This window comes from Ovis aries, chromosome 3 (assembly GCF_016772045.2).
Source record: "Ovis aries strain OAR_USU_Benz2616 breed Rambouillet chromosome 3, ARS-UI_Ramb_v3.0, whole genome shotgun sequence".
Lineage (NCBI taxonomy): Eukaryota > Metazoa > Chordata > Mammalia > Artiodactyla > Bovidae > Ovis > Ovis aries.
In genome coordinates, this window is record NC_056056.1 from 105,483,527 (window position 1) to 105,604,845 (window position 121,319).

Here is a 121,319-nt window from a genome sequence, read left to right on the forward strand (position 1 = left end):
TTGCCCATCTATTTGCCGTGAAGTGATGGGACCAGATGCCATGATCTTTGTTTTCTCTCTTCTCTTTCACCTTCATCACTTTCTGCCGTAAGGGTGGTGTCATCTGCAACATCTGAGGTTATTGAAGCTTCTCCCTGCTATCTTGATTCCAGCTTGTGCTTGGTCCAGCACATCATCACTATGAACAAAGCTGCTCCTGCTAGGTCACTTTAGCCGTGTCCGACTCTGTGCGACCCCACAGACGGCAGCCCACCAGGCTCCCCCGTCCCTGGGATTCTCCAGGCAAGAACACTGCAGTGGGTTGCCATTTCCTTCTCCAATGCATGAAAGTGAAAAGTGAAAGCGAAGTCGCTCAGTCGTGCCTGACTCTGTGCGACCCCATGGACTGCAGCCCACCAGGCTCCTCTGTCCTTGGGATTTTCCAGGCAAGAGTACTGGAGTGGGGTGCCATTGCCTTCTCCTATGAACAAAGCTAGTGGAGGTCTATTTCTGCCTCCACAGAATTTAGGTTCAGGCTCAGTGGCTCCTGGCTCTCAACTGCTGCGGTTTCAGACCTCAGTCGGGGCTCTTTGCATCAGGCCAGGGTGCTGGGTAAAGTATTTGCCTGGGGTCAGGCTTCCAAGGACGGGGTAGTCCCCTGACTGAGGCCACAAGTGAGAAAGCAGAATGGGTTCTGGGCCTGGGACTACCTAGTTCCTGGGATCATCAGAGACACAGGCCAATCCTGGGTGTCCTGGTAGCTTCACGTTCTTTTGGCTTCCAGGTGGTCCAGTGGTAAAGAATCCCCCTGCCAATGCAGGAGACATGAGTTCAATCCCAGGATTGGAAAGATCCCCTGCAGGAGGAAATGGCAACCTCCTCTAATATTCTTTTTTTTTTTTAATTTTAAAATCTTTAATTCTTACATGCGTTCCCAAACATGAACCCCCCTCCCACCTCCCTCCCCACAACATCTCTCTGGGTCATCCCCATGCACCAGCCCCAAGCATGCTGCACCCTGCGTCAGACATAGACTGGCGATTCAATTCTTACATGATAGTATACATGTTAGAATGCCATTCTCCCAAATCATCCCACCCTCTCCCTCTCCCTCTGAGTCCAAAAAGTCCGTTATACACATCTGTGTCCTTTTTCCTGTCTTGCATACAGGGTCGTCATTGTCATCTTCCTAAATTCCATATATATGTGTTAGTATACTGTATTGGTGTTTTTCTTTCTGGCTTACTTCACTCTGTATAATTGGCTCCAGTTTCATCCATCTCATCAGAACTGATTCAAATGAATTCTTTTTAACGGCTGAGTAATAGTCCATTGTGTATATGTACCACAGCTTTCTTATCCATTCATCTGCTGATGGACATCTAGGTTGTTTCCATGTCCTGGTTATTATAAACAGTGCTGCGATGAACATTGGGGTACATGTGTCTCTTTCAATTTTGGTTTCCTCGGTGTGTATGCCCAGCAGTGGGATTGCTGGGTCATAAGGTGCAATGAGGGCCTTGAAGGCCCTCCAGTTTTCAGGATATGTGTACAGGGTCCCAGCCGCCATGGTGATTCCGCAGAGAAAGGGTCTAATATTCTTGTCTGGAAAAATCCCATGGACAGAGGAGCCTGGTGGGCAACTGCCCATGGGGTCGGAAGGAGTCGGACACGACTGAGCAGCTGAGCAGACAGGCATGCACACAGTCTCCTTTACACAGGCGAATGCCCCCTGGAGCGCAGAGCAAAGACAGACAGAGGGCGGCAGGAGGAAGCTGACACAGCCTGAGGACCAGCGAAGCGCTGAACTGGTGGATGACCTCACTGATCCCCTGTAAGCCCCGTCAACCTTGTGAAACGGAGATTGTTACCCCCACACAACACGTGATGAAATGAAGGCTCGGTCAGGCTACTCAACTTGCGTAAGAGCACACAGCTATTGGCAGGGGTAGGGTGTACACATAGGCTCATCTAAGGCATCCACACCAGGCTGTATCCCATGGATGGGAGAGCAAGTCCAAGCTGATGGCCCCATGCCCTTGCTAGCTGAGCTGGGATACTCATTAAGGATCTGCAGACACACAGGACAGATATTCTAGTTAGAAGGTCCTGATAACTTGAAATGTTAACTTTTTAATGTGATCTCAATTAGATCACAATTTTCTGTGGACCACTTTCTCATATCTTCATTACTTTTATCACTTGTCAACATGTCACCATTTATTTGGAACTGTGGAACAGAAACTAGAGAGAACATAATTCACTTAATAAACTCTTACTGAATGCTAAAGTAAAAAAAAAAAAAAGTTTGCCAAACTAAGCATTGGCTGCAGCCAACTAATATTCAAATGCCCCCTCCCTCTCATCCATAAGTTAGCTTTGGTTCAATATATCCACCTTGTAGACACTTCAAAGGGAAAGTGTATGTCTGGTCAGTGGGATCAATGACCCAGCTTCAGGGTCCAAAAGGCCATGAAGGGCTCTTGAGGCCAGACCAGTGATCAACTGTGTAAACTTGGAGGTGGTCGTTTAAATATTCATTCGCCCAGACTTTCCTTGGCGTTGATCATTTTGCAGAAAGACTCCACAGCTGTCAAGGGATGTTCACCAAGTTCACAGTCAGGGCCAAGGTGAGGCCAGGGGAGCCCTGAGCCGGGAGCAGGGTGGAGTAGGTAGTCAGGGGACGGCACATTGAATGGAGGTGGAGGGATGACCTGGCAGGTCAAGCGCAAGAGAGCAAAGGTGTCGCTCAGTCCTGGAAGAGACACCCGAGGAGAGCGGAGGAAGAATCCGGTGTGCCACCCACTAGGGGCAGAGCTGAGGGGCCAGCTCAGGCTGCCTGACTCCCGACCTCAGGCACTTTCTGGGTGGTCATTTGGCCCCATGTACGTTCTAGAAAGTCACCATGCCTTCCTAAACAGACTCACCAGACTGGGCAGAAACTTGGGATGACGGGAGATTCCAATTTTGGAAGCAGAGTTCTCTGCAATACATTCTTGTTTATAGTTTCCAAATCAAGACCCTGATGCTGGGAAAGATTGAAGGCAAAAGGAGAAGGGGGCAGCAGAGGATGAGATGGCTGGATGGCATCACTGACTCAATGGACATGAGTTTGAGCAAGCTCTGGGAGAAAGTGAAGGACAGGGGAGCCTGGCGTGCTGCAGGCCGTGGAGTCGCAGACAGTCAGACAGACATGACTTGGTGACTGAACAGCAGCAACAGTGTTGTGCTCCACGACTGGGCAAGGGGGAAGACAGTGGGGTATCCGGAAAGTTGCTCTGCGCCCGAGGTCAGGACTCGATGTGGCTCCGGTCAGTGTGAAGGCAGGGAAGGCGGCAGCAGTGGCACAGGGTGCCCTCCTCAGACCGCAGGCCTGCCTGGCCTGGCAGAAACGGCGAGGAGGTAGTCACGGCGAGAATGCGCCTTATAAACGGCTTTCACTGTGAAACACATCATGCAGATACGCTATAAAATGTATTATGTGTTAAAAAACGGACCTGAGCACTTTAAAGAATCATATTATTAAAATGAACACCTGGGCATCCATACCCAAGGTTGGAAAAAAAAAGCATTTTCACCCCGATGTTCATTGCACCACTATTTACAATAGTCAAAATACAAAAGCAATCTAAATGTCCATCAATGGACTAATGGTTAAAGAGGTGGTGCATATATACAATGGACTATTACTCAGCCATAAAAAGAATGAAATAATGCCATTTGCAGCAACGTGGGTGGACCACAGATGATCATACTCAGAGAAGTAAGTCGAAGGGGAAAGATAAAAAACCCCGTTATATCACTTACACGGGGAATCTAAAAAATGATACAAATGAATTTATTCACCAGACAGACTCACAGACTTAGAAAACAAACTCATGGTTACCAAAGGGGGAAGGTGGAGAGGGACAAATTGGGAATTTGGGGTTAACAGACACACATTACTATTTATGGGGCTTCCAGGGTGGCGTTAGTGGTAAAGAACCGGCCTGCCAATGCGGGAGCTGTGAGAGATGAGGTTTCCAATCCCTGGATCAGGAAGATCCCCTGGAGGGGGCATGACAACATACCCCAGTATTCCTGCCTGGAGAATCCCATGCACAGAGGAGCCTGGTGGCTCCATAGGGCCCGGAATGAGGGTCCCTGCTCTCACCAGGATGGCTTGTTTTGGGAAACTGAAGCAGGTCACGAGGAGGCAATGGAGGAAAACCCCTCAGCAAGGGCAGAAAATGAAATCACCCAGTTCACCCGAGGATCATAACAAATAAAAACGCAAACTGAAGATACACAGGCAATGAATGTCACGTGCCAAGAGAGACGTCTGCTTTTCCTGAGTCCAAACTGTGTTATAGTAAGAGGACTAATGCTTGCGTCTCCCTAAAAACCTGCAGAATCTACCAAACAGCCTTGACAATTCACTTCCAGATGAATAAATGTCACATGGCTGCCTGATAAAATCTGAAGAAGCTGGAAACAAGTGTATGAGTTCGGGATCATCCTGTGAAAATGGATAGGGGCAACTGATGAGAGCGGAGAGGTCCCTGTGGGCAAGAAGGGCTCTCAGAGCAGGTGTAGCTTCTTGCAGGACCCACATCACCCCCAGGACTTGGGGAGCCCGGTCAGAGAGAGCATCAGATTGTTAATTATATTAATAACTCCATCACTTGGTGAAATTATGTAGGTAATCAGCAAAAAAAAAAAAAAAAAATTACAGCCCTAATTTCTTCTTCAAATTCTGATTTTGGACCCTGGACTCAAAAAAAAAAAAAAAAAAAAAAAAAGGAGGTACTTATGACAGTTGGAGATTAGCCACCGAGGGAGTGAACATGTCCTGGGGTGGAGGGGGGTAAAAGAAACAGATGAAAAACTGCACTAGAAAGTGAAATTGGATTTTTTAAAAATCAATGAAGTAACCAGGCTATTAAAATGGAAAATAAATCTGATGTCATTCTGCAAAATAAAAGGCTTGAGTCACCTGCAGAGCCACTTAATTAAGCACAGGAAGTAAAGAGAGAACTTGAGTGATTTTCCCCATGAATGTCAGCATTTCAAAATGAGCGAGGCTTAGGCAGAGAGTGTTCCTTCTAATCAGAGAGCTGAATCAGTTCTTTTGCCCCCAGGACATCTTGATCCATTTGAAGCTGATGAAGAGCAAAAGGAAGGTATTAAGTATGAGCCAAGCTCCGGATGAACTGAGAGGGTAGCGCTGACATATATACGCCATCATCTGTGAAATAGATAACTAGGGGGAAGCTGCTGTCTAGCACAGGAGCTCAGCTTGGTGCTGTGTGATGACACAGAGGGGTGGGGGAGGTGAGGGGGGAGGGAGGCTCAAAAAGGAGGGGAGAGATGTATACATACAGCTGATTCAAAGTCAAAGTCAAATCCCTTATGAGTATACAGTGGAGGTGACGAATAGACAGAGTGCCTGAAGAACTATAGATGGAGGTTTGTATCATTGTACAGGAGTCAGTGATCAAAACCATCCCAAAGAAAGGCAATGCCAACGAATGTTCAAACTGCTGTGCAGTGATTAGGCTCATCTCACACACTAGCAAGATTATGCTCAAAATTCTCCAAGCCAGACTTCAATAGTATGTGAACCATGAACTCCCAGATGTTCAAGCTGGATTTAGAAAAGGCAGAGGAACCAGAGATCAAATTGCCAGCATACGCTGGATCATGGAGAAAGTGAGAGAATTCCAGAAAAACATCTACTTCTGCTTCACTGACTGTGCTAAAGCCTTTGACTGTGTGGATCACAACAAACTGGAAAATTCTTGGAATACCAGACCACCTTACCTGTCTCCTGAGAAACCTGTATGCAGGTCGAGAAGCAACAGCTAGAACCAAACATGAACAATGGACTGGTTCAAAATTGGGAAAGGAGTATGACAAAGCTGTATATTGTCACCCTGGTTATGTAACTTATATGCCGAGTACTTTATGCACAGTGCCAGGCTGGATGACTCACAAGCTGGAATCAAGACTGCTGGAAGAAATATCAACAACCTCAGATAAGCAGATGATGCCGCTCTAATGGTAGAAAGCAAAGAGGAGCTAAAGAGCCTCTTGATAAGAGTGAAAGAGGAGAGTGAGAAAGTCGGCTTAAAACTCAGCATTCAAAAAACTAAGGTTATGACATCTGGCCCCATCACTTCATGGCAAATGAAAGCAGATAAAGTGGAAACAGTAACAGATTTTATTTCCTTGAGCTCCAAAATCACTGCGGACAGTGACTGCAGGCATGAAATTAAAACACACTTGTTCCTTGGAAGGAAAGCTATGACAAACCTCGACAGGGTATTCAAAAGCAGAGACATCAGTTTGCCAACAAATGGTTTTTCCAATAGTTGTGGTATAGATGTGAGAGTTGGACCATAAAGAAGGCTGAGTGTTGAAGAATTGATGCTTTTTAATTGTGGTACTAGAGAAGACTCTTGAGAGTCCCTTGGACAGAAAGGAGATCAAACCAGTCAATCCTAAATGAAATCAACCCTGAATATTCATTGAAAGGACTGATGCTAAAGTTCCAATATTTTGGCCACCTGAGCCAACTTATTGGAAAAGATCCTGATGCTGGGAAAGGTTGAAGAAAAAGGAGAAGCAGGTGGCAGAGATGATTGGATGGCATCACCGACTCAGTGAACATAAATTTGAGCAAACTCCAGGAAATAATGAAGAACAGAGGAGCCTGGCATGCTGCAGTCCTTGGGGTCACTAAAAGTCATACATGGCTTAGCAACTGAACAATAAGATAGCTGACTCACCTTGTTGCACAACATTAACTAATAGAACATTGTAAAGCAATTACCCTCCAATAAAAAATTTAAGTAAATAAATATATAAGAATGATCTGAAAGGCACCCAAACAGGGGGAAAAGTAAGCTTTCCGCTTGAGGTCCCCGAGACTATGAGATGAAGGCCACGGGGTAGGCACGGGGACCCTCTGGGACAGGGAGGCCCTCTGGGTAGGGGTGGGGGAGGCTTCACTCACATTTATGAGGTCAGAGGAAGATACTTGAAGGTCTTTCCAGGGTCCTTGGGACTATAGGTTTTCACTTCTGCCTATAGCAGCTGAGAGGGAGAGCAACCAGGTTTGGGGTTTAATAGGGGTGAGGTAGGACCCGCAGGAACTCTGAAGACACCTTCCGGGGGCCCTCTGAACCTGTGTGGGCGGGGTCTGGCGCCTCCCCTGCTTCCGCCCAGCCGCTGTCAGCCCCTGCTGGGGGGCAGCTCTGGGGGCACCCCCAGAGGGCAGTGGCGTTGGAACGAACGCCCAGCCCCATCCCAGGGAAGCTCCCAATGTTCACGGGGGCGTTGATTCTGGGTCCTCTGGGCCCCGCGTGGCAGAACTCCTAGGATCCTCCGGTCACGAACTGTTGAGCTGGCTGAAAAGTTCATTTGGGGTTTTCCATACCATCTTATGGAAAAACCCTGATGAACTTTGTGGTCAATCCAATCCAATAGACTCGACGAGAACCAGGATCTGTCTCTGAGACCTGGTACTCACTGCATTACAGGCCCCCACCACACACACACACACACACACACACACACACACACACACACTGTCCCTACATCCCTGTCAATCCCTGTTCGTATTTTACTTGCCTTTCTGTCTGACCAAGAGGGACTGGGATTTGAACCTTGTCTCTGACGCTCACTGGCCAAGTGCCCTGCCCTGGGAAAGCAGGATGCCTTGCCCACTTTCTCATCTGCCCATCAGGGACTGTCTGAGAGTTGGCCCATTTCCTCGGGTAACAGGCCTGGCACAGGCCTCCTGATTGCCCACCTGGCCCGACCCCTCTCTGGGATTCCTCCCCCTGTAACTTATCAGCCCCTGCTGCTGCAGCCCTATTGTGGGTGAACAAGCTCTCACACCCCACCTGCCACCCATGGGTGTGGATTGCCCCTCTCTGCCAACTGGGCCCTGACTCTTCTCCTGGCTTCCTGCCCCGCCTCTGACCTGGCAGCTGCACAGAAGTGCAGATTGCCGCAACCAGGAGCAAGTAACACTTGTCACTCTCTCCAGTTAAGTCATTTCTGTGTCCCAGGGGTCAGTTGCCTCCAGAAAAGGGGGTGATATCACCAGACTGCCACAGTCTCTGCCCTGGGGAAGCACCACCCCACCACTGACATGCCAGGAGCAGTCTGCTGGGCCTTGGCCTTGGCGGGGAGGAGTTGGGGCTCCTGCTAACAAGACTTGAAGAATAAGGCAGCCGGGGCATCATCTTTTGTGGGAAAGCAGAGGGAGCATCTGCCAAAGTCAGAAACCCACGAATTTTCCATCAGGTACCAGCTTCTGCAGATGCACAAATATACCCTGGGACTCCGAGAGAGGAAATATCTTTAAAGCCTCATGTGGGTCCTGACCCTTAATTCTCAGTCCAGTGGGGACTAGAATGTTTTTCCAGGAAGGCGATGATTTACTATACGTATTGGGTTTCTGAGGGCTTTCCTGGTGGCTCAGATGGTGGAGAATATTGCAGGTGTCACCATCCACCACAGAAGTCGGGGAAGCAGAACTCTTCTCTCTCTGCTCTTGGGCACTCACAGAGGGGTGTGTGACACAACCAGGTCCTCACCCGGAATGTGACATCAGCATCAGGGATGCAGGGACCAATGGGCAGAGGGTCCAGCTGGGACTTGGGACAGACAGCCTCTTCTATGAGGAAAAGGCTGTGCTTGTTGCTTTCCCGGCCCTCTGGAGCAGCCTGGGTTTGTAAAATTACACCTAAAACCAGGTTTTCAAGCACGTGTGCTCAGTCTCTAAGTCGTGACCGATTCTCTGCAACTGCACGGACTTTAGCCCGCCAGGCCCCTCTGTCCATGGGATTTTCCAGGCAAGAATGCTGGAGTGGGCTGCCATTTCCTCCTCCAGGGAATCTTCCTGATCCAGGTATGGAACCTGCGTCTCCTGTGTTTCCTGCCTTGGCAGGTGGGTTCCTTACCACTGAGCCAGCTGGGAAGCCCCACTAATAGAGAGTAGTCATTGCTAATATCTGTAATTGATAACTATCTTTGGGGAGAGTCTGCATATGTGTGGGTGTGTGTTGGTGTGTGTTTCTTTCTTTCCAGCAAATTAATAAAATGTCGCTCCCTTTGTTGCTGTTATTCCCCTAAAGGATTTCATGCCAGGAGGACCTTCCCTAGCTGCGAAACATCTAATACTTCAAAACATTCCACTGGCCAGCAGCTCTGGACTTTCCAGAAATGCACAAAGCCATTTCATGTTGCCTGAGGGATGCCAGCAATCACCGTATCTGTGGACCTCCCAGGACAGGTCCCTGCAGAACTGAAAGCTCACCCTCAAGCTAGTCCTGTGGATCCCAGGGGTACCTCCGCAGCTGAGACCAGAGCTTATCACTGGTGAGGAATGAAGCTCTGGGGAAAAGGCCACTGCCAAGGCCGGTGGTTCGTCCCTCCATGCTCTTGATGACCTATGATGTGATATATATTTCTCTAAACATGTCTTTTTTGAAAAGTGTTTGCCTCATGGCATTAAGGACACTCACAGTGTGATGCAATCACCACCGTATCTGTTTGCAAAAATTTTTCATCAACTCAAACACAAACTCTGTGCATTTAACCCGTAAGCCCTCAGTCCCTCTTCTCCCAGATCCTGTTAATCACTATTCTATTTTCTCTATGAATTTTCCTGCTCTTGGTACCTCTTGTAAGTGGAATCATGTACTATGTGTCCTTTTGAGTCTGACTCACTTTAATTAGCACAGTGGTTTTAAGGCTCATTCACGTTGCAGTATGGATCAGCCCTTCGTTCTTTTTTAAGACTGAATAATATTCCGCAGTAAGTGTACACCATATATAACTTATCTAGTTATTTGCTGATGGACATTTGGATTGTTTCCATATTGCTTTGGGTAGTGCCGACATCTCAACCATATTAAGCCCCTCCATTCATGAATGCAGGGTGCCTTTCCATTTACCTAGGTCTTCTTTAACTTCTTGTAGCAATTGCCCAATCTTTCTTGAGCCTGTTTATGTCTATAACTTATGTAGTCTCTCAGGATACTGACGGCCATGTTTCCCTCCCCACTACACAAGTTAGTGTTAAAGCCAATAGAAGATGCTGTTTGTATCCCTTTTTTACAGACCACCTTAATTTCAGCACTTTCAATTATGGTGAGCAAATCCCAGTATGCATTATTGTAAGCTTTCATCATTTCCGTTGTATTACATACATGCCCTTTCAGTCGTCATCTTCCTAGATGAAAAATTCTGTCTTTTTGGTGTCCCCTCATACCAAGTCTATCCACCGTCGTTCTCCTAATTTGGATACATTTCTGACGCAATAAACAAACTTAAATCCAGCCATTTAGGTGGGAGAGATCCAAATGCTCAATGCACTAAAGAAGAAAACCATAACCCCTCATTCCCTGAACCTCATTCGAAAACAGAATGGATGAAAAAATGAAATGTTGACCATACTAGGTGCCACGGCAAGAGGTACTGGAAACCCATAGCATTTACCCCTGGGGGGTCAAGGGGTGAAGAGCCACAGAATGAGTGCGGAAACCCGAGGAAGGAGAGAGGATTTCCAGCTGGGGATTCAGAGGAGATCCCACGGAGGAGGAAACATCCTAAATGGGGCATCAGGGGAGGGGATGCTTAGACTCAGAATTGATTGAATATCATTAGAAAACAAGAGTTAAATTCTCATGAATGGGCCACAGGAGAAGTATGAGATTTCTGAAAAGGAAAGCTAAAATTTAGATATATTTGGATATATGCATTTTATGGGAGAAAAAAATTCCAAGGCTTTCAGTAGGTTCTCAAAAACATATGTCAGGCTCAAGAAAGATCCGTCGTGCTGAGGGCTCATCTCCTACTTGCTACTAGAAAGCTCAGCATGCATGTGTGTGTGTGCGTGCTCTCCCACTAGGTCACTTCAGCTGTGTCCAACTCTTTACGACCCTGTGGACTGTAGCCCGCCAGGCTCCTCCTTCCATAGGATTCTCCAGCCAAGAATACTGGAGTGGATAGCCCTGCCCTCTTCCAGGGGATATTCTTGAACCAGAGATCAAACCCACATCTCTTCTTAGTCTCTTGAATTGGCAGGTGGGTTCCACTTGGGAAGCCCTATATATATGGATCAGAGGTTAATGCATCCAGGGGTAGCTAACCTAGATTCAGGGTGCCTTCAATGTCCTAAAATTGTGTCTTTGGTTTATGTTATTTTTTAATGCTTTAAAAAAAAGACTTTATTAAATTTGTTGCAGCTCTGCTTCTGTTGTATGCTTTGGTTTTTTGGCCTGTGGGATCTTAGAGCCCCAACCAGGGATCGAACCCAAACTGCCCACATTAGAAGGAGAAGTCAGAAGCACCGGGGCACCAGGGAAGTCGCTTTGTTTCGTGTTTTGATTTGTGTGCACTGTTGGGAAATGATCAGAATGATCAGACCCTAAGAATTCAATACTGGGGCTCCTAGGAAGAAGGTTCTCCCAGCAAGGAGGCACGAGAGATGTGGCTACAGAATGAAGGGCAGAGATGGGATTAAAGGGCAGGCCTGCGCAGGACCAGGGGCAGGAGGCTGTGGGTGTCAGAGACTCACGCTGAAGCCCTGGCCTGTGGAGGGACAAGGTGGAGAAACCCAGAATCTGAAAGAAGGACAGAAGAAAAAGAATTCAAATCGGGGAGCTTTGGATTCAACTTTGAAAGCTCAGAGCAAAAGCTGCCTACTGATGGGCCTGGGCTGAAGCCCAGCCCGAGTGATGACCCTTAGCCCCGAAGCCTCCTCCAGGGTCTCCTGACAGCCCAGCCTCTCCCCTCCTGGGCTCCCCCTGTCCATCCCCACCCCAGAGCAGCTTTGGGCCCAGAGAGGCCAGATGGCTCTGACACATAACAGATGCTCTGAGTGGCTGGACCTGGCTCCCTAGCTAGGACCAAGGACCCTCTGATTCTCAGAGGGTGATCCTCCAGAGGACTGGCTGTCCATCACATGGACTATTGCCGTTGCCCTCCTCTGTGTGTGTATTCGAAAGCTAAGCTGTGCCAAACGTCCTCCCCTAACTTTGACCATGACGACAAAATGGGCAGACGTCTCTGGAGCTGGGTACACCCTTGACCTTCCAAACACCAAAGCTCAAACTCTCACCTCTCTCAGCTCTGAGTTGCAATGGGCCTGAGAGGATGGGGCCCTGCTCCCTGACCCTGTGAGCCATTTCCAAAAGCAAGTGACGGGACTGTCTGCAGAGCAGGGTCGCAGGGTCAGGGTCATTGTGCCCCTGACAGGGGGCACAAAACACTCGGTTGGTTTCCTGCCTGAGACTTCCCTTTTTTGCAGTCACAAGGGGCCCTGTGAACGTGGCAGGAGGAACTGCAGGGATGGGAGCCGACCCAAGCCCATGGAGGGCAGAGGAGTCCCCCAGACGGCGCCAGGGCCCAGCCCAGGGCTCAAGGGCACACAGAAACCTCTGCCTGCCCAAAGAAACAGCTGTTCCCATTTTGAACTGCTTGGTGGAAGAACATGACAATTCACTCCTGATCAGCAGCGTTTCCCGCAAATCATAAAACACATTTGCCATTGTATTTTCTCGGGGACCAGCCACTCTCTCTTTTTTTTCTTCCTGACCCTCCATGGCGGCCTCTGTAGGTTGCTGACTCACCCTGCAGGTGACATGCCCCCCACCCCACGTGCATGAGCTCCTCAACCGTTTGCGGCCTGTGCTTCCCCCATGAGTCAGGGAGGCTTGCGACATTCCTGAGCAGATGTGACTGAGGTGACGCAGTGATCACAGGGCGGCTGCCAAGGACGACTCCCGAATCTTCAGAGAGAATTCACACTCAAGTTTTTTTCGAGCCAGCTGAGTCACAGCTGCTTCAAGGGCATGGCTCAGCTGTTGACACCAACGGTAAACCTCGAAGCTGAGGCCATCTGTCTGGGAAAAATCTGGACATTTCTAGAAAATGTGATTTCTAGTAGAACTTGATCTTTTTTTTTGATGAAAATTTGTAATTTTCTGTAAGAATTTCAAAATATTTAACGCAGAAAAAATTATTTTTCACTCATGGTAAAGTAACAAATGGTGCTTCATATATTTAAACATCTGAAGTGTGTGTGTGCTCCGTTGCTGAGTTGTGTCTGACTCTTTATAACCCCATGTACTATAGTCTGCCAGGCTCCTCTGTCCATGAGATTTTCCAGGCAAGAATCCTGGAGTGGGTTTACATTTTCTCCTCCAGGGATCTTCCCGACCTCGGGATCAAACCCACAGCTCCTGTGTTGCCTGCACTGGCAGGTGGGATCTTTACCACTAAATCTACTTCCAAAGTACAGTTTGCTCTAAATTTGGTAGGAAGGAAGGAGTGGATAAAACTTAACAGGGAGTATGCAGGGTGAGAGATTTCACAGCTCACACAAAATGTGATTGAGGTATTTTTCTGTGCAGTTTGGTAGATGGGTTGTTTAGTTTGGGAACAGACCCTCTTCCTGAAATCTCCAAGGAGTCAAACTGAGCATCTCTTGAGACACTTTTCTGTTTCCTGAAGTATCTCTGCTTTTTCTAGGGTGGACAGGGCTGACAGTACTCTCAGCCATGCTGAGTCCTCTGGAGCCTTGGGTGGCTGGATTATGCTGTCAGGGTGACATCAAGGATCTGTGGGGGCAGCTGGAGTGTCTTTCTTTAGCTCTCTGCCCTGGTGCAGGGGGCTCCGGCGGTGTGAACTGGGGTGGATGCTGGGTCTACTTCATTCACTCTGTGCAGGCCAAATCCCTGCACACCCCTCCAACGCCCAGGCAGGAGAGGACAAAGACCCCAGAGCCAGCTCCTCTTGGGGTGCCCTGGGGGAGCCTGAGCCACACCAGTGGGTGGAGAAGCCAGGAGGCAGAGAAGCAGGCGGACCGTTTCTGTTTCTCTCTGCCTGCAGGCCTGCCAGCCAGGTGGGAGCCTCAGGTGAGACCTCAGCCACGGCTGCGCCTCTCAGACTCTGCAGACTGGATATTCTCACCCCTCTGTCTCCCAGGCACTTATTAACCCTTTGATCGACAGATATTTCTCTTCCCTCCTTCCCCCAACCTGGTGTGACTTTCATCACCTCTGAGTGTGTCGTGATGTTTAGGGGATGAGGGGAACCTGAGCCAGAATCACCCATGGCTTCTGCAAAGCCCCCTTCCACCCAGGTCGACATCTGCAGGAAACCCTGCCCAGATCCCTTTATGCACAATAATTCCCCTGAAGGCCCTGACCGCTCCTCCCTTGGCCAACAGGAACCCTCCCTAGAAGCCCCCTCCCAAGGCCCCTCACGTGGACAGCTTCTGACACCCCCACCTGCCCGTGGCACTGAGCTTTTATTCCCCTGGGCCAACACTGAAAGCGAGACGGCCTTGTCACAGCCTCCTGCCCTGAGCCGCATCTCTGCTCTGCGCTGTGTTCTCCCAGCTTCCTGTTTCTGCCTGCCTCTCCTGCTCCCTTCCCTGCCCTTCCCCTTCCATCTCTCCTCCAAGTGTCCCTTGCTCAGCCTTGACCCGCCCGAGGACCCTGAGCTGGACGAGCCCGGGGAGCTGCAGGCCTTACACCTCATAGGCTCCACAGGCTCCTTTCTTTCTCCCAGACACCCAGAGCTGCTTTCCTGGCTTTGGGGAATTACTGACCACTTACCTGAGCTGTGTGGTTCACCTGCTCCAGCCAGCCCAGGCCAGGGAACGAGGTCCTGCCTTCCTGGCTCCAGCACAGACTCTCTCCCCAAGCGTTGATCTCACAGAGGCCCTGGGACTTTGTCCTGTCCTGTGTTCTCCACCTTTAGTCCCTGGGGCTGTCAGGCCAGCCCCTTCCCTCATCCCAAGGGCACACCCTCTGAGCACCTCCACCCCCAGCACCTCCTTCCCTGGAGCCCGCTGGGCCGTCACGGTGGCCCGTCCTGGTCCACCTCTCACGTGCACAGCTGGAATTTCCACAGCCTCTCAGACTAGGTGGCCTCCTTAACAACCCAAGGATTTTCCCCTGGGGTGCTCTGTCACATAAATTCTTCCAAGAATTTGTTGCCAGGGAAAGAAAAAGAGTTCCCCACAGAACTGGTGTGTTTCCTTTTGCTGGACAATGAGGGCTGCAGACCGTTCTGTTTGTCCTTTGCTCTCCCCTTTCCTCGCCAGGAAGCTCGGAGCTGCACCCGAGCTGGTTCCTGACACAGTCGTCGCCCCTTGGCAGCTTCCTTCCTGCTGCTGCCTCTGAGTCTATTCTTGGGCCTGTGTCCCGCGTGCTTACTGGGAGTCAAAGGGAAGCCGGGGACTGCGGGAAGGTTGCGCAGGCTGCCCTCATGGTCTTGACACCTGTCCTGCCCTCGCCCCTGCCTGGTCCTGGAGGCTTTCCGGCCATTCACAGCCACTGCCAAGTTCCCTCCTCCTATTGAACTTGGGGTCCTACACCCCCAGACTCTGGCCTTGGGGTCACAGTGCCATCCAGAACCACCCTTGGCCCTCCATGCCCACAGAATGGGAGCTTTCCAAAGAAAGAGAAGGCATGGGACTTCCCTGGGGATCTAGTGGCTAAGATGGGGTGATCCCAGGGTCATAGGCCCGGGTTTCCATCCCTGGCCAGGGAACTAGATCCCACAGACCACAACTAAGGATCCAGTGTCTTGCATTCCACAACAAAGACCTGCCACAGCCAAAAAAAATTCTTTAAAGAAAGAAAGAGAAAACATGGTGACTGGATGGTGAAGCTCCAAAGCCTGCAGAGACTTCCAGCCAGAGGACCGAGCTTCTCTCCATCTTCTCAGTCAGCTCCCACTTTGCCCCCCACCCCCACCCCATCTGGGCCAACATGAGGGATATTTGGTCTCATAGGTGGAGGGAGAGGATCCTGGCAGGAAAGAGACTGGTGACTGTCTGATCAACACCAGTGAGCACAGCCGCCCCGGGGGCATCTCTCAGTCCACCCTTGGGAAAGTTTTCATCCCAGTGGGTCCAAGCGGGGTTTGCAGTGAATGCTGACAGATTCCTCTCATTAGACCCCAGAGGCAATGGTTTGCAGGTATTTCTACGACTCCCTCCTGTCTTCCCAGACTTCTAAATAGAGGAATAAATAGGACAGAAACTTGCAGTCAGCAGGGAGAGAGGTCTCTGGACAGGAGGAGGTGGGAGGGTGGCAGTTGGGAAGCAGGGGATGGCGGAGGGGCCTCAGTCTTTCCCCGAGCCCCACGGCAAACCAAGGGTTCTTCTTCCCTTGGGGAGGAAGGCTGCTTTCGTGTCAACTTTGATTATTTTCTTCAGCAGGACTTCAAGCAGTTACACAGTGGAAGCTTCACCCCAAATGAACACTGGTGTCTGGACATGAAAACCACCCTTTGTTGTGGATGGTCAGTTGCACAGTTGTGTCCGACTCTTTGCGACCCCATGGACGACCGCACACCACGATTCCCTGCCTTTCCTTACCTCCCAGAGCTTGCCAAACTCCTGCATATTGAGTCAATGATACCATCCAACCTTCATCTCATCCCCAGTCACCCTCTTCTCCTTTTGCCTTCAATCTTTCCCAGCATCATGGTCTTTTCTAATGAGTCAGCTCTTCCCATTAGGTGGCCAAAGTATCAGAGCTTCAGCTTCAGTATCAGTCCTTCCAATGAATATTCAGGGTTGATGTCTTTCAGGATTTTACTGGTTTGATCTTCTTTCTGGCCAAGGGACTCTTAAGAGTCTTCTGCAACACCACAGTTCAAAAGCATCAATTCTTCAGTGCTCAGCCTTCTTTAGGGTCCAATTCTTACACCCATACATGACTACTGGAAAAATCATAGCTTTGACGAGACGGACTTTTGTCTACAAAGTGATGCCTCTGCTTCTTAATACATCTAGATTTGTCATAGCTTTTCTTCCAAGGAGCAAGTATCTTTCCATTGCATGGCTGCAGGCACCATCCGTAGTGATCTTGGGGCCTAAGAAAATAAAATCCGTCACTGTTTCCATTGTTTACACATCTATTTGCCATGAAGTGATGAGACTGGATGCCATGATCTTAGGTTTTTTGTTTTTGTTTTTTTTTTTTTTTTTTTAGCAAACTACCCTATCTTGGCTAATTCATCTGCATACGCCAAGGAAAACAGAGATGTAAACATCATTTTAAAGTAGGTGGAAGTATGGCTTTGGAGCAGCTACCTGAACCAAAAGAGGGCTTCAAATAAAGTGAAAAGTTGACATCCTAAGCCTGCGGCCTCCATCAAATCTGAGATGGACAGACATCTGTGAGGTTTCCTGGTTGGTTGGATAAGAGGGTGAGTTGAGTAAAGAGTCGTCCTTTAATTTCAGACTTGGCTTCAAACCCCCTCATGGGATTAAAGCTGCCACTGTCTGCAGCCCTGAACCTCGACCACAGCACCTGCCCATCGGCCTGCTCTCAGCTACACAGGAGGATGGGCCCAGCGTCTGGCCACCAAATGGACCAGAGTCTAACACAGCCTGATTAATTAACACAGGATGTGGCTCGTGTGCACACGTTTGCTGAGCACGGGGTCTCTCCGCCAGGAGGTAACAGAGCATCCTCAACCTCCCCAGCTCCCCTACCCTCAGCAGTGGCTGGAAATACTGGGAAGGTGCAAAAGGCAAGCAAGCAGGAGGGTCCTGTGTGCCATTGCCCCACCCAAGAGACAGCTCCAGGCCCAGGGATGGGTGGAGAACTGATTTACACTCTGCCTTTGCTTCTCTGTCTTTCCAGGGACAGTTCAGTTCAGTCACTGAGCTGTGTTCTACTCTTTGCAACCCCCTGGACTGCAGCACACTAGGCTTCCCTGTCCATCACCAACTCCCAGAGCTTGCTCAAACTCATGTCCATTGAGTCGGTGATGTCATCCAACCGTCTCATCCTCTGTCACCCCTTCTCCTCCTGCCCTGCCACCCTTATGGCTTTGACCCTTGCCCTGAATTTCTTTCAGATCTTGCAGAGGCCAGGCTCTGGCCCTTGCTCAAGGTGGGACTCATTTCCTCTCTCCCAGCCTGTGAATTAGTCAGGGGGCTCCAGAGAAACAGAATCATTAAGACATACAGCGATATATACAAGAGGAGATTTATTGCAGGGATTGGCTCATGTAGATACAGAGGTTGAAATGAACTGTTGTTCACCAGCTGAAGGACCAGGCAAGGCATTGGTGTGATTCACCTGAGTCCAGAGGCCTGAGAATTGAGGGGATAGATGGACTAAGTCCTGATCTGAGCTTGAAAAGCCCAGAACCAGGAGCAATGTCCAAGGGTAGGAGAAGGCAGATGTCTCAGTTCAAGCAGAGAGAAAGTGAACCCACCCCTCCTCTGCTCTTTTGTTCCATTCGGGTGCCCTGGGGTCGGGGGTGATGCTCTCCCATGCTGGGGAGGACCTCTGCTTCTCTCAGTCTAATGATGGAAAGGCTGGTCTTTTCAAAAAAAAAAAAAAAAACCCTGACAGACACCCCCAAACATGTTTCCCCTGCTATCTGGGCACCCATTGGTGGCTTAGTCAATAAGTTGTGTCCAACTCTTACAACCCCATGGACTATAGCCTGCCAGGCTCCTCTGTCCATGAGATTTTCCAGGCAAAGAATACTGGAGTGGGTTGCCATTTTCTTCTCCAGGGATATTCCAGACCCAGGGATCGAACCTAAGTCTCCTGCATTGGAAGGCAGTCTCCTGCATTGTAGGTGTTTTTTTTTTTCAAACTGACTTTGCCGCCAGGGAGGCCCCTCTGTGCATCTGTTAGCCCAATCAAGCTGATACAAAAAATTAACACTGCAGCCTGTCTCCTCCTTCCTCTCATCCCAGCCTGCGGGGCTTCTCTTGCACCCCCAAGGTTAGGTTAGGAGCCCCCTGGGCTCCCACGGCCCCTGTCCTCCCCCACTTCCATTACGCCATAGGGTTCTCCTCTTGTGGGAGAGGTCCAAGTCGGTCTGAGTTACTAATTCATCCTCGGTGTCCCCTACAGGGCTGGAAATAGTGGACTCTCAAAAGTAAAGCATGAGGGCTTCCCTGGTGGCTCAGTGGTAAAGAATCCGCCTGTCAATGCAGGAGACACGGGATCGATCCCTGACCCAGGAAGATGCCCCTTACCATGGAGCATCTGAGCCCATGTGCCACAGACCAAACTGGAGCTCTAGAGCCTGGGCGGGGCAACTACGGAAGCCCAAGTGTGCCCTAGAGCGCATGCTCCGCCACAAGTGGAGCCGCCGAAGCGAGAAGCCTGCTCACTACAACCAGAGAGTAGCCCATGCTCACCGCAGCTAGGAAAGCCCGCACAGCCACGAAGACCCAGCGCAGCCAAAAGTAGATAAGCAAAGGGTGAGAAGCCCTCCGTTTACTGAATATGGACCTCCGGCTGGACGGAGTCAGTCGTTCTCTCGGAGTAGCTGGCAGGTGGAGTCTAGCGCCCCCGGCAGGGTGGGTCCTCCACGCCCGGAGAGCAGGTGGGTCCTAACAGTTTTGACACTTGGGGTGGAGGGGCGTCTGTTTCCATGGAGCAGCTTGGATTTCAGGAAAACTAGAAACAGGGGGACAGGATGTGATGGGCTCATTCATTTTCTAGGTTGGAGTTGCCAAGGCAACCAGATGGCTATTCTGCCACCTACACAAAGGCATCCTGACCCTGCAGTCTCTCTAGACCTCTAGGACTTGCCCCCCGCTGTTCCCCAGCACCCAGCACAGCGCCTGACCTAGGCGAGCTGCTCATCCATGATTGGCTGATTGAGGCACAGAAGAAGAGTCTGGGCTTATGGACAAAGAAATTTTTTTCTTGGGAAACTGATGGAGTAGCCCCAGCTGTGTATCTGAAGGCCTTTCTGTTTAAACTGGTTGGGAAAAAAAAAAAAAAAACCCTCTTCTTAAATATATTTAAAGATAAATGCCTACTTCCATTGTTTACTCTCCCACCTGAGCACATGGAAACACTGACCAGGATCCTCACTTAAATGCCCATCAGGATGAGAAGGGGTGAGAATGAGCCATGTCCAGGGGTAGCAATAAAAGTAGAATTCAGCAACATGGAAACAAGAAAGCGTATTGCAGAATTCCTCCATTTATATTATTGTGTGCTGCTACTGCTAAGTCGCTTCAGTCGTGTCCAACTCTGTGCGACCCCATAGATGGCAGCCCACCAGGCTCCCCCGTCCCTGGGATTCTCCAGGCAAGAACACTGGAGTGGGTTGCCATTTCCTTCTCCAATGCATGAAAGTGAAAAGTGAAAGGGAAGTCGCTCAGTCGTGTCCAACCCTTAGCATGGACTGCAGCCCACCAGGCTCCTCCATCCATGGGATGGAGTACAGGAGTGGGGTGCCATTAAACCTAGTAAACAGTGGGGGTATTGGTGGTGGTGGGGGGGTCCAACTACATGCTCTTTAGAAAGATCTGGAGCCAATATAATAAAATATTATCATCTACCATATGCTAAATGTTGTCACTGTTCAAATACTGCTTGATTCCACTTACACAGGGTACCTAGAATAGTTAAATTCATAGAGTTAGAAAGTACATTGGTAGATGCCAAGGGCTGGAGGTAGAGGGCCGGGAGGAGGAATGGGGACTTCATGTTTAATAGGGGCAGAATTTCAGCTTAGGAAGGTGAAGCTTCAAGAGATGGATGTGAGAGGTGCGCAGCAGTGTGATGCTCTTCAGGCCACTGAACTGTACAGTGAAATGTGGTAAAATTGTTGAGATACATAGGCACTGGAAGCAATGGTTTTTCAAATTTCAAGATGTATCAGAATAACATGAGTTCAGTTCAGTTCAGTCAGTAAGTCATGTCCGACTCTTTGAGACCCCGTGGACTGTAGCACACCAGCTTTCCCTGTCCTTCACAAACTTCCAGAGCTTGCTCAAACTCACATCCATTGAGGTGCTGATGCCATTCAACCATTTCATCATCTGTCTTCTCCTTCTCCTCCTGCCTTCAGTCTTTCCAAGCATCATGGTCTTTTCAAGTGAGTCAGTTCTTCGAATCAGGTGGCCAAAGTATTGGAGCTTCAGCTTCAGCATCAGTCCTTCCAACGAATACTCAGGACTGATTTCCTTTAGGATGGACTGGCTGGATCTCCTTGCAGTCCAAGGGACTCTCAAGAGTCTTCTCCAATACCACAGTTCAAAAGCCTCAATTCTTCAGCACTCAACTTTCTTTATGGTCCAACACTCACATGACAACGGAAAAAACCATAGATTTGACTATGCAGCTAAATGATATCTCTGCTTTTTAATATGCTATCTAAGGTGAAGGTAAGGTAAGGTGAAGTCGCTCAGTCATGTCCGACTCTTTGCAACCCCGTGGACTGTAACCTACTAGGTTTCTCCGTCCATGGGATTCTCCAGGCAAGAATACTGGAATGAATTGCGATTTCCTTCTCCAGGGGATCTTCCCGACCCAGGGATCAAACCCGGGTCTCTGGTACTGGAGGCAGACACTTTAACCTCTGAGCCACCAGGGAAGACATATGCTGTCTAGGTTTGTCAAAGCTTTTCTTACAAAGAGCAAGTGTCTTTTAATTTCTTTCCTGCAGTCACCATCTGCAGTGATTTTGGAGCCCAAGAAAATAAAGTCTGTCACTGTTTCCATTGTTTTCCCATCTATTTGCCATAAAGTGATGGGCCAGATGCCATGACCTTCATTTTTTGAATGTTGAGTATTAAGCCAGCTTTTTCACTGTCCTCTTTTACTTTCATCAAGAGGCTCTTTAGTTCCTCTTTGCTTTCTGCCTTAAGGGCGGTGTTATCTGCATATCTAAGGTGATTGATATTTATCTGGGAAATCTTGATTCCAGCTAGTGCTTTATCCAGCCTGGGATTTCACATGATGTACTCTGCATATACATCATGTGAAAAGATACCCCACATCCAAGGTAAGAGAAACCCCAGTAAGATGGTAGGCGCTGAGAGGGCATCAGAGAGGAGACAGACTGAAACCACAATCACAGAAAACTAACCAGTCTAATCACATGGACCACAGCCTTGTCTCACTCAATGAAACTAAGTAAGCCATGCCATGTAGGGCCACCCAAGATGGACGGGTCATGATGGAGAGGTCTGACAAAATGTGGTCCACTGGAGAAGGGAATGGCAAACCACTTCAGTATTCTTGCCTTGAGAACTCCATGAACAGTATGAAAAGGCAAAATGATAGGATACTGAAAGAGGAACTCCCCAGGTCGGTAGGTACTCAGTGTGCTACTAGAGATCAGTGGAGAAATAACTCCAGAAAGAAGGAAGAGATGGAGCCAAAGCAAAAACAACACCCAGTTGTGGATGTGACTGGTGACAGAAGCAAGGTCCGATGCCATAAAGAGCAATATTGCAGAGGAACCTGGAATGTCAGGTCCATGAATCAAGGCAAATTGGAAGTGGTCAAACAGGAGATGGCAAGAGTGAACATCAACATTCTAGGAATCAGCGAACTAAAATGCACTGGAATGGGTGAATTTAACTCAGATGACCATTATAACTACTACTGTGGGCAGGAATCCCTTAGAAGAAATGGAGTAGCCATCATGGTCAACAAAAGAGTCTGAAATGCAGTACTTGGATGCAATCTCAAAAGCGACAGAATGATCTCTGTTAGTTTCCAAGACAAACCATTCAATATCACAGTAATCCAAGTCTATACCCCTACCAGTAACGCTGAAGAAGCTGAAGTTGAATGGTTCTATGAAGACCTACAAGACCTTTTAGAACTAACACCCAAAAAAGATGTCTTTTTCATTATAGGGGACTGGAATGCAAAAGCAGGAAGTCAAGAAACACCTGGCGTAACAGGCAAATTTGGCCTTGGAATGCAGAATGAAGCAGGACAAAGACTAATAGAGTTTTGCCAAGAAAATGCACTGGTCATAGCAAACACCCTCTTCCAACAACACAAGAGAAGACTCTACACACGGACATCACCAGATGGTAAACACCGAAATCAGACTGATTATATTCTTTGAAGCTAAAGATGGAGAAGCTCTATACAGTCAGCAAAAACAGGACCGGGAGCGGACTGTGGCTCAGATTATGAACTCCTTATTGCCAAATTCAGATTTAAATTGAAGAAAGTAGGGAAAACCACCGGACCATTCAGGTATGACCTAAATCAAATCCCTTATGATTATACAGTAGAAGTGAGAAATAGATTTAAGGGCCTAGATCTGATAGACAGAGTGCCTGATGAACTATGGATGGAGGTTTGTGACATTGTACAGGAGGCAGGGATCAAGACCATCCCCAAGGAAAAGAAATGCAAAACAGCAAAATGGCTGTCTGAGGAGGCCTTACAAATAGCTGTGAAAAGAAGAGAAGTGAAAAGCAAGGGAGAAAAGGAAAGACATACCCATTTGAATGTGGAGTTCCAAAAAAATAGCAAGGAAAGATAAGAAAGCCTTCTTCAGCAATCAATGCAAAGAAATAGAGGAAAACAACAGAATGGGAAAGACTAGAGATCTCTTCAAGAAAACTAGAGATACCAAGGGAATATTTCATGCAAAGGTGGGCTCGATAAAGGACAGAAATGGTATGGACCTAACAGAAGCAGAGGATATTAAGAAGAGGTGGCAAGAATACACAGAAGAACTGTACAAAAAAGATCTTCATGACCCAGATAACCACAGGTTTGACCACTCACCTAGAGCCAGACATCCTGGAATGTGAAGTCAAGAGGGCCTTAGGAAGCATCACTGCAAACAAAGCGAGTAGAGATGATGGAATTCCAGTTGAGCTGTTTCAAACCCTGAAAGATGATGCTGTGAAAGTGCTGCACTCAATATGCCAGCAAATTTGGAAAACTTAGCAGTGGCCACAGGACTGAAAAAAGGTCAGTTTTCATTCCAATACCAAAGAAAGGCAATGCAAAAGAATGCTCAAACTACTGCACAATTGCACTCATCTCACATGTTAGTAAAGTCATGCTCAAAATTCTCCAAGCCAGACTTCAATAGTACATGAACCATGAATTTCCAGATGTTCAAGCTGGTTTTAGAAAAGGCAGAGGAACCAGAGATCAAATTGCCAACATCTGCTGGATTATCGAAAAAGCAAAAGAGTTTCAGAAAAACATCTACTTCTGCTTTATTGACTATGCCAAAGTCTTTGCCTGTGTGGATCACCACAAACTGTGGAAAATTCTGAAGGAGATAGGAATGCCAGACCACCTGACCTGCCTCTTGAGAAATCTGTATGCAGGTCAGGAAGCAACAGTTAGAACTGGACATGGAACAACAGACTGGTTCCAAATAGGAAAAGGAGTATGTTAAGGCTGTATATTTGTCACCCTGCTTATTTAGCTTATATGCAGAGAACATGATGAGAAGTGCTGGGCTGGAGGAAGCACAAGCTGGAATCAAGATTGCAGGGAGAAATATCACTCACCTCAGATATGCAGATGACACCACCCTTAAGGCAGAAAGCAAAGAGGAACTAAAGAGCCTCTTGATGAAAGTGAAAGAGGACAGTGAAAAAGCTGGTTTAATACTCAATATTCAAAAAATGAAGGTCATGGCATCCAGTCCCGTCACTTTATGGCAAATAGATGGGGAAACAATGGAAACAGTGGCTGACTTTATTTTTGGGGTCTCCAAAATCACTGCAGATGGTGACTGCAGCCATGAAATTAAAAGACGCTTCCTCCTTGGAAGAAAAGTTATGACCAACCTAGACAGCATATTCAAAAGCAGAGACATTACTTTGCCAACAAAGGTCCATCTAGTCAAAGCTATGGTTTTTCCAGTAGTCATGTATGGATGTGAGAGTTGGACTATAAAAAGGGCTGAGCACTGAAGAACTGTTGCTTTTGAACTGTGTTGTTGGAGAAGACTCTTGAGAGTCCCTTGGACTGCAAGGAGATCCAACCAGTCCATCCTAAAGGAAATCAGTCCTGAATACTCATTGGAAGGACTGATGCTGAAGCTGAAGCTCCAATACTTTGGCCATCTGATTCAAAGAACTTATTTGAAAAGACCCTGATGCTGGGAAAGATTGAAGGTGGGAGGAGAAGGGGATGTCAGAGGATGAGACAGTTGGATGGCACTACCGACACTATGGACATGGGTTTGAGTAAGCTCCAGGAGTTGGTGATGGACAGGGAGGCCTGGTGTGCTGCAGTCCATGGGGTCGCAAAGAGTCGGATATGACTGAGCGACTGAACTGAACTGAGTCTGGACCAAGCCAACACAGGCAGAACACTCAAAATTAAGTAAAGATTAGAGTGTGAAACATGAAGAGAAGGATGGGAAAGGAGATGAAAAGCCCAAAGAAACAATAAGAAAAGGAAGGAGAAAACAACAAGGCTGGAGAGAGCATCAGGAAAGAGAAGAAACATAATGTACTGGAAAGGTGGTGTTTTCTGATGCCCTATTTCTCGGCCAGCAGAGAAAGGGCAGGGGGCCATTTCTCATTCCTGTGTGGAAATAGTCACATCTAACAACAACAAGAGATTGTCTGCATCAGAAGGATCCTTTATGACAGTCAGGGGCCCCTCCTTTTCAAAACTCTTAAGAACTGTTGTCACTGTCTTTTGGGAAGACTTCCAGAGTCCTGAGGACCTGCCCACACTGCCCTGGAGGCCCACAGCTTCTGAGTCATCCCCATAGCGATCTGGACACCTCTCCTGCAGGAACCTATGTCTACACACCCACGGAAGTAGGCGGAGAAAGTGAGTTGACATGTTCCTGAGGTGGTGGTGGTGGTGGTTCAGTTGCTCAGTCGTGTCCGACTCTTGTGACCCCATGGACTGTAGCCCGCCAGGCTTCTCTGTCCATAGGATTTCCCAAGCAAGAATACTGGAGTGGATATTCTTGGGTATGAGCCATTTCCTTCTCCAGGGGATCTTCCCAACCTTCAGATGGACCCTAGGTCTCCTGAAATGGCAGGCAGATTCTTTACCACTCACCAGAGAAGCCCTCCACTCTCAGGGACATGGGGCTTGAACACATCCATCCCTGAGTCTGGAAAAGAATCCCCAACAAGCAGAACTAGGTGGGCATAGAGGAAGTGGGAGGGGGGTGCTTGGCCTCTACTGAGGTCAGTGCGGGGAGAGGAGGGAGGAGCCATCCATTCCAGAATTCCTCTCTGTCCCCAGCACATAGGAGCCCCTGGTTCCACTCCACCAGATTCTCAAGGGCAACTGGCCCACCCTTGTATTTGTGGACCCTCGAATCTGGAGGGCAGACTGTACTGCGCCATTTAACGTAAGAGATTTGAGCATCCGTGGATTCTTATATCCATGGGGGCAGGTGTGGTCCTGAGAACAACCCCCCAAGGATACTGAAGGACGGCTGTGATTGGTCTCGAGTCTGATTGACAGTAATGTCCCCAGATGACCCTTTTAAAAGGCAGACTGATGTCTTGTGGTTCTAGAATCAAGTCTAGCCCATCACCCCCCTCCTGCAGGAGAGGTTGGGTCTCAGAGAGGCTAAGTGGCTTACTTACATAACAAGTTAGGGGCAGAAGGGTGAGAACTCCTTTGTCCTGATGACTGCCTGCAAGTTGGGAGAAAATAAATCTTCGACACGCTGGAGGTTAGAGCTGGTGGTAGGCCACCCTCCCTCGAGTCAGAGTACATGGGGAGGATTGACCCCAGCAGTCACCTAGGGAGGAAACCTCAGGGCTAGAGAGGAAATCTCAGAGAAACCCACTCCAGTATTCTTGCCTGGAGAATCCCACGGACAGAGGAGCCTGGCGGGCTACAGCACATGGGTTCCAAAGAATCGGATATGACTGAACAACTTTCACTTTCAGAGAGAACAGAATCCAGCTGCCCTGTGTGCTTTTCCCTGTGGGGCCCTGTCCGCACACTGCTGAAAGGAGCCCGAAATGTTTCTCTTCTGCCAGGTAGAGTTCTAGGGAGCCTGATGCATTCAGGCTTCTGGCCCTTGAGTCCTCTGCTGCTGCTGCTGCTGCTAAGTCGCTTCAGTCGTGTCTGACTCTGTGCGACCCCATAGACGGCAGCCCACCAGGCTCCCCCGTCCCTGGGATTCTCCAGGCAAGAACACTGGAGTGGGTTGCCATTTCCTTCTCCAATGCATGAAAGTGAAAAGTGAAAGTGAAGTCGTTCAGTCATGTCCGACTCTTCGCGACCCCGTGGACTGCAGCCCACCAGGCTCCTCCGCCCATGGGATTTTCCAGGCAAGAGTACTGGAGTGGGGTGCCGTCGCCTTCTCCATGAATCCTCTGCAGGGAGGCACAACTGTGTTTGGCTTTGCCTGGGACACAGGATTCCTTCCTCTTCTATCTTTTTTTGCTTTTGGTTGCACCATGCGGCTTGCGGGATCTTAGTTCCTTGACTGGGGATTGAACCCACACCCTCGGCAGTGAAAGCGCAGAGTCCTAACCACTGGACCATCAGGGAATTCCCACCTCATTGTATTTTCCCTCCTCGGAGGGAGCATGTCACTTTCGATGGTGGCACAGCAAGTGACATAAGCAAGACTAGGAAGTAAATCAGGAACAGAAAAGTAGTTCAGGGCAGCTATGCTTTACTGAGTGCCCTTCTTGTCAGGCACTGTGCCTTTAGCCCAGGACCCAGGACAGCTCGTGAAAACCCTCTGGCAGGCAGCTTACTGAACAGATGTGGCAACGAGCTGCTGGGGAGGGGCCATTCCAAGGTAGGGATATGGGAGCTAGAAAGCCAGGCCTTATTTGCACTTGATTTGCTGAGCACACTGAACCAGAGCTGGGCCAAAGCACGCTGGGAAACTCCCAAGATGCCAGAGAATACAATAGGTTTTCCAAGAGTGGGAGGCACCATTGCCCCCATTTTGCAGGCCCTGGTGGCTCAGACTGTAAAGAACTTGCCTGCAGTGCGAGAGACCCGGGTTCAATCCCTGGGTCAGAAAGACCCCGTGGAGAAGGGAATGACTACTCACTCCAATATTCTTGCCTGGAGAATCCCATGGACAGAGAAGCCTGGTGGGCTACAGTCCATGGGGTTGCAAGAGTCAGACATGGTTTAGCGACTGAGTCCAGCACGGCTAAAACTGGGGCAGCACAGAAAACCGGCTGGTCTCTATGAATTGCTTTGTCATGGTTCTTTCCTTTCAGATAGGAGGCATCCCTAAAGCTTTCTCCCTTACTTTCTTTAAAACCTATGGCATGCAACTGACAGAGTTAGGAATCAAGGTGAACTTGTCTTCTCCTCTGCCAGTGAGGGTTCTGCTTTTAAAAGAAAATCAAATATTAAGCCAAAGAAATAGTTCTCTAACAGTGGACATTGCAATCATCAACTGACAGTTCCCAGGAGGGAATTATTTTCCTGGGGGAAAGACACCGCCAACTTTTTGAGCACCTTAGGCTGTCCCTGGTCACTCCGCAGAGAGACTCCCCACTGGCCTCCCGTCCACCCCCAGCTGCCAGCATCCTCCAGGCTGGGTGCTGATTAGAAATATCCCTTAGAGCTGACCAGTTGAAGAGGTGACCTCGGTTTTTCCTTTGGCGCCATTGCCAGCCCCGACTAGTGATCCACTCATCAGACTCTTCCTTTTCCAACTCTGGAGCCACATCACGTGGTCACTGGATACCTAGGTGGTCCTACTGGGAGGTCAGGGTTCCACTAAGGCCAGGTGGTACAGTGGTTAGCTTGGGCAATAGACAGGCTCTATCTTCCTGTGTGTGTGTGTTCAGTCATGTCTGACTCTTTGTGACCCCATGGACTGTAGCCTCGCAGGCTCCTCTGTCCATGGGATTTCCCAGGCAGGAGTACTAGAGTGGGCTGCCATTTCCTTCTCCAGGGATCTTCCCGACCCAGGGATCTCCTGCACTGGCAGGCAGGTTCTTTACCGCTGTGCCACCTGGGAAGCAAGTACCAAACGCTGGGTCTGCCTCTTTGTCTTGCCTTGTTAGTTAGAAGAATGTACCCTTGCCTTTGCTGGTGGTCATCTGCCCTCATTTTAGCGTCACTCGTGGTGTTCTAAGTGCTTCACATGCTATTCATCACTCCCAGCAACCCAACAAAGTGGATTCCACCACCGTCCCTACCTCACAGGTAGGGAGACAGGGGCCCAGAGGACAGGAGGCGGGGTGGGGTTCCAACCCATGAGGCGCACCTGCAGAAGCTGAGACCCTCACTCTCACGCAGCCCCTGCAAGGCGGCTCGGGATGCACGTTTCTTGCCCGTTTGTCCACACGGCTTCCTCTCTCCTCCAGCCCATCTCAGCTGAGGCTGCCTGAGCCCATTTGCTCCTAGTAGGAGGCACAGCCAGCTCCCTGGTCCCTCCTAGGGAGGCTTCTGGAACCTGACTTTGATGGTAGGAAGAAAACAAATCAAGGAGAGGAGGTGACAGCTCCTTCTGGAACAATGAGACTTGCTCTGTCCTGGGATCCCTGATCAGGTGTCCCCAAAGACCTGTCTTCTACTGCTCCACTTTTCCTCCCGGGTCCTTCTCTGCAAGCCAGGAGGCAATGCTGGGGGTTCTCGAAGGCCCGCTTGCTTTACTATAACTTCAGCAACCTACTGGGAAGGGATGATGATGGGCCACACAAAGATGGCTTGTAAAAAAGGTCCAGTTTGTTATACCAACACCTCTCACCCTGTGAGTTGATAAGAGCATGGGATTAATTGGAAGGCCCTAAGATTTCATGATGAAATAAAGCAGCCCTGTAGGGCCCATTCCTTCAGCAGATGTAGCCTCCAAATTAGAGTCCCTCTTCTCATTTAAAAAAAAAAAAAAAAAAGCCTGGGACTTCCCTGGTGGTCCAGTGGTTAAGATTCCACCGGCCAATGTGAGGGACACAGGTTCGATCCTTGGTCTGAGGAGACTCCACATGCCGCAGGGCAGCTAAGCCCGTACACCACAGCTACTGAGTTCACGCTCGGGAGCCCGCTCACTAGAGAAAGCCCGTGCACAGCAATGAAGAGCCAGTGTTCGCCAACAAAGAGCGCAGCCACCACCACCGCCCCCCCCCAAAAAAAAAACACATGGCTGATTTTCACCAAGTATCTCAGGAAAGACACCTTAGTATCCTGAGTATCTCAGCAAAAGCTCTCTAGAGGTTTCTGGAGAGAGGAAATCCCCAAAAATTCTATCCCCAATTCTACAAGTCAGGGGCACCAGCATGGAATGAAAAGAATGGGTCACCAGTGAGCTGTATGGTGACAAAAGAGGGCTGACTGTGGCCCAGTCTCCCCTGTCACTGGCCATGGTGTCTGGTGAGCAGGTGGACGGACCAGCACAGGGGTGAGAGGGCTGGAGTTGGGGGTAACCACCTTCCATGGACTCGGTGAAGCAGATGGGCTGAGAGGGGAACAGGCTACTTTGCTGAAAGGAAGGCTGGCTTGCCTGTGGGTGGGAGATATTAGGACACTGGGTGTAAGCTGTCTACAAGTAAGTGACTTGTGAACCCGCTTGCATGTGTGCTAAGTCACTTCAGCTGTGTCCAGCTCTTTTCAACCCTGTGGACTGCTGTCCACCAGGCTCCTCTGTCCTTGGGATTCTCCAGGCGAGGATACTGGAGTGGGATCCCATCCCCTCTTTCAGGGGATCTTCCCAATCCAGGGATCGAACCCAAGTCCCTTACATCTCCAGCATTGCAAGCAAGTTCTCCAGCACTAGCGCCACCTGGGAAGCCCGTGAACCCACTTACTTTACTATTAATTTGTTTGCTTATTGGTTCAGAGTGGGAGACCAGCATCTTGGCTTCTCGTGTCTTTGAATGGCAAAAAAAAAAAACCCAAAAGCCTCTTTTCAAGGCAATGAAGATGTTGTAGCTGTTTTCAACTTGGCAAACTGAAGTACACTCTTTTAAGTAAACTGTTTATTGAAGTGAAACCTACATAGAGAAAAACGGATGAATGATAAGCATAAGAATTTGACAAATATTCAGTGCCCAAACCTATGGAGTCACTGCCCAGATCTAGAAACAGGACATTTGCTGCACCTCAAAAGCACCCCACCTTTTGCCTCCTTCCCGTCACACCCTCCAAATAACTACCATCTAGGTGCCAGTCCTCATTGACTGACTCTGTCTTTCTTGAACCTGGAGTACGTAGAACCCCGCATGGTAACCCCTTCTTTGTCTTCTTTCATCGAGCATGATTTCAGTTCTGTGTTACGGTGTGTTGCATCCAACTGTTCAATTTCATTGTGAAGGACACCACAATAGAATTACCCATTCCACTGCTGGTGGATGTTTGGGGTGTTTTCAGTCTTTTGTTATTGTAACTGGATGGTTATGAGCAGTTTTGTATACGTCTTGAGTGCACACGAGTATGTACTTCAGTTGGGTGTATTAAGAGGGGTAGAATTGCTGAGCCATGGGATATACAATGCTTAGCACTCAGTGCTGTCAAACAGTTTTCCAAAGTGATGGTAAGTGCCAGTTTACACCCCTACTAGCCAGTGGATGGCAGGTGTATTTGCCTTACATCCTCTCCAGCACTTTGTATTATTTAGTTTGTTTATCCTCAGCCACTTTGGTGGATATATAGACGTGTATCCTTGGGATTTCACATTGCGCTCTGCTGCTCATATTTCTTGGCAAACTGTGTAACTTCTTTGGTGATGTGCCTGTCCAAATCTTTGACTCATTTGGATGTGTGGAAATTTTTAATTATTCTGGATACAAGCCTCTTCTCAGTTTTCGGATTTGCAAATATCTTCTCCCACTGCGGCTTGCCTTTTCCTTCTTAATGGTGGCTTGAATTTTTTCCAGAGTTTATCATTATCCCAAGGTGGGAGAAGAGAAGAGAAGAACCATTTTATGCTATTCTATCTGGAGCAGAAGTCCTTTCAATAACTTCTGAATGAAAGAATTCATTTCATGAATGAAAGAAATCACTGATGAGTCCATCTTCAATACAATTCATTGACCTAAATATAGCCAGACTATAAAAAGGAAACAAGTCCCAGACTCAGAATTGTTAGGATCTTAGGCTCTGGCCCACCCTCCTTCGCAAAGGAGGTTTTTCCATAGAGCACCCACCCACACATAGGGACCTCAGTACATCATGGGATGGTGGGATTTATTCAACTAGTGGCCTCTTTGTTTCACTCTGGGCAAAGATATTCAAGAAAAACTTCTTGTACCCAATGCATAGAGCTAAGGAGAAAGAAGCAAAGTAGCCTGTTTTAACCTGTTTTAATTTCTGTACCTAGTATATTTCAGGACAATGCATGAACAACCACTCAAGGTGAATGTGGGTTATGGATGAAAAGGGCACATGTGGAGAAGGAGAAAGAAAAGCAAGTGAACTTTTAAACGGACATTTTCACCCCTTCTCAACTCAAAAACAAAGGCAGAAACCTGCTGTCCAAAGCAGGAAATATCAGGAAATACCAGCTGAGAAACTGCCCACTTGGCACCCGTGAGCCCCAGCTGGCCCTCTGACCCCACTCCTATTTTAAGTCCATGACGTACAAACAAGCTTTCCTTTTCTGCACCTGAAAGGATGACTTCAGTCCCAACTGAGTACTTATTAGAAGTCATGGAGTTATTTTTAAACCTGGGCACGTAGTCAGCCTCGGTCTAATCACTGGATCCTTCAAGGAGATGGAGGCACTCTCAGAGTAACATCCTGCACTACAGTGTCCTACCAGAGAGAACCGTATTTCTCAGACAGGTGGTTAGTTCGGAGCCAGTTGCCCCTGCCAAGGGTGACTCTTGGCCCCCCTACGGCCTGTCACACACTGCGCCTGAGGCCCCCTCACTGGATTAAACTCACCTTGCTAGTGGGAGTGAGCCCGCATGCCACGCTGCTCTCTCCCTCCCCGGCTTACTTCCTCTGAAGCAGGAGCACAGCCAGACCCTAGGTGGTTGCTGCTGTTGCGTTTGGTCCATAAGCTGTGTCTGACTCTGTGTGACCCCGTGGACTGTAGCCCACAAGGCTCCTCTGCTCTGCCCGTTGGATTTCCTAGGCAGGAAGACTGGAGGAGGTTTCCATTTCCTTCTCCAGGGGATCTTCCCAACCCAGGGACTGAACCTGGGTCTTCCGTGTTGGCTGGCATATTCTTTACTGCTGAGGCACCTGGGAAGCCCAGATCTGGGGTGAGGGGTCCAAGTCTGGATTCTGTTGCTTACAGGCTGTGTCTTTGAGCAGATTACTTCTTGGGGGCCTTAGTTTCCCAATCTATATAAATGAGACTAATGACTCACGGTTATAAGGATTAAGTAAAAAATTGTAAGTGAAAAGCAAACCATGGCACTGGTGCTAGGAAGTATTCAATAAATTCTATCTGCCATTATTATATTATTATTACAAACATTATTATATATTATTATAATATTATTATAAAGTGCTCAGAGAACTTTAAAAATGTGTTGTTTCATCTGGTTTTAATGAGAATCTTATGAGAAAGGGGTTATCCTCCCCATGTTATAAATAAAAGCACTGAGGCCCAGAATGGTTGAGTGGACTGAGAAGTCACAGGACCACTGAGCAAGAGAATGAGGCTTCTTGCTCCAGTGGCAGTCCTGAGGGCGGCACAGCGGATGATACAGGATCACACGCAACAGCGGCAGCACCTGCAGCAGGTACACCACCGTCTCGTGTGCTCTGCTCTCACTCAGTACTCACAATGACAGGCCCCTGCGTCTATCATGACCTCCACTTCAGACGAGGGGACCAGAGTCCAGGGAGGTCAAGGGAAGCGCCCGGGGTGCGCAGCTGGGAATGGGGGTGCTGGGGTCCTCCTGGTCTGCCGCGCCCAAGCTGTGCTCTCAGGCCCTATGCCAGTCTGCTGAACAAGAGGGAACACTTTCCCGGCCAATGCAGCCAATGACAGGAGGACAGCTTATCTTTATATGTGGGAAATCACGTTGCCTGCAACGAAAGATAGTTTTATTTCCTCTTTTCCAATTTGTATGACTTGTCTTTCTTTGTCCTGCCTCACCGCAGTGGCTAGAACCTCCAATACTGAGCTGAGTGAGAATGGTGAGAGCAAACATCCCTGCTTTGTTCCGGAAACTAGAGTGAATGCATGCAGCCTTTCACTATTAAATACAAAGTCTGATACAGGGTGTATGAGGTTGAAGAAGTTCCTCTCTATTCCTAGTGTACTGAGAGGATGTCTTTTTGTCATTAATGGGTATTTAACTTTGTCAAATGATTTCTCTGAATCAATGAATATGATCAAATGCTTTTTCTTCTTTGATCTATTTATCTAGAGGACTATATTGATTGATTCTGAAATATTGACTCTGTCTTGCATACCTGTCATTAACGCATCTTGGTCATGGTGCCTTATTCTTTTATAAATTGCTGTATTTGGATAGTTAAATTTGGTTGATAACTTTTGCATCTAAGTGCTTGAGAAATATTGGTCTTTAGCTCTTTTTTTTTTTTTTAACTGCCTCTGCTGGTTTTGATGTCAGAAATGATAATCATATTTTAAAAAATCTGTTTTCTGGAAGAGATTGTGTACAAATGTCATTAATTGTTCTTTTTAAAAAATATTTATTTACCTGGCTGTTCTGGGTCTTAGTTGTGGCATGTGGGATCTAGTTCCCTGACCAGAGGTCAAACCCAGGACACCCCACATTTGGACCATCAGGGAAGTCCTAGTTGTTCTTTAAATGTTTGGTAAAATTTTCCAGGGAAAATATCTGAGACTGAAGATTATTTGGGGATATTATTTTAACTACAACTCAATTTCTTTAACAGTTATAGGACTGAATAATTTATCTATTTGATCTTGGCTGCGTTTTGCTAGTGTGTGGTTTTTGAGGAACTGGCCCATTTCTTTTAAATTGTTGAATCTGTAAGCATAGAGTTGTTTGTAGTACTTTCCTATTATATTTTTAAAGGTTCCAGAATTTGTTGTAGTATCTCATTTCATTCCTGATACTGGTTATTTGTGTTTTCTTCCGTTTTTATTTTTGCCTATCTTCCTAGAGGTTGTTAACTTTATTGATTTTTTTTTCTTGAAGACTATTTTTTTATTCCAGCTATTTTTTCTATTATATTCCAGCTTTCTTGCTCCTTATTCCCTTCCTTTTGTTTGCTTTGAGTTTATTTTGTTTTGTTCTTTTTTGATTTTCCCAAGTAAGAACTTAGTTACTTGAGATAACTCTTTTCCAATGTAAGCATTTAGTGCAGTAGATTTCCCTTCCAGCTTTGCTTTAGCTGCAGCTCACAATATATTTATTTTCACTTTCTTTAGTTCTATGTATTGTTAAAATTTCCTTTGACATCACCTGTTTGACCCATGACTTATTTAGAAGTTTATTATTGAGTTTTCAGTGGTCTGGAGATTTTCTTGGTTTTGACTTCTAGTTTAATTTCACTACGGCCAGGCTCCATATGATTTCAGTTCTTTCAAATTTGTTAAAGTTTGGATATGGTTTATCTTGGCAAATGTTCCATGGGCCCTTTAAAAGAATGTATATTCTGCTGCTGAAGTACAGAGCATTCTATAAATGTCAGTTAGATCCTTTCAGCTGATGGTATTGTTGAGTCCTGTATTTTTTCTTTTCTATGTTTTCACTGATTTTCTCTTTAGTAATTCTAGAAGTCCAGAGTGGGACGTGAATGGAAATTTAAGCTCCCAACCACGAGAGTGGCTTTATGGTTTTCTTTTCAGTTGTCTTACTTCTTGCTTCACATATTGTGAAATATGTTGTTCGGCTCACAGGATGGCTATGTCTTCTCTCTGGATTGTGCTGTGCTTAGTCGCTCAGGCGTGTCCGACTCTTTGCTACTCCATGGACTATGTAGCCCGCCAGGCTCCTCTGTCCATGATTCTCCAGGCAAGAATACTGGAGTGGGTTGCCGTGCCTTCCCCCATGGGATCCTCCCAACCCAGGGATCGAGCCCAGGTCTCCCGCATTGCGGGGAGATCCTTTACCATCTGAGCCACCAGGGAAGCCCAAGAATACTGGAGTGGGAAGCCTATCCCTTCTCCAGGGGATCTTCCCAACCCAGGAATCGAACTGGGGCGTCCTGCATAGCAGGCAGATTCTTTACCAGCTGAACTACTAGGGAAACCCCGGAATAACCCTACATGTCATCATATAATTTCCCTCTTTGCCCATGGTAAATTTCTTTGCTCTAAAGTCTACTTTGATATTAACATAGCCACTTCCTTTTGATTAATGTTTGCATGGTATATGTTTGTCCTTTCCTTTGCTTTCAGTCTACCTATGTCATTGAACTGGAAGTGAGTTGCTTGTAAATAACACAGTCAGGTTATCTTTTTTAAATCCACTGTGCCAGTCTCTACCTTTAATTGGTGTACTTATACCATTTACATTGAAGGTAACTACTGACTTTAAATGGGGCTTCCCAGGTGGCACTAGTGGTAAAGAATCCACCTGCCAGTGCAGGAGACATGAGAAATAGGTTTGATCCCTGGGTTGGGAAGATCCCCTGGAGGAGGGCATGGCAACCCACTCCAGTATTCTTGCCTGGAGAATCCCATGGACAGAAGAGCCTGGTGGGCTAGTCCATGGGGTCGCAAAGAGTTGGACACGACTTACCACACTCGCAAGTGCTGGCCTATGGGGACCAAGTCTGATACTTTATTTGTTTTCTGTTTGTTCTTTCTGTTCATCAGTCTTCTTTTTTTTAACTGACTTTCTCTGGGTGACCTGAACAATTTTAGAGTTCCTTTTGGATATAACTGTATTTTCAGTGTATCCCTTCATATTGTTTTCTTGGTTATTGTTTTGTTTGGAGACTATGCTGCTGGGAAACCTTTGGGAATGAGGAAGAGGCTGGTGGGTCCGGGTTTCCATATGCCACTGCACAGAGGCCAAGGAGACTGAGGGCTTCACTGCAGTGGCAGCTGTGGATGGCTCTAACCACCTGATGGTATCTCAGTTTGAACCAGGAGCCAGGAGTGTCCAGGGCTTTGCTGCAGCCGGTTGATTGGACTGTCTGCAAGAACCCTGGGTTGTAAAGAGGAGGCTGGAACTTCTTATTGGTCTCTGTTGTGTTTTCGTTTTCCTGGACTTTGGCCAGAGATAGCAGGATACTCTTGGGGTTTTTCGTTTGTTTGTTTTGTCTGAGCCTATTGGTGATCCTCCATGGCGTGCCTCTTTGGTGCTCTGTTCAGGGTATATGGAAGATAAAAAAGCTCAGGGAACTCAAAAAGTTGTTTTCTCAACTCTTGAGGATTCCTGCCGGTCTACCTTCTACTTTTCCAACTTTCAGAATCCTTTTATCATTGCCTATTAAGTAGCTTCCTGGGTAGTTCAAACTGTAAAGGAGACCTGGGTTCAGTCCTTGGGTTCAGAAGATCCCCTGGAGAAGGAAATGGCAACCCATTCCAGTACTCTTGCCTGGAGAATCCCATGGATACAGGAGCCTGGTGGGCTACAGTCCATGGGGTTGCAGAGTTAGAGGTGACTGAGCAACCCCCCCCCCCCCCACACACACACACATTGAATAGCTTCCAGGGTTTTTAGTTGTGCTTAGAGAAACAGAGGAAGGAAAGTGAATCTACACCATCTCATTGCAGAACCAGATGCCAAGACAGCCTATTTTTAAAGTGTTTCAGACATTATTTTCTTTCCCAGTTGATTTTCCAGGAAAAAAAAAAATACTATCAATGGTGCTTCCTATGACCACAACGCCATCCTCTGCTTTCTTGGAAGAGATCAATTGCGTTATTCAAGGTTTCTCTGAGAACCTGCTCTGTACTTAACCCCAGGATATTGAATTGCTTTCGAAAACCCAAACAGGTTATCACTTCTTTCCTGGATCAAAAGTTGGTTCGTAATGTGAATACTTGTCTGTAACACAGAAAATGGCTTTTCTTTGAGCTCTTCCCATTCCTCATTCAGTGTCTTGAAGTGTTAGGGGAAGCACACCGGCTGGAACCGCCCACCCTGGCCAGGCACCATAGTGACCATTTGCCTGAGTTGTTTTAGGACAGGAGGTCCTGGTAAGGGACACGGAACTAATAAGCCCCCACCAACCGGAAGAGTTCAGGAAAGGTCAAAAGAAGACAGCACATGTCAGACTGTTGAAGGAAGAAGGACCCCTTCCAGGGCCCGAAACTGGGCTCTTGTCTAACACTCAGAAATGAATTGTCCGAGGAGACACATGTGCTGACAAACCAAGAGATTTTATTGGGAAAGGGTACCTGGTGGAGAGCAGTAGGGTAAGGGAACCCAGGAGAACTGCTCTGCTGCGTGGCTCGCAGTCTCGGGTTTTATGGTGATGGGATTAGTTTCCGGGTGGTCTTTGGCCAGTCATTCTAATTCACAGTGTTTCCTGGTGGCGCATGCATGGCTCAGCCAAGATGGATGCTAGCGAGAGGGATTCTGGGAAGTGGACGGACGCGCGGTGTCTCCTTTAGACCTTTCCCGAACTCTTCCGGTTGGTGGTGGCTTACTAGTTCCGTATTCCTTACCAGGATCTCCTGTCAGAAAACAACTCATGCAAATGGTTACTGTGGTGCCTGGCCAGGGTGGGCGGTTTCAATCAGTGTGCTTCCCCTAACAACTCCCCCCTGAGAGGCTTCATACTCAAGATACTTCTTGGGAATTGGGGCGGAAGTCTCTTTCTTCTGTAACTTCTTACTGCTGTGCATGGGCGTAGGCCTGCCTAGCAGAACAGAAGTCTCTACCTGATTTAAGTTGGGATGTTCCACATCTGAAACCAGCTTCCACCCTTGTAGTAACAGCAATTTAGTTTGAAACTGTCGGCCCCTCTCAGAGATGAAATAGACAAGGGCCAAACAGGATGATCATCTCTGGTCCCCGGAAACAGAAGGCAACTTTTGGGGTGAGGGTTGCAGGGTTTGTGACCCTTTTTGATTGGTTGGTGGTAAGGCAACAGAGCTGTGCTCCAGGAATCTTGTGTTCAGTCTGAAGTTCCCATCCTCCACCTGGGTGGGAGCTCAAAGACATTGCTATGCATATTTCTTTGAGTAGGAACCAGGACTCTGTCTGGAGGCTGTACCAATCTTTGATTGTTTTTCCTGTTTCTGTATCCCCTCCCTTCCCTGATTTTCAATTGTTTAAATCCACCCTTTGGAGCTCAGGGAAGGTCAAGGAGGCTGAATGAAGCCCATATCCTACAGACAAGCAATGGAGAACACAGAACAGATCTCTAATCCAGAGTCCCACAGAGTTCCACTCAGTTTCAATTTAGGGAACTAGGCAACTATGACTGTGATAACTTCCTGTCAAAATGGAGCATAGGACTGCCTCAGCTTAGAGAATAAACACTGAATTGGAAGCATTTCTGAGTTCCAAGTTCTAGATCTGAGTCTTGTATGATTAAAATCTCAATCCCTTGGTCTGCCATTTTGGTGTAACAGACCCAGTTAGAAATAGTTGGAGGAGTGATAACTGGAATTTACTAGACAAAATAAATCTCACTTCTTTTTAGAAGAATAGGCCTGAAACCCTGTCTGGACCTGGCACTTCAGGGAGACTTGTAGCCAGGTAGCCAGTTGCCTAGTTTTATAAAAAGTAAGGTTAGTAGCTTCCAGCAGACATTGTTTTGAGAATGGTGGCATCCAAGCCTGACACGACTCAGAAAACTCAAGTGTTTAGCGATACAAGGTCTAATCTGAAAGTACACCCATAGCATCACCTAGTTATTTCCCAGGATATCTGAACCATAGCTACACTATTTTGACTTTTAATTGTAAACTTTTCCTTAATAACCAAAGCAGATTTCACCGTTAATGATGTCAGTGTTTCTCTTGGGACTCATAAAATCTTCTTGTGAAAAGATCTAACTATCTGAAGGCCTGTTCTGCCAGTTTTTCCCAGAGCACAGAGTGCCTCATTCCTGATTTTCACCCTGAACTCCTTTCAGGGGCGTTGAAAGTCGGCAGTTGCAGCGGCCATGATTTAATCTTTGTAGATGCAGATGGCGAGTGTCAGTCTTCAGTTGGCAGAGCCCCTTTTGCTCATAAACTTGACCATGATTTTGAGGGGGGCACTTCATGACCATTTTATCCTATGGTGCTGAGAATGTCCATTCTCAGGTTTGACAAAGATTTTGTTGACAGGCCACTCAATGTGCTGTTACTGGACTAGGCCATAAAATAGTATCCAAAATTCTCTGGACCACTAGCCTCTTGGTCCAGGAAAATATTCCCTCTTGTTGCTTCTTCCCATACCTAGAGTTACACTGTTATCATCATCGATCTCATATGGGACTATATATTATTCTATTAGAGGCCTCAGACACACATTTGACAGTGTAAGAAATAGCAGTTTTGTAAATCAAATGAAATACAAATAACATAGTCAGCGGTATTAGTAAAGTTACAAGTAAGACTTAAGTTAAGAGCTTACATTAGATGTAGCCCAGAATATCTCAGGTCATCTGACTTAGTCTGCTCTGTAGAATCTTTATCTTCCAGGGAAATTATATACTGGCACTGTCTATAAGGCACATAGCCCAGTTTTTTAGTGTTACTAGACTGATTATCTTTAGTATGATTTAATTGTTTCCAACACAGAGGAGACTTTAAACCTAAATTACTATAGCCTGGTGTTATCTATATAAATCCATCCCATAATTGTGGGAGATTTTTCCCTCCTTTGCGTAAACTTTTGTTGTTCTGATTGAGCTTGGGTAATAGAAAAAAGCTCAAATTTATGGCCAGAGTCAGAGCAGGCATTATTAATTGGCCCAGTAAGGGGATCCTATCTAGTAATATCACAGTGACCTAAATATGACTATAATTTTTTTTTAAAGTAAATTTTCTCAGGGCCAACCAGTTAGAGTCTGGTAGTAGAGAAATTTACCAAGGTAACCCAGAACTAGACACAGGTAATTGGCCACAAACACAACAATTGGATTGATTTTTAAAACTAGTATAGGATCAGGCCTATGGTTGAAAAGCATTTGACTTATATGCAAAGGTCTAAGAAGTCAAGAAAACATAAATGATCATACGAATCAGGTCCAGCATCTCGGGGAAGCTATCTACCTCTGATGTCGTCGTCTTCTCAGACTTTTTATCTCCTGATAAAAAAGTCCTTCCATCCAGGCTGGAGACAGCCCCTTAAATTATGTCTTTTTCTAGTCCTGGTTGCAGGTCATGAGGCATCTGATCTTCATCAGATTACTGAGATGAGCTTCAGAAACAAACTTAGGGTGTTCTTTAAGAATTCAATTAAATTTTACATGAATATCACATAACAGCAAAGAACTATCTAAGAGATGAGTCTTACTAGATGCAGACCTCCATTAACAAACTGGGATTTAACATTTTTTGAAATATCTTTTTCTCCCTAAAGTCGCCCTCATTTTCATCAAATATAACCAAATTAAGGCTAGTTTGTTTGCAAAATAGGTCTGTTCTCACTAATTTTGGTCTGATGATTTATATAACCATAATTGATTATAGAATTTTTATTTTGCTGAAACATTTATAGTGTCTCAGACTGAACTTTTAAAATGAAACAGGGCTGGGAAACTCACACCAAAGGCTTAGCACAGATTTTGCCAACAAATCTAGGTGAATTCTTCCCTTTTTAAAGTCTCAAAAATTTCTTGAGATTTTTGTTCCTGTGAGATAACCTTCCTAACTCATTTGATAAACTTACTGGAAACCTAAGAATTTCCAATTTTTGGAGGAGTCAGATGGGGAGAAAATATAATTTTTTTGTTTATAATGTTTAATTTTACCAAAGTATTCTCATAATTAGTCTGAGAGGAAGGTTTTTCCTACTCCCTGAAAACATAAGTTTCAAACCCGTAATTTTTCAGATAGAAACCATAAAAGTTATAAGCATATTCGCTGGTTCATTCCGTCCTTCCACTAACTTTTGTGAAGTCATCAGGTTTTCCATTAGAATACCAGGACATATCAGAATGTTAAGAACTCCATATAATTTCTAGGATATCTGTATTAGTAATTTTACCATACATTTAACATGAGCGGATTTATTACTCATTTCATAATCTTTTTCATGTAATTTAACCAACCAAATAAGCACAGTTTCATATCTCTCTTTGGGATGTTTCAGGGGCCCTCTGAAGCACCCCAAAGTTAACTAGAGGTCAAAAGAACTTCAAAAGAATTTGATTTAGGAAGTTTTATCGAAAAGATCAATCAAAAGGGTTTAGAACTTTGGTCAGATTGAGCTGATGGGTGTATCATTTAGCTTGTTGATATGTCACAATGGGCGTAAATACCAAGGCTCAAGGTCTAGTCACAGTCAGCTCCGCCATCGTGGACCTAATTGGCTCTAACGAGTTTTCTTATGGCTGTGTCATTCCCAACAAAATCCATTTATCTAACTAATTGTAATCCAATTTTAGAAAATCCTGACCATGCATAACTCTTTTTAGTATTTTTTCATACCGTTTTCTTTCTTTTTTTTTTACTGAAAACACTTTTTACTTTTCTTTAGCAACCAAGAACTAACTTTCATATTAGCATTTTATAGATGGGTGAACATAAATACCAGTGATAATTTCTAAAACCCTTGGTTTCTGAGAACATTTTAGGATGGCACCAAACATTATTTATTTATAGTCTCAAATTTCTTTAGTTTTTCTGTAAAAGAAAATTAGTGTTTAGTAGTTCAGTTCAGTTCAGTTCAGTTCAGTCGCTCAGTCATGTCCGACTCTTTGCGACCCCATGAATCGCAGCACGCCAGGCCTCCCTGTCCATCACCATCTCCCGGAGTTCACTCAGACTCACATCCATCAAGTCTGTGATGCCATCCAGCCATCTCATCCTCGGTCGTCCCCTTCTCCTCCTGCCCCCAATCCCTCCCAGCATCACAGTCTTTTTCAATGAGTCAACTCTTCACATGAGGTGGCCAAAGTACTGGAGCTTCAGCTTTAGCATCATTCCTTCCAAAGAAATCCCCGGGCTGATCTCCTTCAGAATGGACTGGTTGGATCTCCTTGCAGTCCAAGGGACTCTCAGGAGTCTTCTCCAACACCACAGTTCAAAAGCATCAATTCTTCGGCACTCAGCCTTCTTCACAGTCCAACTCTCATATGCATCCATGACCACAGGAAAAACCATAGCCTTGACTAGATGGACCTTAGTTGGCAAAGTAATGTCTCTGCTTTTGAATATGCTATCTAGGTTGGTCATAACTTTTCTTCCAAGGAGTAGGCGTCTTTTAATTTCATGGCTGCAGTCACCATCTGCAGTGATTTTGGAGCCCCAAAAAACAAAGTCTGACACTGTTTCCACTGTGTCTCCATCTATTTCCCATGAAGTGATGGGACCAGATGCCATGATCTTCGTTTTCTGAATGTTGAGCTTTAAGCCAACTTTTTCACTGTCCTCTTTCACTTTCATCAAGAGGCTTTTTAGCTCCTCTTCACTTTCTGCCATAAGGGTGGTGTCATCTGCATATCTGAGGTGATTGATATTTCTCCCGGCAATCCTGATTCCAGCTTGTGCTTCTTCCAGTCCAGCGTTTCTCATGATGTACTCTGCATAGAAGTTAAATAAGCAGGGTGACAATATACAGCCTTGACGTATTCCTTTTCCTATTTGGAATCAGTCTGTTCTTCCATGTCCAGTTCTAACTGTTGCTTCCTGACCTGCATACAGATTTCTCAAGAGGCAGGTTAGGTGGTCTGGTATTCCCATCTCTGTCAGAATTTTCCACAGTTTATTGTGATCCACACAGTCAAAGGCTTTGGCATAGTCAATAAAGCAGAAATAGATGTTTTACTGGAAATCTCTTGCTTTTTCGTTGATCCAGCAGATGTTGGCAATTTGATCTCTGGTTCCTCTGCCTTTTCTAAAACCAGCTTGAACATCTGGAAGTTCACAGTTCATGTATTGCTGAAGCCTGGCTTGGAGAATTTTGAGCATGACTTTACTAGCATGTGAGATGAGTGCAATTGTGCGGTAGTTTGAGCCTTCTTTGGCATTGCCTTTCTTTGGAATTGGAATGAAAACTGACCTTTTCAGTCCTGTGGCCCATGCTTAGTTTTCCAAGTTTGCTGGCATATTGAGTGCAGCACTTTCACAGCATCATCTTTCAGGATTTGAAACAGCTCAGCTGGAATGCCATCACTTCCACTAGCTTTGTTCGTAGTGATGCTTTCTAAGGCCCACTTGACTTCACATTCCAAGATGTCTGGCTCTAGATTAGTGATCACATCATCATGATTATCTGGGTCGTGAAGATCTTTTTTGTACAGTTCTTCTGTGTATTCTTGCCACCTCTTCTTAATATCTTCTGCTTCTGTTAGGTCCAGACCATTTCTGTCCTTTATCGAGCCCATCTTTGCATGAAATATTCCCTTGGTATCTCTAATTTTCTTGAAGAGATCTCTAGTCTTTCCCATTCTGTTGTTTCCCTCTATTTCTTTGCATTGATCGGTGAGGAAGGCTTTCTTATCTCTTCTTAAAATCGTATCTTATTTGGAAATGACCTAACTATGCAATAGACTTCCAACACTTAGCACACTTGGCACAACCCTTAGAAATTTAAGTTACGCCAATCTGGACAGACTATTTTAGACAGATGTTTTTAAAGAATAATTATTCTTAATAGAGTTTATATAAAAGCTCATATCTCATTTACGTTTTTTAGAAGTTTCTTCACTTGAGGTAATTTCCTTGTTGACAAACTTGTAACAGATATAATATTTAACTTATACAATGAAAATATTCTACTTAATGTTAATTACTTTAAGACATGTCTATATTAGACAGGTCAACAAACAAATATTAATATTAGGTATTTAATGCTGAATATTTCCCAGTTCACATGAACCTGGAATTTATTGTTTAATTTAGAATTATTTGATTTGTAAGCGCTTACCTTTTTTCAAGCCAATTAAATAGAGCTCATTTACAAATTAACCTCAAAAATATTACCCAGAGACAAAGACATACCAAGACATATTTAGACAGACACAGTGCAAGACCTAGCTTCATTTTCTAAGTTTAGTCATGAATTAGAGATTACAAGATAAAATTTACTAGTTTATAAAAAATGTCAAAATAAATAAAACTTTTAAAGTCTCTTTTCCCTTTTTCCTCAGTGTCAGAAGTTAGAGATGGTCTAGGTAAGTGTTCCTGAGAGCCCTCGTCTCAAGGCACAGGGAAAGAAAATCAAGTTCTAACAAAATGGCGGCAGGTCTAAACCAAATGGTGGCCAAAGCAAAATGGCCATCAAAGATCACAGCACAGCACACAGAGTTAAAACACACACACATAAACCTGGCAGTCCTCATCAGACACTCCCGTAAACACAAGAATACAGTCTCTCAGAAACCTCCTATAGAGACACAGAACTTCTGATCAAGTAAAATATCTCAAGTCTTCAAAAATTTCAAGGGGAGGAAAGGAAGCCAGGTTGAAAGAAGAAGGGGGAGGAGCCAGGAGAGGGAGGCGAAAGGGGTGGCCTTACAGACGTCTCCTGCCACCTACAGATGCCCAGGCGTTATGGGACTTTCCCCTGGGCCTTCAGAGAAGGGAGGACTGGAACTCAGCCCTACCAGAAATCAGGCCAGACCAGAAGCAGAATTCGAGTTCTCTGCCAAGAGGTGATCAGTCTCCAATCCTCAGCTCAGGCCGAGGGCCCTTCGACCAGATTTCTGCATCCAGGACTGGGGACTAGAAAAACAGGGAAGGATAGGAAGGGTTAAGGAGAGGAAAGAGAGAGGGAAGGGAGAGAGGTCAACGAAGTCTCTTGTTCCTTACCGGTCGGGGCACTCTGGCCAGTTGTCCTTGTCAGGAGGAGACCAGGGACAAAAGGGTCCCAGTTGCGGCCACTGAGTCTGGTCCATTGGCAGGCAAGCTGGCCCCTGAGTACCCCGAGTGGTCAGGATGTCAGTCTCAGCAAAGAAGAGTCCCCGCCAGAGCCGCCATTTGTTGCAGGAAGAGGGACCCCTTGCAGGACCCGAAACTGGGCTCTTGTCTAACACCCGGAAATGAATTGTCCGAGGAGACACATGTGCTGACAAACCAAGAGATTTTATTGGGAAAGGGCACCCGGGTGGAGAGCAGTAGGGTAAGGGAACCCAGGAGAACTGCTCTGCCGCGTGGCTCGCAGTCTCGGGTTTTATGGTGATGGGATTAGTTTCCGGGTGGTCTTTGGCCAGTCATTCTAATTCAGAGTGTTTCCTGGTGGCGCATGCACGTCTCAGCCAAGATGGATGCTAGCAAGAGGGATTCTGGGAAGTGGACGGACGCGCGGTGTCTCCTTTAGACCTTTCCCGAACTCTTCCGGTTGGTGGTGGCTTACTAGTTCCGTATTCCTTACCAGGATCTCCTGTCAGAAAACAACTCATGCAAATGGTTACTGTGGTGCCTGGCCAGGGTGGGCGGTTTCAATCAGTGTGCTTCCCCTAACAAGACCACCTCCCAGAATCCTTCTCTCTGGCATCCATCTTGGCTGAACAAGGTGTGCACCACCAGGAAGGACTCTGAGGCAGATGTCTGGCTAAAGACAACCCAGAAACTAATCCCATAAAACTGCTAGCCACGTGGCAGAGCTATTCTCCTGAATAGCTATTCTTCTATTCTCTTACCCTACTGCTCTCCACCCGGGCGCCCTTTCCCAATAAAATCTCTTGCTTTGTCAGCACATGTGTCTCCTCTGACAATTCATTTCCGAATGTTAGGCAAGAGCCCAGTTTCAGGTCCTGGAAGGGGTCCCCCTTCTTGCAACAGAAGGAAGGGTTCTTTTTTTTCCCCTGGGAGCCGAAGGTTACGAATACATTTATCTAGAGAGAGATTACCGTGGAACTACTGGAGTTTTCTTAATTACAAATGTTTAGCTGCAGGAGGAAAGACCTTGCATCTGTGTTTTACTTGTTTCTCATCTTGGGCCTTTGCCCGACAATATTGGATGGGCTTTCGGCCCAGTGACCTGCAGGAAAGTGCACTATTAAAGCTTGGAGTTAATGTTTGGATTTTACCACAACGACACAGTAGCCAGTACACTGTGAGCTGATCAAGCCTTTACCCCTCTCCAAAAAAAAAAAAAAAAAAATTTCCATGTTCTATACCTTTTCCCTCACCATAGAGATAATCTCATTTCTCTTAAGTAACCAGAGAGTATGGGGGCAAGAATCCAATCTATTGACTTTCTTACATCTTGAACGCACAATTTAGGAAAAACTACACCAGATTTAACATGATATATATCACTCTTTTTTGTGTGCCATATATTATCTCTTCCCAAGATTTTGAAAACAACTCTAAATTGCATGCATACAATATTAAAATATGTAGCAAAACCTGTGAGTTTACATGACTTCGGGCTTACATCAGTACAGTGATTCATAAATAATGTGGTAAATGAAAGAAACTTTAAAAATGGCATATGTTTATCCATAAGTTGAAATTCAGTGTTCACAGGTGAAGTAACACATTTTCAAGTGCATTTTATAGTTCTTTTTTCTGAATTACTCTTAATGCCACTATCTTTAGAAATATTAAAACACATGTACCATTTTCTGGCACTACATGAAGTTTAGTGCTTGAATGCAGGGTTAAAAAGCAGCTAGTAAATTAACATACTCTTTATTGCTATGGTCACTATCCACTCCAAATTTTCCAAAGAGCCAGCAAAATCAGGTACACACAACTAACCAGCATATTGAAACTGCTTTTATAACTTTCTTGAAATTATTTTAAAAATCTGTGTTGAAGCACATTTCTTTTAATTTGTAAAAGTGACACCATCTGAGCGATTTTAATTTACAACCTGAAGGGAGATTCCAGTCATCCATAACCTCAGCTGAAAATCCGAATATAAAAGTTTACACAAAACCTGTTTCCCACAGACATGTATGAAATGAGTATTTCATAGACATCTCTTCAAATATTATTTGCCCTCTACACTGATAAGGCAAAAAAAAGAGGAAAGCAAAATAAAAATATGGGGAAAAAAATGACAGTCCTTGCCTACCTTCAACAAATCGAATGCTAGAGAATAAAATAATAATAAACAAATCGGCTCACAGAGAAAACAGCTTTTCCTCTGGATCTTTTTGAAGTGCGTCTCCTTTTATTTTTTATTTTTGGAAACCTGCAAATGAGGGCTTCCTTGGAAATGGAGGAATTCTGTAGAGTTTCCAGACTCCGAAGATACACAAAGCAGTCGGTTTCCCTCCCCTCCCCACCCCCACCCTGTAAATAGCCTCAGGCCACGTCTGGGCCTCCGTCCGCTCAGGGTGTCTACCGGGGGGCTGGGGGCTGGGGGCGGGGAAGGCCAGGGAGGCAAGGGTGGGGCTCTGGGGGAGGGGAGAGGAAGGAGGAGTGGGAGAGGGGCAGGAGGGGGAGGGGAGGTGGACTCCAACTGCAGCCGGCTTGAAGATTCGCGTGCGTCCCGCGCAGACAAAATGTGCGCGGTGGAACACGAGAGAGAACCGCTTGAAAAAAGAGAGAAAGAAAAAGTACTGCTTCATCAACTGAAAAATAGTACTGTTCTTTCCTGGTTTGATGTCAACTCAAAGGACTGACTTGGAATTGCCCGCAGCAATATTGGGCCGCTGCCCACACAGCAGACAGTTTTCCTGGCCAGCAACAGGCTTTTAATAAAACAGGATGCTGTCCCATTACTAAGGCCGCTGACGACTGTCCCGAGAATGGGCCCCAGTCCAGAACTGCCTCCCCCCACAGAGCATCAGTCTTGTGATTCTTATCGCTGGGGGCTGCTGGCCCAGGAGGAAAGCCAGTCTCCCAGGGGCTTGCTGAGCTAATGTTTGCAGGCGGCCACTCCAGATCCTGGAGCTGAGTGCTTCTGCAGGGTCTTCACCATCCTTGAGCGCGCCCCCTCCTGCTAATTCTAGCAGTGCATTTTGCCTGTTAGGACATTTAAACAGAATGGTGGTGGTGGTTTAGTCGCTAAGTCATGTCTGATTCTTGCGACCCCATGGACTGTAGCCCACCAAGCTCCTCTGTCCGTGGGATTCTTGAGGCAAGAATATTGGGGGAGGTTGTCATTGCCTTTTCCAGGGGATCTTCCCCATCGAGGAATCAAACCCAGGTCTCTTAAACAGAATGAGTGCTTGTAAATAAGGTACTAGGAATTGCCCTGGTGGTCCAGTGGTTAAGACTCCACGCTTCCAATGCAGGGGGTGATTTCGATCCCTGGTCTTCAGGCAGGAGGCAGATGGGCACCCCCCAGGGTAAAGTAATTGGAGATTCTCTCTTGACTGAAACTCCAAGATGAGAACAGCTGGACAGTTAAGGGAGGACACTGAACCCTGCCCAGGCCACATATTTCTCATCTGGAAGTCAGGAGACCTCCCGACCACACATGCATAGAAAAGGCTCCTTGGAGGTCAAAGGGAAGTCATGTCAAAGGATACTCTACCCCTATGCCTCTTCCGTAAGACCCCCTTTGGCTAAGAGATGTGTACACAGGCATGGAGAGATTCTGAGGTGTACCAATATGGACTGTGAACCAGGCAAATTAGAATGACTGGCCAAAGGAAACCCAGAAGAAATGCCCCATAAAAGCAATTCAACCTGCCATGAGGGTGCGACTTAGCAATTCAGGGACTGTCCCTCTGAGTCTGCCCGTGTGTCTATCCATACCTACTGTACTCTTTTTCCTTTTAATAAACATTTTACTTGCTTCACTACTTTCCATCTTTGTGGAAATTCTTTCCTGCAAAATCGAAGGACCACGGTGCTTGTCACTGACCACTGGTCCAGTGGCTGGGATCTGGTGCTTTCACTGCTGAAACCCAGGCCAGTCTCTGGCTGGGAACCCACGCCCCGCTCCAAGACGTTGCTGGCCGAAGCCATGTGAGATCTGTCTGGGAACTGAGATCCCATATGCCTTGTAGTTCAGCCAAAAGAAAAAAAGAATTTAAATGTAAAATTAAGGAGCTGGTGTTCCCAGGAAGGTTGAAGACCTTCTGTCTCCCCTTTTCCATAGCAAGCTCCCAGAGTCATGCCAGGTCTAGATTTGGACCCAGTTTCACGTCTCAAGTGTGATGAGCTTTAAGCATTTGGGCCAGGGTCTCCTGGCTGTTTGTTTTCTGCCCACTTGAAGTGAACTCGAGTATGTTTCATTTGGGACAGCAGTTTCTGAAGTTTTCCAGTTGCTGTTTGATAAAAGGTCCCCTCTTAATGGGTGAGCTCTCAGGCCCGGCACCCCCTCGACTGCCTGAGGGCATCAGATGGTGAAAGTCTTCTATGACTTGCCCCATAGGCACCCACAAGATCCTGCTGGAATGTGCAGGAGTGGCTGAGCATAGAATCCACAGCATGTAAACCCGCAAGCCGACTTTGACAAAGTCACAGGAGACTGGACTCCAACCAGAAGAGAAATCACTGTCATTGATAGGAAAGGTCTGACAACCTAAACTCTATCTTCAAATCTGCCCTGGCTTCCTATAATGTCCTGGCTTTAGACAACTTAGTACACTATGTGCGTGACTCAGTTTCCTCGTTTGTAAAACGCAGAGAAGGTACCTGGAAGAGAGAGAGTCATTTAATCATCAGATTGTAGGCTGGTACTTTCATTACCACACCCAGACAGGCATCATCAATTCCTCACAGCACCTTTCAGAGTCCAGATGGGCAGTTAGGCACAACCAATCCATTGAAGATGGCACTTGAGTAAAGACTGTGGTGGTTTCTAAGTTTTCTTTCAAGTGGGATGGTCTGTGAGCCCATGAGTCTAAATCCAATCTATTTCTATTTACTTTGAAGTTCTGGGGAGGAAATTGAAGGAACTGGTGTTACAGGTGGTGTTTTCTTTCCTTCTTTCACTGGAAGTTCGTGACTTTGGCAGTGAAAGGAGGAGAGAGGAAGTATATGGAAGGAACATCTGGGCATGTAGATGGTGTCAGAGTGGAGAATTGTGTCTCCTGGACTGCAGCCCAGATCCACCCCAGAACAGCGGGGTCCTGGCAGCAAGCAAGATGTATGAACCAAATCCGAGAACACGCTGCAGGAGACTTGCCAGTGTGACCAGAAAGAGTTTGAACAGAAGCTTTGGAGGGAGGCATTTTTAAAAAGCCCCGATAAATCGACAAAACCAGAAAAGATGAAGCACGGCCCTAGAATATCAGCTAGGGTCCTTGAAAGCAAATGAAACTGCTCTTGCTGATTCAAGCAAAAAAGGGAAAATGTTATTAGAAGCTACAGAGACGCTCGCAGTGGCAACAGGAAAGCTGGATTCTGAGCTCAGAGCCTGTGCAGCCCAGGACAGAAACATTCCCGCTGTCGGGTGTCTCCATGGGAAATGAATGGGTTGTTGCTGCTCACTCCGAGGCTGCTGAACTCAGCTGGGCTTGGGGCTGCTCCAGGGCAGAGGAGGGGGCCCTGCAGACAGACTGTGACCACCTTTCTACTCCGCTGCAAGGGACACAGCACCTGGACTCTCTGGTCCACTGACACGGCACACGGGTCAAGGTCAGGTCACAAAGGGTCAAGGAGTTGCACAAAGGAAGGGATTCCAGGCTATTAAAAAACAATGTCCATATAGTCAAGACTATGGTCTTTCCAGTAATCATGTACGGATGTGAGAGCTGGACCATAAAGAAGGATAAACACTGAAGAATTCATCCTTACGACCTGTGATGCTAGAGAAGACACTTGAGAGTCCTTTGGACTGCAAGGAGATCAAACCAGTCAATCCTAAAGGAAATCAACCCTGAATACTCATTGGAAGGACTGATTCTCAAGCTGAAGCTCCAACACTTTGGCCACCTAATTCGAGAACTGACTCATTTGAAAAGACCCTGATGCTGGGAAAGACTGAGGGCAAGAGGAGAAAGGGGTGGCAGAGAATGAGATGGTTAGTTGGCATCACTGATTCAATGGACATGAGCTTGGGCAAACTCCAGGACATGGTGAGGGACAGGGAAGCCTTGCAGGCTGCAGTCCACGGGGTCATGAATAGTCAGACACGACTTGGCAGCTGAACAACAACAAAACAATGATGCCCGGCATCGTAGGTGACAGGCGTCACACTATAGGCACATCGAGTAACCAGACTGGTACCAGGACAGCCCAAGAGTGCACCGCGAAGAAGCAAACAAATACAAGACTGGGTCCAGCAAGCCCACTGGGCAGAGCTGAGGGTGACTCGAAGGTCAGATACCAGGTGTGCAAAAGCCATCTGGAAGGCACGGATGGGGTTAAAGGACAAAGAATAAGTCAATTAATTACCAGCCATCAGGGCCAAGCAGAGGGGAGGACAGGAAGGAGTCTAGCAGGTGTCAGAGATGAACGTCAAGGCCAGGGATGGGGTGAAGGAGGGAGTAAAACCTGAGACCTGTACACAAGGCTCAGGGTCATCTTTCTCCACTCTGATGGGGTCTGTCTTGCTGGAAAAGAGCCGCATTTGCAGAGTGGAGGAGGTGCCTTCCCAGGAGTGTCCGTGAAATCACTCACATTCAGGGAGTCTCCTGAACTCTGCTTTCTGGGAAGTACAGCTCCCAAATTCAGAGCCTGGCTCCCCCTTTTCTGGGCATGGTGCCAGTTCCTAGGGCAAGGAGCCAAGCTCTACTGTCTGATGTTACATGGCTCTGCTGGGTTGGGCGCCAGGGTCTCACAGGGTAAGGGGAGCAGATAGGAGGTGACTGTGCCACTATCTCACTCCCAAAGTAGGCAGCAGCAGAGAAAGATGGAGAGATCTGAGTCCTGGGGACACGGACAGGTTCTGATCCAGCTGTGCCTGAAAGTGGCTGACCTTCAGACTTGGCTTGAGGGAAAAATCCCCTGAGCCAGTAGACTCTCTTTTTGGGTTTCTATCACTTGTAACCGCAAAGGATTTCAAGGCTTCCTTGGTGGCTCAGGGGTAAGGAATGCTCCTGCCAAGAAGGAGACGTGGGTTCAATCCCTGGGTTGGGAAAGTTCCCTGGAGAAGGGAATGGCAACCCACTCCAGAATCCTTGCCTGGGAAATCCCATGAACTGAAGAGCCTGGCGGGCTACAGTCCACGGGGTCACAAATAAACCAGCATGATTTAGTGACTAAACACCACCTAGTGCTGGTCACCCCAGTGCCCGACCGGGGAGGCACAGGACCTGGATCCCCACCTTGGCTCCAAGTCACATACTCATGTGACTTTGGTCCAGTCACTCCACCACTCCGAGCCCCGGTTTCCTCGTCTACAGACACGGCTTTCAAAGCTTTGAACAAAGACATCAAAGGCACTAATGTCAAATATGTGGGCAACCAGAAGCTGAGAAAGACAATATATATCATAAATAACCAAATCACCAATGACACAAACTCATTTCAGCTGGATGGAATAAGAGGCCAACTAACAAGACGAGTAAAAATCGAGTCAGACTATATGTCAATAAAAACAGTGAGTATTAAAAATGCAACACAGAACATGCAGGGGAGGGCCTGGTTATTTCCTCAGCTCTCTGTGTGACAGTATCTAAGGAATAACCCCGCACTCCAACATGTGGAAGAGCTAAGGAGCAGAAGTGACTTGGGATGTTGTGCACAGTTCTGAAGAATATACTGACCTGGATATATTAATGGAAATTATGTTACAAGATAAGAAATCAAAGATCAAATACTATCTACTGGATGGATATAGTTACGGAGAAGTGTTACATGCCAATTTATAGCAATCGGCGGAAATGCTTCTCTAAAAGTTATACCCTCACCCTCTTAGCAGAAAAGAAAGTCTGGCAGCCTGTGTTGCCGTGAAGTTACTGTCAGTGAGTCCTGGATGGGAGTGCTAAAAGCCAGTGTAGCTTTAGTTGTATCCACAGAAGTATAATGTCTCTATAATGTGCTGCCCTCAGGGGCCAGTGCAGGTACCCAGGTGTGGCAATCTGCTAAGAGCTCATCTTTTAGGTAACAGGCATGATGGAACAGGTCATAGGCGTGGTTATCCCACACAAACTTTGACTCACATACTGCTGGACTCGCCTTGTGAGGAGACAATTAACAATACCTTCCAGACAGATGGAGACATGAAATGTGAAGTGACCTGCCTGTACCACTAAGAAAATAAGAACAAATATTTATCTGCATCTGAGAGGTGTGAAAACACCCTAAAGATAAAACTCCTGGGAATGATCATAAAGGAACATATCGGTAGACATAAAAATTTTACAACTTCAGGGTCTTAAATCACATAATAAAATTAAAAGACAAGAGAATAACTGGGAACATATGTATCAGAGAGTGGGTAGTTGTGTGCGTGTTTATACGGACACACACGCATGTGCGAGGGCTCACCGCTAAGTGTTGTCCCGCTCTGTGCATCGCCTTGGACTATCGCCCGCCAGGCCCCTCTGTCTGTGAGGTTTCCCAGGCAAGAATACTGGAGTGGGTTGCCACTTCCTTCTCCAGGGATCGAACCCATGTCTCCTGCATCTCTTGCAGTGGCAGGCAGATTCTTTACCACTGAGCCCCCTGAGAAGCCCATGTGTGTGCCAAGGATAAGACTAACAGAAAAACAGACTAAAAAATACAAGCAAAGATTTTAAAGGAAAGTTAATGCCAATGATCTATGAGAATTTAAAAGACACTCAGATTTGCCAACAACCAAATAAATGCAAATAAAAACAGTAAGGTAACATTTCTCTTTCAAGATGGCAAAAATAAATGACGGTATATACAAGGGTAGACTTTTCTGGTGGTTCAGTGGTGAAGAGTCCCTGGGCAGTGCAGGAGACTCAGATTTGATCCCTGGGTAGGGATGATCTCCTGGGGGAGGAAAGGGCAACCTACTCCAGTTCTTGCTTGGGAAATCAATGGGCAGAGGAGCCTGGAGGGTTACTGTCCATGGGGTCAGAAGAGTGGGAAACGACTTAGCAACTAAATCAGCACCATCATATACAAGGATCCAGTGACAAGGCAACGGTATCAGCAGGGGTGCTAATTAGATTCTCCCCTCAGCACTCACTGGCTGAGTATCTTTGAGCAATTTACTTAACCTTCCAAGCTATAAACTGAAATAATCATAATTCTTATCTGACAGGGTTGTCAAGAGGATTGACTGAAATTACTCTCACCCAGCGGTGAGACTTCAAGGAATTTTTTTCTAATTTAGCAGCAAGCCAGCAGGGTATGGCAACCCACTCCAGTACTCTTGCCTGGAAAATCCCATGGGCAGAGGAGCCTGGTAGGCTGCCGTCTATGGGGTCGCTAAGAGTTGGACACGACTGAGCGACTTCACTTTCACTTTTCACTTTCATGCATTGGAGAAGGAAATGGCAACCCACTCCAGTGTTCTTGCCTGGAGAATCCCAGGGACAAGGGAGCCTGGTGGGCTGCCATCTATGGGGTCACACAGAGTTGGACATGACTGAAGCGACTTAGCAGCAGCAGCAGCAGGGTATGGCTAAATAAATCATGATATATTTGTAAGGTGAGCTATTGCACAGACATTAAGCATATTATACAAGACTATTTCCTAATGTAAACTGCTGGAGATATTATGATCCTAATATTGTAAAGTAAAATACATATATACTTTTTATATACAGAAAAAATAGTTAACATTTTGTTTCTTCTTTCTTATAGTCATCTCTAGGTAATGAGCTTTATAGGTGACTTTTTTTAAAGTAAAGACAAAAGCTATAGGGACAAAGATGGTATTGAAACCAAACGAAGTTAAAATGAAACAAAATGTCGTACATTGTGCCCTGACAATGTCAACTGGTGAGTTTAGATTGCTGGAAACCTTGAATGACGTGAAACAGCTGGAGACGATGTGCAGTCTGCAAGACAGAAGGTCATGTGGGGCTGTAACATCTGCCCACACAAGTAGAGGGATGCCACACCGGGGTGCGCCCTGCTTTTCTTTGCTTCTGTTACATTTATCCATTTCTGGCTGCACTGGGCTGTCTTTCCTCTCTCCTGCGCAGGCTTCCTACCGCGGTTGAGAGCTGGGGCTTCTCTCTAGTTGTGGTGCTCGGGCTTCCCATTGCACTGGCCTCTCTCGTTGCAGAGCGGGGCCTCTAGGTGCTCGGGCTTCCGTAGCTGCGGTTCCCCAGCTCTAGAGCATGGGCTGAGCTGCTCCGCGGCATGTGGGATCTTCCCAGACCAGGGAGGGTCTCCTGCATTGGCACGCAGATTCTTTACCACTGAGCCACCAGGGAAGCCCTGTGCCCCAATTTTGCCCTCTGGAACAGCATGTCACTTGCCTCTCAATGACTGGCCGTCCTGGGGAGAGTAGGACGGTGAGTCCTAAGGGGCTTGAAGCCATACTTGGGCCCTTGAGAAAGAGTCCCATCTTGGTCCAAGAGAGCAGGTATGGACCACCTTTTCTGGGGATTTGGATTTGATAATTTTTTTTTTTCTCTTTAAGATGGAAACCCATGAAAGTATTAATTATGGAACAAAGAGGATGGTCAGTGTAATTATCTACAGACTAACAGTATGCCAGAGGGAATGACTAACATCATTCTCAGGAATCGTCTATTTCATATAGGAATGAAGGCTGGATTCACTTCTTCCACCCTGCTGCTCTGTGACATCTCGTAGCAGAGACAAAACTAGACCAGAAGTCACTTGGTTGAGTAAAATTCAAACATTTCCTTAGTAGATTAGATCTGTAAAAACTGGGTTAAAAAGAAGGTAATCCAATGATACAGATCAGACCTAACCCCAGGAGTAGAGGCTGCGTCAGAGGTTTCCAAGTGGGAGTCGATTAATCATCAACAAGGAACGTACATCACTGACCACAACGGCCATGGTAAGTATTGGAGGCAAGCAGTTATGGCACCCAGAATCCACTCTCCATCCAAGGTTTCTCCAAAGAAAACACACTGATGGCCAAAAGACACAAGACAACATGTTCAACATCACTAATTATTACAGAAACGCAAATCTAACCTACAGTTACGAACCGCTTCACACGGGTCAGAATGGCCGTCATTAAAAAGGTCACAAATAGTAGATGTTGGCGAGGTTGTGGAGGAAAGGGAACCCTCCTCCACTGTTGTTGGAAGTGTAAATTGGTGGCCACTATGGAAAACAGTATGTTGGTTTACTTGCTAAGTTGTGTCCAACTCTTACAAGTCCACGGACTGCAGCCCGCCAGGCTCCTCTGTCCATGGGATTTTCCCAGGCAAGAATACTGGAGTGGGTTGCCATTTCCTTCTCCCAAGCCAGAGATCAAACACAGGTCTCTTGCATTGTAGGTGGATTCTTTACCGACTAAGCCACCAGGGAAGCCTCTGGAGGTTCCTTAGAAAACTAAAAATAGAGTTACCATGTATTACAACCCAGCAATCCCATTCCTGGACATATATCTGGAGAAAACTCTAATTCAAAAAGATACATGTCCTTCAGTGTATGTAGCAGTACTATTTACAGTAGCCAAGACATGGAAGCAACCTAAACGTCCATCAGTGGGCGAATGGATACAGAGATGTGGCACACGCATACCATGGAATGCGAATCAGCCACAAAAAAGAACGACATTTTGCCCATTGCGGCAGCATAGATGGATCTAGAGATTGTCGTACTAAGTGAAGCAGGTCAAAGACAAATATCATTTCATGTCATTCATATGCACAAACTAAAAAATAATACAAATGAACTTACTTACAAAACAGAAATAAACTTACAGACATAGAAAATAAATTTATGGTTACCAAAGGGGAAGGGAGGAGGGATAAATCAGGAACTTGGGATTAACAGATACACACTGCTATATGTAAAACAGATAAGCAATCAGTTCAGTTCAGTTCAGTTGCTCAGTCGTGTCCGACTCTTTGTGACCCCATGAATTGCAGCACGCCACTCCCGGAGTTCACTCAGACTCACGTCCATTGAGTTGGTGATGCCATCCAGCCATCTTATCCTCTGTCGTCCCCTTTTCCTCCTGCCCCTAATCCCTCCCAGCATCAGAGTCTTTTCCAGTGAGTCAACTCTTCACATGAGGTGGCCAAAGTACTGGAGTTTCAGCTTGAGCATCATTCCGTTCAAAGAACACCCAGGGCTGATCTCCTTCAGAATGGACTGGTTGGATCTCCTTGCAGTCCAGGTAAGCAATAACGGCCTACTATTTAGGACAGGGAACTATATTCAATACCTTGTAGTAACCTGCAATGGGAAAGCATAGCTGGATCACTTCGCTGTACATCTGAATCATTGTAAATCAACTATACCTCAATTTAAAATAAATAAATAAAAATGTCCGGGCTCCTAATGAGATACACCCATAGAAGGGCTTGTTTCTTCCTGCCCTTCTGCTCCACCACCATAGCACCGGCTTCTGTCCTCCAGGCCACAAGACAGTTGCAGGGGCTCCTGTTTTCACACTCATGTGCCACAGGAGGAGGAAGGGGAGCTCTCAACTGGGTCAGCTATTTTTAACTTACTTTCCCCAAAGTCCCACATTATTCAGACGGGTTGCCTGATTCAAAATGTGGACATGTGACCTGGAACCAACACCAGTACATTCCAAGATCCAGTCCCAGTGATCAGCCCAGGGTGGGCAGCGGGCTCAGTCACCGACATTCCTCAACATCTGCGACCTGGGCTGCTAAGCCCACATCAGGCGGTGGGCTGGACTGCTGGCAGCCAATTCATGGGACCTCTGGGGGCAGGGAGGCTAAGAGTGAGACAAAGCAGAGAGATGGAGTGACCAAGACCCATTCCTGCTGACGTCACGGAGTCTAGCCAGTCCTGAACCTTTCACACAGGGCCAGCGGCATGAGTGCTCACCCTCAAACCACGGCGGTGGGCCTGTAGGGTGAGGGCAGCGCAAGGGAGGAAGGCTTAAAATGTGACAGGATAGGCAGGTAAACAAACAGAAAAGGTTGTATCTTCTAAAGCAAGGAGCAGTTTCTTTGTATTTTAAGCCATAGATTAAAAGGGATGGCCTCTGAGGGTGTGTCCTGCTCTGGGCTTCTGAGCCTGTGTGTTACCTGTTGCTCACTTACAAGCAAGCATCTCTGCTCCTCAGGGTGGGAAGTCCAGAGAGAGCCAGAGGCAAGCAAAGCCAGTGGGGAAAGTGGGCGATTCAGGAATAGTGCTGGGACTACAGAGCAGCCATCTGGAGAAAAGGCAGTAAGAGGGAAGAACACATATGACTCATTTAATCTGTGTCTTTTACTTCAACCTTTGTGCTCTGTAGCCTTTGCTTTGAGTTAAGAATGTTGCCTACAGCCTGAAATATACAGGATAGCCCTTTCTTAAAGCTCTGACCTTTAAGGGTATACCACTTTTCCATTCACATAGAGATAAAAAGTTGCAGAATAGAGAATAACATTTGAGTTGTTGAGGTTTATAGGAACATCATGACCTGACCTACAAGGACAGCTGCAAGAACAAAGGATTCCTATACCAAGAAGTTTGCAACAACCCACCATGCCCTGCCCTCATCTGGCCTTTAAAAGTTCTTTGCTGAAACCCTTCAGGGAGTTTGGGTTTTTTGGACATGAGCCAGCCGTTTTCTTTGCCTGGCCCTGCTATGAAGCCTTCTGTGCTCGAAACTGACATTTTGGCTTGACCTCGCTGTGTGTTGGGCACATGGTCTAGCGTTCAGTACAAGGTGAATCCATACAATAATTACATACCCAACTAAAAGGTACAGAGATCAGATTCTGTTGTTTAGTCGCTAAGTAGGTCTGACTTTTTTGGGAACCTCATGAACTTTAACCTGCCAGGCTTCTCTGTTCATGGGATTTCCCAAACAAGAATGCTGGTGTGGATTGCCTTTTCCTTTTCCAGGAGATCTTCTCAACCCAAGGATCAAACCTGCATCTCCTTCCTCGGCAGGTGGATTCCTTACCACTGAGCTACCTGGGAAGCCCATCTAGATCAAATGCTGCTGCTGCTGCTAAGTCGCTTCAGTCGTGTCCGACTCTGTGTGACCCCAGAGATGGCAGCCCACCAGGCTCCCCCGTCCCTGGGATTCTCCAGGCAAGAACACTGGAGTGGGTTGCCATTTCCTTCTCCAATAGTTACATGTAAAAATATGAAACCATAAAAGTACTGAAAGAAAATAATTTTTCACTTCAGAAGGAAGAATACTTCTATGAACATAAACACCAATTACAAAACCAAAAAGAGAAAATTTGATGAAAATAACTACATAAAAATCAAGTTTTCTCTGCATGGCCAAACCTACCACAGACATACTCAAAATGCAAATGTCAAACTGATAAACATTATTGAAAAAGTGCAAATATCCCTAATATATAAATACTCTTCTAAATCAATAAATGACCAACAGTCAAACAGAGAAGGGCTTCCCTGGTGGCTCAGTGGTAAAAAATCTGCCAGGCAATGTGGAAGATATAAGAGATGGGAGTTCAGTCCCTGGCTTGGGAAGATCCCCTGGATCTTCCCCTGGCAACCCACTCTGGTATTCTTGCCTGGAAAATTCCATGGACAGAGAAGCCTGGTGGGCTATAATATGGGGTCAAAATAGAGAAAAAAGGGGCAAAGGAGGTGAACTGACAAGACACAGGAATGGGAATACCATTCATGGAAAGAGAAATGCAATTCACATTTACACCAAGATATCATTTTCACCTTTCAGATGGTCTAACTTTAATCCCATGCTATATTAAAACAGATGTTTGAAAACAGGCACTTTTATTCATTCTAGTAATTTGCAGAATAGTACAGCTTTGGTGGACAGTAATTTTGCAACATATATCAAAACTGTAAGTGCATTTATCCCCTTTACCTGGGAACTTGGCATCTGAGAATTCATCTACAGAAATTCTTACACACGTATAAGCCATGTGCACCTATATGGACATTTAGGTAACATCGTCTGCATTTGCCAAAGATGGTCTGCATTTGCCAAAGATGGGACACAACCCAAACGTCTAATATTCTGCAATTAGTTACATAAAAAGTAGTACAGTATTCTCCCTGGAGCAGTTCCCTGGTGGCTCAGATGGTAAAGCGTCTGTCCACAATGCGGGAGAGCCAGGTTCGATCCCTGGGTCGGGAAGATCCCCTGGAGAAGGAAATGGCAACCCACTCCAGTACTCTTGCCTAGAAAATTCCATGGGTGGAGGAGCCTGGTGTGCTACCAGGGGGTCACGAAGAATCAGACATGACTGAGAGACTTCACGACTTGACGATTCTCCCTAGAGGAGGATATGGCCACCCACTCCAGTATTCTTGTCTGGGAAGACCCATGGACAGAGGAGCCTGGTGTGCTACAGTCCATGGGGTCACAAAGAGTCAGACATGCCTTAGCACCTAAACCACTACCACAGTATGCTATCCTTTATATAACAAAATAAAGCTGTGGTTCATGTAAAAAATAGGATCCCTAGGAATCTGATGAAGATGGTTGCCTCTAGGAGGGTTCTGGGGGTCAGGGTGAGATGGAGTCTTCTCTACATGAAGGGATCTGAAGATGATGGTTGCCTCTAGGGAGGCTTGGGGGTCAGGCTGAGAGGAAGTCTTCTCTACATGTTGGTTTGAATCTTTGACATTTTGGACCACGTGCAATGGTTATTGATTTAAAATTCTTTTTAAAATTTACAAAAGGCAAGATATCTCTGTTCTTCTTTCTCTCCAGTAAGAGTCAGCAGGTGAGTGGCTGGGTGCCTAGGTGGATGCCACCCCCCGTCTCCTGGCTGGATCACCACTGCTTGGCCGGGTGTCCCAGCTGTCAGGACGGCAGTGTGGAAGGTGAGTGTGGGGCCTCAACTGTGTGCTATGTGGAGACGTGTTCCACACTCACTTGTGGCCATCACCTCATGCGTGGGGCCTGCTGGAACTCTGCTCACAAGTTTTCATCTAATTATGAATTAATTCATACACATTAGTGGTGAATTCTGTAGCCTTTCAAATTATTTTGGAGGCAGGCAGAGGAGAACATATTTTAAATCTGAAATAATTAAAATGTCACATTTGCTTGTGCCTCTTAGGTACTGGGGCTTTCGTGGTGGCTGAGACGGTAAAGAATCTGCCTGCAATGCAGGAGACCCAGGGTTTGATTCCTGGGTCAGGAAGATCCCCTGGAGCAGGGCATGGCAAGCCACTCCAGTGTTCTTGCCTGGAGAATCGCATGGACAGAGGAGCCTGGCAGGTTACAGGCCATGGGGTTGCAAAGAGTCAACTGAGCAACTAACACTTAGGTACTGGGGGCCCACAGACGGGGAACAAGTTCAGGACCAAAGGCATCATTCGTAGCTCCATATGTGACCTCTCCCCAGGGCAGGTTTCCAATGAAGTCCTTCAATCTGCTCTTCTCACTGCGCCCCAGGTAGAAGCAAACTCTCACTGATGCTGCACCCCGAGGCGGGGTGAGCCCACGGAGGGCCCTGCAGCTTCTTCAGGGACAGGGCTGTGCTGTAGCTCTGGACTTTGTCGCCGTGTCACCACACTCGTCTCTCTGGCTCAGCTTCTGTCTTCCGAATCCCTGCAGCTGTGGGTGGCGGCTTGCTGCCGAGTCCTCAGCAGGCCCGGCTTGGCAGTCGGCTCCCTGACTCCTGGGACGGGGACCCAGAGTCCACCCACCGAGGGGCTGGCAGGAGCGGCCATGCCGCAAAGGACGGGTGTCCTCCAGGCCTGGCAGACTGCCCACGGATGCGCACAGATGCTGGAGGCTGTCTGGACCCTTCTGGAAGCACTGGCCTCGGTTTAGGGCTTCCCTCAGGCCCCACTCAAGGCCGGCTTTCAGGTGGCTCCAGCAGAGAATCTGGGAGAGACTGGTTAGTTCTTAAAACATACAAATAGCCTGAGAGACTGTTGTTTGTTATTCATTCATTCATCTATTTTCAGCAGGAAAAGATTTTTTGATTATATCTTTTTTTAGATTATAGTTTTTATAGATTATATGGCCTTTCAGATTATATATTATATAATTAGATTATATAGATTATATATTTATATTATATTACATATCATATGTAGATTATATTATATAATCAGATTACATAGATTATATATCATATATTAAATATGTATTATATATTTAGATTATATTATAATTAGATTATATGCTATATTATAGTTTTTATAGATTATATGGCTTTTTTTAGATTTACAATGTTGTGTTAGCTTCAGGTGTACAGCCCAGTGATTCAGTTACACACACACACACACACCCCCTTCTTCAGGTTTTTTTCACGTATAGGTTATTACAAAATATTCAGTGTTGTTCCCTGCGCTCTGCAGTAGGTCCTTGCTGGTTATCTATTTTATGTATGGTAGGTAGCGTGTATCTGTTAATACAGTCTCCCATTGTATCCCACCCCCTGCCCTTCTGCTTTGGTAACCGTAAGCTTGTTTTCTATATGTCTGTGGGTCTACTTCTGTTTCTTAAGTTCATTTGTGTCTTTTTTTGTTTAGATTCCACATATAAGCGGTCTCACGTATATTTGTCTTTCTGTTTTTAGATGAGCTAAGGAAGTGCTGAGTAAGAGGCGTGAAGCCACCCCTCTGTGGATGAGCCTAGTGTATGTGTGGGTGCGTGTGCATCTGTGAGCATGTGCGTGTGTGTGAATCCTTGCACACGGGCTGAGTGTGCACATGTGTGCACCGTGTCCCCGCAGGCGCCAGGCAGTCGTACATGTCTGCCCCATGGTCTGAAGAACTAGAATCAGCTTCTGGTTCATCAGCCGTTTTACACGAGGAAAGGCCCAGAGAGACTGGCCACCTGCCGTGCAAGACCGAAACACCCAGGTGCCCGGTGTGGCCAGCAGGGCTGTTTCCTCAGGCAGAGGCACTGCCTGGCGAGACATCAGCCGACATGTCAGTAGACAGGGAAACAGACTTCTTTCCTGAGGCTTTGAAGTGGGGCCTCTCGGAGGCCCAGCCTGGGCACCCGTTCTGTGCCCACTTTTCTGGCTCAGGAGGAATGTAGGGCCATGCTGAGCAGGAAGCGCAGCTGCTGGCATTGCTGGTTAAGGACAAGGTAAGGGAGGAAGAAAGGAAGGAGAGGGAGACAGAGAGAGGAGGGAGAGAGGGTAGGGAGGGGAAGAGGAAGGGCTGCAGACCTGGAGGGAGGGGAGGGGGCCCCAGGGGCGTGGAGAGGGCGGCAGGGAGCTTGGTGCAAACCCACACTCCATTTCTCTCTTAAAATCACTTGCGTGCGGGCTGATGAGAAGGAGCAAGGGGCCCCACTGCCCAGGGCTCCCTGCAGCATGCCTGGCTGGCTAGGTCTCAGATCCCCAGCAGTTAATTGTGATCGGCTCTGGGCTCTGGACTGCGGCCTCAAGGAGACAGTCGTGGTGGCTGAAAGGGTCTCCTCACAATAGTGTCATGGTTTATGGGGGGACCTGCTGGAGAACCCTTGAGGCGAATGGCTGGGGACTTTGGACAAATGATCTCCGTTCCCTGGCCCCACCTTCTCCTTGTAAAAGGCACTAATCAGCAAAGTGGACCATTCAGGCATTTAACTGAGGCAGCAGAAGAGCTTGGAAGCAGAAGTCAGTGAGTTTGTTCAATATGAACATGTACAGTTTTCAGGACTTTTCCTCAAAAAAACCCCCAAAATATTAGCAGGTCCCAGATCCCCAGATACACATGTGGTGGCAGAACACCTCAGCAGCAGATGGGGGCCGGTGGCCCACGATTGCATGTCTATATGAAGGGCAGCGTGTGTGTGCGTGTGTGTTGGAGTAGGGACTCCAAGGAGCCCTGAGTGGCGTATGGAAAGTAAAAGTACCCAACACTCGGCTCAAGCAATTGTTTTTCTCCCAGAGGCTAAAACTCAGGGGCAGCTTGCCAACAGCCACATTAGGATAAGAAATGTAATATGTTTATAATAAGTTTGCAAAACACATCTTGGTGCAGTGAGCGCGCAGCGCGTCCTAGCCGGCTGTGACGCTGCTTTGGCCGGGTGTCTGTGCGCCAGCGCAGAGCTCACAGGCCAGGGCTCGGAAAGCCTGGTGCTCCCTTCTTACTCCTCCACTTCCCTCTGGGCTGGATAAACACGTTCCCAGAGACCCCAGCTGGTGTCTGGGAGCCAACAGAAGCTGTTGCACCCTCCCTTGCTGGAGCTGCCGCCGCTACGGTAGAAAGACTTGAAAGGACAGGACGTCTCCAAGTTGGACAGGACTTCCCTGGTGGCTCAGGGGAAAGAATCCGCCTGCCAAGGAAGGAGACACAGGTTTGATCCCTGGCTCGTCAAGATCCCCTGGAGGAGGAAATAGCAACCCCCACTCCAGTATTGTTGCCTGGAGAATCCCATGGACAGAGGAGCCTGGTGGTTACAGTCCGTGGGGTTGCAAAGAATTAATTGGACATGATTGAGCACTAAGCAACAACTTCAAGCTGGAAAACAACCCAGAGCACACTCATTCCCCCGATGCAGGAAGCCCAGGCTCCTGCAGGCATCCTCTTGCGAGCGTCTGGGTGCTGCTAGCTTTCCCCACTCCCAGGTAAGATGCAAGCCCTGCTTTCACGGCACTGCTTCCCAGCATCTAACATTTCCGCGTCTGTGGTGCTGCCACTTTTTAGACAACAAGCCAGCCAGCATTTATTGGGCATTTACTGTAAGCCTGGCACCTTCTGAGCAGTTTACACGCGTCACCCCATCGGACCCATCCAGCAACGTTCGAGAGAGAGAAATACCATTATCCATTTTACAGATGTGGAAGGGGAAGTTGGAGGACTTACAGGGTTTGCCCCAAATCCCACCATCCGTGGCATTAGTGTGGAGTCGGGCTGGAATTCAGGCTTTTCCAACTCTGAATTCCAGCTCCTTCCTATCGAACTCCCCATTCTTCCCCACCTTCCCCATGGACATCCACACAAGGCTTCTTCTCTCAGACCCACGCAGGTCCACCCCGCCCCAACCCTCCCCTGGAAACATCCTTTAGCTTTTTTCCAGATCCTTCCCTCTGACCTCTGCAAACTCATATCCCCAAAGGGCACAGGTTCCCTCTGTTCAGAACTGAGTTAACAATAAAGCGCAGTAGCTCAAAGCATTCTGGTTAAGATCAGACACACTCAGCTTAGCATTCTGCTTTGGCTTCAGCAAATGCCCCACTCCCGTTTCCCATGGGTAACAATGGAGCAACTACCCACGGGGTGGGTGTGCGAGTTAAATGAAATAAAACAGAAAGTGCTCCCGACTCGTGTGCACAGGAGCTGCAGCGCTGCGGCAAGGGTATTTTGCGACAAAGGTGATAAGGGGAGGAGGACATGGGAGGGGGGTGTCCCACCACCGACGTGACTTGAACCTCCCAGCAAGAGGAGAGGGTTTGCTCAAGGACACACAAACCAGAGAGCCCCAGACCTCAGCCTGCCGGTGTCTTTCTCACTCCACGCTAGCACTTCCTGGGGAAGCACCTGCAGGAGTGGGGAGGGGGTGGGCAGAGAGGCTGGGGAGACTGAAAGCTCCCCTTCAGGAAGCTAAGAAGAAGCTCAGCTCATCAACACCCAGGCAGTGGGCAAGCACCTATAATCTGGCTGATTCAGAGTCCCTGAGACATAATTGGCCCACTGCCCCCTCAGGGCCTTGGATCTCCTCACCCTTTAATGGTGACAGGGAAATCTTTTCTGAAGCGCATGAATTCCAAGGCATGACATGCTTAAAAGACACAGACTTTTTAAAAAAGTCTTGGACTTTCCTGGCGGTCCAGAGGTTAACGCTCTGTACTTCCACTGCAGGGGGGGGATAGGTTCCATCCCTGGTAGGGGAACTAAGATCCTGCATGCCACGCAGTATGGCTAAAGATTTAAGGAATGATTTAAATAAAATAAATTTTCAAAAAAGTCCTGTGTCTTCAAACCTCACCTTCTCCAGCTATCCTCCCTGCCCCCCTCTAAGATCCTCCCTTGACCCCCAGAGCTAAAAATAAGACCCACCTACCCCTGGGCCACCCGTCTGCCTCCTCCACCCATGGACCTGGCTTTCTTTTTCCTTCAGAGCACGCATTGCTAATGGATGTTATATCTCTATTTCTTGTTTGGCTTACTGTGCCTCCCCTCTGCCCTCACTAGAATACCAGCTCACCAGGCAGAGGCCTGAGTCTGTCCTCCTCTGCACTAATCCCAGGGCCTACTGTCATTTCTGGCACGAGAACAGGCTCACTAAATAGTGGTTCAACAAACGAATGAAGGAATGATTCTTTATACAATTTCAGAAAAATATAAAAATTGGTATGTCAGAGCTGTAGGTGACATTTTCAAATATGACCCTGCGTTCAGATGAAGGTTGATTCAGACCATTAAAACATATGCTCCAGGACTCCCTCGGTGGTCCAGTGGTTAGGAATCCACCTGTAATGCAGTGTTCGATCCCTGGTCTGGGAAGATTCCATATGCCAGGGGGCAACTAGAGAGTAGCCCCCACTTGCCACAACTAGAGAAGCCAAAATTAAATAAATTAAAATTTTAAATTAAAAAAAATTTTAAAATATGCTTCAAGTTAAAAGCATTATCCTTTGCTTGATTATAAGAGCCAAAACCTAGAAACAACTCAGGTGTCCATCAACAGGAGGATGGATCAGCAAGCTGTGGTATATTCTTGCGATGGAGTACAGCTCAGCAGTAAAACAGAATGAAGGACGAAACATAGATAAATCTCAAAATATCATGTTAAAAGAAGAAAGCCAGACACATAAGAGTGTCTGATGCATGGTTCTATCCATGTGACATTCTAGAACAAATAACACTAATCTAGGATGTTAAAAGAAGCACAGCAATGTTTGCCTCTGGGGGGTGACTGACAGCAAGGATTGACTGAGAAGGAGCACGAGGGAATTTCTCAGGTAATGGATCCACTCTGTATCTTAATGGAGGGTGGGCTATGGTCATCAAATGGTCCACTTAAGATTTGTACTTTTTCATGTATGTACAATGCTTAACTTAGAAAGATGTAAGCAAATGTGCATGCATGCATGCTAAGTCACTTCAGTTGTGCCTGACTCTTTGTGACCCTATAGACTGTAGCCCACCAGGCTCCTCTGTCCATGGGATTCTCCAGGCAAGAACACTGGAGTGGGTTGCCACGCCCTCTTCCAGCGGATCTTTCCAACCCAGGGATCGAACCCGTGTCTCTTAGGAATACTGAACTGTAGTTAATAATACATAGGCTGAGGTATTTAAGAGTGAATCATTGCAACTTACTTGTAAATGCATCCCAAAAGTGAGATGAGAACTTTCTCTTCCAGGAAGTTGGAACAGACATATTTATCCGTTTCTCCTGCTCTCAACGACTAAATACCCTGAATATCATATACAAAACAAATAGTAAGAGGATTCTAGAAAGTAGAGAAAAGACAGTCTAATAGGAACCTTGGGACCAGTGGAACAGAGAGGTGAGATCTCTGGTTTCCTTTTGTCTTGTGTATCCTAGACATCTCACTGAAGAAGCTGGGAACTCAGATTCTGAAAGAGAGCAGACACAGGAGAAGTCCCCACAAGATACTGCTCTCTCTAGCCAAAGAGCCTGGAAAAGGGCAGCCCACTAAGAAATAAAAGTTTTAGGCAATAACTGTTCCAGTTTTGCCAAGCATCAAAGAAACTACATCATCAGGCTTCTCTGGTGGCTCAGACTGTAAAGAATCTGCCTGCAATGCAGGAGAACCAAGTTCAGTCAGCAAAGGCCATGGGGAGCGCAGTTGTCCATCCAGTCTCAGACCAGGCTGAAACCAGGTGCCCCAAACCACCCTACCTGCCGCCCATCCCAGGGTGGTATCTGAGAAGGCTGAGCAGGGAGCCAGAACTTTCATCCCTACCCAGTGGAAGCAAGCTCCTCCCCAGGGTCAGTGGAGACCTCATCTCGAGCCTAGACTTTCATCCCCACACACAGCAACAAGGAGCTCCTTCCTGCCCAGTGAGGGTGGTATCTGGGAGGCCCACTGGTGAGTCAGGACCCTTTTACCTCTCAGGGGCAGCAAGGCCATGTGGAGAATAGCAATGAAGCACTCTGACACCTCCCCATGGGGGCGCTATCAGTGGAGGCCGAGCACGAGGCAGGGCGCTGAGCTTCACTCCCACGCAGCGGTAAGGAGACCCCTTCCTCTGGTGTCAACAGAGGCCAAGTGAGAGGCCTGGACCTCCACCGCCACCGGCAGTAATGCAGCAGCTCACTGCCACCCCCACCCTCCTGCACCTTCGCCTGCAGCGTCAGAGGGAGCCAGTGAAAACAGATGGAAATAAGATACAGACTCTCTAAAGGGAACACCCCAAATGTCAAGTTTGCAGTAGAAAATTGCTCATCATACCAAGAACCAGGGTCATCTCAAACTGAATGAAGAAAGCAACTGATAAATGCTCACAGACGGTAAAGAATCTGCCTGTAATGCAGAAGACCCAGGGTCAGGAAGATCCCCTGGGTCAGGAAGATCCCCTGGAGAAGGGAATGGTAACCCACTCCAGTATCCTTGCCTGGAGAATTCCCAGGGACAGAGGAGCCTGGCGGGCTACAGTCCGTGGCATCGTAAAGAGTTAGACACGACTGAGTGACTAAGCACAACACACACACACACACACACACACACACACACACACACACACATATATAAAGCACATATATATAAAGTGAAAGTGAAAGTGAAGTCGCTCAGTCATGTCCGACTCTTAGCGACCCCATGGACTGTGGCCCACCAGGCTCCTCTGTCCATGGGATTCTCCAGGCAAGAGTGCTGGAGTGGGGTGCCATTGCCTTCTCTGATATATATAAAGCATATATACATATATAACATATACATACATATAAAACAGAGAGGTGACATTACCTACAGCAGAAAAGATTTGGATGACAGCACATTTTCATTAGAAACCAGTGAGGCCAGAGTGCTTTCCAGTGCTGAAAGAAAAGAACTGCTCCAATGTATGTAGAAAAGAACTGTTAGCATAAACTCCTGTATCCAGTTGAAAGGTCTTTTCCAGTGAAGGATCCTTCACTGGAAGGAAATGAAAGGGAAATTAAGACATTTCCAAAAAATGAAGAATACTTGTCACTAGCAGATATACCACGTAAGAGTAGCTAAAAGAAGTTTCCTGGACAAAAAAAGAAACAATAGAAGAAAGACTTCTGGAACACCAATAAGGAAGAAATAACACAATAAGCAAAAATACTGGTAATACTGGTAAATACAATGGACTTTCTTTCTTCATTTTTCTAAATTATGTTGACAGTTGAGGCAAAAAATGTAGCACTGCTAATGTGAATCACAATATATGTAGAAGAAATATTTAAGGCAGTTATAAACAGGAAGGGAAAAGAGATATATTAAGAGGTTAATCTTCTAGACTTGACTCAAAGTTGCTAAATGATGACACTAGAAATTTATGGTCTCAATATATGCAAGAAGTCACTTGATATAATCCAGTTAATATTCCTGATAAAAACTCTCAGCAGATTAAGAATAGATGGGAACTTTCTCTATCTGATAAGGGGCATCTACTAAAAACTAATAGCTAATCACATCATTATTAATGGTGAAAGATGGAATATTTTCCTCCTAAGATGAGAAACTTTCACAGATTCTATTTCACATTGTACTAAAGATTTGATCCAGTGCAATAGGGCAAGAAATAAAAATAAAAAAGTTCTAGATTGGAACTAGAGAAGTAAAGCCATCCTCATTTGCAGATGACATACTGAAACTCCAATACTTTGGCCACCTGATGCGAAGAGCTGACTCATTTGAAAAGACCCTGATGCTGGGAAAGATTGAGGGCAGGAAGAGAAGGAAACAACAGAGGATGAGATGGTTGGATGGCATCACCAGCTCAATGGACATGGGTTTGGGTGGACTCCTGGAGTTGGTGATGGACAGGGAGGCCTGGTGTGTGCGGTTCATGGGGTCGCAAAGAGTCGGACATGACTGAGCGACTGAACTGAACTAAACTGAACTGAGAATCTATGTAAAAAATCCTATAGAAACAAAAAGTTACTAGAATGTAAAAGGTGACTTTAGTGAAGATATGGGGTAAGAGATTAATGAATAAAAAATGTATACTTTCAGTGAACAACTGAAAATTGAGATTTTAAAAATAGCTGTTACAATAGTATCAAAAAGCATAAAATACTTTGGGCAAATCTGACAAAAGATGGACAATAGCTATACATTGAAAATTATAAAACACTGCTGAGAGAAATTAAAAAGAACCTAAATAAATAGATACTGTGCTCATAGGTTGGAGAAAGCAGTGGCAACCCACTCCAGTACTCTTGCCATGGACGGAGGAGCCTGGTAGGCTACAGTCCATGGGGTCACTAAGGGTCGGACACAACTGAGCGACTTCACTTTCACTTTCATTCATTGGAGAAGGAAATGGCAACCCACTCCAGAGTTCTTGCCTGGAGAATCCCAGGGACGGGGGAGCCTGGTGGGCTGCCGTCTATGGGGTGGCACAGAGTCGGATACGACTGACGCGACTTAGCAGCAGCAGCAGTGCTCATAGGTTAGAAAATTCAGTATTTTAAATGAGTATTTTTTTTTAATTGAATGAAAGTCTTTAAATTCTATGTGTGTATGTGCTCAGTCACTTGGTCATGTCCAGCTCTTTGTAACCCCACTGACTGCAGCCCATCAGGCGCCTCTGTCTGTGGAATTTTCCAGGCAAGAAGACTGGAGTGGGCTACTGTTATCTACTTCAGGGAGTCTAAAATCACAAAGAAATCTCACTATTCATGCATTAGGATGATGAGAGCAAAAAACCTGACCATAGTAAACATTAATGAGGACATGGAGCAACCGGAATTCTCACCCTTGGCTGATGAGTTTTACAAACGATGAGGCAATTGTTAACCAAATCTTTTGAAAGCGTGTTCAAGGAATCCATTCAAGTAACTGTCTTAATTTCTTCCCTGCCTCTTCTCAGGGCCATGATAGAGCCAGTTTCCCAGGGTCACACAAGGCCACCTCCAGCAGCAGAAAACTTCCCACCTTAAAGCAATCTGGAGTGGATCTAGAAACAGTCTTTCCAAAGATCTGTGTTTTCTTGGAGGCACCAGACTAAGAAGTTAGCATGTTGCTGTTGTCTAGTTGCTCAGTGGTGTTCGACTCTGTGACCCCATGGGCTGTAGCCCACCAGGCTCCTCTATCCATGGAATTTTCCGGGCAAGCATACTTGCATGGGTTGCCATTCCTTTTCCGGGGACTCCTTCCCACCCAGGGACTGACCTTCGTCTTCTGGGTGGGCAGGCTGTTCTTCACCGCTGAGCCACCAGGGAAGTCTATGAAGTTAGTATGGTGTCTTCAACTGCCCTGCCCTCTTTAGTTTTGCTTGTCATTGGACTGAGGTGACTTTGAAGGCGGCTCAGTGCCCAGCTCAACTGAAGGGAGGAAGGCAGACTACATCATGACTCAGCAAAGTCTTCTGAATGCTTTTTTGAGGATTGAACACAACTCTGCGACTATGTCAGGGCCTGAGCTGTGCCTTCCGTCTGTGTCTCTGCCTATGGTGAGAGGAAGCGATCAGGCTGAGGCCAGGAAGGGCCTGCTGTAGCTGATAAAGCCCATGCCCCTTGTCAGGAACCTGTGGTTTTTGTCTTTGAAGCAACAAGACTAGGAGGAGGTACTTTTCTTCCCAAACAGTGCTTTGTATATCGCTGCAGGGACAACTCATTTGCACACACCAGGACGCTGAAACCCTGAGCACCAGGCCTGTGTGCTTCATTTCAGACCAATTGGACGTGGCTTTCTCCCTTACACGATGGGACTGGAAAGTTACTTGCCCTCCTCTTGCTCCGTGGATGCGCGGAAGAGCTAGCCTCCAGGCTGGGGTGGAGAGGGGCTGGCTGCAGCCCCGCCACCAGCCTCTCATCCTGTCCAAGTGTGCCAGACCCCGCGGAGATGCCAGTGCCGCCTAACCGTGACCTTGATTGTGGGGAGGGAGGCTGGGCGTCTTGTCCTGCACGCTGGAGCCCGAGCCTCTGATGAAGCCTGACTTCTAGCTTCATTTTGCTGTCTTTTACTTTTCCTAAAATAATTCCAGGGAGTTTCTATCCCTTTGAAAGGACCAGTGAAAACTCTCCGGAGCTAAAATCAATCAAGGTGAAAAGGCAGTGTTTTTTTCCTTTTTGAACTTGGGTTGGTGCCTAAGGGAGCTATCAATCAAGAAGCCCCCTGGGCCCCAGGTGAATCTGCAGAGCCAGGTATTTTTAGAGAGCAGGCTTTCTGAGATTCCAGCTGGTGGACCCCAAGCCGGCTCCTGTCGCCCTCAGAACGCAGGTGGCTTAGCACAATATGATGCAACCTAGCACAGGCTCCACTGATGCCACTCCGGAACTGTAGCCTGAGAAGCTAGGAACTCACAGAAAGCCAGCTCTCATTCCTCATCAGTTTCACTTTTTTTTTTAATTGATGGATTCAGATGCTCTTTGGTGGGGGTAGGATTTTATCAAAGATTTATAAATGGAGCAATCTACTAGTAAAAATAAAAAGCATCACATCATCTCACTGGATGGCAGGATATTGTGTTTTTCTTCGGTAATGATCCATAATTTGAGCCATTGGCTCAGATATGCCTTAGGAAGTACACAGTTTTTCTATGGGGCATCTCCGGAAGCATTTGCTGGGTTGCGCCTGGATCAGAAGCCTGGGGAAGCTGGCCCTGGCTGCAGGGAACCTTTCCCCTCCAGGCAGGCACTCTCTGCGCCCTCATCATGGGGGTCCCACTTGCTGTGGGCTTTGCGTTCTGTTTTGTCCTCCTAGTCCAGCACAGGGCTCAGAACATGGAGGACAGCACCTGCACGCACTGGGGGCTCCAAGCTCTTCATCTTTAAAGTCAGACGAGAATGCTTGTCTTACCAGCTCCAGAGTCTCCCTGTAGGATCCAGTCCGTCCAGGAGCAAGATGCTGGAGGCTGTACGGCTCAGTCACATCCTATCCCCTCGTGCTTCACCTCACTTTGCCCATCTGTGAAATAAGGGGAACACTTTATGAGCAATGTTAGAGTCATCCTTACAAAATACTAACCTTTGCAAATTCTGGAATGTGGGTACTTAGGCCTTTGTTTTATTATTCTCTGCATTTTTCAGTCTTTTGCCCCAGTAAAAGAAAAGGAAAGAAAAAGATTGTAAAGACTTATAGAAACTCCGGTCTCCTGCAGGTAGACTTTCTCTGGCTCAGGATGCAGTGAGTGTTAGCTGCTCCGTCGTGTCTGACTCTTTGTCACCCCGTGGATTGTATTCCGCCAGACTCCTCTGTCAATGGGTCATGACAGAGGTCACTGTCCCAAGCAGCAGTGCTGCAGTGGATAACCATGCCTTTCTCCAGGGGAATCTTTCTGACCCAGGGACTGAACGCAGGTCTCCTGCATTGCAGGCAGATTCTTTACCGTCTGGACCTCTAGGGAGACACAGGACAATGCCCAGCAAATCCAGCGCCAGGAGGGATGAACAATTATGAGCGACCATGCATCTTGTTTCTGCTCCTTCCACTGCTCCTGACCCAGCGGTAGGTTCCATCCCTGTTCCTGTCCTCATCTGTTTAAGGCAGCTGCGTGCTCACCAGGCTCTTTGATCTAGGATAGACGTTTTCTCGCTGAAGGCAGGTGAATCCAGGATGATGTCATTCATGGCGTTCTGATTGAATATCATCCAAACCTACCCACCTCAACAAAATCGACTTGTACTAAGCTAAAGCACACACATGCACGAAGGACAGCTTCTCTCTGTAGCTATTAAAAATGTGCCTTGTCTAACACAATCCCAGACTTTCTTGGGCTTCACAAACACACACAGCTCAAGAAAACCCGTATGGACATTTCTACTCCCGTAACTTAAAAAACAGCCAAGCTAAATTAAGTAACAACAACAACACAAAGCTGTTTCCCACACAGTTTGCCGTGCTCTCACCACCAAGTTTTCAGCCTGAAACAATTTCATGCTTGAGTTATTAACTTATGAAAATAGGCACAAAACGGGGAAAATGTGAACAGATCCTCAACTATATTATTAGTCATTGCTACAGATGACTGCGTTCCGGCACAAAGGCGTAGCTCAGCTTCGAACAAAATGTAGCTCACTCATGGGTTATGCCTCGTGTACGTTTTTGTAATCATTATGTGACCATTCTCTGTAATTTACCCTGGTCTCCATTAGAACTATGCGCATGGAGCAGGCCTGCACTCAAGCACACGTGCACACACACTTTTAAGCCCCCTTTCATTTGTGGCTGAAAGCAAAGGCCACGGAGCTGTCATTCATTTTAGGGAAACACCACTGTATTGATAAAGATAATATTTGGAAACGGGAGTGATGGATGAATGTGTGTGGATTCTGAAAATCCTGGTGGATGAGGGGGTAGCAACGTGAATAACGGAAAGGAATCTGGAAGCAGGCTGGAGAAGACGGAGGCAGAGCGGGACAGTGCCCAGGCCCATCTTGGGGTCTCTATTCCAGAGGGAAGAGATGGGCATCTTTCTCACTTGGCTAAGTGTGCTCAGGTCTCCTGGTTGAGTGGTGAGATTCCAGGCAAGAGCCCCACTTTGGGGACGTTCGTTTCTGGCAGTGGCTCGGGGTGTTGCCCTGAACACGTTTGAGTCAAATGAGTAACGAAGCCGAGTTTTGAGCCTGTTGATTCTCGCTCCTGTAAAGTCCAGAACTGGTCCTAGAAATCAAAGCTTGTGAATACTAACTTCTGAAAACAACAGCAAAAACAGCCAGCAAGAGAATCTGCATGGGAAGGAAATACAGAAGGGATATGAGAAACTTGGAGAAGATCAAGCTTTCCAAAGACAAGTGTGAATTCCCAGAACCGTCTCCTAAATGGATCAGAGGCTGGGACCCTGGTAGCAGAGAGACGCCCCACAATTCTCCGCCGGCAAGAGAAGCCCTTGGCATCCCCTCATCATAGAACTGACCAGGAGAGGAACCCAAGTGGGAACCCAAGTGGCTCTTTTAACCTCTTTGAAATGTTAACGAACGGTTTGATTTTGTTCTTTCCTTCTCTTTAAGACAAATGTGGTGTTACTTTGCCAGGAATGTAAAGTCACATCCCAAGTCAACTGCTCATCTTTCTGCTCAGCTGAGTCCAAGCCCTGCCAGAGGGTCTCCTCCAGTCAGATGAGAGAAATGCCAGTCTTGCCAATGACCACCCTTCCATGGCTCTGCCAGGGGCCTCCAAGCCTCACGCTGCTCTTAGAGCCCAGAACATACCACCCCCAGCTCCTGTGAAAAAACAGACATGCTCCCAGTGTCCTGCTAGGGACCGAGCAAACTCAGGCACGTCCAGTGTGTTGGATGCTGTGCCCTGCGGAAGGGAGCAGGCTGGAGAGAAATCAGGAGGAAAAGCCCCCTGAAAGATCTGGAATCTTTAGTGGATGAAGCCCCACTATGCCCCACCCTTTGTGCCTGCGACACAACGGGGCTCAATGGTTCCACAAGCAGCAGAACTGGGGCTGCAAGCAGGTGGCACGGAGCCCCGAGGCTCACCTGTTATCATGCCACCCGCTCAGGCCCTCCTTCCCCTCCTCCCAATGCAGGGCAAATTCAGTGGCAGGAGCGCCTGCAGACAGGAGGCGCTGGGGGCTCTGCGGCTTGTTCAGAGGCCACTAGAAGGAGCCCGGCAGTGTCTCACAGCCAGTGCCAGCCGCAAGGAAACTGGCCGGAGGGGCAGAACTCTGCGCCCCAGAGGCATGGGCTGAGAGGCCCACAGTGGCCCACAGGGACACTCCTCGAGGGGGCTCAGCCTATGACAGGGACCTGGGAGGCTGGATGAACTCTGTCCCATGAGCAGTAGGAAGTGGGAGAGGAACCTTCTGGAAAACAGAAATTCAAAACCAGGGAAACAATCCACTTTATCTCATTTCACCTTAGTTATCATCTCCACGGCCCACAAGACAAAGCCCTGCTTTTTGCTATTGTTGAGTTGTTCACTCATGTCTGACTCTGGGAGCTCATGGACGCAAAGGCTTCCCTGTCCTTCACCATCTCCCATAGTTTGCTCAAACTCATGTCCATTGAGTCAGTGATGCCATCCAACCTTCTCCTGCCCTCAATCTTTCCCAGCATCAGGGTCTTTTCCAATGAGTCAGCTCTTCACATCAGGTGGCCAAAGTATTGGAGCTTCAGCTTCAACATCAGTTTTTCCAATGAATACTCAGCATTGATTTCCTTTACGATTGATTGGTTTGATCTCTTTGCTGTCCAAGGGACTCTCAAGAATCTTCTCCAGCACCACAGTTCAAAAGTATCAATTCTTCGGCACTCAGCTTTCTTTATGGTCCAACTCTCACATCTGTACATGACTACTGGAAAAACCATAGCTTTGACTAGACGGACCTTTGTCTGCAAAGTAATATCTCTGCTTTTTAATATGCTGTTTAGTTTTGTCACAGCTTTTTTTTTTTTTTTTACAGTATGAAAAGGCAAATTCCTGCTAAGTGTGCCTTATCTCACAGAATCTTCTCGCCATCCCTAAGATGAGTATCGTGATTAGATCCTCCTTCCCCCAGCTTTATTTTTAACATCTTAATCATTTTCAGTGTACATTCAAAGGTAAATACATAAATATTGTTATGCGACAGGTCTGCGGAAATTTTTCATCTCACAAAACTGAAACTCTGTGCCTATTAAACAGTCATTTCCCCCTCCCACCTCCCAGCCCATGGCAGCCACCACTCCCTTTTCTGTTTCTGTGAATTTGCCTACTCTAAGTGGGATCATACAGGATTTGTCTTCTCTGTGACTGGCTTAGTTCACTTCGCGTGATGTCCTCGAGGTCCATCTATGTTGTGGTATGCGTCTGAGTTCCCTTTCAAGGGCTGAATGATTGTCCATTCATCTGTCGATGGATGCTTGGGGCGCTTTCACCTTTTGGCTGTTGTGAAGACGGCTGCTGTGAACATGAGCGTGAAACAGTCTCTTTGCGATCTTGCTTCCAATGCATGCGGGCTCAGTCGTGTCCGACTCTCTGCAACCCCATGGACTGTAGCCTGCCAGACTCTTCCGTCCACGGGACTTTCAGGCAAGAATACTGGACTGGTCCAATAAAAAATAAATTAATTAAAAAAAAAAAAAGAATACTGGACTGGGCTGCTATTCCTCCTCCAGGGGTTCTTGCCCACCTAACGATCACACTCACGTCTCCTGCGTCTCCTACATTGGCGGGTGGATTCTTTACCACTGAGCCACCTGGGAAGCTCTTGCTTTCAATGTTTTTGTCCATATACCCAGAAGAGGAATTGCTAGATCACACAGTTGTCCTATTTTTAATTTGGGGGGGACCCTCCATACCATTTTCTACAAGCAGCTGTACCATCTTACATTTCCACCAGCAGTGTTTAGGGGTTCAATTTCTCCACATCGTTGCCAATACTTCTTTTCTTTTCTTTTTTTTTTTAATTTTAATACTAAGCCTCCTTTGGGTATGAGGTGATATCCCCCTTATAGTTTTGATTTGCATTTCCCTAATTCTCAGTGGGGCTTCCCTGGTGGCTCAGTGGTAAAGAAGCCGCCTGCCACACAGGAGATTCGAGTTCAGTCCCTAGGTCTGGAAGATGCCCAGGAAAAGGAAATGGCAATCCAGCCCTGTTTTCTTCCCTGGGAAATCCCATGGACAGAGAAGCCTGGTGAGCTGCAGTCTGTGGGGTCACAAAGAGTCAAAGATATGACTTAGCAACTGTGTATGAGCACGAATTCTCAGCGATACTATCTTTTCATGTTGCCCATTTGCTTGTCTTCTTTGGAGAAATAGCTATTCAAGTCCTTTGCCCAATTAAAAATCAGATGATTTGTTTTTGGTTGCTATTGAGTTAGAGGAGTTTTTTACATTCCCCTCTCCCTCTTCTTTTTTTTTCCCCCCCTGCTTAAAAAAATTAAAGGGTCAAAGAAGCAGATAACTTACTCCAGCCTTTGGACAGAGGCTACTTGATTCCGCAGCAGCTGGGAAAGACTGGCCCACCTTCACATGGGCGGCATCCAGAAGAGCTAAGAGCCCATCCTGCCAGCCACAGAGGCTCGGGGCAGACACCGCCCATCACATCAATGCACACCCAGTACTCACAGCCCCATGTGCCAAAGAGCTGTTGGAAAACCGATAGCAAAGCACTGGTTGCTGAGACTTAGAAGCATGTAATATACATCTTAATAAAGGTCCCACTTTCCTAAGTTTTTCTCTCTCAAGGAAGGGCTGAAGGAAAAACACTGCTCGTGGAAAAATACATTTAAATGGATCAGTGCTGAGCAACCTTCTGCACATCTGTTCTTAACCGGTTTCAGATGAAACTACTGAAAATATACACAGATCTGTTTATGTGGAACCAGTTAAATACGATAAGATTTCAACTGAGAGGGTAACTATGGATTCAGTGGTGGGAAAACAAAAAGCACCTCCCCACCCCCCAACACTTGGTCTCCACACGTGTTCCTGCTATTTTACCGCAGATGTTGTTGAAGGAATAGGATTTGCTGTGAATTAAAAAGATCTAAATTATTTGAGATTAGTTACAAACAAACTCAAGATGGTCCCAGCAGCCTCTCTGCAGCATGTAATTCTTGCCTCACCACCAATCTGGGCTGAGGGAGTCCTTTGTCATCACAGAGGAGCCTACAGCTGGGAAATCACTTGTTTCTGAATAATTCTGTCTTCACTCCTCCAACAAGACATTCAAGAGGAAGCCAGCAGGGAGGCTGCTGGCACACAGAGTACCCAATTGTCTTCCCTCCCTAAAAATACACTGGTGGCCCCTAAAGACATGCAGCAGAGGGGAGGGAGCTTTAACTGACACCCTATGAGGGCCTGGGCTTCCCAGGTGGCACAAGTGGTAAAGAATCCACCTGCCAAGGCAGCAGACGCAAGAGATGTGGGTTTGATCCCTGGGTCGGGAAGATGGCCTGGAGGAGGAAATGGCAGCCCACTCCAGTATTCTTGCCTGGAAAATTCCATGGACACGAGAGCGTGGCAGGCTACAGTCCATGGAGTTACAAAGAGTCAAACATGACTGAGCGAGTGAACACATACCACATAGCTATGAGGTCCCACTGTCATCCCATTATAGAGATGGGAAGACTGAGGATGATTTGCCCAGGACCACCCTAGCTGGAGGGAGTGAGGTGTTCCAAAGAAGAAAGGTTGTTCCTCCTGTCTAAATATTCCTTGGGGTGAGGCCACAATTCAGAGAACTATAGGGCTCAGCAGCTAAGAGGTGAGGGGCCCTGGGCGGCTAATAAGTGACTTAAGTGGACGGATACAGACATTGTGAGCCCAGATCGTAGGGTTTTTGTTTGTTTGATCTTTTGGCTGTGATGTGCAACATGTAGGATCTTAGTTCGCTGACCGGGATTGAACCCACATCCCTTGCATGGACACACGGACTCTTAACCGCTGGATCACCAGGGAAGCCCCCAGATCCTTTGGTTTTTGGAAAGAACCAGAAGTCATTAGGGCTTCCCAGGTGGCGCTAGTGGTAAAGAACCCACCTGCCAGTGTGGGAGACTTAGGAGATGGGAGCTATATCCCTGGGTGGGGAAGATCCCTGAAAGTAGGAAATGGCAGCCCACTCCAGCATTGGTGTCTGGAGAGTCCCATGGACAGAGGAGCCTGGTGGGCTACGGGTCATAGAGTCACAGAGCTGGACACGACTGAAGTGCTTCGAATGCAGAAGTCACTAGATTTCTTCATGTTGGCTCAGGAACTGAAAACAAACCCCCAAAACCAGGCCCGGCTGTGATCTGCAACCCTCGCTGTGGGTCTTTGGGGCTTTCGGCAGAGGCTGCCTTGGCTTGGCTTGCTCACCAGGGGGGACTCCAGGGGTCTGTCTCTGGTGCAGAAGGCCCTGGTCATGGGCAATGTGCCCCAGCCCAGCCCCCTGGTCCCCGACTCTCTTCTAAAGCCTTTTCCTGCTTCTTCACTGGAGTTCTCATCTCGATTCCAGCACACTGAATGTATGTTCATTTATCAACATTCATCTAATAATTTCTCTCTTAAAAAGTGACATCAGTCTATAAAATGCACCACAGGGAACCCAAGAAGAGCAGTCACATGTATTCAGAAACACTCAGTCCAAATTGACATCTGACAACATCCCCCACCCCCGGCATCTCCCAGGGGCTTGGTAAGCTTCTCATTCCTGCTGGACCGCATGCTGCGAAAAGGCACCTCTTTCTGTTCCTTGAAAATCTTCTTCTTTTTTTTTTTAATAAGCAGGTCATTGGAAAACAATTGTGAATGGCAGCTTCATTACATGAGGATTTTTAGAACAAAGAGAATATTGCTCACACTCTATGACCTGCTTGATGATACTGAATTTTAATTTTAAAAAATGTTCACGTGTTAAATTGACAAGGAAGGTTTGACACTAGGGCTATAAAATAAATCAGGGACGTAAAATATAAGATGGCTTCGACGAACTAGTCAATGTTACTTCATGTTTGTCTTCTGTCTCTTTTTTCATTTGAAATTTTTGGTTTTGAGCTAGAAGGCACAGAGATGGGGAAGCTGGTAAAACCAGCAGAGGGTAAGAGAAAGGGAACCTTATTTGCCCTGTTTGCAGGCATGCATGCTTAGTCGTGCCCAACTCTTTGTGACCCTATGGACTCTAGCCCGTCAAGCTCCTCTGTTCATGGGATTCTCCAGGCAAGAATACTGGGGTGGGTTGCCATTTCCTCCTCCAGGAGATCTTCCCGACCCAGGGATTCAACCTGTGTTTCCCGTGTCTCCTGCATTGCTGGAGGATTCTTTTACCCGCTGAGCCACTGGGGAAGCCTCTATGAGGGCCTCAAATACCACCTTGTGCAAAGGATCAGCTGTTGTCTCAGAGAGTCTCCTCCAGGTGGCCACTGTCCCAGGCCACCCTAGAGGAGCCCTTTGAAAGGGCCAGTTTTTCTGAGCAACAAATATGGGACTGCTTCCAGGTGACTGGTGGGTCTCAGGAGCCTGATAACTGGGAATGAATTATTTTGAAGCAATAGCATCAGGAAGATCACCTGGAGAAGTAAATGGCAATCCACTCTAGAATTCTTGCCCAGCAAATCCCACGTGCAGAGGAGCCTGGCAGGGCTATGGTCCATGGGGTCACAAAAAATTGGACACAACTTAGCAACTAAACAAAAACAATAGATCAAATGGTGTGTGGGCAGGAGCAGGATGGTCAAGCCAGCCCAAGCTTCACTCGTTATAAGAGAGTTGTCTTCTGAGATGATGCAATATTTGAATAGGAAAATCCAAGTGCAGAAAGCACGTCAGTGTGCTGGGTTTAAGAAAGGCCATCGAATGCAGGTGGAGGTGGTCCGCTTCCCCTCTGGATAGACCTTGAGGACATAACGTGTCAGTTCATGTCCTAAAGCTCCATGAACGAGGAGCTATATCACCCTAATTGCAGAGCCTCAGTTCTGGCCAAGGGGCCAAGGTGGAAGAATCACGCCCATCACAACCTGTGCAAGAAGGAAGCAAGTGACTTGATTCTTGGGAGCCTGTCTCACCCTGGGACAAAGGCGCAGACTACAGGCTTCTGGGGAAGGCCTGCGTCTTGGGGATGGAGGTGCCAGCCTCACAGTGTGGGAGCCTGAATGCCTGCTTCCTGCCTGAGAGAACAGATGTGCAAGAGGGGGTTTTAGAGTTAACCACAACTAGAACAGGGCCTCAGCCCTTGCTGGAAAGAGACAGGAATGGACTGAGTCCAGGGTCCACACCAGGGACACAGACGGCAGGTGCAAAGGCCCTGAGGCTGGACTGGCCTGAGTAGAGGGGGTGAGCCACAGCCAAGACCTAGGGGAGCTGCTGGCCATGCACAGGGAGGAGTCAGAATCCCGCTCTCAGGGCAACAGGAGGCCACTATTGGGTTCTAAGAAGGAGAAGGGCACAGCTCAGAGTCTTTCCCAAAGATCAAGCTGGTTTGTGTGGAGAATGAGTCCAGTGGGGCGAGAGGCTGGACTGGGGGCCAAGTGGGTGATGTCACAGGAGAACAAGGGCTGCATGTCACAGGGAGAACCAGCAAGACCATGGCGGGGAGCTGGGCAAGGAGGGTGGGGGAATGGTCCATGACAAGGCGTCTAACCCCCTGGCTTCCTCCATGGGAAAATGGACGCAATAATTCCCACCTCTCAGAGGGGCTGTGGAGATCAGAAATGGAGGTGGCGCCCCAGCCCAGAACATGTGCCCAAGAGCTGAGAGTGTCACCGTGTCCCCAACGCCTCCTTGTCCCCGTGGGCACGGGCAGCAAATGCTGCCTTCAGTGGTGCCCCTTCTGACCCCTTGTTCCCAGTAAAGTGGAAATTCGTGGCTGGGTCAGCATCGGAGACAGGACGGGTCTGGGCCGCTCCTTCTGAGAAATCACGCGCAGCTCCGAAAGCAAAACAGTGACGCAATGAACTTCCAGGTTCTTAAAAACATTCTGATGGTTACGAAAAGTTGACAGGGCGCTGACGGGGACTGGCCCAACAATCACCATCATGAAGCTCTCCGTGCCTGTTGCTGTTGTTCAGTCGCTAAGTCTTGTTCCCCTCCTTGCAACCCCATGAACAGCAGCACGCCAGGCTTCCCTCTCTTTCATCATCTCCCAGAGTTTGCTCAAACTCATGCCCATTGAGTCAGTGATGCTATCTAACCATCTCACCCTCTGTTATCTCCATCTCTTCTGGCCCTCAGTCCTTCTCAGCATCAGGGTCTTCTCTAAATGAGTTGGCTCCTTGCATCAGGTAGCCTAAGTATTGGAGCTTCAGCTTCAGCACCAGTCCTGCCAACAGGGTCGATTTCCTTTAGCGTTGACTGGTTTGACCTCCATGATGTCCAAGGGACTCTCAGCAGTCTCAGGGTGGCAATACTGCCCAGAGCACAACTGAGGGGCTGGACCCAGGTTGGTCCACTCCCTGCCACGATGTCCCCAGCCTTCACACCTGGAGAAGCAGAAGTGGGCATTGGGGAAAGCCGAGGAATTCTCACAATCAGGTCAAACACCCCCTTCTGAGCTCTGAGTTCTCAGCCAGCCTTGCACACAGCCCTCCACAATATCCTCATGGTCCTCATGAGAGGGAGATGCTTGTGAAGTTTATTGACAAGAGAAACTGGGCCTTTCCCTGCAGGGTCTCCTGACAAGCTGGGAGGGCTCCCTGGAGGAGGAAGTAGGTGGCAGGGCTGTGGGAAGGATGGGAAGGGCGGGTGATGGGGCAGGGTTCCCAGCTCAGCATGAATCCTGGAGAAGGGCGCATGATCGGTTTTCTCTGAGCCAGCACATTTTCCATTCTAAATATAGCCCAGGATGACCCAAGACATCTTCTCCTCGCAAGGAGACCTGCGGTTCTGTATTTTGCAGCACTTCTGCGAGGGCTGAAGAAATAAACAGAGAGACAGGCTCTTCATTCCTGTGCCCTGGTCCTACAGGGCTTTGGGGCCTTAGGAATGACGTCTGCCCCCCTCGGGTGCGGCGCTGGGTGAGGTGCTATCTCTGCCCACCACCCTTCAGGCAGTGCCAAACAGTCTGCCAGCCTGGTATCTCCCTCCAGCAAAGCAAAGCAAAGCAAGGCTCCTATGCACCCAGAAAAGGCCATCCATCCATCATCCCAGGCTGCGATGCGCGGCCCTTTCTACCACCCTCAGGCCGGTGCACCTTGGGCATCTCACACGTGAGGCCCAGCCTGATGGGTTTTCACCAGACAGCAGATTCCCACCTTTCCTCAGAATCCTGCTAGAGCATCCGGCTTCTCCATCACAGTTCTGGAAGGTGCGGGCTTTTCTGCAAAGGGGGTAACCGCCACAGGCCTGGGGCACACAGTGGTGACTCTTGGCTCCAATACCCTTGGCTGCTTGTTTATTTTTAATCGAGGGGACTTTTTTCTGTATCTGAGTGGGGCTCTGCTAATTGCTGCACAAGCACTTCTGGGGAAGTTCAAGTTTCCAGAGGCCTGCTGTTAACCCTGACAGCGCCAGGGCGTCCCAGACAGGGCACCCTGAAGGCGTCTGTAAAGCCGCTCTATAGGAGGCACAAAGCACAGTGGTCTCTGAAGGGTTAGGGGCTGAGACACGAAAATTGTCGTGGCAGGCTATATACAGCAAAGAGTGAGCAGTGCAGGCAAGGGAAAAGGAAGATGGATAGGGAAAAACCAAGGACACAGGGGCACGCTCCCCTCTCCCTCTGATAACCCTCCCCCTGATAACCCTCCCCCTGCAACAACCCGACAGACAGACACAGATGCGGGAGACTTAAATCTGGCACACCGTGTCCACAGCAACGTAAGAAAACATATCGAGTTACTTGCAGCCCCACTCAGATCGGGGCCTGGGTCTCCCGTGCACAAAGCTCTGTGGAGGAGAACAGGCCTCCTCCGCGAGCTGTCAGACCCACACCCCTGAGCTGTGCTCGCCTCACCCTGATGGAGTTTGCCGGCCCGGCCCCCCGCCAGCAGGTTAATCCCCTGCCCGGCAGGTGGAGACAGGTAAAACAAAGCAAAACGGTATTGCAGGCCGCAGGAACCCTTTCTTTAAAACCTGATCCACCTCCAGGGAGAAAACACGCAAGAACTTGATTCTGGACGGTCCTCTGTTTTCTTAGGGCTGCTGGGAGAGGCCTGGTGGCCAGGGTAAATAAGGCAACGGGCTTCAGGCAAAGACCACTTCCTATCCTCTGTTCCCAGCCCAGAGTCAGCTGTCAGTCTTGCAGGATGGAGGCGATTTGAGGGGAAAAGGCTGGTGGAGAGAGAGGGGGACCCCAAGGGAGAAACCTTAGCCACAGGTGGCTCACCTGGGCAGAGCGCAGCCCCAGAGTCTGTGCTGCTCAGAGCTCAGTGCCTGGGGAGAGCAGGCTGGGGCTCCTGAAATGCAACCCAGGGGGGTTTCAGCCTCTGCTTTGAGCAGCTGGACAGGCAGGCAGGCTGCCAATGGGGACTGGCTGAGCCTCTGCTGTGTGTGAAGCAGGGCCAGGGAAGGCCAGGTATGTCTTAGTCATCAGTCAGTGTCCCTGCCAGCCGGCACAGGGTATGCCCCGAGGAGATGAGACAGCCAGCTGGCACAGAGCATCCACAGTCAGTATGCTCCCTGGGTCGCCGGGTGTGGGGTCTTCTCAAAGCCGGTCCATCTAGTTTTCCTATTTGGGCTTGGCCTGACCCTAGGGCTTCCCTGCTGGCTCAGACAGTAAAAAATCTGCCTGCAATGTGGGAGACCTGGGTTCAAACCCTGGGTTGGGAAGATCCCCTGGAGAAGGAAATGGCAACCCGCTCTAGTATTCTTGCCTCAGAAATCCCATGAACAGAGGAGCCTGGCAGGCTGTACAGTCCATGGGGTCTCAAAGAGTCAAGACACGACTGTGCGATCAACACTTTGAGCCTAGGCGGGCAAGGCAGGGTGTAGCATCACCCCCATTTCACAGGGGAAGTTGAGGCACAGCGGGGCTGTGTGAGCCAGCATCACAAAGCCTGCTCTGCCTGCTCTCCTCTGGGTGGGCCTGAGAGCCCTGCCCCGGTCCCGGCCCCCAGCAGGAGCGCTGATGTCAGCTTACAACAGACTCTGCCGGGGACCTGAGCTCAGCTTACGTCTGTGATGCAGCAATGACGGGGCCCAGGGGAAGGCGGAAGCAGAGAGCACCCAGAACTGCTTCAAACACCGAGGGACCCGCCCACCACATCCCTTTCCCTGCCTGTGACTTGATGCCCTCCAACCTGGTTCCCTGTGCAGAAAGGATGCTGTGATGGGTTGATTTGTTGTTCAGTCACATGTTTGACTGTTTGCAACACTATGGGCTGTAACCCACCAGGCTCTTCTGTCCATGGGATTTCCCAGGCGAGAGTATTGGAGTGGGTTGCCATTTCCTCCTCCAGTGACTGAACTCTTCTCAACCCAGGGTCTGAACTCACATCTCCAGCGCTGGCAGATGGATTCTTTACCATCGAGCCACCAGGGAAACTTTATGTCCCCCTAAATTCACATTTTAAAGGCCTAACCCCCAGAAACTCAGAATGTGATCTTATTTGGAAAGAGGGTCATGGCCAATGTCATTAGTTAAGGTGGGGTCCTACTGAATTAGGTTGGGTTCCTAAGCCAACGTAACTGATGTCCTTATAAAAATTAAAAGGGGAAATCTGGGCACAGAGATGTGTGCACAAGGAGAACATCATGGACCTTCCCTGGTGGTCCAGTGGCGTACACACCACACTCCCAGTGCAGGGGGCCCAGGAACGAGATCCCATAGTTCAGTTCAGTTCAGTCGCTCAGTCGTGACCCCATGAACTGCAGCAAGGCAAGCATAGCTCAGGAGTTCTCAGCTCAGACTTCCTTCTTGGAATCCTTACGCTGCCTTGTTCTCAACAGAAATTATATTGTTTATTTCTCCCATAAGGTTTCCAAAGCAATGAAAGCATCCGCTTCCCCTTCTGGGCACAGGTGGGACTCTCTGGAAACCATGGTGTAGAACAATCCCTCTTGTTTAAACAACTTACAGACCTGGCCTCTTGCGAGTTTTCCAGTTATCCCAATTTGTTTCCAGGAGGAGACCTGAAAACGCCTTCACACGATGGACGTTATGAAGGATGCTTCTACCGTTAACATACCCAGGTGAGGAATTAGGTCCCAGTGAGTATCAATAAGGCTTCCCCGGGGGCTCAGTGGTAAAGAATGCACCTGCCAAGCAGGAGACTCGGGTTTGATTCCTGGGTCAGGAAGATCCCTTGGAGGAGGAAATGGCAACTCAGCCAGTTTTCCTGCCTGGAAAATTCCATGGGCAGAGAAGCATGGCAGGGCTATAGTCCACTGGGCCATGAAGAGCTGGACTCCGCTGAGCACACGTGCATGAATGCAGTTTGGATCACACAGAGAGGAGGATGAAGTGTAGCCAATTTTCCATTTGTTCAGAAACAAACGACCCTGTAGGCTTCTGAGAACGGGAAGATGCTTTAGAAAATACTCAGTCCATTTCTTTGATAAGAGGTCATGGGACTCATCCAGGATGGCACAGCTGGTTCTGCGGCAGAAGGGAGCTTGGAAGCCTGGTGTCCTGGTTTGAAGGCAGACTGCCTATCACATGGAGAAGGATGTCATCTTTGAACTGGTGTGGGTGAGGGGGGTCATGCATACCCTGTTCTGGAAGGTTCCCTCTATGGGCTCCTGGACATTTCAGTTTAACCTTTACATGCCTCCAAGAAAGGCCAGGCACCTTCATTCCATCTTCTCCAAAGCTGTGAGAACCCCACCCCAGTACAGCCAGCCACACAGTCTCTGTCCCCAGCTGCAGAGAGGCCTGTCCCTGCTCCCTGTCGCAACTCCATAGACACGGTAGAGGGTGGGGGGTGGATCACGCATTTGCGGCATCCTGCAGATCCTCACGGAAGGTCTGTTTCCAACCACTGAGGAAGAAAAAGCAAAACAGACCTGTCGGCTCAGCCACATGCCTTATTGTTGTCAGTCTGAGCACGTGTTTTACATCAAGAGAAGGGCTGTGGTCAGGGTAGAGGGCGCCGAAGGGAGATTCAAAGGTTCTTCAGCTCTCAAAGATCTCAACCTCTTCAAAGTTTCAACCCTCAGAGCACGTGCAGGGTTTCATTCCACTCAGCAGACGCGTTTCTGCCCACACGTTCAGGTGCCACGGGCATGTGTGGAGAATCGGCTGCGGTCCAGAAGGACAGCTGGAGGAAACCGGATGGCCGCCTCTCTGCAGATACCTTCCCAAGAGGATGGAACTTCTCTGGGATTTCATAAACTCCTTGAGGGCTTCCCAGATGGTGCAGCGGTAAAGAATCTGCCTGCAGGGCAGGAGATGTGGGTTTGATCCCTGGGTTGGGAAGATCCCCTGGAGGAGGAAATGGCCGCCCACTCCAGTATTCTTGCCTGGAGAATCCCATGGACAGAGGAGCCTGACAGGCTCTATGGGGTCACAAAGAGTTGGACATGACCGAGTGCCTAACACTTTATTCAGATTTCCTTGGTTTTGTCTCCATCTTCTCCTCTCGGATTCCATCCAGGACATCATATTGCATGAAGTGGTCCTGTCTTCCTAACCCCCTCTTCGCTGAGACATTGTCTCAGACTGTCCTAGCGTTTGGCCTGGACATTTTTCAGGAGCCCTGCTCAGGTATTTTGCAGAGTGCTCTCAATCGGGATTCGCCTGGCATTCTCTCATGATTAGGCTGGGATTATGGATTTCTGGGAGGAAAACCCAGAAGTCAAGTGCCATTCTCATCACATTACAGCAAGGGTACATGCATTCAAGACGCCTTAGTACTCTTGATGTTGACCTGGATCTTCTGGCCAAGGTAGTGTGTGTTGAGTTTCTCTGAAGCTTATCTTATTTCCTTGGCTCCTCTGGGCCTTCGTTGTGGCATGCAGGATCTTTGTTGGAGCTCATGGGCCCTCTAGCTATGGCGTGTGGGCTCAGTAGGTGCGGAGCATGGGCTTTGTTGCTCTGTGCATGTGGAATCTTAGTTCCCCGACCAGGGATGGAACCTGCGTCCCCTGCATTGCAAGGTGGATTCTTTACCGCTGGGCCACCTGAGAAGTCCTTCAGGTTCTTTTCCTCCCTTTCCACACTGTACTCTTGAAAGGAAGTTTCTGTGTACAGGAATTCTGCTCACCTCCTTGGGGCTAGAGTATCTACGTTAACTATCTGATATTCCACTGTGTGGGAGATTTGCCTGTTCTCCATCTGTTTATTCATATTATCAGTATGAACTTTTCCATATTTATTTTATATTGGATTATTTATAATCCAAGACTATTTTATTGCTCACATTGTTTCCGCTTTGGCCAATGGGAGCTCTTTCTCACAGTGGCTGTGCTCCTTGGATGCACTTCCATCATTGCCTCTTGCTGTCTGCTTTGCTGAGCCCTTACTCTCTGACCCCAGAAGATGCTTCAGGCTCATCCTGCCCATCCTAGAAACAGCCATTTCTCTAAGAAGTCCTAGTCCCTTTTACTGGAGAATTGTCGTAAAGCCTAAGTCTTGGGCACGAGGTATGCTCACTTGCTACAGGGATGGCATTTCTTTCAGGACTTCTTAGCAGACAGAGCAAGTAAATCTGCAAATTGGGACTTGTCTGGTGGCTCAGGGGCTAAGACTCCATGATCCCAATGCAGGGGGCCCAAGTTCAATCCCAGGTCAGGGAACGAGACTCCACATGCCACAACTAAAGATTCCGCATGCCGCAACTAAGACTCAGCACAGTAAAATACATAAAAATAAAAGATTCAGAAAATGTAAACCTGGGTATTTATACTAACCCATATCTATAAGTGGCTCAGACGGTAAAGAATCTGCCTGCAATGCAGGAGATGAGGGTTCAATCCCTGGGTCGGGAAGATCCCCTGGAGAAGGGAATGGCTACCCACTCCGGTATTCTTGCCTGGAGAATCCCACCGACAGAGGAGCAGGCTATAGTCCAGAGGATCACAAAGAGTCGGACATGACTGAGCAACTAACAATTTCATTTTATATCTATAAATATGTTGTATGCGTCCATCTGTATCAATATTAAGCTAAACATGCGTCCCTGTGGAGGTCTACATTGCTAATCCACCTCTCCATGGATCATTTCAGCCTCTCCCCTGGCCTGTCTGTACCCTCCCACTCCAGTGATGAGAAACTTGGCTCCCAGGATCTGCCATCCGTGTGTCTAACCCTTCAGCTTCAGATTTCACGACTCAGGGCTTCATTTCCCATACTCCGACAGGTAACAACTGTCTTATTATCTCAGGATTCCATTACAGGGACACATCACTGTTCATCTGTTTACTTGTCGCTCTATTTGGGGATTGCTTCTAGTCTTGAGTTATTAAAAGCAAAGCTGCTAGGGCTTCCCTGGCAGTCCAGTCAAGTTTAGGACTTGGCCTTCCAATGCAGGGGGTGCAGGTTCACCCCCTGGATGGGGAGCTCAGATCCCACAAGCTTCTGGGCCCAAGAACCAAAACATAAAACAAACAACATTGACTCTACAGAAACGGAAACAATGGAGACTTTAAAAATGGTCCACATCAAAAATTAGATATTTTTAAAAAGTAAAGCCGTGTAGACATGTGCTTTCATTTGTCTTGGGCAAATACTAAGAGTAGAGTGGCTGGGTCACAGGGCAACTGTATGCTTATTTTTCTAGGAAACTGCCCATCTGATTTCCACAGTGGATGTGCTATGCTGCGTGCCCACTGGCAGTGTGTAAGGCACCAGCTCCTGCACATTTCCATCAGTATTTTCAATTTCAGACATTCTAATGGGTGTGCAGTGTTGTCTTGTATTGTAGCCTACACTTTATTTCCTAATTCCCAACGATATTGTGCTTATTTGGCCTTCATACATCTTCTTTGATGAAGTGTGTGTTCAATTCTTTCTCGCATTTATAAAATTAGGTTGTTCTCTTATTACTGATTTTGAATTCGTCTTTAAATATTCTGGATGCAAATCTGTTGTTAGATACGTGACTTGCAACTATGGTCTAGTGTGTGGCTTATCTCTTCGTCTTCTTAACGATGTCTCTCACAGAGTAGAAGTCCTTAAATTGTATGAGGTCCAATGAGTCCAACTTTTCATATGTCATCCTTTTGTCCGATATCTAAAATCTTTTTGCCTAACCCAGAATTTCAGTTTCAGTTTCAGAGGCTCTCTTTCTCTTCTGCCTAGAATTTTCTTCTGTGCTTTCTTGTAGAAGTTATACAGTTGTAGGGTTGTTGTTTTTTTAAAATTTATTTTCAGTGGAGGATAATTACGTTACTATATTGGATGGTTTTTGCCATACGTCAGCATGGATTGGCCATGCGTATACATGTGGCGTCCCATCCTGAAGCCCTGTCCCACCTCCCTCCCCACCCTGTCCCTCTGGGTTGTGCCGGAGCCTCGGCTTTGGGTGCCCTGCTTCATGCATCGAACTTGCACTGGTCGTCTATTTTACACAGGGTGATGCACAGGTTTCAGTGCTATTCTCTCAAATCATCCCACCCAGCTGTAGGTTTTAAAAGTCGACCTATGATTCATTTTGAGGTAACTTTTGTATACGGTGCGAGATATTCATCAAAGTTCAACCTTTCATGCATGTGGATATTCGATTGTTCCAGCTTCACTTGTTTAAAGAGTATCTTTTTTCTGCTGAACTGCCTTTGCATCCTAGTTGAAAATCAATTGATCTACTTCTAAAGCACAGATTCTGTTCTGTTGATTCATCTGCATGTCAATACCACATTGTTTCATTCTTATAACTTTACAATAAGATCTAAAATCAGATAGTGTTACTCCTCCAAATTTGTTCTTCTTTTCCAAAAATCCTTTAGCTATCCCAGGTCTATTATGTTTTCTTTTAAATTTTAGGATCAGTTTATCAGTTTCTAAACACACACACACACACACACACACACACACACACACAGAGTCTTTGAGGATTTTTGACCGAGATTGCATTGAATTGATATATCAACTTAGAGAAAAATCATCTTAAAAATATTGAGTGTTCTGACCCAGAACATGTATATCTTTCTATGTATTTAGGTTTTATTTCATTCTTCTCAGCAATACTTTGTAGTTTTCAGCATGTGCTGTGCTTAGTTGCTCAGTCAAGTCCAACTCTTTGCAACCGTGGACTGTAGCCCGCCAGGCTCCTCTGTCCATGGGAATTCTCTAGGCAAGAATACTGGCGTGTGTTGCCATTCTTTTCTCCAGGGGATCTTCCCAATCCAGGGATTGAGCCCAGGTCTCCTGCATATCAGGCGGATTCTTTATCGTCTGAGCCACCAGGGAAGCCCAAGAACACTGGAGTGGGTAGCCTATGCCTTCTCCAGGGGAACTTCCCGACCCAGGAATCAAACTGGGATCTCCTGCATTGCAGGCAGATTCTTTACCAGCTGAGCTACCAGGGAAGCCCAGTTTCCAGCATACTTTCAAATCTGTTGCCAGATTTATTCCTGAATACTTCATATTTTTTAGATTACTATCAGTGGTATTTTTTCATTTCAATGTCTGATTGTCCATTCCTGGCACATAAAAATGCAAGTGATTTTCTTGTATTGGTCTTAGATCCTGCCCTTTTTTGGACTCAGTTCTAGTAAGTTGTTGCAGATTCGTATAATTTTGCCATATTTGTTTGTTTCGTACAAGAGGATAAATCTGGTCCCTGTTACCCCATTTCACTGTGATTAGAAGTATGGAGGCTCTGCTTTTGGAAAAGTGTGTCTGCTACAGTGAGTCAGGGCATGGGGAGAGAGGTTGTTGGAAGTCAGGGTACAGTGTCAGCAAGACCCAGCACACATCGGAAATCATGAGTCTAGTCTGCTCTGGCTGAGGCCCACGGATGCGGAGGGTATTTCTCAGAAACCTCTGCCCTGGTAAGTAAGAGTAAGATATGTGAGGTCTCGGTTTGAGAGTGCCCTCTGCAAATGAATGTGTTAAACTCAGAGATGATTTAGTGTCCATCATTAAAGACACTCACTGAAGTATGGGGCATCCATGTAATAGAATACTCTGCAGCCAGCCACCAAAACATGTCAAATAAGCTCACTGGCATGGAAAACACTTGTGCTGTATGACAGGATTGGTTTTTAATGCTGTATAAATCACTGCAGATGGTGACTGCAGCCATGAAATTAAAAGACGCTTACTCCTTGGAAGAAAAGTTATGACCAACCTAGATAGCATATTGAAAAGCAGACATATTACTTTGCCAATAAAGGTCCATCTACTTAAGGCTATGGTTTTTCCAGTAGTCATGTATGGATGTGAGAGCTGGACTGTGAAGAAGGCTGAGTGCCGAAGAATTGATGCTTTTGAACTGTGGTGTTGGAGAAGACTCTTGAGAGTCCCTTGGACTGCACGAAGGAGATCCAACCTAGTCCATCCTAAAGGAGATCAGTCCTGGGTGTTCAATGGAAGGACTGATGCTGAAGCTGAAACTCCAATACTTTGGCCACCTCATGTGAAGAGTTGGCTCATTGGAAAAGACCCTGATGGGACTGGGGGCAGGAGGAGAAGGGGACAACAGAGGATGAGATGGCTGGATGGCATTATCGACTCGATGGATATGAGTTTGAGTGAACTCCAGGAGTTAGTGATGGACAGAGAGGCCTGGCGTGCTGCAGTTCATGGGGTCGCAAAGAGTCGGACACGACCGAGCAACTGAACTGAACTGAGCCATTTATCACAAACCTGAGCAGTGTAACTGCTGCTGCTGCTGCTGCTGCTGCTGCTGCTGCTGCTGCTGCTGAGTCGCGTCAGTCGTGTCCGACTGTGCGACCCCACAGACGGCAGCCCACCAGGCTCCCCCGTCCCTGGGATTCTCCAGGCAAGCACACTGGAGTGGGTTGCCATTTCCTTCTCCAATGCATGAAAGTGAAAAGCTAAAGTGAAGTCGCTCAGTCGTGCCCGACTCTTAGCGACGCCATGGACTGCAGCCTACCAGGCTCCTCTGTCCATGGGATTTTCCAGGCAAGAGTACTGGAGTGGAGTGCCATTGCCTTTTCTGTGGGCAGTGTAAAGCAACACCCATTTATTATCTCACAGTTCTGTAGGTGTACAGTCCAGGTAGGCTCACTGGGGTGTCTGCTTGGGGTCCCACAAGCTGAAATCAGGGTATCAGCTAGCCTATGCACTTATCCTGAGGTTAAAGTTGGCAGAATTCAGTTCTCTGTGACTCTGGAGCTGAGATCTCCATCTCCCTGCTGACTGCCAGCTAGAATTTTTCTCAGCTCCCAGATGCCTCCCCTGTTTCCTTAGCTTGTGGCCTCATCTTCAAAGACACCAATGGACATTAAATCCCTCCTATGATTTGAGTCTCTCTGACTTCTCCTTTTGCCTTTAAGGGTACATGGGATTCCTCCTGGAATCTTCTAGACAATCCAGGATCACCTGCTTATATTAAACTCAACTAACTAATAACCTTAAATTAAACCTACCAAGTTCTTTTATGTCAAATAAGGTAATCTTTTCATGGGCATGGTAGCTCATGATATTCATAGGTTCTGGTGTTTAGGCATAGAATTTTGGGGGACCAATTTTACAATTCTGCATTATATAGTTACCAACTAAGGCCAGATATGATATATAGTATGTGCAATATGATAATCTTTTTGTAAGAGAAAAATGCAATTAAAAAAACATGGGTTATATTTATTTTCTTCTTTATCCTTGATGATTTTTTTTTTTTACAATAAACACATATTGCTGGATAATATGAAGAGTTTACACAACACTCAAACCCATAAAAATTCACTGGCAAGATGGAGCTCAAGGTACATTTTCCCACAGACAAAAACGTTTTGGGGTGACCAGAGTCCTGTGACATTCCACAAAAGACGTAATTCTAAAACTCCATGCTCCATGCATTATTTCTCAGTTCAGTTCAGTTCATTCACTCAGTCGTGTCCGACTCTTTGCGACCTCATGAATCGCAGCACGCCAGGCCTCCCTGTCCATCACCAACTCCCGGAGTTCACTCAGACTCACGCCCACTCAGGCTCACTCAGTGATGCCATCCAGCCATCTCATCCTCGGTCATCCCCTTCTCCTCCTGCCCCCAATCCCTCCCAGCATCAGAGTCTTTTCCAATGAGTCAACTCTTCGCATGAGGTGGCCAAAGTACTGGAGCTTCAGCTTTAGCATCATTCCTTCCAAAGAAATCCCAGGGTTGATCTCCTTCAGAATGGACTGGTTGGATCTCCTTGCAGTCCAAGGGGCTCTCAAGAGTCTTCTCCAAGACTGCAGTTCAAAAGCATCAATTCTTCGGTGCTCCACCTTCTTCACAGTCCAACTCTCACATCCATACATGACCACAGGAAAAACCATAGCCTTGACTAGACAGACCTTAGTTGGCAAAGTAATGTCTCTGCTTTTGAATATACTATCTAGGTTGGTCATAATTTTCTTCCAAGGAGTAGGCGTCTTTTAATCTCATGGCTGCAATCACCATCTGCAGTGGTTTTGGAGCCCCCAAAAATAAAGTCTGACACTGTTTCCACTGTTTCCCCATCTATTTCCCATAAAGTGATGGGACCAGATGCCATGATCTTCATTTTCTGAATGTTGAGCTTTAGGCCAACTTTTTCACTCTCCTCTTTCACTTTCATCAAGAGGCTTTTTAGCTCCTCTTCACTTTCTGCCATAAGGGTGGTGTCATCTGCATATCTGAGGTTATTGATATTTCTCCCAGCAATCTTGATTCCAGCTTGCGTTTCTTCCAGTCCAGCATTTCTCATGATGTACTCTGCATAGAAGTTAAATAAGCAGGGTGACAATATACAGCCTTGACGTACTCCTTTTCCTATTTGGAACCAGTCTGTTCTTCCATGTCCAGTTCTAACTGTTGCCTCCTGACCTGCATACAGATTTCTCAAGAGGCAGGTCAGGTGGTCTGATATTCCCATCTCTTTCAGAATTTTCCACAGTTTATTGTGATTCACACAGTCAACGGCTTTGGCATAGTCAATAAAGCAGAAATAGATATTTTTCTGGAACTCTCTTGCTTTTTCGATGATCCAGTGGATGTTGGCAATTTGATCTCTGGTTCCTCTGCCTTTTCTAAAACCAGCTTGAACATCAGGGAGTTCACGGTTCATGTATTGCTGAAGCTTGGCTTGGAGAATTTTGAGCATTGCTTTACTAGCATGTGAGATGAGTGCAATTGTGTGGTAGTTTGAGCATTCTTTGGCATTGCCTTTCTTTGGGATTGGAATGAAAACTGACCTTTTCCAGTCCTGTGGCCACTGCTGAGTTTTCCAAATGTGCTGGCATATTGAGTGCAGCACTTTCACAGCATCATCTTTCAGGATTTGAAACTAGCAGGCACTAAATTCCAAGTTCTAATCAGGATACCAAGAATAAATGACTCTTACTCCCTCATCCCCCAACCCCCAAGAGGCATCAGCGGGCAAGGGGGCTGGTGAACAGAAGCTATTAATATATGAAGAAACCTTGCTCTGATGTCTGCAAGAACATCTGCCTCAAGAAAGGAGGGGGTGGAGCCCCTCCCAGCATGGCGGCACTGGGGCCAGCCTCGTTGTTGTTCAGCTGCTCAGCCATGTCCCCACCCTGCAGCTCCATGGACTGCAGCCCGCAAGGCTCCTCTGTCCATGGGACTTTCCAGGCAAGAACACTGGAGTGGGTTGCCATTTCTACCTCCAGAGGGTCTTCCTGACCCAGGGATCGAACCCGAGCCTCCTGTGTCTCTTGCACTGGCAGGTGGATTCTTGGCCGCTGAGCAACCCGGAAGTCCAGGAAAGCCCTGGACTTGTGTGCATGTGTGCAGAAGCCTGTGCACGTTAGCAAATGAGGGAGTGTGTGCACGCAGGGCTGGGAGCTGCAGGGGATCCGCACTGGCTTGGGCTGCCTCTTCCCAAGAGGAGAAACATCTGCTATGCAAATTCTTGTATGAGAATATGGGTTTTACTGAAAATAAGGCATCTGCAGGGGCATGAGAATTTATTTTACGACTGTCCACTCTGTAATTCTCTCTTCACCCCGGATGGGCCCTCCTGGAGCAGCCACTTCCACCTCCCTCCAACCAACCACCCCCCCAACCCGCCCCATCCTCACTCACTGCACGGGCTTGCTTGTTCTTTCTCCAGCTCATTTGGTTGGTTGGTTGGTTGGTTGGTTTGGTGGGGACTCTTTTCTCCATCCTCTCTTGGACCATTTTCTCCCTGATCTCCCTACCCCCAAACGAGAAACAGCCTTCGATGTCCTTTGGTGATGGGTGGTTAAACACTGCAAATCATGGTACATCTATCATGGAATAGCCCTCAGCAATCCAGAGGGAGGTTGGGTATCCACACACCCAACAACATGGATGAATTTCCAGAGAGTTACGCTGAGCGAAAAACACATAGGGACCATGACCCCATTTATAAAATATTCTTGAAATGGTAAAATTATAAAAAGGGACTGGTTGCCAGGGTTGAGGGAGAGGAGAGAGTGGGTAGGAGGGAGCATGGGTTATAAAAGGGCAGACTTAGAGATCCTTCTGGTGAAGGAAATAAAACATACCTTGACTGTCGTGATGGACACACAAACGCACTCATGGGATATAACTGAAGAGAACTAACTGCGGGCGTGTGCACGTGTGTGTGTGCACACACGCCAATGGATATACATGAAAGTGCAGCAACGTCCGTATTCTGCTTGTGATATCTACTATGGGCCTGCAAGATGGTACTTTTGGGGAAGTGGCATTAAGGGTACACAGGATTTCTCTGATTTATTTCCTACAACACGTATGAATTTCCAATTACCTCACAATGAAACTTTAATTGGGAAAAAAAAGTGAAGGATAAAGGAAGATTTCTCTCAGGAAACAAAAACAGAGGGCGTTCATTCCCAAGAGATGCACCCTGCAGGGGATGCTAAAAGGGGTTTTTGAGGCAGAAGGAAAGTGATGGAGGTCAGACACTTGGAGCTGCAAAAGGCAGAGATGAGTGTAGAAGGAAGAAATGGAGCTAAAAGAACATCTTTCAGTTTTCTTATTCTCTATTGATCTAAATTCCTAGCTGTGAGTTTGCAGCTTTCTTCTTAGACTTTGAAGCTGATTCTCTGGGCCAGTGTCAAGCATGTTTCTTGAAAGCGTGCAGACTTCAGGCAGGCTCTGTGACCTTAGGCCCATGGCAGGAAGACACAAGGGTCTCCCGAGGGTTCCCCAGCTTCTCCCAGGCATGATCCTCATTCTCCCTGAGGAACCATAACAGTGTTTATGGGAGGGGCACACCAAGCCCCCAGCACGTGGATGCTCTCCAAGGCCACTCACAGCCTCAGTTCTGCCTTTTGGTGCTGTGTGACCGTCGGCAAGTTGCGTAAGCTCTCTGGTTCCAGGTTCCATAGTTTTCGTGGTTGTTGTGGTGGGCCTTCACTGCTTTGCAGGGGCTTTCTCCAGCTGCGGTGAGGGAGAGCTACTCTCCACTGGCTGTGCGCAGGCTTCTCCCTGTGGTGACTGCTCATTGCAGAGCACAAGCTCTAGGGCGCGTGGGCTCAGCAGTTGTGTGCAAGCTTAGTTGCTCTGTTGCAGGTGGAATCTTCCCAGACCAGGGACCAAATTTGTGTCGCCTGTACTGGAAGGTGGGTTCTTATCCACTCTACCACCAAGGAAGTCCCAGATCTCATATTTAACAGTACTTTTCCGGGCAGTGGTGGCAGTTATAAGATATGGGACAGAGCCTGCCACAGAGGTGCTGAAACATGTTGCTCCCTTACTAAGATGTATATGACCTTTCCTCCTACTGGGTAGACAGCTAGCACTCACGGAGGAGATCCCATTCTTTGACAAAATTCCCATGTGAGGCTACAGTGCTTTGTCCTCTTCTGAAAGCCTGTTATTGGCAGAGAGGCAAACATAACTATCAGTTATCCCCTACATAACTTCTCAGTTGTCCTCAAAACTCAGGCTGTGGACAAGCTTCATAGGAGGCCCTGAAGTTTAAGGAAGCAGTTCTAGACCCAAACCACCTAAAGAGACAGCCACCCTGCCACCTCCCTCCTCCCCAAACCCCTTGAGTAGAAGCCTTGTGCTGCCTTCTCAAAGCTCCAAAACCTTGGCAGCTTGGTTTTAATACAATTCTACAGTCCATTCTAGAGACCCAGCAGTCAGAATAGCATCTCTAAAATGAAAATCATTTTTCTAGGTTCCATATATATATGTAGGTATGTTTATATGGGTTAATATATGATATTTGTCTTTCTCTTTCTGACTTACTTCACTCTGTATGACAGGCTCTAGGTTCATCCAAGCGTGTTCTGTCGCTAAGTCATGTCCGATCCACATCCCTACAAATGACCCCCTTTTGTTCCTTTTTATGGCTAGAAAAATGGCACTGATGAACTTATTTGCAGAGCAGGAATACAGATGCAGACATAGAGAAAAGACGTGTGGACACAGAGAGGGAAGGTGAAGGTGGGATGAATTGGGAGAGCGATGTTGACATATATACATCCCTGATAGCTCAGCTGGTAAAGAATCCGCCTGCAGTGCGGGAGACCTGGGTTCGATCCCTGGGTTGGGAAGATCCCCTGGAGAAGGGAAAGGCTACCCACTCCAGTATTCTGGCCTGGAGAATCCCATGGACTGTATAGTCTACAGGGTCGCAGAGAGTCGGAGACGACTGAGTGACTCTCACTCACACTTCACTCAAGTGTAAAATGGAGAAGGAAATGGCAACCCACTCCAGTATTCTTGCCTGGAGAACCGCATGGACAGGGGAGCCTGGCAGGCTACAGTCCACGGGTTGCACAGAGTCAGCTATGACTGAGTGACTAACACTGTTTAACACTGTGTGTGTAAAATAGATAGCTAGCGGGAAGCTGCTATGTACCACAAGGAGTTCAGCTTGGGGCTCTGTGATGACCTAGCGGAAGAGGGGTGGGTGGGGTGGAAGGCTCAAGAAGGAGAGAATATGTGTGTATTTATAGTGGATTCACTTCACTGTACATCAGAAACGATCACAACATTATAAAGTGATTATGCTGTTGTTCAATCACCAAGTTGTATCCGACTCTTCACGATCCCACGGATTGTGAAGTATGCAATCCCGGATTGCAGTATGCCAGGCTTCCCTGTACCTCGCCATCTCCCAGAGTTTGCCCAAGAAAGCAATTATACTCCAATTAAAAAAAAAAAAAACGAAAATCAGGTTGTGTCAGGCTTCCACTCCCTAAATCCACACAGTGGCTTATGCTGTACTTGAAACAAGAGGTGTTCATCAGGAAGGCTTGCTCGCAAAGCCCCAGGCCTGACCCAGCCTCCTCTCCCTCTGCTCGTCTGGGGGCTCACACCATTCCAGCCACCCTCACTTTCTCTCTGGCTTTCAAATCCACGAGTGCCTCAGGGCCTTTGGACTTGCTGACTCTCTGCTTGAACTGCTCTTTCCTTGACCTGAGCTCATCTCCAGTGTCAGCAGGCAGGCTTCCCTGACCGTTGGCTAAAACAGATGCCCTTCCTCCCCCGCAGCAGCCTTCTCTCCCTTCTGTTTGTCCCACGCACTCCCCACAATCTGACAATGTCACATCATTTACATATTTACTTGATTTGGGGGGGAGGCAGGGGGGAGCGGCCTTCTAATTTTTGCCTGTTTCCTCCTTCAAGAACATCAGCTCCATGGGACGAGAGACCGTGACCTTTCGGACCTGGTGCCCAGATGTGGGCCAGGCATGCGGTGTGGGTGGTGTCTAATACTGATTTGTAAGTGGAGAGCTGTTCCTCCCCTCCTGGCACAAGTAACTCAGGCCTGCATAGGCTCCTGATCCCAGGAGAACCATCAGTGGGTCCCAAGCCATTCCCAGACCACACTCTGGGAAGCTTGCCCAAGGGAAACGAGCCCACGACCCCAGACAGTCATGTCTGGCGTTAGGACCCGAAGACAAAAACTTTCCAGGCCAGGCTGGGGGCCCAAGGCAAGAGACGCTGAGCAAGGGGTCACCGGACATGTCACCCCGCGTGTGTCCCACGTGCAGCCAGGCAACCAGGTTGTTCGGGATTAGGGAGCAGTGCCAGTTCAGCTGACACTAAGGCAAAGGGATTGTACCTGGGAAAGATTTATTTTTCCTGCTCCATATCTCATGTCACCCTCACGTCCCCTCCCCCTCTCCCGCTGGCTGAGCTGCACACCCCTCCCTCCGTAGTCGTGATACTTCAGCCAAGACCAGAGCGACTCCCCACGGCTCCCTGCTCCCCACCAATATGTACAGATGTCTGGGTATCCAAGGAGGAACATTTGTCAGGAGGCTCCAGAAGACAGATGACTATTCCATAAAGATTTCATTTTTGTTGGAGTCTGTCCACGTCTCTATATTGTCATAAAAAGTCAATAGGAAACTTCCATTTAGAAAAAAAAAAAAAAAAGAGGCACAATTAAAAAGAAATAGGGACAGCTCCAAGAGAGGTTGAAGATTAAAGACCGAGAGGCCCAGGGCAGGCAGGGGAATTTTATGAGCTACCAAAGAAAGAAAAACACACCACACAGAAAATGTGCCCAGCAGAAACTTGTCTTGGCAGCCTTAGCTGAGTTGAGCCGGCCAGTCTGGAGTGCTGATCTCTGCAGACCCTAGCGTGGGGGCAGGAGCTTGGGGTCTGCTCAGGGTGCGGCTGTGTGCCTGGCCTCTAGCTGGAGAAGGGGCTCAGACCCCCAAGAAACACAGCAGCTGCCGCTGTTGGGAGCCACTGAGGCATTAGACTTCTGAAACGGTAGAAATACGCCCACCTGGGAGCCACAGAGGTCAGCAGCCTGAAGCAGATTAAACTATTGTAGGTTCAGAATCTAGGACTCTTCTGAGATGCTCTTGAATTAGCCCTTATGGAATTTTCCAGATTCCAAGAATATAGAGTTGGACTTCCTCAGGTTTGAGAGACTGAATATACAAATGGACAATGACCAGGCCTAATATAAAAACAGAACTCTGGGATTTCCAGTGGTTAGAGCTCTGCTTCCACTGCAGGGGACACAGGTTCAATCCCTGATCGGGGAACTAAGATCCTGCATGCTGTGGGCATAAACAAAATTTCTTTTTAATTAAATAAAAGCAGAATTCTGCCCCATAACCTATAGCAACCTGCCCAGGAAACCAAATCCTTATCCATAGCCAACAGCCCATGAAACCAGCCTGCTCTAAGTCAGACTCACAGGAACCCAGATTGCTGTTTTGCTTGACAATCCAGGAAGATAAACAGTCATTTCTGTAACCATCAGCCAAAATGTCCAGGAGTTGATGAATCACTGACAGCTTCTCTAATTTTTGTCCCCACACCCAACTTAGGACCAACACGAGAAAGCCAGATATAAGCCCTAATCAATTACACAGGATGTCCAGTCCTATGTAGCCTGCCTCCAGATCCAGTATGCCAACAGCCTCCAGATCCAGTATGCCAACAGCCTCCAGATCCCCTGTGCCAACAGCCTCCACATCCCCTGTGCCAATAGCCTCCAGATCCCCTGTGCCAACAGCCTCCAGATCCTCTGTGCCAATAGCCTCCAGATCCCCTATGCCAATAGCCTCCAGATCCCCTGTGCCAACAGCCTCCAGATCCCCGGTGCCAACAGCCTCCAGATCCCCGGTGCCAACAGCCTCCAGATCCTCTGTGCCAACAGCTTCCAGATCCACTGTCAGCTGACAGCCTCTGATCCCTTCTCACCCCTCCCTTACTATAAAGCTTCCCCATCCCCTTGCCTTTCAGTCTCTGCTACATGCAAGTGATGGTGGCTGGCCCCCTTTCTCTAGCAAGCTCTGATCTTCGGCTGATCTTGGAGTCTTCCCACAGGTTAAACGCCCCTCTCCCACCTGTTAGCAGAGCCGACTTATCAGATCACTTCCAGACTCTGAGCCTCTGTCCGAGCATCTCAGTCATGAGTCAGTGGCAGTGGGGTTGCCACAAAGGATTCATGAGGTCATTCATGCATGGCTCCTGGCAGAATACCTGGCGTACAGTTACTGCTCGGCGAATACTGACCACCGTTTTTATTATGGCGTCATTGCTAATCACCCTTCAAGAACCTTAGAGGTGACCTCCTTCTGGAACTGTTCTGGTGACCAGTCTGGGAGGGATGAAAACTAAGTCAACTGAGGCTCATTGGTTTCAAGCCTTAAGTCAAAGTGGAAGCTTGGGGCTTGGTGAGCAGCCAGGGAGCAGCCAGGGCTCTTTGGAGAGGAAGCGGATGGGACCTGGAAATTCTATATCTCCACTGAGGTGGGTGGAAGGAAGCCAAAGGGATTTCTATCTACAGGGCAGGGCTTAATAGGAGGCTCTTAACCAACTCTGTGGATTATGCAGGGATTATCAGGCCCATTTTACAGATAAAGAAACTGAGGGTCATAAGAGGTTAAGTGAATCTCTCAGTCACATGGGTAGGTCTTGAATCCTAAGGTGCTTGGGATTAGAATCAGCCAGGGAGAGGGAGTCTTCCCATAAAGTGCGGAGACCACAGAATCAGAGGCAGTGCAGGACAGGGACAGCGTCAGCAGGTTCCAGCAAGGGTCCTGGCAGAGAGAGCCCAGTGACCCAGACAGACCAGGGGGACCAGACATGAGGAATGGGCTGCGGCTGCAATGGGTCAGCCTTGGTCTCTTCTGTAGGCTTCTGGGCAGGACTGGAGGGGACAGGGTGAGCTCCTGAGCAAGCTCTCAGGTCAAAGAGCCAAGCTCAAGGGAAGAGGCTGGAGGGGTTCAAGAACCAGACCAAAGGCAGAGGGTGGATTTTAGGACTTGGCTGCAAGACCAGCCAATGACCTAGATGACATGCAGCTTACTAAACTGGGTCTTGAACTCACCTGGACTAAGACAGGCCCTGCCCCGAGGTCCATAACCTTGATGACCTGCAGGCGCAAATAGATGGCCTTAGCTGTGGGGAACTGGGCAGGTGAGCCCAGAGGTCAATCTCACTCTAGTCTGTACACCCACACGCATTTACAGGCCTGCACCAATGGTGTTGATCAGTAAGCAGGGAAGATAACAAAGGAATGCTGTCCTAGAACCAGCCTGGAAGGATATGTAGGAAACTGGTAACAGGAGAAGAAAATCAACCTTTGGATCAGAGTTAGGGGGCTTTTTGTGCTTGAGGAGTTTTACAATGTGTATATATTAATTTTCAAGAAATAATTATGACAAAAGACTACCCTCGTTAATGAGGATGAAAAAAATTACAGAGTTGAAAAGACAGTTGAAAGACCAAGAAAAGAAGTTGAAAGACTGTACAGGGACCCAAACCACAGTCTAGGAGGGACATCTGCTCTGTGTCTCAACACCCCTACCTGGGCATGGGGACAAGAACTGTGTGTCTTTGGCTCCAGCAAAAAAAGCCTGGATGAAGAGCAGGCACAGGCCAGGGCCAAGGGGGCAGGGGGTGGCTAGGCTTTCCTTTCGTCTTAATAAATGGAAAATTGGGATCTCTTTTAGCAATTAGAAATGTATAATAAACACAGAGAAAGGAAGCAAAATAATAACTGTAAAAATGATGATGGCTCACATTTATATAGTACTTTCTATATCAATTGTAAATGTGTGTATGTGCTCAGTCGCTCGGTCATGCCTGACTCTTTGTAACCCCTCAGGCTGTAGCCCAGCAGATTCCTCTATCCATGGGATTTTCCTAGAAACAATACTGGAGTGGGTTGCCATTTCCTTCAACATGGCAGGTCCTGTTGAAGAATTTCTTGCATAACAGCTGCCACTCCCCGGATGGTCCAGCGGCGAAGACTTTGCACTTCTGCTGCAGAGGGCATGGGTGTGGTCCCCAGTCAAGGAACTAAGATCCCGTATGCCAGGGGTGGCGGGGGTGGGAGGGGGGAGAATCTGTCATACATACTAGCTAATACGATCCTAATGATGATGAGATAGGCACTACTATTGTCATATTTTACAGATGAGGAAACTGAGGACCAGACAGCCTAAGCAATTACCCAAGATCACACAGCCAGTATGTGTTGCGGCTAGGATTAAGCCAAGTATTCCGGCTTCAGGGCCCACACATATTTTTATATGTGCCCTGATAAAAGACATTTTCACATATTGAGGTATGGGGAGGTCATTCTGCCTTATACCATGAGTTAACCTGAATTTCATGCTGACTATCATAGCCTGTTTGTGGTAGATATACACTGTATATCTACTTTAATTATAAAAGAAAAAGGTTCATTGGTCAGAAGTAAAGCATGTCTATGTTAAAAATAAAGATCAAACCCCTCTTCCTGCGATGCCCATGCGGGTCCTCCTTTGATGATATGACTGTCCCCCCAGGTGCCAAGGCCATATTGACTCACTTTATACATGCTGATCTTTTTTTTAAAAACCTTGAAGGACTGTATCCATGACTCATTTAATGTTCTTTGTTCTGACAACATATTAAACTGCTGAAAACCATGCTTCTCCCAAGCAGATCCTCTGAGAGGTTTTCTTCTGGGCTATACAGTCCTCAGTTTGGCTCAAATAAAACTCTTTTTGATTCTGATTATAGATTGTTTATCAATTATTTCTGTTGACAGTCCAAAGCATTCAGCTTCTCAAATCCTTTTATTTGAAGAGCCCAGATGAAAGTAGGGGGGAAAACACACAATTCACAGACCCAAATGGACTGGCCTGAAGTCTAAGAGGTGCCCTGGCCCTGTTTTTACCCCACATATAATTCCTTAAGAAACGGTTCGAGTGGATCTGAAGCCCCAGCGGGAATCGTCTACCTGGCTCAGAGGACTGCAGGGCCTGGATGGGGAACAGACCCCTTTCCCATCTTACCTGTGAATGCCCCACCCTCAGGCCTGGCATCCCACAACTGGAGAGGCCACCAGCCTGGTCTGCCTCCAGCCTTGTTCTCTAGATAGACAAGCCAGGTCCCAGACTGAAAAGGGAAGATTTGACTGAGTTCACCAGGTTCAGGGTGGAGAGGACACAGGCTCCCAGGCCTCCTTTTGCTGGTGTCCTGGACCTTTCATCAAAGAGGACTGAACTCCAGCTTCCCTTGTGGTCCAGTGGTTACAAATCTGCCTTGCAACGCAAGGGACACCGGCTTTTCGATCTCTGGTGCAGGAAGATGCCACAGAGCAGCTACGGCTATGCGCCACAACTATTGGGGCTGTGCTTAGAGCCTGGGAGCCGCAGCTACTGAAGCTGCAGGCCCTCGAGCCTGCGCGCCACAACTAGAGAAGCCGCCGCAGCGGGAAACCGACACAGGCAAGCAGAGAGCAGCCCTCACTCCCGTAGCTAGAGAGAAGACCCACCCAGCGCGGCCAAAACCAAGCTAAACAAACAAATGAAAATTGTAAAAAGAGCAAACTAAACTTTTTTTTTTAAGTTGATCCAAGTCCTTTTAAATCCATAAGACTTTGACAAAGTCTCCGCGGCTTCATGATTGCTGCCTCCAATAGGGACACCGATTTTCCTGGAAAAAAGCAAGTGCTGAAATAGACCTAAGTTTAGCTACAGAAAATACACACCGAGGAATATCTGCCAGTTGCCTGGATGTTGGAGGAGTGATAAAAGGAAAAACAAGCTATGTGTTTACATGACTCCAGTCATTTCCGGTGATTACGAAAGATGGGAAGTGTCTGCCCTTAGAAATTTAGGAAACAAGACTGCAGTGAATCCACACGCACAAAACCGAATCCAGTGTCAAAACATAAGAAATGAACATTGCAGCGAAAAAAAGAAAACCTAGTAAGATACAACGGGTCTGCGAAAATCTGTTCACCTCGGACTCCAGAGACATTTTCTTGCTTCTGGAAGTTAGTGACAAGGGAATCATGGGGACTTCAAAGAACAGGCTGCCCATCCTACCATGAAAAGGCTCCCAGGACAAGCTCTTCTCCCAGTTCACTGCTTTCTGTTTTCCTTTCTGAACCACGGTAGATGGAACAATCACTCCTTCACAGTTAAGATGTATGTCAGTGATAAGAACAAAGTCTGACGGTGGGTTTTGATCTCTGCACCCACAGTGGGAGTAATTCTGTGGAACTCCAGGCAAATTCTTTGATCTCTTCGTGTTGTCGTTGTTTAGTCCCTAAGTCGTGTCCAACGCTTTGTGACCCCATGAAATGCAGCCCACCAGACTCCTCCACCCATGGGATTTCGCAGGCAAGCGTCCTGGAATGGGTTGCCATTCCCTTCTCCAGGGGATTTTCCTGACCCAAGGATCGAACCTGCGTCTCTTGCACTGCAAGCAGATTCTTTACTGCTGAGCTACCATGGAAGCCCTTGATCTCTTTGGGCCTAAGTAAAGAAGGATACTTAAGCCATAGCCAACAAAGTTATCCAGATAAAGAGACACTCAAAGATGAAGTCTAAATTCATCGGCAGGTAGTGCCCATCACTGCTCAAAGGGTCCAGGGCCACCAGCAATTCTTTTGATTTGCTTTCTCCTCAAGGTTCCTATTTCATAAAAGCCACACTTCACTTATCAGTAATAACGCATTTTGCCTGTTTGAGTTGGCCCCAAACATAACTAAACTATCAAGCAGAAGTCCTGGTTGATTACTTCTGCAGAAAGTTATCAAAAGAAATCAATGTTTCCATGAAAAATAGGATGTCATTTTAACCAAAAGTGTTAGTTGCTCAGTTGTGTCCTAGTCTGAGATCCCATGGACTATAGCCTGCCAGGCTCCTCTGTCCATGGGATTTCCCAGGCAAGAATACTGGGTAGCCATTCCCTTCTCTAAGGGGATCTTCCTGACCCAGGGACCAAACCTGGGTCTCCTGCATTGCAGGCAGACTCTTTGCTGTCTGAGCCACCAGGTAAAAGTTAACCAAAAGTAATGTCACTCAAAATGGGTTAACTATGTATTTCATATTTGGAAACAGTGTTTATAACTTACAAAAATTGTCCTTCAACTGTACACTATCTTCTGGAATCCTTTTGAAATCCAGAGACCTTGAACTTGGAATTACTGTATCTGGTGGTCTCAAAGATTCTAACATTCCATGATATTTAGCTTCAGATATTCTGGATGCCAAGGGGGAGGATGGATATTAAGAATTCTCATCCACCACCAGTAAGAATACAATTTGGTACAATATTTGTCAAGGCCAATTTTGCAATACATTTTAAAATCCTTAAATGGGTATAGAAGTTCTAGTGCTAATAATGGTGGATGGAGTAGTTCCTTCCTACCAGACCAAACCTCCTGAAGATAACAAGTAACAACTCAAAACAAAATATTTTAGAAAGGAAAGCTATGAAAGCACTGGAGAGCAACCAGAAGCAGGCAGAAACCAAAGGGGACTTTGACCTTTCAAAAAAGGAACCACACAGGATGAGACCTATGTTTAGACAGTTTTCTGATGAGGGCACTCCTCAGCCTGCCAGACAGAAAGCTGCACTCTTAACTGTTTGAAGTGTCAGAGGACAGAGTTCAGGGCTGTCAGAGTGGCTGAAAATCAGAGAGCTAGATCCTGAAAGAAGCTAAAAATTGAAAAAACTGAATAGAGATTTCAAATGCTGAGAGAGACAAGAATGTAGAGTTTGAATCTTGCCAACTTTTCCAGGAGAGACTTCATAAACACCTTTAACATTTTATTGATATCAGAGAAGAAGGAGGGGAGACAATAAAAGATTATGACCCAAGATGGAAGATATTTCCCTCATATTAAGCAAACTATCCAAAACAGACCCATTTTAAAGAGTAAAAATCAACCAACACAATACTGTAAAGCAATTATCCTTCTATTAAAAAAATCAAAATCAAGCTTCCATAACTTCAAGTTGATATGCCATAATTACCTGCCTGCTATCGTTAAAGACAGACAAAAGATACAGAATCTCTAAACCCGCTGTTCAAAAAAATATATAATAAAAAATTTCTAGATATGCAAAGAAAAAGAAAAATGTGGCACATACCCAAGAAAAAAAAATCAAGCAATAGAAACAGAACTCGAAGGTAACCTAGATGCTGGAATCAGCAGATAAAAAATTTATAGTAGCTATTCTAAATATATTTGAGGAATTAAAGGAAAACACTGCCGTGATGGGCTTCCCACGTGACTCAGTGGTTAAAAAAAAAAACACAAAACCTGTCAATGCAGGAGACTCAGGTTCAATCCCTGGGTTGGGAAGATCCCCTGAAGAAGGAAATGACAACCCACTTCAGTAGTCTTGTCTGGGAAATCCCACAGGGGAGCCTGGCAGGCTACAGTCAGTGCAGTCACAGAGTCAGACATAACTTAGTGGCTAAACAACAACATTGCCATAAAACAGGGAGAGAACCTCAGCAGAGCAATGGAAACAATTCTTTAAAAAGAATCAAATGGAAGTTCCAGAACTGACAAGACTCAGAACTGAAAGATTCAGTGGATACCCCAAAAAGAAAAATGGGTGAGTAAACTAGAAGACAGGCCAATACAAACAAGCCAATCTTTTTTTAAGCTGCCTTCAAAAAGATCGTGCCATTCAGTGAATAAATAAAGGCATAGGAGCCGAGCAATGTGATCTATGAGAAATCTAAAGCAAAAAGAGCTCTTTTAGAAAGAAACTGAGAACTCCCCTGGCAGTCCCGTGTTTAAGCCACTGAACTCCTAAGATAGGGGTCATTGGTTCAATCCCTGGTTGGGGAACTAAGATCCCACATGCTGTATGGCGTGGCTATGAAATAGAAGCGTGTGGTCACAAAGCATTCTCTCTTGGTTTAATTGATATCTTTACTCAAATAAGCCAGTCTTAAAAACACAAAACAAAACAAATTTTTTAAAATGAAAGAGCTTCAGTGACATTTGGTACAATATCAAGCATTCTAATATAAGTGTAATCGGAATCTCAGAGAGGAAGAAAGGGAAAATGAGCAGGAAAAGCATTTGAAAAATATGGCTGAAAATGTCCTAAACCTGATGGAAAACACTAACTTCTAAACTCAAGAATCTTAATAAACTCCAGAGAAGATAAACATACCCATTCACCACAGAAAGGTATGTCATAGTCAAACTGCTGAAAAATAAGAAGCCTTAACCCGCCAGAGAAGAAAATGACACAGATACGAAAGACCAATGACAGGAGTCACATCTGAGTTTTTATCAGAAGCAAAGAAGCAAGAGATCATGTGATGATAAGATCATGAAATGATTAGCGCTAAAGTTCTACATCCAGTAAGATACATTCTTCAAAAAATTCAGGAAACAGACATTTTTAGCTAGCTGAAGCTGAGCGACTTCTTCATCAGGAAATGTGAAAGGAAGTTATTCAGATTGATGAGAAATGACACCAGGAGGAAACCTGGGTCTTCAACATGGGGAAAAGTTACCAAAAATGGTAAATATGTGAGCAAAATAAAAGACTACTTTTCTGCCCTTCTGCAGTTTATTTTAGAGACAGCCAGGAATTGTTTTTGCCATGATATCATACCGCATGAATCTCTGACCAATTGGAGCTAGACCTTATCAACGAGTATCTAGAAAAGTCTTCAAACAAAAATTAAGCAACACATATTTAGGCTTACCATTTACAACTTAAAAGTAAAATCCTGAAGCTATGAAACCCATGGAAGATCTCTGCAGTCTTGGGGCAGACAAAGATTTCTGAATGTGACAGGGCACACAGGTCCACTCTGGCACCCGGGCTGTGTCTTGGAAAAGGAAAAGTGGGAAAGAAACCTTGGGCAATATCAAGACCTTAGATCTCACCGTCTAAGTTTTACAGTTAGTTTTACTAACTGAGGACTCTTCAGGTAGTAAAATGAAATATTTGGTTGCTACCAGTAGGAAAAGGGCTTGGAGTTCAAGATGAACTTAGATATTTTAGAAAATGAAAGTCAATTTTTTTTTTTTTTTTGCTCTTCTGACATGCAATTGAGTTATTTGTGCATTTCTAGAAGATTAAAATGTGAGGAGTGGCCCATGGAGAAGCAGCCTTAGAGGAGAAAGAAGAGGAAACAGTGTCTGGAGACCTCAAGGACTCCAAATCTAGATTCCAGGGGCCCTTTACACTACGATGTAGTCCTGGTGATAAGATGTACCACACTAAGCTTCATCGAGCCGTACTGGCTCAAAGCAAGCTGTTCTCCCTTTGAAATTCAAATAGAACCCCTGTGCAGTTTTACCTCCAGAGAAAGGATATTTTCTTATATATATGGCTTTCCTACTGGCTCAGACAGTAAACAATCTGCCTGCAATTCAGAAGACCTGGGTTCAATCCCTGGGTTGGGAAGATCCCTTGGAGGAAGGCAAGGCAACCCACTCCAGTATTCTTGCCTGGAGAATCCCCATGGACAGAGGAGCCTAGGGGGCCACAGTCCATGGGGTCGTAGAGAGTCAGACACAACTGAGCGGCTAAGCACAGCACACACACACACACACACACACACACACACACACATATATATATTTTTTATATTTAACTTTGAAAGTGAAAGTCGCTCACTCGTGTTCAACTCTTTCTGACTCCATGGACTGTATAGTCCCTGGAATTCTCCAGGCCAGAATATTGGAGTGGGTAGCCTTTACCTTCTCCAGAGGATCTTCCCAACCCAGGAGTTGAATCTGGGTCTCCTGCATTGCAGGTAGATTCTTTACCAACTGAGCTATCAGGGAAACCTCATATTTAAGTTTATATATATTTAATATATAAATTTATGTATGTATGTCCATGCTAAGTTGCTTCAATATATATAGAATGTCAATGTCATTATATATATAGCATAAATTTATACAATAAATTATATGTATTATATATTTACTATATAATTTTATTTATTATATTAATATGTAAATTCTATATTACTTATAAATATGTATTTAACATAGGAATTATTTATAAATGCATGTTTAATATATAAACTATATATATATTTAACTTGGTGGCTCAGACGGTTAAGCATCTGTCTACAATGCGGGAGACCTGGGTTCAATCCCTGGGTCAGGAAGATCCCCTGGAGAAGGAAATGGCAATCCACTCCAGTACTATTGCCTGGAAAATCCCATGGACAGAGGAGCCGGGTAGGTTACATGTAGTCCATGGGGTCACAAAGAGTCGGACACGACTGAGCAACTTCACTTCACTTCACATCGTTGATTTACAGTGTATATCAATCTCTCCTGTACAGTCAAATGACACCGTTAAATACATAGATACTTTCTCATTTTCTTTTCCATTATGGTTTATCACAGGCTGTTGAATATACTGTAGGACCTTGTTGTTTATCCATCCTATGTGTAACAGTTTATATCTGCTAATCCCATGATCCCAGTCCTTCCCCAAGAAAGGATATTTTCTACACTGACTCAGTACCAACTCTGAGAAACTTGTCTGAATTTTTTTGAATATTAAAATTAATTGTCATTAATAAATGAAACTCTTAACAGTCCCATGGGATCCTAAAGGTTTTGAAGCATTCACCATCCACAGAGTCCAAAAGCCTGGAAAAGCTCTGGCTTCTGCTCCAGGAGGGGATGGTAGGGTCGTCCCCGTCCCTATTCTCACCACCCACCCTGAGCATAACCAGCGGGTGGCAGAGACATCCCGGTGGCCCCAGGGGACCGAGGCTCTTTCATCACTAGAGAATTCTAGAGACCGTTTGGAACCTGAGTGACCAGCCCTCCTGGCTGCCCTGTGACTGTCCCTGCTTCAGCTTTCAGAGGCCATATCCCTGGCGGTTTCTCAGTCACCCTGCTAGCAGGTCAAGAGCGGTCGGTAGGAGGCTGTGCCCTCTCCCCAGGGCAGCTGCTTCCTGTCTGAGAGCCTCTGTTCAAAAGGCTTCTAGGTATGGATGCCCCCGCCACCCCTGCCTGCTTCGGCCTTTTCTCCTGGCTTTGATTTCTGTTCGATGTCATCCACCATCCCATGCCTCCTTGGATCTCAGCTACAGTCACCCTGTCTGGGCCCTTCTGGGTACCTCCAGCCCGAGAACACAAGGCTAGGTTCCCAGAAGACCCATAATTTAAGAGTTACTAACAACTGTAAGTTACATGTAAATTTCACAGCTAACCGTTCTGATGACAAAGAACATTTACTTGTTGTTGTTGTTGTCTTTAGATCTATGTCATTCAAAACGCTTTAAACCTGTACAGCACCAGCATTCACTGCCCGCTTCAGGGCCTCTTACCTTCGAGTAAACGCCTGAGCCGGGGATTCGCGTTTCTGCTTTGTTTCCGGTCCACGGGAGTCCTAAAGTGGTAAAAGAGAGAGACAAAACAAAAAGGACATGAGCAATGTTCGCTGATCTCCGGCTGAGTTTGCGGGCTCACTGCTGAAGCTGTACCTGCAGCTTTAAATGGCACGGCAGTCCACTGGCAAGAAGGCTGGTTTGGACTGCAACAGCCTTCATTTACTCATTCATTCAACAAATAAGCATTGCATGTCAAAGTGCTTTAGAGATGGAACTAAACAAAAACACTGCCAGCATTCATTAAGGTCCTGGCCTGTTGTGACTAACCCTTGTGCTCACTTCTGTACCTTCTGTGTCCTTCACACAGCAGGCTATGTGGGAGTCCAGTGAGCAAATCCAAGGCTGAAGGAGAAGCAAAAGTCTTTCTTTGACCATCATGGGGGACCCTGCCTGGGTCTGAAAATTAAACTGACAAAGATTTAACAGGAGAAAAGCATACACGTTTATTAAGTTTGCACATTTTACATGATCTAGAAGCCATCAGAAGGAAATGAAGACCCAAAGCAAAAGTTAGACCTGAGTGTTTTGTGCTGGGTTTGAGGAGGATGCCCAGGTGTGCAGCATATGACAGGTGAAGGGACAGATGCGAGTGTAATAAACTGGGGGAAACTGAGCAAGGCCTGTTTGTTAGGATTCTTCTCTTTATCTTCAGAGAGAAGGATGATCTTCCAGGTAAAGGGAGGGTGCCTCTCACAGAAGGATTTTACGATGTGTCTCAGGGAAGAAGTGCACGTAGAGGTAGAAAAGGGCAGCTGCTATTTTCTCAAGTCCCTTCAGTTTAGAATACTCAATACGCCCAGCTACCATATATTTTTGGGTAGTATATTCTGAACCTCATCACGGCTCTGGCAATAATGATGTCATCTTATATAATCAAAGAGCCTATTGTTGGACAATAGGGTACTAGGAGCAAAAATGAGTCAAACCCATGCCATCCTTCATCACCACCCCTCCCCCAATGCACTCCCAGCACGCGCTTCACTGACCAGCAGCCAGAGCCTTGGAGCCGGGACCAGGTTTCCCAGATACATCAAGACATCTGTAAGATGGCACCAAAATGAATCTTCAAGTCCTTCACTTATTCAACACAGTTGACAATCCTTGTGGGCCTCCCTGGAGGCTCAGTGGTAAAGAATCCACTTGTCAATGCAGGAGACATGGGTTTGATCCCTGGATCAAGAAGATTCCCTGGAGAAGGAAATGGCAACCCACTCCTGTATTCTTGCCTGGGAAATCCCATGGACAGAGGAGCCTGGCGGGCTTCAGTCCATGGGGTGGCAAAGAATCAGACATGACTTAGCAACAAAGACAGGCCTTGTCTCACAGGTTTGGGGCACCAGTCACAGAATCTGCATCTGTGAACTCCATCACAAAGGGCCTGTATGCTAAGAGATTGGAGTTTCCATAAATCATGGGGAAAGCTGAGTCGCTGGGTTTGGGAATGGGCACGGGAGAGAACAGGAATGGCAAAAATAGGCCTGAGGCAGGAGTAATGTGGGCACTGCTGAGTTGAATAAGGTAAGCCCCAAAGTCTCAGACAACAGCATCCCAACGACAGAGCTTGGTGGCATATCCCCCACCCACACCCCCCAGCAAATCCCCAGGCTATACAGAGAGAGGAGGCGTTCGGAGTCACTCCCTCCCCAAGATGCCACACAATGGAAGGAAGGGGCATGGCCCCAGAGGAAACTGGGTGGAGCAGACACAGGTAGCCCTGATACGCTGCAGCTCTCTTGACAAGGCTTCGTTGCCTCTGTAACCGGGCTTCTGCAAGTACCGCTCAGGGGTACAGGCAGCCTCTAGAACAGTCGAGGAAGAGGAATCTGTGTGTGTGTGTGTGTGTGTGTGTGTGTGTGTGTGTGTGAGCGCGCACTCAGTTGTGTCTGACTCTTTGTGACCCTATGGACTGTAGCCCTTCAGGCTGCTCTGTCCATGGGATTTTCCAGGCATGAATACCGGAGCAAGCTGCCATTTCCTTCTCCAGGGGATCTTCCTGACCCAGAGATTGAACTCGTGTCTCTTGCATCTCCTGCACTGACAGGCAGGTTCTTTACCAACTGAGCCATCTGGGAAGCCCTGTATCTCTAGAGCCTCCAAAAAAGAATGAGGGTTTGCCTTGAGCCCAGTGAGATGGATTTGGGGTGCCTGGCCTCCAACACTGTCCGAGAATAGATTTGTGTTGTTTTAAGTCACCCAGGGTGTTCACACCAGCCAGAGGAAATGAAAACATCTTACACAACAAGCAGGAAGATAGAGAGGGACCCAGGGGCTCACTTGTCACATCCTAGGAATCCAGATCTTGCCTTCTACTGGGTAGCATCCTCCTGGAGTCCCAACTCAGGACAAGTCCCTAAGAGTCCCAGGGTGCCCTGGGGCTCAGCAGAGCCCTGGGAAAAGCAGTGGTCCTTCATCAGCTCCAAGAGGGCTGCTCACCAACCCTCAGCCTTCAGCATACGGGGCATTTTACGACTGTTCTGTATTCACTAATGCACCTGCCGGGGCACCAAATGGAAACAGTCCAAGAGCTCTCCGGGCTGATCTGGGTGTCTCCACGGTCTCCATGAGTCTGAACCGGCACATCCATTGTATGAACAAGTGCATACTGGAAACATCCAGGTCAGAGTAGGAGTCGCTGCAGCCTCAGAAGGCAGAGGATGGGGAGGGCCCTCAGAGCAGCTGCTGTTACTCAAGGCATTTTGATCACCAAGCATCAGGCATGCTGGCTTTCATCAATATCCTCTGAAAGATGCACACACACGTGCAGGTGGGAACAAAACGTTTTCTGCTGCTCATTTCATCCCAGCCTCAGCCCAAACGTATTTATATCTCAAAATTTCTCAGCACAATGAGGTGTGAAGCAGGGGGAGGGAGATGCTCTAGCCACACTGTGGGGGAGGGTAATTTGGTCCAAGCTCCTGTTTACGGGAATGGTTTTCTACTAACACAGAAAAAGCAAAACTTCTGAAATAAAGGAGGACTGCAATTGTTTGTTTCCTTTTGCTTTTTTGGTTACAACAGTAAAAACTGTCCTTCAAAATAGTCCCCAAAGACATCAGAGCTGGACAATGATGAATGGGGAACAGATGTTTCTGGGCTGTCAGAATGGCAGCTTCCTCCTCGACACGTGGGCTCTGGGATGCAGGGAAGGGGTCACTGTCCGGTCTTGGAGGCCAGACAGACCAGGCCTGGCAGGCCAGGGCTCAGGTTCCAAGGGTGAGCGGGACGGCGGGCCAGCCTTCCCTTGTCAAGTTGGGCAACTCGGGGCTTTTAACTGCCTTGGGGATGAGGGTGTGCGCCTTGAATGAGGAACTAGGACTGGCCCTGACTTCCCAGTAGGCGTACAGCTCAGTTTACAAAGATCTGGTTCCCCAAGGCCTGGGAGGCAGGGGCCAGGGGAGGATCTGCTTTTCTCAGGACCTGGGAGCTAGCGCTGCAATTCTGTGCCACCCACTTTCCCACATCACTTCACTTGCCCACTTCCCTCTCCCCAGAAACCCCACACGGCCAGCGCCTGGGGAAGGTAGGTGGGAGTGGACCCGGGCAGATGGCCAGCCAGCCTGTTGCTCTCAGAGGCCCCCCAGCCCATCCAGCCTCTGGTCTCCAGTGGCAGCGGCCTCCCAGCAGGTCACCCCACGGGTTTCCTCCAATGACCTCAGCACTTGCTCCGTGGGCCCCTGCGGTCAGTGTCCACAGAGTGTTCAAAGACCCTGAGGGGCTGGAGGGTCCGAAAGAACGCAGTGGAGTGGCCGGAACCACGCCAACTCCCAGGGCATCTGGTACTGGACACACGGGAGCCCTGTGACATGCCCTAAGGCTCCCCCACACTCAGAGCTCCTCCCCCGCCCAGCAGGAAGCAGAAGCCGGGGTTGAGGTCACCCCACATCCTTCTTTCCCACCACACTCACAACATCACGTGCATTGCACGGCATGGCTGAACCCCCACTCCTATTAGGAACCTCCCGTGTGGCAGGTTTTAGATGCCAGGGGTTAGGTGGGAAGCAGCATCTGGAGTCCAGCTCCTCGGGTTCAAACCCCAGGTCCAGACTCATCATTCTCCATGGGCCTGCGCATTTCATACCCTCTGGGTGCCTCAGTTTCCCCATCCTTAAATGGTGAGTTTAATACTTCCCAAGGGAGCTGCTTGTGACTATTAAATGTCAAGTGCAGATGGTGACTGCAGCCATGAAATTAAAAGACTCCTTGGAAGAAAAGTTATGACCAACCTAGACAGCATATTCAAAAGCAGAGACATTACTTTGCCGACTAAGGTCCGTCTAGTCAAGGCTATGGTTTTTCCTGTGGTCGTGTATGGATGTGAGAGTTGGACTGTGAAGAAGGCTGAGCGCCGAAGAATTGATGCTTCTGAACTGCAGTGTTGGAGAAGACTCTTGAGAGTCCCTTGGACTGCAAGGAGATCCAACCAGTCTATTCTAAAGGAGATCAGCCCTGGGTGTTCTTTGGAGAAATGATGCTAAAGCTGAAACTCCAGTACTTTGGCCACCTCATGAGAAGAGTTAACTCATTGGAAAAGGCTCTGATGCTGGGAGGGATTGCGGGCAGGAGAAGGGGACGACCCAGGATGAGATGGCTGGATGGCATCACTGACTCGATGGACGTGGGTCTGAGTGAACTCCGGGAGTTGGTGATGAACAGGGAGGCCTCGTGTGCTGCGATTCATGGGGTCACAAAGAGTCGGACACGACTGAGCGACTAAACTGAACTGAACTGAAAGGCGCTGGCCTGATACGCCGGCGCACTACTTATAAGAGGCCCAGAGAATGAGCACCTGGCCTCATGAAAGACCCCATGTGGCGTGCCTAGCCATGGACCATCCCTATCAGCTTTCAGTGAGTTCTCAGGGCGCAGGCGCGGGTCCTGCGGGCCATGCTCTTCGCAGGCGCACCGGCTGAAGCCGGGAGCGCGCTGGGAACAGCAAGGCACGGAGGATGCGGAGCAGAGGACAGGGGGACGAGGGGGCAGCTGGAGCCCAGTTCGCTCTCGCAAAGCACTTCCTGAACTGCACATTCAGTTACCACAAAATGAGTCAAGGTCCCTTTCAAGTGGCTTATTGAGCTTCCCTCTGATCTGGTACAGCCTCCCCAGGATGGACGGGCCACAGGCTTTCCTGGTGAGCTATCAGGCCCGGGTTGAAAACCCCTCAACTGGGCACCAGTGCCAGGCTCTGCACAGGCACTGCTTCACTTCTTCCCTACATCAAACCCACAGTCTGGCCTGGTTCCCATTTTACAGATGAGGAAACTGAGGCTCAGAGAATTTGGGTGAGTGGCCTGGGCTCACACAGCTGGTCAGGGTCAGGGCTGGGATTTGATCTTGTGCCTGTCTGGCTCTTACCTGCTAGCTCTTTCGCCTGGCTCAGTGCAGTGGGCCAAGGCCATGCTCACCTTACCTGCCTGGGTCAGATAGAGGTCCGGAAACTCTCACTGGTAACATGGAGACACTGGGGAGGTGAGGCTGTGGAAATGGAAGGCTTAAACCCCTTTTCTCTCTTCCCAGGAGGAAACTGGGGACTGTACTTTCTAGGCAGGAAATACTAGGGCCCCACTGACGGGGTGGTATCTCCTGTGGACAGATCTCTCATAAGAAGGGAGTCAATTTGGCTATAAAATATCTGGGGGAATGCCCTATGGGTCAAGTAGTTAGCACTCTGAACCTCCACTGCAGGGGGCCTGGGTTTGATTCCTGGCCGAAGAACTAAGATCCCACAAGCTGCCTGGTGTGACAAAAAAAAGTCTCCCCTGAAACACCAAGATTCCATGGTTGAGGGAGACAGCCACAGAAGCTTTCTCTGAAAGCTGTCTTCAGGACCAGGCACCTGCCCGGGGGGAGGGGAAGCCTCAGCGGTGAAAGCCCTTCATCCTGGGGTGGGGAGTGCTGAGGGAACGAGGGCGGGCCCCAAGGCCAGGGTAGGTCCCGCCCCAGGGAGCGGTCCTTTTGGGTCTCTGGGAAAGAGGGAGGGCTTCTCAGAGGTACCCAGGGAAATAAGAGAGAAAAAAGGAAGCAGGTGCATTTGAAACACAAAGCCAGCCTGTGGAAAACCCACGCCAGCCAAGAGGGTCTGGATTGCGCTGGGGCTGGTTTGGTTGTTTGTTTTCGCTTTTGTCCTTGTTTTGATTGAGTTTAGGAGTTTTCTTAGTAATCACCACTAGGAAAGTCAGGTGGCCACCCAAATGAAAAAAAGAAGAGAGAGAAGCAAAACTGGGTGATAACAGCAGACAACAAATCTAAGGACATTTTCATGGACCTCGCCCATCTTTTTGAGATGGAAGTGAGTCTGAGCCTAAAGTCACATTTTTCCTCCTGATTCCCTTTGTCTTTTTTTAAAAAGCAGCTCTCACTTACAGAAATACTTCACAGTACCCTTGTAACGTGTACACACTATAAATGAGGCTCAGGAACCCCTTGACCACTGCCCTGCAGACAGGACCTCCCAGCTGCCCACTGCACCCCGAGGGCTGGAGGGCTCTGTGGGCTGGGTGAGGCCTTGGAGTCCTCCCATAGTTACTGCTTCCTTTTTAGGAGTAGGCTCAATGCTGGTGACTAAAGCACATGCCTAAAGAAGCATGGTTTTGTGGGAATGCAAACTAGTACAGCCACTATGGAGAACAGTGTGGAGATTCCTTAAAAAATTGCAAAAAGAACTGCCTTATGACCCAGCAATCCCACTGCTGGGCATACACACGGAGAAAACCAGAATTGAAAGAGAAATGTGAACCCCAGTGTTCATCACAGCACTGTTTATAATAGCCAGGACATGGAAACAACCTAGATGTCCATCAGCAGATGAATGGATAAGAAGGCTGTGGTACATATACACAATGGAGTATCACTCAGCCATCAAAAAGAATACATTTGAATCAGTTCTAATGAGGTGGATGAAACTGGAGCCTATTATACAGAGTGAAGTAAGCCAGAAAAAAAAAACACCAATACTGTATACTGCTGCTGCTAAGTCGCTTCAGTCGTGTCCGACCCTGTGCGACCCCAGAGACAGCAGCCCACCAGGCTCTCCCGTCCCTGGGATTCTCCAGGCAAGAACACTGGAGTGGGTTGCCGTTTCCTTCTCCAATGCATGAAAGTGAAAAGTGAAAGTGAAGTCGTTCAGTCGTGTCCGACTCTTAGCGACCCCGTGGACTGCAGCCCACCAGGCTCCTCCGTCCGTGGGATTTTCCAGGCAAGAGAACTGGAGTGGGGTGCCATTGCCTTCTCCGCCAATACAGTATACTAACACATATATATGGAATTTAGAAAGATGGTAAGGATAACCCTGTATGCGAGACAGCAAAAGAGACACAGATGTATAGAACGGACTTTTAGACTCTGTGGGAGAGGGAGGGGGTGGGATGATTTGGGAGAATGGCATTGAAACATGTATACTATCATGTAAGAAACGAATCGCCAGTCTATGTTCGATACAGGATACAGGATGCTTGGAGCTGGTGCACGGGGATGACCCAGAGAGATGGTATGGGGTGGGGGGTGGGAGGGGGGTTCAGAATTGGGAACTCACGTACACCCGTGGCTGATTCATGTTAATGTATGGCAAAACCAATACAGTATTGTAAAGCAAAATAAAGTAAAAATAACAACTTTAAAAATATATTTAAAAAAAGAAGCATGGTTTTCTCTCTGCTTTGGAGATATTTGTATTTATAAAGCATGTTTTAAAAATATTGTCATTCATTAAGGACTCTTAAACTGACCACTATATTTCACATCTGGCGATTAACATGCATCAAGGATTGAAATGGGAGCAAACATCAAATAAATTAGTTAAACATGAAAAAAAAGCATGTTCTGTAAGTCAAATTGCAAAGTCTGCCACGATGCCTCACTCCTCAGAAGGACCTAGAAAGGTCTGAATTGCCCCTAAACTCTTCCTCCAAATAGTACCTAAGCCTTCTTTTTGAAGCTGTTACACATACCCCACCCCCACCTCCCATGCTCCAAGCCTGGACTGGCCACCTTTCTCATCTATTTCAGAGATCCCTGGGTCAATAAGATCCTCTGGAGGAGGAAATGGTGACGCACTCTAGTATTCATGCTTGGAGCATCTCATGGACAGAGGAGCCTGGCAGGCTACAATTGATGGGGTCACAAAGAGTTGGACACGACCGAAGCAACTGAGCATGCGTCCACACGCCCAAATCATCTCAGAGCTAAGAGTCTTGCCCCAGACTACCCTCTCTTGTTGGTTTCTCCAGAATAGCAGCAACTCCTGACCTCAACTCCTATCTTCTCACTGAGATTTCAGGAAGTGATAACCTCCTGGGCATGAATGTCCCATATGCAGACTCCCATCAGAGGCCCTGGGTTTCCTGACTAAAGCCAGCTGCTCCTGTATCAGGCTTCATG

The 121,319-nt window shown here is 47.3% G+C and overlaps 2 long non-coding RNA genes and 1 other non-coding gene across 3 annotated transcripts; all 3 read right to left on the bottom strand.

The window, feature by feature from the left end:
• Positions 1-27,178: 27,178 nt before the first annotated feature.
• TRNAE-UUC (transfer RNA glutamic acid (anticodon UUC)) lies at positions 27,179-27,251 on the bottom strand. The gene has a single exon. It is a non-coding gene; the product is annotated as a tRNA-Glu (tRNA).
• A 29,914-nt stretch (positions 27,252-57,165) lies between these two features.
• On the bottom strand, positions 57,166-114,481 carry LOC105611978 (uncharacterized). Its single transcript, XR_006059560.2, has 4 exons — positions 113,933-114,481; positions 112,884-112,945; positions 73,326-73,433; positions 57,166-57,732 (listed from the first exon to the last, which is right to left on the bottom strand). It is a non-coding gene; the product is annotated as an uncharacterized LOC105611978 (long non-coding RNA).
• On the bottom strand, positions 73,452-84,239 carry LOC132659423 (uncharacterized). Its single transcript, XR_009599871.1, has 3 exons — positions 84,125-84,239; positions 79,775-83,353; positions 73,452-77,447 (listed from the first exon to the last, which is right to left on the bottom strand). It is a non-coding gene; the product is annotated as an uncharacterized LOC132659423 (long non-coding RNA).
• Positions 114,482-121,319: the final 6,838 nt, after the last annotated feature.